The sequence below is a fragment of the Bos taurus genome, chromosome 2, assembly GCF_002263795.3.
Source record: "Bos taurus isolate L1 Dominette 01449 registration number 42190680 breed Hereford chromosome 2, ARS-UCD2.0, whole genome shotgun sequence".
Classification (NCBI taxonomy): Eukaryota; Metazoa; Chordata; class Mammalia; order Artiodactyla; family Bovidae; genus Bos; species Bos taurus.
This window is the reverse complement of record NC_037329.1, coordinates 121,947,252-122,074,085: the sequence shown is the minus strand read 5'-3', so window position 1 is coordinate 122,074,085 and position 126,834 is coordinate 121,947,252. Positions and strand designations below refer to the sequence as shown.

Sequence of the window (126,834 nt, the reverse complement as noted above, 5' to 3'; positions counted from 1 at the left end):
CATCCCCACCAGCTCCAGAGTTACCCATGCTCTTGCCTGCCTCCCTCTGCACTTGGTACTGTCACTGTGCTGTATTCTAGCCTTCCTGCTTCAGAGTTCTCTTTGATAATTTTCCCCAAACTCACTCCTCCCCCTGAAAACCCACCCGGTCTCTCAGGCCTGAAACCGAGAATCACCCTTGTGCGACCTCTGTTTCTCCACACACCCTCCCACTTTCATGTGCTGCAGCTCAAAAGTAGACCAAGTTGGCACATTCACCCTCGTCTGAGACACCATCATCTGTGGCCTGGACCATGACCATAGCTTCCTGATCAGTGTCCCTGCTTTCACTCCTTCCCCCACATTCTGTTTTTCACAGGGCAGCCGGAATGATTGTCTTAAATGTAAATAAGATCATGTCATTCCTGGGCTTAAACTTCTCCAGAGGCTTCCAATAACTCTTACAGGAACATCTGTAACTGTACTCATCCTGATAGCATTTCTGGCCCTCTGTAACCAAGACCCTGCCTGTGTCTTCAGCCCCTCTTCCGACCACTGTGGTCCTCATGTCACTCCCAATTGTCCTAGCCTGGTCTCCACCCCTGGAACGTACCAAGCTCATTCCCACCTCTAGATTTTGGATTAGCAGTTCCTTCTGCCTGGAATGTTCTTCCACTGGCTCTTCACTGGCTAGCTTCTCCTTGCCATCTGGGTCTCAGTTCAAATCTCACTTCTTTGGGTGGTGGGGGTGGGGACATTGACACCAGATCTAAAGTAGCATTGGGGCTTCTCTGGTGGTCCAGTGGTTAAGAATCTGCCTGCCAATGCGGGGGACATGGGTTCGATTCCCAAGTCTGGGAAGATACCACGTGCTGCGGAGAAACTAAGCCCGTGCGCCACAACTGCTGAGCCAGCCCTCCAGAGCCCAGGAGCCACAACTACCGAAGCCCACGCGCCTAGAAGCTGTGCTCCGCAACAGAAGCCCCTGCAATGAGAAGCCTGTGCACCCCAACTGGAGAGTAGCCCCCACTCACTGCAACTAGAGAAAGCCTGCGTACAGCAATGAAGATCCAGCACAGCCAATAGATAAGTCTTTAAAAAAGTAACATCGCCCCCCCACACCCATTCTACTCATCTATAATACCGCAGTGTCTTATTTTTTCATAACACTTGTCACTACTTGAATTGTCCTCTTTAAAGTTTACACGTATACTGTAGGATTGTCCTTTTCCTTATTCACTCTTCTATCCCTAGTGCCTTGGCTGAGTTCAATGACTATTAATAGTTATCAGTAGTAATAGTATTCTGTAAGGAATGCTTGCTACATGTCAAGCTTTGTGCTAAGTACAATATATTGCCTCAATTTTCACCACAATCCTTTGACATACTGTTACCCTTCTATAATGAGGAGCTGAGGCTAAGAGCAGCTAAGTTACTTCCCAACTATCAAAAGGAAATGGAGAAGGCAGATTTGAAGCCAGGTCCGCAAACTTAACTCATGGGCACTTAGTAGTTAGTTGGTCTTCTTTCCTTTGTAAATCACCACCGCCCCCTACACGCACAGTCCAAAACAATTAGTGGAGTCGAACTGCAAGATCTCCCAAAGAAGGAAGCCCTGCAGTCTGGGCTGAAGGTGAAGGGAGAGAGAATAGTGACACCTGGCCTGCAAACTGGGGCAGTGTGAGACGCACTAATTTTGTTCCACAAGCACAACAACCTGTTGCACTCCCACCACTTGTCAGGCTGTGTTCTAGGCGCTGAGGATTAAGCTATGAGAATTTCACACCCCAGCTCCCTCTGCCCAGCAAAGGGCTCATAGGAGGACGTTCTTTGGATGTCTGTGCTATCTGGGGGCAAGGGTATCCAAATCATCTCTCAGGCAGTCGGAGACCAGCCAAAGCCAAGTCCAGGGCTGCGCCTCTGCGGACCTGCAGCAGGCCCAGGGGTGTTTATTTTGGAGAGGGCTGGGTAAAATGGAGGTCAGGAGCTTCCAAAGACTGAAAAACAATCAACTCGTTTCCAAAACCTCAGCTACCTGAGGCAGACAGAGGTGGGTGGAGAAGTTCCTGTTTTTGTTTCAGCTTTAGCCAAAGGGGGAAACTTGGATTCCAGCCCTTTTTTGGAGCACAGAGTACTTTCCTGAGTTCATAGGAGCCCCATGATTGACCCATGAGAGGTGAGGCAGAGCTTAGTAATGGAAGGACCATCCATGAAAATATCACCACCCCTAGAGACACATCATTCCCTCTAGGCATCCTGGTTCAACACCAAGCTCCAGTATTGCTTACTGAGAAGGAATACCGATACCCACTTAATTATTATGGAATTAATTCTCTTTGATTCTGACTAGATTCAGTTCCAAAATTTAAATTCCAGTTGCATGCCTTGGAGCAGAGGGTGATTTGTAGCTTTCCACAGAACCAACAGAAAAATGAGAACAGCAGACGTGGCAGTTTGGCCACACACCCCTTTCATTATGAGATCATATGGAAGCTACATTGATACGTTCTCGTCCCATAAGCTATTCAGGACAATGACAAAAAGATTTAGTCTCAGAGGGGGTTAATGGACCACATGTGAAGAGTCTAAACAGATTCTGTTAAATTCGGGTGACAATGGAAAATATTATGACAGAAAAGATTTCAGTTCCAGAAGACATCAGATTTGGGGATTTTTCTCTGCAGAATAAACAGGCAGCAGCCTTTTCTCCCTCTCACTCAAATTTGAGAGGGGTTCTCAAATTAAGGATTCCCTGTTATGCAAAGCTGACTCAACACAGCCTCATATGAAACCCTGGCTTCCCATCGTCTCCCTCCCTCCATCACACTCCACATTCCAACCACACTCCCTGTCTCTCATCACTCAGTGTGCTGCCCCCAGTCATCTCTGGACCTTGGCACACGGCGTTCCCTCTGCCTACATCGATCTCTGTCTAGACAGGGTTAGGTCTCTCAGCTCTGTGCTCCCCTGGTGCCTGGTACTGCCCCATCACCCCATGTTACTGTGGCTGTTTGTTTAACTCTGCTGTCTGCCCCCCCCTACCCTCCAAGACACTGTGTGGGCGTGGCCCTATCTGTCTAGGTTGCCTCTGAATCCCCAGAGCCTGATACTGCTCCCGGCACAAAATAGAAAGTGGAAATGGACTCATCAATTGCCAATCCGAATGATCTGTGTGTTGCCTTCAAAACCTGAAATAAATACGCTAAGAAATGAAGACAGGCAGGAATGTGAGCGAGCTCCCTGAAAGAAGGGGAAGGTGCACACCGCTCCTGCCTTTCCCTAAAAGCTTACCCAGCTCTTGCTGCTGCTGCTGTTGCTGCTGCTGCTGCTGCTAAGTCACTTCAGTCGTGTCCAACTCCATGCAACCCCATAGACAGCAGCCCACCAGGCTCCCCCGTCCCTGGGATCCTCCAAACAAGAACACTGGAGTGGGTTGCCATTTCCTTCTCCAATGCATGAAAGTGAAAAGTCAAAGTGAAGTCGCTCAGTGGTGTCTGACTCGTAGCAACCCCATGGACTGCAGCCTACCAGGCTCCTCCATCCATGGGATTTTCCAGGCAAGAGTACTGGAGTGGGTTGCCAGTGCCTTCACCGTACCCAGCTCCTACTTATGAGCAAAATCCACGATTTTTTTTTTTTTTGCTGACCACAGTAACAGAAGAGACTATAAAATTCAGCTTCCCATCTGGTTCTTCATGGTCCAAGAAAATACAGCAATTTCCAACTCCAGGGAGACAAGCACTCAAATCATGAAGGCTTAAACCTAGCCTGTTGTAGGATCCCCTGAAGAGTAGTATGATTTGACTCGAGGAGAAAAGAGAAGAAAGCATCATTTACTCTGTAAGGATCGATTCCCTGGTGGTCCTCAGAGGGGATGGGTTTGATGTTTCCTCATAGCGGTTTCCCCCCTCTGGCCTTCAAAGCCAACCTGCTCAGTTCAACAGCTGGTCCTTGCTTCTCTTTCTTTCTACTCGTGCCAACACGCTTTTTATTGTGAAGCTCATCATCAGTTAGTGCTTCACAGATTGGGTTGAAAAGAAGCTGGCCTTCTGATGGGAGCACTTTAACATCTGTCCTTGTCCACTGTCAAAAACTGGCTGCTACTTCCATGCGAAGAGGATGAGTTTGCTTTTTCATGTTTTATGTTGAAATTAGGGTTAACTGAGAATTGCTGGTGAGAGATCAAATAAGAACTGGCTCCTCCTTTATCTAAAAGTATCATGTGAGACACTTGGCAGCCTCAAGAGTTTGCCTTATTTCATTTCTCTCATCACTGGCACACCTTTCTGCTCCCGGCAGGAAAAAAAATAGGTCAAAGGTTCTGAAAAGCTCTTGGCATTTGGGGCTCGACAGGGGAAGAGCATTTTCAAAACCGTGCTGGAAATGCCAGCTCTGGAGAGGTTTGACAGCCAGTTTGAAAGCTTCAGGCAGTTTGGATAAGCATCTGGACTTCAGGTACATTTCTCAGCCTGCTCTGTGATCCCTTTGAAGTTTATCCAACTTGAATAAACCGTCCAGAAAGCTGGAGCCAGTAAAAAGGCTTTCTCTGGAAGTCCCCCTGGATGTGCCCTATCGCTTTCTCACAAGGTAGGCATCCCATCAGGATCAAGAGATCTGAAAAGCAGAAAAGGAAGAAGTCTGAGATAGAATGTTTCTATAATATTCATCTTTCTTTTTTTTCTTCTTCTTCTGAGCCTTTTTACAAATGGAGAAGGAGGCAGCAGATGGATCACCAGAGTCCCAGTGGACTTGGAGGCCCATGAACTCAGATCTTATTGCGGCGTCCCGTGATCCCTTTGCACTGATGTAACCTCTTTCTGAAGGCCTAGGGCTAAAGATGTACAGAAAAATCACTCCACGTGCTAGATTAACAAAGAATAACAGAAGGATGCCGTGTGGAGTCCAGGAGGGCGGGTGAGAGGGCCCTCCATCGGTACAGGAAGGAATTTTCATGTCATTTCCCGGAGAAGCACTCCCTGCTTCCCTGGGCCCAGGGCTGCCACCTTATCTTTCCTCCTGTTCACACAGACTTTTCTAATCATGGAATTACTGGAGCGGCAAGAAGAGAGTGTGCTTGCTTGGAAGAGCTGTCAGGCAGATAGATGAACGTACCTTAGCACCAAGTGGCGATTCTCAAGGTGCATCCTGGATGGAGCTTTGGGTCACACCCCAGAGGGTGGGTGGGGGTACCAGACACCCATCTCTTTTAAGGAAGAAAATAGGGAGTGGCCTCTATGAGCTGGAAAGAGGTCTTCAAACTGCTTTTGGTTCATTCATGAGAAGGGGTTGAGCAATACCCTCTCTCTGACTTGGAGAAGTGTGCCATGAAGGATAGAACATGTGGTTCAGAGGACCAAAGGATGACTCAGAAGTATCGGAGAGGAGAGCTGAGCTGGGGACCCTCTCTACAGCAGCATTCCACAGCTTTACTGGTTGACCACAGGCAATGAAGGAGATGCCCCCTTTAGATCCTGGGACCGAATGGTAAGAAGAAGATGACAGAGATGCAGCTGCAGCCCCAGAGAAACCCCAGTGGCACTGAGATTGCAGATAGTTTTATTTCTTTATTGATAAAAAAATATTAATAGCAATTAAAAAAAATCTCAAACATTCACAACCCATCCAGAGTCCTATAAAGTTGGAGCCATTTGTTCCCAATGGAGCCCTTCATCCGATGGAAATGGCGATTTCAGCCGAAAGGTCCCTTCATGTTTTTCATGGGCGGGTACTGTTGCTCCATCGGCATGGCCCCAAAGCAGTCAGAGGGGTTACAGTGGCCGGTCTTGCCCGGCGGGCCTATGGGGCCTGGGGGACCGGGGATGCCAGGAATGCCTTGCTGGCCCATCGGCCCAGTCGCACCCATCTTGCCGTACCCTGGAGGACCCTGGGGACCTAAGGCAGGAAGGAGTCAGAGAAGGGGGATCAGGAAACCCAGGTCATAAGAAAAGAAGAAATAACAGTCATGGTAAATAATAGCAATACCTTACATCTGATGACTATTTCTCCAGCTACACCATATTTTCATGAAGACTTGATCTGATCCTGACATTGACTGAACAGTGACCATAATACCACTGGCTAATTTTATTCAGTTTCCACCTGCCAAGCAGAAGCCAAGTGCTTTCTCTGCATTATTCATTGAATCGTCACAATGACTCCATGAGAAAGAAACTATTATCTCATTTTGGAGATGAGGACACAGGCTCAGAGAGGTCACACACCTGCCATGTGGTGAAGCTACATCTCAGAACCAGGCTATCAAACTTCAGTCATTTCTCTCTTAGGCTTGTCCAGGTAATATAGCCAGTAAGATGATGAGCGGGACCTAAGCTTGCATTCCCTGGCCCCACCACATCCGACTCTCTTCCACTCTGTCACGCTCGGCCACGTTAGGACTTGAGAACAGGCATGGGATGTCCCACCTAACCCTCAACACTCCTGCCCCACCAACACACACACACGTACACACCCATGCCCTAGTAGAGTCTCTTATACTCAGTGTCATTACTATAAATGCTGGTTGATAGGCCTATGGTTATTTGGGACGCTACACAGCTATGCTATGGAAAGAACATCAAGAAAGGAGCTCTCAGCCGTTCCAGATTTGCAGTCTCCAAGACTGACTTTTCCTACCTGGGGGGCCAGGAAGACCAATTTCTCCTGCGATGCCAACACCGATGTCTCCCTTTTCACCTTTGGTACCAGGCAACCCTGAAACAAAAGAAATAAGATAAGACGTCCCATCCTGGAGTAGAAAAATGATCTACCTGGTCAGATTATTTGAAACACACATATACACGCAAACACTTGATTCACAACAGACCTCGTGCAATGCTTCTGTGTGCCCCCAAGAACCAGGCATGTACCCAGAGGGCAGACCTACCTCTCATCCCGGGCAAGCCCTGCCGTCCTTCTCTGCCAATCTGACCGGGGAGTCCCGGTGATCCCGGGGAGCCTGGCCGGCCTGGGGGACCATCCTTCCCTGGGGGCCCTGGTCGCCCTGGAGCTGCTGCCATCTCCATGGGAAACTGCATCCTGGAGGTGTAGTAAGCCATCCTCTCTGTAAGAAAGGACAGGGACAGGTCACAGGGCACCCTGGGCACTCAGAACGACAGGCTGCCAGCATAGAGTCCAAGACAGCCATTCTTCAGAGGGACGTCAGAGCAAGGAACACACAGGTGGATCTCTTAAATGGTCGCCTGTGCCCTCTCCCCCACATCGCTCCCCACAGTGATCTTCCTGAAGCCCAGATCTGATTCCAGCATCTCTTTTCTCCAGCAGCCTTCATTAGTCCACACCGGCTTCAGAATAAAGTCCAGACTCCTTGCTTGGCATTCAAGGTCTGCTTCCCAAGCAAGATGCCTAGCCCCCTTCTGGAAGGGTCCATGTTTTCCCTAGTCCCTAGCTTATTGATGTTGGATGAACAAATCAACAGGAGAAAAAGCTGAAAATGAAACCACGCCAGCCATCTTAAGGCTGCTGTGCGCCCCTCTATTTAGACTCTCTGCAGACTCATTTGATATCAAGTTTCTTGTCTGTCTCCTCTGCTTCAGTGGGGGCTTGGGGTGGGGGGCAGAAGGGAATCATTTTGTCTCTGAACAGAGCAGGTGAGAGGAAAGGCTGAAGTCTAATTGAACAGAGATGCCTGTAAGTGGGGGAGCGAGGTAAGTAGGGGGGTGGATACTTTAAGGGAAAGGAGGCTGGGGTGGGGTGGAGAAGCAGCTGGGAAGGGCAAACAGCACCCACTGCCAGCCAGTTCAGCTGCCAATTACCATCAAACATTTTAATGATCTCTTGTCTGATGAACCTCTTGATTTCATCATAATTCACCATGTCTCCCTGAGGAAAGAGAAGAAACCTGCCTCAATCACACTTTCAAGTCTGGGGCTCATCTCTCCTGGGAATAGATTTCATGGGAATAAAGGATGGGGGGGGGGCGGCGGCTGGGGAACAAAGGTCCCAGAAGCCTCCCACAGACGCTGAAGCCAATGTCCTAACCCCCTAAAGTGGAAGAAAACATTTTGTGCATCTTCCTAGGGAAAGGGTCTCCCCCTCTCCACTCTCCCACACAGTTAAGAACCACCCATATGGGGGTCATGCTCTTCTGTAGAGCATCAATAGGAGCTTCTAAAATGGTGTGCGCTCTACCTCGCACACCTGCTCTGTGGGACCAGTGCCCCTGGTGGCCAGCCTCCTCCTTACCATGGAGCCGGGCACCCCGGGCAATCCAGGGCTCCCCGCAGGCCCCGGAGATCCAGGGTGGCCTCTCTCTCCTGCAGGACCCGGTGGCCCCGCAGGTCCCATGGAGCCACTCTTGCCGGGCCCGCCAGGCATGCCAGCTCTTCCCTTCTCTCCTGCCTGGCCCTTCTGTCCTGAAGGCCCCGGGTCACCCTAGAGGACAGGAAGTCTCACAGTCCAACATTGCCAAGAGCCGTCAAGTTTATCTCACAGTGTCTCAAGGGTCTGCCCCGGCTTCAGTGCCACACGCAGCCCCTAGCATCTCCCTCTGGATCACAGCATCTTGACAGGCTGCCTCGTGTCTCTGCCCCCAAAGCAGTCCTTTTAAAGGATGGTTTTCATGTTCTTACTCCCTGCTGAGAAATTTCCATGTCTCCCAGTTGCCCTCAGCATAAAGGTTTAATTCCTCGGCCGGGCATTCCAGGCCATCATGATGGGGTCCCGACTATGTCTTCTCCAGCCTCGTTTTCCTGCCCGGGTGCTTCCAGCCACGCCTTGCTGGTTATAGTTCTGACTCAGCCATGTGTCTTCGTCCTCCCGGCCTGGAATGCCTTCCCTCTCCCCAGTGTCCTCCTCCCACTCGGCTGTAAGGTCCCTGTTCTCTGTGCAACCTCCCCGACGCCCCAGGCTGAGTGGATCGCTCCCTCCCTCTGATTCCATAGCACTGCATCTAAAACCCAACAGGCTCCAGTGTTAGTGTGACTGGACTAAGTGGGCACCGGGCCCAAGGCTAGGAGAGAGGGCCTGGCAGGTGAGTAAAGCCAAGCGGATGCTCGCAGAATGAATGCATGAATCAATCAGGAGTGAATGAACACGAGGGTTCCATTCTTCCCACCATAGCTAAGAACCTTGGGACAGCCCCACGTGAGAAGTGTTCAGAGACAAGGTTGCTCCAAGTCCCGCCCACTTCTCTTCCCTGCCCACTGGCCTTGCTGTGTCTCCTCTCCATGGCTAAAGTCAGAGCTTCGGGCTGGGCTTCATCAACTCATGAGCTGCTCCTCTCAAACCCAGCCAGAGCCCAACTCACCTTTGGACCTGGGGGTCCATAGAGTCCCTGTTTTCCAGGGGGTCCCTAGAAGAAAGCAGAAGTCAGGGGTGAAGTCTGGGCAGCATATGTCCAAACCATCCAGGCGAAACAGGTGTCACGAAAGGACCTTCCAAAGCGTTAGGCCCCCAAACCTTGTCCTACTGAGTTCTGTGCGAGAAAGGACGAGAACCTCCCTGCCAAGAGCGTGGACAGCGGGAAGGGAGAATTATGTGGCCTCATATGATTGTGCTAGGTGGGTCCCTTGTCACAGACAGAGAGAGGTGAGAAGTCAGAATGAAAGGGAAGGCCTGACAAGAGCTGGCCCCCAGGAGATGTTTATTTGGACTTTATTATTATCATTGGTTTTTTTGGACCAGATATATGGTTTAAAAAAAAGGAGAGTGAAAAACAAGGCTCACTCTCATCCTTCTTCCTAGTCCCCAGCTTCTCTCCTGTAATAACAAGGGCACCAGTTGCCTGTATATCCGTCCAGAGACGGTCTGTACATACAGGGAGCATTTACCAAGTGAATGAAGAGGGGTCAGGGCAAAGCCAGGAGCTAAAAGCAGCATCCCCGAGAGAAAATGAGAAGCCCAGCACAACGGTACCTCTTTGCCAGCTGCGCCATCCATGCCGGGTTCACCCTGGGGAGCAGAGAGCGATGGAGCTTATGATGAGCCCCAACCCAGCGTGGCATTTCATGCCTCACATCGCCCACTAGGCGTGGCCAGCCCCCATTCCACCTAGGAGCCACAATCCTCCCCACCTCCCCCTGACACTCTAGGGACAGGCTGTGGACATTCAGACCCCATGCCATGCTCCAGCCTGGCCCCAGCCACCCCCCGACTGAGCTCTGGGAGGGAAGAGCAGATTGCATTTGCCCTGCTCTTTGCTTGAGATCTTGGCATCTCGCACGTTTCCTGGCTCTGAGTGTATGTTCAGTGTTTGCTGAATGAAGGTTGTGAACCTGTGAACCTCTGACCTTGATGAAGTCCCAGAGTTTGGCCAAGGGAGCCTCAGTGTCCACTCCTTCCCCAAGACAGGAGAGGCTGCCCCCTGGGACCTGCTCACTTCTAGTGAAACACTGGGGAAGAGGAATCTATGCTTGCAAGGCAGATTCATCAGGGGACTCTGGAGGTTCTTAGCCTGTAGGTAGGAGGGACGGAAGACTGATGGGACCTGCCTGCCCAGGGCCCATGGCAGGAATCAGAGGAGTGGGCGGCAAGACTTGAGCCTCTTGGCAGATTGGTTGGAGTCATCCCCTCCGTTTCAGGGCACCAGCCCCATGGGCATTGCTCTTGTCCCCACAGAAGGAAGTCTGCTTGGGTGGAAAGCACCCCAGCCTGAGGGCTAGGAGACCTGGGTCCCTGCCTCAGTCCCCTGGGAGATTTTTCATCCCTGAGCCTGGCAGTCAGTTCCACCTGATGTGGTCCACCTGTTTGGAACCTCTGAAAGAGGGAGTATGGCAGAGTGGCTCCGGACCCAAGTTCTGGAGTCAGGCAGCCTCTTAATACTTAATAGCTGTGTGACTCTGGGCAATCTACTCAACCTTGATGAGCCTTGGTTCCTTTGTCTGTAAAACAGGGACAATCAGACCTATTAAATAGGGTTGCAGTACAGACTGAATGACAACATGTCAGGCATGTAGGTCACCATTGAGGCCAGTGTCAGGGACCAGTGTATCGCAGCTCTGGGTATACATGCTAACTGGCACTAAGGAGTGGTTTCAGAGTTGCTGGGAGAGCTCCAGCAATAACACTGCGTTTGGGTGTCTGACGTTTACAGGTTTTCTATGCGACCAACCAGCTCCCCTGGGGAGGGGACAGGGGTGGAACAGGGAGCAGTTTCCCCATCCGACACCTCGAGGAGGGATGTGCACGTGAGTGCTAGGTCAGAGGCAGCCGTCTGCTGCGTGGCTGGCCCAGTGCTGGCTTGTACAGCTTGTCCTTTATTCCAAATAGGATGCGATCCTCAGGCACAAACTCCAAGCTGCCATCGTGGTGCTGAACACCCCTCCTTCCCCAGAGACCTCCGAAGTGCAGGACTGTGTGCAACTGACAAGGTTCACTGGCCCTTTCCCCCGGGGCTGAGCCCTAAGAGGTGGGGTCTTACCGGGGGACCAGGGTGTCCAGGGGGGCCAGGTTGGCCTGGAAGACCTAAAAGGCCCCTTTCTCCAGTGGCTCCACGGTCTCCTTTTGGGCCCTAGAGAAAAAGATGGAGATGGCGGGAGGGAAGAGTGAACCCCACAGAGCCAGAGGCAGACACTGAGCACAAGGGACCCTGTCCCCAATTCCAAGGCCCCAGCAGGGGAGGTGGCGCTGCCTGAACTTGGGGAAGGACCCCGGGGTAGCCTCCGGGCTTCTCCAAAGGTCTTCACCCCAAGCCAGTTAGGGAGATTGACTGGAGGCAGGAGAGGCTTACAAGAGGGAAGGAGTGGGGACAGGGACACGCAGGGACAAACACTGGGGAGGGAGGGACGCGAGGAGGAGCACGGCACTCACCACTGCAGAGATCCCAGCTGGGCCTGGCTGGCCTGGAGGCCCCGGCGGCCCCTAAAGGGAGACGAAGTCAGTGGGTTGGAAAGAGGCTCCAGTAACGAGGCCCCAGGAGGTGGCAAGGGACCAACCGCAGGAACAAGCCCTGAACTTGGTTACGGCAGCTCCATTCTCTTCCCTGGGTCTTTCTTCCATCTACTCTTGCATTTGATCTGTGCCTAGGGATCCCTGGGCACACAGGATGCTCACACCTGCTGCTTGCCGAGTGGTGCAACTGGGGCCTGCACAGAGGGAATGATCTGGGAGCCAGAGCCAAGCACAAGGGAGTGAAGCACATGGCACCTGGGCCTGGATGTCTTCTGAGGACCCCTAACAGCCCCCACCCTGCCGCCTTCCTTCTGTTCTGTGGGGAGAGCAGAAACCAGGAGCTTGTCTCTGTGCAGAGGCAGGTGAGGGAGAGGGGCTCAGCTCCAACCCCAACATCCTCGCAGATAAGCCCCTAGCTCCCTGGTCTCCTGCCGCTCACCCATCACTGGGGGGTGACGAACCTCAACTGCACAGGATGGCTCCCACCTGCCCCATCTCTCCACATCCCGCCCTGGAGGCCCAGCTCACACGTCACCTCCCTGGTCAGAACGACACTTCCTCTGAACCAACGGGGACACGTGGGTCTCTCTCGGAGCACCTTCCTCTGTACTCACAGATGGAAAGTTCTGGAGGCACAGGCTCTGTTCTCATCTGAAGCCTCCCAGGGCAGGAGTGGCCAGCCCTCAGCAGAGGGCTGAGCTGGATGGGCGGAGGTGGGAAGAGGAGCCCTGCACACCCCAGCCCCCTAGTGAGTCTCCACAATTCAGAGTGTGTGACTCTTTCTTTCATCTCTGATGTGGAACGGGGTCAGACAGGGCTAGACCTGGGGTCCCCAGTGCAAGGTATCTGGATCCCTTGAGAGCCATAAAAACAGTAATGAGGCCCCAAGAGTTCTTGTTGTGGGGTCCTGATCTATTTTTAACATTTCCAAAAGCCTTCTGGAAAGCGGACGGCTAGTGTATTCCCTTCTCTCTGGAACCCCACCAGCTCAGAGCCGTCACACTGATCAAAGGCACCCATTGGCAGACATCTGCGTTACAGACGCATCAAGGAGAAGGGAAAGCCATTATTTCATAAACCTCCTCTCCAAGTCACCCTTTGTCAGTAAACACACCACCCACTCACCCGGCTGCCCGAGCCAAACAGGAGTCATTCTCGATCCCTCTCCTGCCGCCTCCTGCCCCTTTGCCATCTGGGTCATTAGCAAGTCCTCTCCCTCCAAACACTTGCGGGATGGGTCCACTGCCCCCCGCTCCAGCGCCACCCCCCGTCCACTGACATCTCTGCTTCCACTTGCACGTCCTCCCCCTCCTGCCCTGAGGTCTTCCACCATCTGCACCACAACCTCTCCCAGCTCAGCCTTCCCATCCCCACTCACGCCCTTCTCAAACTCCACTCCCCCGTGCCCTGCCTGTCTCAGGCTCTCTGCAGCAGCTACACCCCTGCCTGGACACTCCTCCCCCAGTCGGCTCAATAGCTGGCTGCTGCATGTTATTTGGGCCCCTGCTCAAAGACCACTTCTCCAGGGAAGTCGCCTCCCAGCCCTCCCCAGGACATCACATCACCACCTGGTCCCTCCAAACCCATCAACATGCTGTACCCGTGTGGAAGTTCTGGGATCGGGGGACCATTCTACCTTACTCACTGCCATAGCCCAGGGCTTGGAACACTGCCTGGCATGGAGCAGGTGCTCAATAATTATTTGTTGAATAACCGAATGAGGTTTGTTTGATAAGCAAACTCGAATGTGCCCAGAAAATATGAAAATGGCACAGAGCCGGGGAACTGCTGGATGGGGTGAGCCCAGAGCCCCTTCTGGTTCTATATGGCTGGTGCTGCTCCTGCAGTCAGTTCTTTCAAGTCATCATCAGCTTGCCCACCACCACCACCACCCAGCCCAATGCAATCCAAACTCTTAGAGAGACAGAAACTAAAACAGGTCAACTCACAACATGGCCAGGGGGGCCGGGTCTTCCCTGGGGTCCCATGGCACCAGGCTCACCCTGCAGGAGCCAGAAAGAGGAAGAAATGACACAGATACAGACTCAGACACACAGGCTGTTAGGCAGGAGAGGATGGAGCAGAGCAGATGGGACACACCAATGGCCAGAGGAACCACGCTGAGCCCTGGCCTCTAGGTCTAAGCCCTACGGGACCAGCCCTACCCGTGAGTATGGTTGGAGGGGGAAGCAGAGACCAGGCCTTTGTAGGTTAGCAGCCCATAGGGGCAGGAGCCAGTTATAAGCCTTAAGAGGGGAAGGTCAAGATGTGCAGAGTTGGGGAAAACCTCCCCCAGAAGGCCAAGCAGAGGAGGCGGCCACCTTGCCAGGGAGGAGGGAGGAAGGGGCAGCATTCAGGACTCAGCAGAACCCAGGGCTGTCTAAAGGCAGCATGCGTAGACCCTGGGCCCTTACCTCTGCTCCGGGCCGGCCACTGCTGCCCTGGGGGCCTGGCTTTCCACAGTCGCCCTGGAGGAGAGAGGGGCATCTGGGGCTCACCAGTTTGCCACTTGGCTCTGCCACCCCCAACTGATCCCACATCAGAGGGGTCCTGCCACATGCTGGTGGCCCCCTGATGCCCTAAGGCTGGCAGATGGCAAAGCCCTGACCCGGTCTGCCAGGCACCAGTGGCCTCAGAAGGCCTGGATGCTGGAATGGCATCTCAGTCAAGGGTCAGGTGGCCTGTCCACTCCAGCTAGGCTGACCCATCTGCTCGGGGTCGAGCCTTGAGAAGAGCCGAGAAAAACTGATGGGCGGAAGTCACCAGGTCCTTACCTTCTGTCCTGGGAGGCCAGGATGGCCGGGTTTTCCCTTGAAGCCCTGGAAGACAAAGCAGGAGCTGCCACGTCCCTCGGCTCAAGCAGAGGCCACTTCTCACTCTTCCCTCCCCGGGTCAAACAAGTTAAACCCACCCAAAGTCATTAACTCAGTCCCCAGGGGACATGGATGCGAGCTGCCCCGCCCACAAAGGCACCTACCCAGCTTTGGAACCTCTCAGTTCCCAGCCCCTCCCCGCAGCTCAGCTTACCGGGGGTCCCATGAGTCCGGGAGGGCCAGCAGGACCAGGGTCCCCCTAGGGAAAGAGACCAGGGGCACAGAGACAGGAGCTTTGTCCAGCTTGTGCCCACTCATTCACCACTGTCTCCGCCTTTCTTCAGCCCCTCCCCCAGCTCTCCCAGGATGGAGGGTCCGACTTGGCTGTGCACCCTGAGTGAATCCTGGCCCCTCTCTGAACCTGTTTTCCTTCTTTTGGGTACAGAAGGCAGTTGACCTTGATGTTCTGCCCTTTGCCATGGCCCCCTCCTTTTCAGATACCCCAGTAAAACCAGGCTCAAGGAGCCAGGGCTGCCCTGGTCCCTCCGTGTGTGCAGCCTGTTCTTTCTGATGCCCAGCCTAGTTTCTTAGTTGATTGAGCTTCTGGGTATAAATTTACTGCCTTCACGGCCTGCCAGGACATCCAACCTGGTTAAGGCCAACCGGAAGAATGGAGAAACGAGGGGGCTCTGGGGCCTTCAGAAAAGTGGGGTGCAGTGAGATGCAGACTGAGGGAAGGTGGGGGCACCTCCTGAAAGCGGTGTGGGGGATGAGATTCAACTCCCTTCATCAGGGTTCCCTTGGCTTTGGCTCTTGGGGAAGGAAGGAGAAAGAAAGGGGTGCCCTCCTGGGCCCACGTCTCACCCTCAAGCCAGGTTTGCCATCCTTCCCATCCAGACCATCCAGACCGGCGGGGCCCTGGAAACGAGGAAAAGGCACTTCTGCATGTTGCGCTGGAGCCCTTGGAGGCGGGAGCCTGACCAGCCCTGCCACCCTCTCCATCCCATCCACCCCTCATCCCACTCCCGCCCCTAAACACACACACATACACACACACACATACACATCCACACCCCATCTGTCAGGCTATGACACACTCACCTGAATCCCGGGAGATCCTGGTGGTCCAGGGGGACCAGGCAGACCTGATGGGCCTCGAATCCCTTCACTGCCCTGGAAACGAGCCCCCCAACAAAGTCAGCAGGACCTTGTCCCTCTCCCTCCCCTGGACACACCAGCAGGAGAAGGGACCCTGGGCCACAGGGGCTGGTGGCTACTGGAAGTCAGGACAGCTGGCTTCAAATCCCAGTTCGGTTCTGGTCTAACTGGCTGTATCCCACATATCACTTGCCCAAGAAGATCTGTCTTCATCTACAGAGCATCCCCTTTCTGCACTGCTCCACGAGAAAGGGACAGAGCCTGCTCAGTCCAGCACCTTCCCCAGGGCTGACCGACTGGCCTGCCAGGTGCTTGGTAATGCAGGCTGGGCCTCTGGTCCCCCAGATGGAACAAGGGTGGCTCCTGTCCCCGAGGAGCTCACAGTCCAGTGAGGATCACAGACCCATGACAACGAAGGGCAGTGCAACAGTCCCTGTGCTCTATGAGTCAGGGGCCCTGGGCGTTCCGAGGGGAACTGGGTGTCCAGAAGAGGGCGCAGCTCACTCTGCTGGGGAGGGACAGGGTTGGGGGGTGGTCGGCGGTCAGGGAAAGTGTCACAGAGGAGTCCGCAGGCACTGGGCTCTGAAGGGTGGCTGGGATTTGGGCAGTTGGAGAAGGGGGAAAGGGTGTGCCACTGGGGACTTAAGAGAAGGATAAAGATTTGGAGGGGGTGACATGCCTGGTCTAGCCTGTATGATGGCAGGGGTGGGGAGGAGGCTGGAAGAGTTAGATTGGGGGAGGACACTGAACTCTATACTAGACTTTATCAAATGGACTGCTGCTGCTGCTGCTGCTAAGTCACTTCAGTCGTGTCTGACTCTGTGCGACCCTATAGATGGCAGCCCACCAGGCTCCCCTCGTCCCTGGGATTCCCCAGGCAAGAACACTGGTGTGGGTTGCCATTTCCTTCTCCAATGCTTGAGAGTGAAAAGTGAAAATGAAGTCGCTCAGTCGTGTCTGACTCTTAGCAACCCCATGGACTGCAGCCTACCAGGCTCCTCCATCCATGGGATTTGCCAGGCAAGAGTACTGGAGTAGGGTGCCATTGCCTTCTCCGTCAAATGGACTAGTGGCTTTCAAACTACTTCTCAGAGCCTGGGGGCTCCTGGAGGACTCTGGAGGGGCTGGGGGCACAAAGTGGAGACCCAGGGGTGGGTCTACCCCTTGCTTAGCCAGAGAAGCTCCACTTGCATATTTGTTTGTTTATTAAGATTTTTTTTAATATGGACCATTTTTAAAGTCTTTATTGAATTTGTTACCATATTGCTTCTGCTTTATTTTTTTGTTTTTTTTTTTTTTTTTTTTGGGCCCAAGGCATGTGGGATCTTAGCTCTGCCACCAGGAATCGAACCCACACCTCTTGCATCAGAAGGCGAAGTCTTAACCATTGGACTGCCGGGCAAGTCTGCTTTATAGATTGAGCATTCACATGAGATTCTGTGTAAAAGCCTTGTGATGGTGGTTTAGTCGCTAAGTCGTGTCCAACTCTTGTGACCCCCATGGACTGTAGCCTGCCAGGCTCCTCTGTCCATGAGATTCTCCAGGCAAAAATACTGGAGAAGGCTGCCGTTTCCTTCTCCGGGGGATCTTTCCCACCCAGGAATTGAATGCGGGCCTCCTGCATTGAAGGCAGATTCTTTATCAACTGAGCTATGAGGGAAAAGCCTTGGGAACTACAAAATAAAGCCCAAAAAACACCGCTACAGGCACTGGGGTGCCACTGACAGTTCAGAGCAGGGGAGAAGGTGGGAGAGAATGTGTGAATTAGAATGTTTATCAGAGAAGGGAGGGCGAGGCAGGCAGCTTAGTAGGGCAGGTGGCAGCATTTCCCCAGGGGCAAGAGGCTGGCTGCCCTGGAGCAGTCAGTGGCTGTGGGGCTCGCCAAGGGGAAGGGCTCCAGACAGAGACCCCATGGGAGGGGTCGGGGGAGAGAGCTTCGGGTGGTACTGCAATGCCACCAGCTACCAGGAGGGGTCAGCACAACCCCAGGAAATGGCGGCCCCGCAGGGAGTCAAGCTGGAGAACCGCTGCCCAGAGGTTTGGGAGTAGGCAATGACTGGCCTAAGGAGAGCAGGCAGCCCTGGATACAGAGCCAGCACGGAAGACTCTGGCGGGGGCCGCCACCCAGGTAAAGGGAGATGGCACCCGCCACTGCCTCAATCATGGCTGATCGGGGAGGCAGCAAGGGTGTGGGGGTTCTCCTGAGTGGGGTTGGGGATGGGGGGGACAAATCTTAGCTCTTTTGCTATCTTGCTGTGCCCTGGAATGCCACCAGCATTCCAGGGCCTTCCAGCATTCTCTGGGCCTCATTTCTTCACCTGAACTTAGACCAAGGTGGCCCCTTCTAGGAGTCCTTTCCCGCTTTCAGAGGAAAGAGGCGAGGCTACAGACCTCCTGCCCCTCCCTCTGGGCCATGATCCTCCCACTCCAAGCTCACAGGTCAGACTACGGGCCTCCTGACACCTCCTGACACTGCCCGCCTGTCACATCTGGAGAAGCCCAGAGGGCGGGCTGAGTCAGGGACGTCAGCCTCCAGACCAAAGCAGCGGTGGTTTAGAGGCTAAGTTGTGTCCGATTCTTGCAGCCCCATGGACTGCAGCCTGCCAGGCTCCTCTGTCCATGGGATTCTCCATGGCAAGAATACTGGAGTGGGTTGCCATTTCCTTCGCCAGAGGATCTTCCCAACCCAGGGATCGAACCCGGGTCTCCTGCATTGCAGGCAGGCTCTTTACCCGCTTAGCTACAAGCGAAGCCCTAAAGGCCAAAACCAAAAGCAGAGCTAGTCCCAAAGCCAAACCCAGGGATGGCCAGTGTGGGCGCTCCCCGACTGCTGCTCCTTCCCGCCCTTGTCACCAGGTCACAGGCCATGCCTACCCTCTTTGGCCCTTGGGGACACTCTGAGCCTGGCTCCCCAGGAGGCCCATTCCCCTTTCCTGCTGTTGTCAGACCCAGAAGGCAAACGCCCAGAGCTCCTCTCGCTGCTAAACAGGGGTTTCCAGTCTTGGATGTGCTTCTCTCAACTCCTTGCCCGGCCCTAGAGGAGCTGCAAGCTGGCCCAGGCCACCTTGTCACATTCTAGTGGGCCACCTCTCACCACACCCCTCTGCCTTTTCCCCAGCCTCCTCTCCTACTAGGGGAGGTGCAGAGCTTGGTGGCACAGAGGCCAGGAGGCATCCTGGACCCAGCCCTGGTGGCCCACTGGTCTGCCCGGCCCTGTTGCCCTACAGAAATTGCTGGGCCCGTTCTCGAGTCTCTTTGCCCATCCTTGCTATAACTGAGTCAGTCCTTGAATTTCTGAAGGCCTGATACTAGGTGTGTGTGGGGGGGGGGGGGTGGGCAGTGGGGGTGGGAGGGGGCAGACAGGGGCTAGGAGCTGCGTGGCTCAGATCTGTGAGTGTGGCCAACTTGGGGGTCCTGCTCACCTTCTCCGCTTGGGGGCCGGGTGGGCCAGGTGCTCCAGCTTTGCCTGGGAATCCAGGGGGACCCTAAACCAACAAAGGAGCAGGCAAGGATGAACGTGGGGCTGGAAAAGAGCTCCACTTCCTTCTTCCTCTTGGGTGTCCTTCGCGTTGTGTTAACATGATGCGTTTTTTTGACTTCCGGGCTGCTGGGCTGCTGGGGCCCACCCAGGAGGCCTTGCTCTCCGGGTCTCTGTTCCTGGAATCAGGCCTGACCACCCAGGCCGTTCCTCCTCCGGGGCCTTCCTCCCTCCCCTCCCTAGGCCCACCCTCATGCGGCCTGGCCTCAGCAGGCCTGCCCCTGACAGACTGGGAGCATCCCGACAGAGCTGGCTTTGTGTCTGCACTCACCGGGGGGCCTGGAAAGCCGGGTTGCCCTTGGAATCCCTAGGGGAAGAAAGCAAGGGGCAGTGTGCTGTGCCACCCTCTCTCCAGCCTGGCTGCCCAGGTGGAAAGAGTGACACAGTGAGGCTGCTTCGAGTCGTGGGGCCTTGTCCTCCACTCTGCCCCCGAAGGCCGGCAGGTGAGGCTCTGGGCAGGAGGTGAGGTTACAGCTCAAGGATGGTGGAGGCTGGGAGGCTACAGCTGGTCCCCACTCCCATACATAAGAGTGACCACCGGGGAGAGGCCCCCTTCCCTGCCTCCCCCCAGCCCTTGACAGTGGTCAGAACAACCAGCTAGGTCCCTGTCACCACTCACCTGGTCTCCTTTCTCACCCGAGCTTCCTTGGGGCCCTCGCTCTCCTCGGGGACCCTGTCACCACAGAGAACAATGCATCTGGAACCCCCAGATGCAACCCCCCATGCAACTGTCCTGTCCCCCAGACTCCAAGGCAGGATCAGGGATTCTCATGTCCACATCTCCCTGTCCCCTTCCTCACTCACCGCTGGGCCTGGGGGCCCTGGGAGGCCTTCAGATCCTGGTGGGCCCTGGTGGCACAAAGGAGCAGAATCAGTCCCTCTGGCTGGGGGAGGGGGATCAGGGCTTAGGGCAGGGGCTGGGCGCAGAGCAGAGGCAGGGATGTGGCGGAGGCACTTCCAGGCTGCAGGACTCCTCTCCCTGGTGTTTGGCCGCCCTTTCCCTTGCCTGAGCTACTGAACCAGCCTCTTAACTAGTTCTGCCACTTCTGAGTTCACTCTAAGTGCCAGCTCCTCTTCTTCAACACAGCTCTGATTATAACACCCTCTTGCTCCAACACCCTCCATGGCTCCCCTCTGCCAACCGAACGCTGAGTTTCAAGGCATCCTGTGATCTGATACCAACCACCCATTCCTGCTTCACTTCCCTCTCCTTTTCTTATCTTCTGCCTGGTTTGGTCCGACTGCTGTTCCCTGAATACCATACATTCACACCACTGACTGTCCCCTCTACCTAGAAGGTCTGCCATCCCTTATCCTTTCCAGGTCTCTTGAAACCTTATCAAACCATCCATGGCACCAATCTGTTCCAGGGGTGCCCCCACCCGTGGCCTCTCCCTCTGGGATTCCCCAGCATGGACAACCAAATGTCCTTCCCCACCCTTGACCCTGAAGCTCCATTCAAGGCTCAGCTCCAATGCCACCCCCTTAGAGAGGCCTCCCTAACCCTCTGTCTACAGCATCCTGTTCATGGCTCCAGCTTGATTTTTTCCACCAGTCCCATCTCTCCTAATTTATGTGTATCTGTTTATTCATCTGTTATCTGCTTGTCCCACTGGAACTTAGCTCCCTGAGGGCCAGGGGCCCAACTGCCTGTTTTATCTGTCAAGGAATCTTCAGAACAGAGCCTGGCACCTAGAAGGCCCCTGGAGAAAGATGTGCTATTGAATAAAGGCACAACCGGGGTTTACAGCATCCTATCTGGCCTCACCAGCGGCTGTGGGTGGGCGGCATGAGTGATGGGGAAGGGAAGACAAAGGTTTGGGGAGGCTAGAAACAAACAGGGATGGGTTCAAGTCCAGCGTCCACCCTAATTCACTAACTAGCTGCAGGACCCGGGGTGAGCCCAGTCACGGGAGGCTCCCACTGATGACCTGAGCTCAGGGTGGGTCTGGCACACTGGCTGAGCCACCATTGGGTCTGGGTGGCCTGAGACAGGCTTGGAGGCAGCGGGGTCCAGAGTGTTGGGCTGGCTCTCCAGCCTGTGGGCGTGGGGTGGGAGGAGGTCCCCTCTTCCAGGCAGCCCCTCCAAGCCATCTCCACTAAACCCGGCGGATCCTCCTCGCAGCTGCCGCCCCCGCAGCAACCAGCCGGCAGCACCGACTGCTTGAGACGCAGCTGGAGGATTCAGGGGGTTGGGAAGCTGGGGTCACGTCTCGCGTTCACGGGGCAGCTGGGAAGCTCTCCAGGCAGCGGCAGTGGAGGAGGAGGTGGGCGGGCAGGGACCAGCCATCTGAAGCCCTTCCTCCCGCCCCCGCGCGGGAGCAGCACTCAGGCACTCACCGATTCTCCCTTCTCTCCCGGGGAACCCGCGTAGCCTCGCTCCCCCTTGATGCCCTGACAGGCAGCAAAGAGAGAGGGAATTAGCCCCACGGCCTGCCTGGCGCGGCGCGATGAGAGGGGTGGAGACTGCAGCTGGCACCCAGACTGGCACTTGGGCGCAGATGGCGCCCAGGAAGAGGCTGGGAACCAGTGGGGTGGGGTGCTCTCTGAGCGGGAGCCCGGCTCCGGGTTTCCCACCACCATTCGGTGGAAAGGAGGAGGGTAGTCATGTCTACCGAACTCGGGCCTCCGCGGGGTCTCCCCAACTTTCCCTCCCCCTCCCCACCAGACAACCTTCAGTCCTCTCCCTGGGAGGCTCCGGCTGCTCTGAGCCTCTGGCCCCTGATGTGTAGCGACTGCTGTGGGCTCCCCCCAAAGCAGAGAGGTGGGCCAACTCCCACTCCCAAGGGGGCTTATATGGCCGGGGGAGGGGAGGGGAGGTTGGTCTCTGAATGGACAGCCTGGCAGAAAACACCCGCTGAAATGCTTATAAAGGAGGAAGCACACTGAGGCTGCTCAAGCCTGGTCCTGTTCTGACCACCACCCCTGGGCACCGGGACCCCCCACCCCCACCCCGCCTCCCCGGCACCCCCCCCCAACCCTGTCCCCGACCTGGGCCTGCTTACTCACAGGCAGTCCTGGGGGGCCCATGGCGCCTGGGTAACCAGGTTGCCCTGGAGGACCCTGCAAAGAAAGGGAGACGTGATGGGCCAGCCCTTCAACGTTTCTGTCACCCTCCCTGGGTAAGAGGGTGGCCAAGGCCAGCTGGCCTGCAGCTGCCCCTCAGCAGATGCCAGTCCACCCCGGGGACAGCCACCAGTCCGCCCCCCAGGACAGCCACCACCTCAGGCCGTGTCCCCTAGGCCAGCTTCCCTCAGTGGAGACCACCACCAGAGGCCTGGACCCTGGGGGGCCGAGCCAAAGGAGGAGACCCCCCCAGGCGGGGGTTGATGAGGACGGGGTTGGGGAGTGAAAGGAGCAGGCCAAATGCTGCAGGAAGAGGGAGCGAGGAAGCCCCCGGGGATGGGGGTGTCTGCCCCTAACAGGAGTGAGGGCACCTGGAGATCGGCTTCCTTGGATCCTGAGGGCTTGTGAAGATCCCAGTGCTGAGGGAATCAGGGCTGAGGGGCAAAGAGTTTCACCTCCCCGTCTTCCACTTGACAACCGCCCCAGGGGGCCCAACCCGTCTCCCCAGGGCTCTTCATGTATCACCACCCCCTGCCACCCCCTCTTACCGGCTCCCCCTTCTCTCCCGTCAGGCCCCTGAGGCCTCGCTCTCCTTGAAGACCCTTGGAGAGAAAAATCATGAGAAACTGCAGGGGAGGGCAGTCCCCACCCAGCCCCTGCCTCCTCCCCACAGCCCCGCAGCCCTGTGTTCCCATTCTAGGCAAAGGTGGAGGGGTGGTGGCTGCTGGTGGCCCCCAGAGTGTCCCCAGCAAAGTGACCAGAGGGGGTGGACCCAGAAGGGCAGCACTGTCAGAGGCACATCGAGGGCCCCCACGATGGGCCACCAGAGAGAGATACCGCCCAGGCGGGTGACTGTCACTGGTGGGTCCTACTGTGACCACTGTCTGGGGCGCACCTTCAGGAGAGTGATACATGTGCTCCCTCCGAGGGGCAACTGTCAGCAGAGGTGTCCCTAGAGTGCTCCCCACCAAGATGTATTACCCGATGCCCGACACTTACCTGTCCAAGCCCCCCGCCCCCAACCCCAGGCAAAAATCAACTTCCTTTAGGGATGCTGGGGAAGGACTCAGGAAGGCTCCCTCCAGAGCAGTCCCTGTCTCTTTGGGGATATCTGTTGCAAAGTAGAGTCCCCATCCCTCATCCTCAACCTGGACTTCATAGATGCAACACACACCGTTAAGGGGCTGTGTCTGCCCCTTCTCCCTCATGCCTTCCAGAGACGCGGTGCCCAAACCTTTCCACGACACAAGACAGATGGCTAGACGGACAGATGGCCCCTCCACCCAAGCAAGCAGAAACAGACAAGGTCCGGCCAGGATGAGGACGTGGGGACAGATGGAGCTGTGACAAGGAGGGGCCCTGCTCCCTGAGCTGCCATCACCAGCCCTGGGAGGAGAGGAGCCGACCCCGGGAACATGAAGTCCGACAAAACAGGAGGTTAGTTTCCATGACCCAGAAGGGAGCAACAGTGAGGATGAGAAGGACTTAAACGTACTTGTGATGATGACGAAGGCAGAACAATTAACGACACCAGGCAGAAGGAGGTGGCCAAGACACTGGGCAGGAGGAGCAGGGCCCTGTGACCCCCGGAAACCCTACTGCTGGCACCACATGCCCAGCCTCAGAGCAGACTTGGCCCGGAGCCAAAGAAGAAGAAGGGAAGAGGAGGAAGCTTCCCCTAGGATGATGGGAAAGGTTGCAAGCGTGGCCGCCTTGAAATCCCTGGGGCGCCTCTGGACCAGCCCCGCCAAGCAGCAGGGCAGTGAACCCGTGCCAGCCTGCAGTGTGAAGCCCTAAAGCTTTGGCATCTCTGCCGGGCTCTGTGCCAGGCACCTGGCAGGGCCCCAAGAACTACTTTCAGCAAATCTTCAGTCAACACCAAAGGTGGGAGAAGCAGGAGGCAGAGTGAGAAGGGAGGGAATAAAGAGGCCCCTAGAGGCAACAGCTTAAAATAAGAAGGTAAAATAGCTCCGGAGGATTTAGGGGGGAGTGATGTGTGATTGTGGGAGAGAAAAAAGGGAAACGGAAGGGGGGGAGAAGACAGACGATGAGAGAAAGAGAGAGAGAGCAGGAGAAGAGGGAGAAGGGAAAAATGGAAAGAGTCAGAGACTGGGAGGCTGTCCAAGCTGCTGGGACCTCAGGGAACCTGTGTCGTTAGCTACCGAGCCTGCGGGGGTATGACGACGATGACACACGCACGCACACACACGGAGGAGGGAGGCCAGGGCATGGCAGGAAGGGAGACGAGCAAGAGCCACAGAGACCTGGCTGGCAGGGGAGGGGAGGTCGAGCAGCGCTAGGTTCTTACAGGCAATCCGGGGGAGCCAACAGCACCAGGAAAACCTGGGGGGCCCTGGTGGGAGAAACAGGCAGGTCACATCTCACAAGCACAGTAACCCTGGGTCACGGTCTGGGGCTGAGGGCTCATGGGGAAAGGAAGTCATGGGGTCTTATCAAGGCAGCTAGAAAAGAGACTTGTCCCAGGTCTTGGCCCAGAAGCCACCTGCTCCTCGCCTCGGCTCCAGGAAGAATGAATGGCTCTGCTGATGGTGGAGACGCGCAACAGCCCCCGCAGTTAGACCGCTGGCCCACATCTTCCCGCGTCCAGGTGAACCCCAGTGCCAGAGTGGAAGCCCATGGTGCCTGTTACCTGACCTCCACAGGCCCCCGGCTCGGGACTCCCTGGTTCTAAGATGGCTCCCACCGGCCAATTTTTTTTTTTTTCCTCCAAAGGAAGCGTTTTCAGTTCTTCCAGGTTTTCCTAGTCACTTCTACGACCCTGCCATGTCAACGCCAGGGGAGATGCTCCTAGGCTGGCCTCTGCAGGCTTGTCCTAGAGACTGGCCCTACAGAGCCATGGAGGACGGCTCCATCTTAGCTTCTGGCCCCTGCCTGCAGGTTGCCACACGCTTTCCTGGCAATCCAGACCGTGAGCCGTCGTGCAAAACACAGCAGGGATGGGGGGTGGGCGGAGAGGGAAACACGGATATGCCCCGAGGCCTCCTCTAAGCAGGACCACAGGCACAATGGGGCGGAGCGGGCCAGCTCTGGGGGATTCGGAGGTGGGAGACCACAGTCCCCACAGACGCTGTGACGAGGGAAAGGCAGAAGATGGTTCCCTTTCTGTCCTGCCCAGCTTCCTGGGACAAGGCAGCAGAATGGTGTCTGGGTTTTACGTCTCCTTTGAGAGCCTCTCAAGCAGCCCAGAAGACCACGGATACTCACAATAGGGCCTGGAGGACCCGGGGAGCCCCTCATACCAGGTGGACCCTGCGAAGGAAGCCACGGGAAATAAATGAACAGGCTCAGAGCTCGCAGCGCCCCAGGGCGGGTCTCCACAGCCCTCCCCGCCAGCCTGCCACAGAGTCAAGAGGCAGCTGCTGTCAGCGCTGGTTGGTAAAGCTTTCATTCGGTCCGTTCAATCATCCAGCAAACATTTATCGAGCAACTGTTACGTACTGAGCACCAACCCAGGTGCTGAAGACACAACAGTAATTGGGACGTTAAAATCCCTGCCTTGTGGCCCTTACGTTCTGGGAAGAGGTGGACAGGAAAGAATCGAACAGGGGCTGGTGAGTGCTCAGCCGATGCCTGCAGTGTGTTCCCGAGGGAAGGGAACACAGGACGCCAGAGGGCAAGGCGCGCGGGGCAGGGAGCGGGCCTGGGGCTCGAGGGATGCGGGGTGTGTGGGGGGCTCCCTTCTAGAAGATGGTCAAGGAAGGTCTCTGGGAGATGGGGAGGGACAGGGAAGCCTGGCGTGCCGTGGTCCAGCAAAGAGTCGGACGTGACTTAGTGACTGAACAACAGGGAATATCTCACTGAGAAGGTGATCTTTGGGGAAAAAAAGGGGGGGGGTGGAGCTGAAGGGGTGAGGGAGAGGGCCCTGGAGAAGAAAGAGCTGCAGGCCGAGGGAAGAAGAGTGGCCGAGGGCCCAGCACTGCGAGGAGGCCCCGGGCGCCAGGCAGGCAGATGAAGCCAGCGCAGTGAGGGCTGCGGGGTGGCCTGACGCCTTACGGCCCCTGAAGGACTCCCAGGGGGAGACGAGGAGCCACCAGAAGGTCCAAGGAGACTGCTGGCAGGAATGAGACTGCCCTCAGGAACCGAGGGTCATTGAGGTGCAGACTCCAGCCACCTTGGGGCCCAGCCCAGGCTCTTACCTCTTCTCCTCTCTGGCCAGGCAGTCCCGGAGGTCCCGGCAGCCCGGGGCTCCCTGCACAGCCCGGGTCTCCCTCATGGTTGTCCCCCTGGAGCGGGATGGACGGTGAGTGTGAGCAGCCCCGTGGGACACGGGGCAGGAGGCGAGGAGAAGATGGAGGCCCACTCACCCGGGCCTCCTCGGCTCTCGGGCGCTCCCGCTCCATGAAGCACTGTGGATGACAGCCGGAGGCCCAGTCAGCATCAGGGGGTCAGCCAGGGAGCTCGCCCCCCAACCAGGGCCACCCCGAGCCCCCCACCCCCCGCCCCCGCCTCCTACCTGGGTGCAACTGTCGAGGCCTGGCACGCCGGGGATGCCCTGGTCTCCCTTCTCTCCGCTTTCCATGAGGGCCACCTCGTGAGCCATCTTGCCCTGGATACAGTCCCCGCAGATGCTCTGATGAGAAGGGGAGGGTGGTGGGGCCAGGGCCAGAGAAGGGCCAGGATGGGCTGGATGGCGGGCATGGCTGCTCCGAACCCAGTCCGGGGTGCCCTGCAGACTGGACCCCCACCCACACTCTTAGGACCTCCCCAGCCACCGTTCTCTTCCTCCCCAGCCACATCCCTGCAGCCGCTCAGCTGCCTCCTCTGGGGACCCAGTCCCAACACTGGCTTTGAGTTCCCTCCAGGAAGAAGCTCGGGTGGGGCCAAGCCAACGCCACTTTGCAGAGAGCTGTGTGGGAGGAGGCAGAGGGGCCTGCTGGTGGGGAGGGGTGACCATCTGTCCTGGCTGTTCTTGCAACCTGCGCCCACTGTGAGGACATGCCACCAGGATTCAGCCTGAAAAGGCCAGCTCCACACAGCAGCTCCTCTGCCCATGGGAGCCAAGGAAACAGCTGCCGGCCCTTCGCAGCCTTGGGGATGGGACAGCAGGTCCCGGCTGTCACGGGCTCCCCAGTGTGCGGGCCTGAAGTCTTCCTGTGACAAGAAAGGTCCTCCTCTTTCCTGGAGGCTTTAACCTCTCGGGGTCACAGACCTCTCTGAGAGTCTGATGGAGGCTATGAGTCCTCGCTCCCCTTCAAAATGAAACCTTCTAGTGAAAACTAGACTACAGTTTCAGAGGACTCGGGAGCCGGGCATCTATCCACAGCCTGGTGGGGTGGGGAGGCATCCGTGGGCCTCTAGAGGAGCTGCCGCTCCATCGCCACTGTTCGCTGTGAAGCTCAATGATAATGGTTGTCATTGACTCAGCACTCGTGACACCAGCCGTGGTGACAGGCCTCTGCACATGATCGCATTCAACCCAGACAGTGCAATGAGGCGGGTCATCTTACAAGCACTCTGGAGATGAGAAAGCCAAGGCTGAAAGAGACAGCCTGACTTATCTAAAGTTAAGTGGGACCCTGGATTGGAGTTTGATCTGAGGGTGTAACGAGCGCTCTGTCCACAGACTCAGGCTTCCCCTGGGCTGTGGGAGCCTGTGGGAGTCAGCACCCCCTGGGGTGCCATCGGACCCCTTCTCCAGACCACATTCGGTTCCTGTCGGGGGCCCTCCATGGAGCACTTGATCTCGAAGCTGTCAGATGACATGTTACACAGAGACTGTTGAATGCTACCTGTGGAGTCATACCATCACTTGCCCAGGGGCAGACCTTGGGGAACCTCGGCTTGCCAGAGGCCTAGGGCGGAAGAGCTGGGGTTCAATGCCACAGCCTCACCATGATCCAACCTGTAATTGTCGCCAGGAGGTTAACCCAACCTCAAGCTACTTCTGACAACGACTGCTGTCCACAGCAGGGTGGGGCACCCCATGCTGTGTTCTGAGCAGAACCGCTGGACTCATGGGAGGTCCAGAGCACTTACCAGCCAGTGCTAGAAGGGGGTGACCGGGACGGGGCGGGGCTCTGGAGGCCAGGGCCTGGGAGGGACCCCTAGGGATGCTGAGCTGGAGGAGGAAGAGTCCTGATCTGGTCTTTAGAGGTGATTGAGCAATGAAATGCTGTGTCACCCGTGGTGCCCAGCGTGGGAGGTCAGACCAGACCATGGCCCTGGGGTGTGGACTTATGCTGCTGACAGCCCTGACCCAGGCCAGCTCTCCCACCAGGCCCCAGCTCCTGGTTCTTGCACCACTAGAATTGCCTCTCAAACCCCGCTCCTTCCTGGATTCTTTCTGAATTGACCAGGGGACAGCGGAGGCTTCTTCCAGGCCCTCACCCAGTCAACCATAGCGCATAACCCTCACAGGCCCCTCCCTGCCTGGCAGCCGGAAGAGTGCACCTTCCCCCTGCCCACTCCACCTGTGTGACCTCACCAGCGGCAGCTGTGGGCAGGTCTCACAGGTGCAGTTGGCAAGAGCACCCATGGCCACATGGGTGCCTTTGCAGGATTCCTTCAAACGCTCGTTCAGCAAACACTGACTGGGGGGTCTGTTCTGAGCCAGCACTATGTTAGGCCCCCTTATACAGATGTGTGGCATGCCTGGTCCCCACAAACAGCTCCATCTCCAGCTCTCTGTGAGCGGCGCCATGCAGCTGAGCGCTGACTATGACGATCCCCTTAGGGGAAGCCCTGCCAGTTCCTGTGCCCTTCCTCTGATGCTCTTACCTTCAGGAGGTGCTGTTCAATGGGCAAGGATCCCTGAAAGAGACAGACACGAGGGCTCAGAAGGGGTATGGGGACTTAGGGCACCAGGTGAAGCCTTGGGAAGCCACATGGCATCCAGGCTTCTCCCAGCCTGGGAAGAGGGAGGGAAGAGGGACCCCCACTGAGGCTAAGGGTGCTGGCGTGGCAAACTCAGCCCCGAGAAGAGTGGGGGAGGCGGCGGGCAATGAGATCTGGCCAGTACCTACCAGTTCTGCAGTTAGCCCGGGCTGTCCTGGCAAACCGTTGTGCCCGGGCACCCCCTGCAGCCAAGAAGAGACACGGGTGAGTGGACACCTCTCTCTAGCCTGCAGGTCCCTCTGATTCATTCTCACCATCACTGCCCCTTCCCTTCATCCTGCAGAGCTGAGAGCCTGGGCTGGCACAAAGCTGATGTCTCTTCTCAGCTCGAAAGTCTCCAGATGGTTTGTAGGGGTAGCTGAGGTAGGCCCAGAGGGGGGACCCTCCCACTAAGACAGTCCAAAAGAGTTCTTCCCCTACACGTTAGGGGCAGAGGGTCTTCTGTGTAGTAAATAACTATGGTTTCTTTCTGTGCTAAGTACTTTTCCTATATTTTCTCACTGTATTTTCTCATTTAGTCACCACAATTGTTTCAGTGTGTTGGGTGTTATCTCCAGCTTAAAAACAAGACGAAGAACTCGGAGAGGCAAGTAACTTGCTCAAGGTCACAGGACGAGCAAGGCACAGAGGCGAGATGCAGACTGAGGACCATTGACTTCAACCGCCCTCTTAACGACTATTTCAGCATCATTCCTCAAAAAGCATCTCCCAGAACGCTCATGCGCACACAGGGGGGAGGCCGGGAGTCAGGCCCATCCAGGTGCAGGTCCTAACTGACCACCTGCCCAACTTTTGGCAGGCTGCTTGGGAGGGGAAAAAAATCTCTGCCTCCGTTTCCTTTTCTGTAAAACAGGGATAGTTTACAGGGAGGCGTAAAGGAGATCAAGGCAGAGCCTGGCACCTGCAATGCTCACGTTCAGTGTTTGCCACCCAGACTCTGTTCCCCTTACAGACACATGATGCACATTTGCATGTTAAATACTCCACGGAAGCTGGGCGTGTGTTCGGTTTTAAATCCCCAGTGCCCTGGAGGAGGCATGCGTCAACTATGTGCTGCATGAATGCACCGCTGCTCCCCACCACGGGGTTTTCTTGGTCTACTCTGACAGCCGGCCTCCCTTCAAGGCGCAGCGCCCAGCAATAGAAGCTGGCACCCTCCCTGGCAGCCCACCTGATTTCAGGCCAGGCTCTACCAGGTCTGAGACGGACTTAGAGTCAGTCTTCCCCGGCCCCTCCTGCACCCCACGTGCCGTCACCCAGCCCTGCTCATTCCAAGCCTTCAGTGAGTTAAGAAGGTAAAGTGTTTAGAATAGTACCTGACGTGGGGAACACACCTTGACCATGTTCATTCTAATCATGCCCCTAAAGTATCATTCACCCCTGCTCCCTTCTTCGTTGCCCGTGTGTTCGTTCACACCCGAGGCTGTGAGTTTCTTGCCCTGCCTTCCCAGCACCACACCTCCCACTTGGCTCTACTGTAGACTGAAGAGCTACCTACACACCGTTCACTAGCTATAGAACCGCACATTTCTTAATGTCTGTAGGAATGGATGTCATTACTGGAGTCCAGATGCTGTGTATCTCTGAGTCTGTTCCTGTGCCTGAAGAGAGTTACTGCTGGGTTCTCTCTTCCTTGGAAGGACTGCGGGAGACCACAGGCAAGGGGACCTGCCCTGGCCTAGCATGGGGCAGGTGCCCGCTGGCAGCAGCCTCGGCTTGGTCTCCAGCACTGGTGCCAGACGGGGACTCTGGTGCCTGGGCCCAGACTTGGTGGCAGTCATTCTTTCTGCCTCGTTCCCCCAGCGTGTCTTGGCCAGGTTCACATGACATCAGCGTGTGCTTGTTAATGGGTCACTTTGAAATGACTCTCACGCTTCTCCTGGCAAACCGCAAGCCCCCTGCAGACTGATTCCTGTTTCCTGGCCATGCGGCAGGAAGCCTGGACACTTGGTAAAGGTGAGGCTGGCCTGTGGGGGACCCAAAGTTGGCTCTGATTCTGCGCTTTCAAAGAGACAGAGAACTGGAATCTTGACAGAGGCACCCATCAGCAAAGGGGGTCCCCAGAGCCAATTCTCAGGCCAGGGTGGAGGCTGGTGTATAATAAATCATCAGGGCAGAGGGAATAGTTTGTAAAAATCTTCCATGCGATTCTCCTTTGCTTTTTCAGGTGAGACTCACTTTTTCAAGAGCTGGGAGCCAGATGTACAGAAGCCACTGTCTGTGCCTCCTAGGGTCTCTGGCGTGTGTGGCCTGGCATGCAAGCCTGGGGGAGCCGCCGTGCAGGGCAGTGGAGGTCAGTCAAAAGTGCCCTGCTCGGGAAAGCCCCAGTCCAGCCCTGCTAATTCCTAGCCGATGACTTCAGACAAGATATTTCACCTTCCAGAGCCTCAGTGTGTTCAGCTGTGACTTGGGGATAACACTGCCCTCCTATTGGGGTTGATGTAGGCCCAGATGAATGCGAGAGAATGGATGTAAAATCGTAACAGTAGTTGACATAATGATGGCTAATGTCTTCTGTGTATTTACTATATATCGGGCAAGGTTCTATACGGCCGTGAGGAGATACCCCTCATCCAAGGTAAGGAGCAGCGGCTGCACTTTGCTGGAGCAGCCGTGAAGATATACCCCACGTTCAAGGTAAGGAAACCCAAGTAAGACGGTAGGTGTTGAGAGAGGGCATCAGAGGGCAGACACACTGAAACTAGCCAATCTGATCACACAGACCACAGCCTTGTCTAACTCAATGAAACTAAGCCATGCTGTGTGGGGCTGCCCAAGACAGACAGGTCATGGTGGAGAGGTCTGACAGAATGTGGTCCACTGGAGAAGGGAATGGCAAACCACTTCAGTATTCTTGCCTTGAGAACCCCATGAACAGTATGAAAAGGCAAAATGATAGGATACTCAAAGAGGAATTCCCCAGGTCAGTAGGTGCCCAATATGCTACTGGAGATAAGTGGAGAAATAACTCCAGAAAGAATGAAGGGATGGAGCCAAAGCAAAAACAATACCCAGTTGTGGATGTGACTGGTGATAGAAGCAAGGTCCGATGCTGTAAAGAGCAATATTGCATAGGAACCTCGAATGTTAGGTCCATGAATCAAGGCAAATTGGAAGTGGTCAAACAGGAGATGGGAAGAGTGAACGTTGACATTCTAGGAATCAGCGAACTAAAATGGACTGGAATGGGCGAATTTAACTCAGATGACCATTATATCTACTACTGTGGGCAGGAATCCCTCAGAAGAAATGAAGTGGCCATCATGGTCAACACAAGAGTCCAAAATGCAGTACTTGGATGCAATCTCAAAAACAACAGAATGATCTCTGTTCATTTCCAAGACGAACCATTCAATATCACAGTAATCCAAGCCTATGCCCCAACTAGTAATGCTGAAGAAGCTGAAGTTGAACGGTTCTATGAAGACCTACAAGACCTTTTAGAACTAACACCCAAAAAAGATGTCCTTTTCATTATAGGGGACTGGAATACAAAAGTAGGAAGTCAAGAAACACCTGGAGTAACAGGCAAATTTGGCCTTGGAGTACAGAATGAAGCAGGGCAAAGACTAATAGAGTTTTGCCAAGAGAACACACTGGTCATAGCAAACACCCTCTTCCAACAACACAAGAGAAGACTCTACACATGGACATGACCAGATGGTCAACACCAAAATCAGATTGATTATATTCTTTGCAGCCAAAGATGGAGAAGCTCTATACAGTCAGCAAAAATAAGACTGGGAGCTGACTGTGGCTCAGATCGTGCACTCCTTCTTGCCAAATTCATACTTAAATTGAAGAAAGTAGGGAAAACCACTAGACCATTCAGGTATGACCTAAATCAAATCCCTTATGATTATACAGTGGAAATGAGAAATAGATTTAAGGGCCTAGATCTGATAGATAGAGTGACTGATGAACTATGGAATGAGGTTCGTGACATTGTACAGGAGACAGGGATCAAGACCATCCCTGTGGAAAAGAAATGCAAAAAAGCAAAATGGCTGTCTGGGGAGGCCTTACAAATAGCTGTGAAAAGAACAGAAGCGAAAAGCAAAGGAGAAAAGGAAAGATATAAGCATCTGAATGCAGAGTTCCAAAGAATAGCAAGAAGAGATAAGAAAGCCTTCCTCAGCGATCAGTGCAAAGAAATAGAGGAAAACAACAGAATGGGAAAGACTAGAGATCTCTTCAAGAAAATTAGAGATACCAAGGGAACATTTCATGCAAAGATGGGCTCGATAAAGGACAGAAATGGTATGGACCTAACAGAAGCAGAAGATATTAAGAAGAGGTGGCAAGAATACACAGAAAAACTGTACAAAAAAGATCTTCATGACCAAGATAATCATGATGGTGTGATCACTCACCTAGAGCCAGACATCCTGGAATGTGAAATCAAGTGGGCCTTAGAAAGCATCACTACGAACAAAGCTAGTGGAGGTGATGGAATCCGAGTTGAGCTATTTCAAATCCTAAAAGATGATACTGTGAAAGTGCTGCACTCAATATGCCAGCAAATTTGGAAAACTCAGCAGTGGCCACAGGACTGGAAAAGGTCAGTTTTCATTCCAATCCCAAAGAAAGGCAATGCCAAAGAATGCTCAAACTACTGCACAATTGCACTCATCTCACACACTAGTAAAGTAATGCTCAAAATTCTCCAAGCCAGGCTTCAGCAATATGTGAACCGTGAACTTCCAGATGTTCAAGCTGGTTTTAGAAAAGGCAGAGGAACCAGAGATCAAGTTGCCAACATCCACTGGATCATGGAAAAAGCAAGAGAGTTCCAGAAAAACATCTATTTCTGCTTTATTGACTATGCCAAAGCCTTTGACTGTGTGGATCACAATAAACTGTGGGAAATTCTGAAAGAGATGGGAATACCAGACCACCTGACCTGCCTCTTGAGAAACCTATATACAGGTCAGGAAGCAACAGTTAGAACTGGACATGGAACAACAGACAGGTTCCAAATAGGAAAAGGAGTACATCGAGGCTGTAAATTGTCACCCTGCTTATTTAACTTATATGCAGAGTACATCATGAGAAACATTGGGCTGGAAGAAGCACAAGCTGGAATCAAGATTGCCGGGAGAAATATCAAGTACCTCAGATATGCAGATGACACCACCCTTATGGCAGAAAGTGGAGAGGAACCAAAAAGCCTCTTGATAAAAGTTGAAAGAGAAGAGTGAAAAAGTTGGCTTAAAGCTCAACATTCAGAAAACGAAGATCATGGCATCTGGTCCCATCAGTTCATGGGAAATAGATGGGGAAACAGTGGAAACAGTGTCAGACTTTATTTTTTTGGGCTCCAAAATCACTGCAGATGGTGACTGCAGCCATGAAATTAAAAGACGCTTACTCCTTGGAAGGAAAGTTATGACCAACCTAGATAGCATATTCAAAAGCAGAGACATTACTTTGCCAACAAAGGTCCGTCTAGTCAAGGCTGTGGTTTGTCCAGTGGTCATGTATGGATGTTGAAGAAAGCTGAGCGCTGAAGAATTGATGCATTTGAACTATGGTGTTGGAAAAGACTCTTGAGAGTCCCTTGGACTGCAAGGAGATCCAACCAGTCCATTCTAAAGGAAATCAGTCTTGGGTGTTCATTGGAGAACTGATGCTAAAGCTGAAACTCCAATACTTTGGCCACCTCATGCAAAGAGTTGACTCATTGGAAAAGACTCTGATGCTGGGAGGGATTGGGGGCAGGAGGAGAGGGGACAACAGAGGATGAGATGGATGAAGGCATCACCGACTTGATGGACATGAGTTTGAGTGAACTCCGGGAGTTGGTGGTAGACAGGGAGGCCTGGTGTGCTGCGGTTCATGGGGTTGCAAAGAGTTGGACACGACTGAGCGACTGAACTGAACTGAACTTGTTTAACAATACTCACAAAAGCCCCATAAGGTAGGTTTGGTAATTATTTCCCCTTAACAGATGAAGCAACTGAAACACAGAGAGGGTAAGTAACATAGCCAGCATCACAAAGCTAACACATAGCAGGCCTGGGATTCAAGGTCAGGCTGCTTGGCTCTGGAACACACAGTCTAATCACAATGTCACATGGACCTCCCCATGCCGCCTGCTTCTCTCCCCGACTCCGTGGCCTCCTTCCTGCTCCCCAGACATGGGAGGCATGTCCCCACCCCCGGGCCTTTGTACCTACTGCTTTGTCTGTCAGGAATATTCTTTATTGCAGGCTCACTCCTCATTTCCTTTGAGTCTTTTTATTTTTTATTTTTCTCTTTTTTCCCTTTAGGTCTTGATTCAAACGTTCCCTTCTTTTCAACACTTTTCTCAAATATCTGCCCTGGGCTCCTCCCATTTCCTATCTTCACTCCCTGTTTTAGCTTTCTCATCAGGATGTATTCCTTTCTAACATACTATATTTTATTTCTTTCTGTGGCTTATCATCTGTCTCTCCTACTACAACACAAGCTCCCAGAGAGCAGAGGTCTCTTTCTGTCCACTGCTGTGTCGCTGGCACCTAAAGTAGTGCCTGGAAAGTGCTGCTGCTGCTGCTAAGTCACTTCAGTCGTGTCCAACTCTGTGCGACCCCATAGACGGCAGCCCACCAGGCTCCCCTGTCCCTGGGATTCCCCAGGCAAGAACACTGGGGTGGGTTGCCATTCCCTTCTCCAATGCATGAAAGTGAAAAGTGAAAGTGAAATCGCTCAGTCATGTCTGACTCCTAGCGACCCCATGGACTGCAGCCCACCAGGCTCCTTCATCCATGGGATTTTTCAGGCAAGAGTACTGGAGTGGGGTGCCATCGCCTTCTCCATGGAAAGTGCTAGATGCACAAAAATATTTGTTGCATGAATGAATGTTCAATGCTGCTCCAAAATGCTGAGCTCTGTACCAGTGTCAAGGAGTGTTAGCTGACCTAGATTCTGGGTTCCCGCCAGCTGACCAAGGCCCGAGCTTGGCACGGGTGTCAGTGAGATGCCTGGGCTACACTCAACAGGACATGCGTCAGAAAGGAGCTAGGAGTACACACAGCCTGCCCTCAGGGACCAGTGGGCCCTGGGTACCAGTCTGGGAAGCAGGAGACAAGGAATGAGAAATGACACATACAGGTGTTGGGGCCAGGGGGCGGCACACTTGGCATCAGGCACAGACCATGCGCCCTGTCGCCCTGCCCTCCCTCCGCTCTCCCTCTTTACCTGCAGCCCAGGCATTCCAGGAGGGCCTGGTGGTCCAGGAACACCCGGAGGACCCTGAGGGAGAGAAGAAATCATCAGACCCAGAAGAAAGTTCTGCCCCATCGCGGGGGCAGCGGTGTGAGGATGGGCAAGCCTCGGGGTGCTGGCGGACGAGAGGAGGCGCAGAGGAGACAAGCGACACACCTGCGGGCCCGGCTGCCAGGAGCTGCCCATCCAAAGTCCCGGAGCACCCTGGGTGGGAGTGGGGGTCGCAAAAGAAGGGGAGAGGTTATAGGCAACGTCCACACCAAGCGCAGGGCTGCGTGGGGAGGCAGCTGGCCAGGGCACGGGGGCCCGTGCATCATGGGCACGGGGCAGAAAGCCAGGCCTCTCCCCCAGGTTCGGGGGGAAGGCTCTTGGCACCACTTACCGGCATGCCAGAGAAGATGAGGTCCCCTCGGGAGGGGCAGGAACACTCCCCCGGCTCGCCCTGAAAAGAGAAGAGCCTTTGTCAGTGGCAGAGGGGCAAGGATGGAGTACCCTCTGGAAACTGACAGTGGGAAGGCAGGGTGGGCTCCAGAGATGGAGAGGGCAGGGTTTAAATCCAGGATCTGCCTCTTATGACTATGCCCTTGAATAATCTGTTCAACCTCTCTGAACCTCAGTCTCCTCATCTGTACAATGGGGGTAATAATGCCCACTGCACAGACTGTCATGAGGATGGACTGGATGAATGTATACAGAGTTCCTGCCACATGCCAAGCACTCAGAAAACAAGAGCCCTTCCTATTACTGCCTTTCAGCTTCATCACCATCTGCGACTGCACAGGTTCTCAGCCTCATTCCCCTTGGCCCAGCCCACCTTCCATGCTCTTCTCTCCTGGTCCCTCACATCCCTGTCCTCTCACTGGTTCTTCTGAACCCAGTTCCTTCCCCTGTCCTGTGACTCGGCACTCATCTGAAAATGCAGCTGCCTGCTGTAGGGAGACCTGGAGCTCTCTGGGCTCCAGAGCCAGCCCTGGGCTGGCAACCAGGTGAGGTGGGAAGTGTTTGGGGCCCCCTGCAACCTGGAACCAGGGAGCTGGTGGGTGGCAAGAAGACCAGGATGACTCCTCAGCACCCATCCTCCAATCCAGGGTCACAACCCAGTGCAGAGGATCCCCTGGGTGCAGGGTTCTAGGGGCTGCTAATTTCCCCGGAGGTACTGGTCACAGGTTTCTGGGACTTACCTTCTCTCCCTGTGATCCCTTCTCACCCTGCAGGGAAGAAACACAGGTGGGTGAGGAGATAGGGGTACAGAATCAAGGCCAGCGGTGGCTTCCTGCTGCCCTGAGACACAGCACTCACCGGCATCCCTCTGGCTCCTGGAAGTCCAGCCTGTCCTTGCTGCCCATCAGGGCCCTGCAGGGAGAGAGCCCAGGGTCAGCGGGCAGGGCTGGACAGCAGCCAGCCAGCTGGCCTGCTCGGAGGGGAGGGTGACGGGACAAACGGAAGCAGTGCCGGGCTCCCTGGAACCCACATCTCAGTGCCCATGTCCAGAGGAGGAGACTGAGGCCCACGAGACAAGGAGAGGAGGAAGGAGGAAGACTGGCATTTCTCGAGCGCTTTCTGGGTGTCAGACACTGGGCCAAGTGCCTGTCAGAGGGCAGTGGATGGAATCCCCCGCTCCCAGTCCTGCAGGATGGTATTGTTCCACTTCCAGGGGAGGAAGTGAAATTCGCTCAGTCGTGTCCGACTCTTTGCGACCCCATGGACTATACAGTCCATGGAATTCTCCAGGCCAGAATACTGGAGTGGGTCAGGTCAGATCAGATCAGATCAGTTGCTCAGTCGTGTCTGACTCTTTGCGACCCCATGAATCCCAGCACGCCAGGCCTCCCTGTCCATCACCAACTCCCGGAGTTCACTGAGACTCACGTCCATCGAGTCAGTGATGCCATCCAGCCATCTCATCCTCTGTCGTCCCCTTCTCCTCCTGCCCCCAATCCCTCCCAACCCATAGGTCAAACCCAGGTCTCCGACATTGCAGGTGAATTCTTTACCAGCTGAGCCACAGGGGAAGCCCACAGGGGAGGAAACTAAGGCTTAACGAGACTTTCTAATAGGCCCAACAGGACGGCTTCACCCGGTCTGTGCTCTACCCCAAGGTCCCTGCTCTATCCTCTCTCTCTTCGGTGCCAACAGGACGGCTTCACCCGGTCTGTGCTCTATCCCAAGGTCCCTGCTCTATCCTCTCTCTCTTCGGTGCTTGAGACACAGTCTCTCCATCATAAAGGTCTCTCAGTTGACTTAAGGAGGAGATAGGGATTTCGGCTCTTATTAAAGGGAATTAAAGGCTCCGAGAGGCTGTCACGTGCTGAAGGTCACGCAGCTAGGGACTGTGGAGGCGCGCGGATGGGATTCAGCTTGACGGAAGCTGGTCTGGAGAGACCAGCCAGGGCACATGCTGACAGCTGCTCTCCTGCCGGACAGGCCACCTTCCCACATGGGACTTGGAGCTCCCTGAGGACCAGGGCCTCCTTCCCCTTCACATCTGCCTTTACTGGGGGCGGGGGGCGTGCTCCTTGGCTCAGGCGGGGACCATGACGACCCAGACTGACCGTGGGGACTTGGGCAAGGCCGTAGCCCCCTCCTGAGGAATCCATCAGTGATTCCCAAACTGGGTCTGGACTTTCTCTAGGGATCGATAAAGATAGAAAAGATATGGTTCACTGAGCTATTTTCAACGTTACCAAAAGCCCAAGAAAAATTATACATTTGCCCACGACCTGGCACAGCACCGGCTGGCTGCAAGGTAGCCTTTCTTTGATTCAGGCTAGAATTATATCGTCTTGAAAAATTCTAGTGGGTTCATGTGGAGCTGAAGCTAGCTATTATATAGGTCTTTGATGAATAAAAATGAGGAAATGTGCTTATTATTACCTAATCTGTGCAATTTGTTCAATAGACACATCTTTCAGAATATGGGAATCATTGGTGGGACAGTAATCAAGGGAGGTCCTTGAGGATAATAAGACTGAAAGTGTTGCTGGTCTAGATAGAGCTGTGCTGGCCAGCATGGTAGCCAACAGCCACATGTGGCTACTTAAATTGAAAATAATTAAAATGAAATTAAATGTAAAATTTCGTTCTTCAGTCATGCTAGCTATATTTTGAGTGCTCAAGAGCCACATGGGGCTGGTGGCTACATCTCAGGCGGGGCAGAGAGTTCTATTGGGCAGCACTGTTTTAGATCATCCCGAATGATTCCAAGTTTTGAAGTGGGGTTGGGGGGCTGAACATATGGGCTTTGAGTCAGACAGAACTGGGTTCAAGTCCTGGCTCTGTCTCCCCACTCTCAGGCCTTCATTTTCCTCATCTGTGAAATGGGAATAATCATAGCTGCTCCCTTACAGGGCTGTTGTGAAGATTAAGTTAATCTCTGTTTTAGCATGGGCCTCGGCGTGGTCACTGCTCAAAAACTGGTGGTGGTCAATACTGCCATTCTTCAGGGACTCCCCCCAAACAGTGTGGTTTTCCTACTCCCACGCTGGGCTGAGCTGAGGCCTCTCAGCTCCCATCCCCCACAGGCAAGGTCAGCCCCGTGCCCTCTTCCTGGCAGCAATGCCCTTAGTCCCAGCAACATCCCAGTGTGGAGTACAGAAGGGGCCCTTACCGGAGGCCCAGAGACACTGGCACCAGGAGGTCCCACAGGCCCAGCGGCTCCTTTCACTCCTGGAGATCCCTGTGGAAGAGAGGGTACCAAGGTTGCAGGGCCTGAGTTTGAAGCTCGTGACAATCCAGCAGGTGAGACCAGGCCTTGGGCAGCTGTCTGATGAGTATCCCTCGGTTCCCATGTCCCCTGTGCCCACGGCCAGGACATTCTGAAGCATTACTAGTCTAGAGCCCAAGGATGCAAAGGCTCACCTTGGCACCCTTCTCTCCAGCAGGGCCAGGTGGTCCCCGAGGGCCCGGAAGCCCCTGCAGATGGAAGCACATTAGTTATCTCTATCCTCGGGTGGCCCCTTCCCCTGCCAGGCTCCTCCAAGGCCCAAGGCAGACGTACCTGAATGCCAGGCAGACCCTGGGCTCCAGGCTCCCCCTGCAAGTCAGAAAAAGGCAGCCTGGGTCACAGCTGCCCAAGCCAACCTGTGCCACTGGCAGACTGGTCTGGGGTGGGGTATCTGCCAGCCCAAACTCAAGAGGGCTCCACAAGGAGACTCAGAGGGTCAGAGAGGGTCAGGGGGTCCAAACCAAAGTCCCAGACAGAAGAAACAGAAGGCCAGGGCTGTGCCCTGGAGCCTCTGGGGGCAGGGAGGGGGCTTAGGTTTGGTGGGGCAGATGGGAGTAAGCACTTGGCTAAGTAGGTGTTCATTGGAAGGACTGATGCTGAAGCTGAAACTTCAATAATTTGGCCACCTGATGCAAAGAACTGACTCATTTGAAAAGACCTTGATTCTGGCAAAGATTGAAGGCAGGAGAAGGGGACAACAGAGGATAAGATGGTTGGATGGCATCACCAACTCAATGGGACATGAGTCTGAGTAGGCTCTGGGAGTTGGTGATGGATAGGGAAGCCTGGCGTGCTGCAGTCCATGGGGTCGCAGAGTTGGACATGACTGAGCGACTGAACTGAACTGAAAGTGTTGGGAGGCAAGCAGGCAAAGGGAAGGCTGGAGGCTCACCTGTGGCCCCTGGACTCCCACTCCTGGAGGGCCGGGCTCTCCCTAAATAGGCAGAAGGACAAGCTTGAGCTTGAGATTCCCTCTTCATCCTTCACCCCTGCCCCAGCCCCTTCTCCTGAACCTCCCCCCGTCCCCCTCCCCCTGCGCAGCGGCCGGATCTCCCTTCCTCCCTCCAGGCCCACTTGCCCCCAGTATCTCCCCACCCCCACAGAGCTGCAGCCCAGGCCCCCCACACTCACACATACCTGTATGCCCTTCAGTCCTGGGGGTCCTTGAACTCCTGGTAGACCAGGCTGGCCCTAAAAGACACAGGTGAGTAAAGACACAGGTGAGCCAGGGCTCCCACAGGGGCAAGGGGGCAGGGGGAGAGAAAGAAGGCCCAGGGAGGGAAGGACGAGAAGGCAGGTAGCCAGAACTCACCGGTTTACCAGGCCGGCCCACGCCTTCTGGCCCAGGATCTCCTTTCGGGCCCGGCTTCCCAGGCGGCCCCGCTCTGTCTGTCAGCGCCCCCTGCGTGCTGGGGCAGGCGGTGCAGCCATCACCCTGGTCAGAGATGGGCACAGCCAGGAACCCGTGAGCCAGGCCCAGCCGCCAAGAGAGGAGGCATTGGAAACTGGGGTCCTTGTGCCCTTCGGAGAGCTCCGCCCCTCCGCCGACCCCTCCTCAGCCCGGGATATCAATATTGGCCCCTGAGACTCCTGGGTCTCCTCCCCTGCCTTGGAGAAGAGCCGAGGAGCCTCCACCCGGTGACGCCAGCATCTCATGAGGGTCACGGCCTGACCCCAAAGTCCTTCCCCTCATTAGCTCTCGGCCTGATCTCTTCGTGCTCGTGGGGCAACCTGCCCCCTTCCTGACTGACCTTTTCTCCTTTTGGCCCCACAGGGCCCCGAACCCCTGGCTCTCCCGACAGTCCTGGCCGCCCCGTGATGCCTGGTGTTCCAGGGTCTCCAGGATTCCCAGCATCACCCTGTAAGGAGCAAGATTCAGGAGGGCAGGGATGACCCAGCTCAGGGCATGGTGGCCTCTTGGGACCTACGGGCACTCAGAGCCCTTCACTGGGGTTGGGGGCTGGGCAGGGAATGGAGAGTGGGCACAGCACAATTCAGGAATAGGAGGTGGGGACGGCATCTGAGAGAAGGTGGTGCCCACCCGTGCCCACCGAGTTTTCTCTCACCTTTTGCCCCTTCAGTCCACGCTCTCCAGCCTTGCCCTGAGGAGAAAGCATTTCCAGCGTCAGTTCCCTCATACTAGACACCCTTAAGTGTCCAGCAGTGTGTTAGAGCCAAGGAAAAGGCAACACACAGACAAACCAAAACCTCTGCTCTCCTTCTAGTGAATTTGTGTAGATTAAGAAAAGAGCCTTGAGTCAGGCTTCCTGCCTGGGTGACCCTGGCAAGCTACTTCACCTCTCAGTGCCTCAGTTTCTTTATCGATCAAATGGAGGTGATAAAAAGAGCACAGCCTTCTATCCCACAGAGTCCTTGTGAGATTAGACAAGTTGATACATATGAAGCTGTGAACAGCCCATGATATGCACTGTGGTAGCATTCACTGCTATGAGTAAAGCAGTAAAAATAATAATCGCCCCAGTGGTAACTTTCATTCTTTTTTTTGTAATTATCATTCTTGAATGCCTGTTGTGTGCCACTAATGCTTCACACACATCGTTCCTAGACTTTACAGCAACACTATTTGTAGGAAACAGAGACACAGAGAGGGAGGTAACTGGCTCAAGTCAAAGGGCTCGTAAAAGGCAGAGGTGGGTTTTGAACCCAGGTCTGTCTGGTCCCAGGTTGGCGGTCTTTCTGCACACTCAGCCATGCTATGTCCCAGGACGAAGGGCAGAGGTCCGTCAGGCCAGCTCCCTCTGGGGACAGAAGCACTGGCCCCTCCACACTCCCACCTACCCCCCACTGCACCAGGAACCTAGAGACCCAGGCAGCCCTGCCTGTATCCCACCTCCACAGGCCCCAGAACTCACCTGTTTTCCTGGCAGACCGAAACCTGGAGGCCCGGGCTCCCCCTTCTCTCCGCGGGGCCCCGGCAAGGCCACCACGTGGCTGTCTTCATCCTGATGCTCGGTCAGGGCTCTGCATGGCTCACAAGGCTCCCCCTGCCAAGCAAGGACACAGGGTTGGGGGACCTCAGCCCAGGCTTGGAATCTGGGGCTGGGAATGCAGCCGGGCCTGACCTAGCACCTGGACTGGGCAGGGGGCGTCTCTCAGGAGACATAGTAGAAAACCAGGTGAAAAAAGGAGGTGGGGGGGACTTCCCTTGTGGTCCAGTGGTTAAGACTTCACTTTCCAATGCAGGGATTTGAAGGTTTGATCCCTGGCTAGGGAGCTAAGAACCCATATGCCTCAAAGCCGAAAAACCAAAACATCAAACAATGTTGCAATAAATTCAATAAAGAATTTAAAAATGGATCATATTAAAAAAAAAAAAAAAAAGGAGGTGGGGCCAAGCCTCAGGAGTTCTGAACATCATGGTAAGGGATCCGATGTTACCCTCAGGCAGTGGGCAGCCTGGGAGGGTTTGAAGTCAAGCAGGAGGAGTGTGTTTGGGATGCTGGCCCTGGCTGCATGGGGAAGGTCTTCAGACTCACCTTCTCCCCTTTGATGCCTGTGGGTCCCGCAGGCCCTGGCGGCCCCTGTGTGATAAGAAGCCACGTGTGATGCCCTGCATCTGCCTGGGCCACTCCCACCTCGTCCTGCTCCCTCGAGCTATTGGCATCCAAAGCTCACTTACCGGATTGCCGGCTGGCCCTACCTCCCCGAAATTACCCTGAGAGCAAAGCAGAGAACACAGGGTCAAAGTGGGGAGGCACACAAGTGTTAGGTCACTCCAAAACCCCAAGCCACAAGAGTAGCCCCTGGGGACCTCTAACCACCCCCACTCCCATTTCCTGGCTAGGAAACTGAGACCCAGAAAGCGAAGGGATTTCCGCCAAGGTCCCCAGGGAAGACTGTGGCCAGCCTGTTTCTGTCCTCAGGTGCAGGCCGCAGAATCCCAGACCCACCCTCAGCCCTGGCCCAGCACACAAAGGTCAGGAATTCGTTTGTCCAACAGTCATTCGCTGGATGCCTGGACGTGTTGTGCACTGAGCAAGGTGCTGGTCAGTAGCAGTGAACAGCACAGACAAACACATCTGTGGCACTTACACCCTTGTGGGGGACACCGAGAATTTTTAAATAATTGTAACTGGATGGCCAGGAGTGCTATGAAGGGAGTAAGCAGGGTGGTGAGACAAAGTAGGCAGGGTAGGCCGTTTTAGACAGGATGGTCAGAGAACTGTTTATTATTATATGCTGACAATTATTGTCAGAAAGAGGAGACTAAGGCCCGGTCAATGAAAGAGCAGGGGGAGCAAGAGAGGAAAAACGCTCCAGACAGTGGGAGCCACAAGGACAAAATCTAAGAGGTGGGAACATTCTTGACATATTCCAGAAAGGAAGGAGGGCGGCACAGCTAAAGCACAGGAAATGCAGAGAGAAGAACCAGATGAAGCTGCAAAGGCGGGCAGGGCTGGGCATCCGGGGTCTTGCTAGGCACCGCCGGCCTTTGAGACAGTGTCCAGTCCCAGAAGGATTTTCAGCAGGGAAACAGTGTAACTTGAGAGCGTGTGTTTGTTTTAACAAAACCACAGTAGCTACTGGGTGAAAACGCTGAAGAGCTGCAGCGGCTGCAGGCAGGCGAGCTAGAGGGCTGCCACCTCCATCCAAGTCAGAGGCTGTGGGACCAAGACGATGTGCGGCCGTGGAGCTGAGCCAAGCCGGGGGAGAAGGAGGATTGGGAGAGACCTGTCAGATGGAGGAGATGAGGTGGAGACGGGTTTGGGGTTTGAGGAGGCTTGAAGAACTGGGTATGTGCCATTTATGGAGATCAGAAGGGCTGGAAGAAGAAACAGGTGAGGGGGAGGGTGTAAAGCTCCGTTTGAGAAATCTGACAAATGATCTGCCTGGTAGAGCTGAGTCTGAACGTATATTCCAGGGTTTCTCACACTTGAACCCTCGTACACCCAGCGAACCCCTCACAGGGGTAGCTGCTTTATCAGTTCAGTGGTGTCATTTGTCCCCAACGCAACCACAAATGCATACATTCACAGGGCACTGGAATTGAGCGGCCCAGCCGAGCAGCAAGACTGCAGGCGCTGGAGCCAGTTTCTCTGTGCTCAAATCCCAGGTCTGCCCCCAAACCCCCATGTGACTTCGGGCAATTTGCTTGGTCTTTTCGGACTTCTGCTTCCTCATCCACAAAATGGGAAGAATGGAGTACCTACCCCATGAGGTTTTGGGAGGAGGAAACAAGTCAATACATCTATAAGCCTTTGGAATGCTACCTGGCACAAAGTAAGTAGTAAAGGAGGGCTGTTATTATTATTTTATGAAGGTACTCAATTGTTTTGGATCATCAATAAATTAAAAATACAGTACTAAAGGAACTCTCTTGGAGAACATGTGGGCTGTCAGAAATAAATTCTTTGACTCCAGTCTGCAAAACATTGATGAATTTATTTCTCTGTGGATTTACAGTTTGGTTTCTTGTCTATGTTGTCCCTATGCCCCACCCAGGGGCCCCCTCCCCTGCCTCCTTGTCAAGAAGATCCCAGTTTTCCTGACTTCTAACCAGATCTCACCTTTTCTCCTTTCAGCCCTGTTGGCCCTGGGGCCCCAGCTTTCCCCTGAAAAAATAATCAAGTCACAGTCACTGCATGCCCCCCACTCCCATCCCTCCAAGATTCCATGAGTCCCAGTGTCCACCCAGAAAGAGAAAGGCCAACTCAGAACTACAAATCCCACAACCCCACAGTGTTTGGACAACTACAGCTGTTACACAGATTGGCACTCAGAGGTTCTAAGAGGGAGTCCTGGGGAGATGCAGGGGTGAAGGGAGACACTGGGCTACAGGCCTGGGGCCCCTACCTCAGGGCGTCCCTCCTGGCCTCTGCCTTGCTTGAGACACTAGGCCTAAGGAGCCAGGGAGGCTACCAGTGTGGTAAAGATGGGCTGCCTTGGCCTGGCTGGGGAAAGCAGTGACTTACCGGAAGACCTGGCAAACCCAGGCCAGGAGGGCCCACATCGCCTTTGGCCCCTGCAGAAGGCTGGAGATGCTGGGCCGCTACGGCAAAGCTGCAGGACGAGCAGGACTCCCCCTGGGGAAGGAAGAGAAGGGATCAGAAAGGCTGGCAGTGATCAGAGGGGGGCAGCCAGAGGACGGGGTCCCTCACCTTCTCTCCTTTGAGGCCTTGGATGCCAGGGTCTCCCTGCAAGGAGAAGAGATTTATGGGCTGAGAGACTGGGTACGGTAGGGCACCCCAAATTTCCCAGCCATCTATGAGGACAGCAATGTCACATACCACAAACCCTTCAAACAGCCAGGAGTCCCAAGGGGCTCAAGGTCAGCATCCCAGACTTGGGGCTCATCAACCCACGTGACAGACAGACAGGAAAGAAGGCCAGGCTAACCTACCCCACTGGAAACTGCCTGTACATACCCGATCACCTTTTTGTCCAACAGCTCCCAGACTCTCCTGAAAAAAAGCATCTGTGAGGGAGTGGAGCACGCAGTCCAAGCCAGGACCCTAACCACCCCTGCCCACTCCTTTCTTCCACCCTCAACCAGCATCCAATCCCAGGAGGAGGGCACAGCCTCACTCACTATAAGGGTTGGCTCCACCCCAGCATGCCCAAAAGGCATCTTAAGCCTTGGCTTAAAGAACCCTCTTTGGTTGCTATGGAGACCTGGGGCAGCCTTCTAGCCCAGCCCTAAACTCTATGGTTCAGTCCCCACCCCCATGGAACTAAGATCCTAGACTCTCTGCTCACGAGGTCTCTATGGCCATGAGAAGTTTCCAGCCCCTCTCTCCAACTCCTCTCCATGATTATGCCCCCAGGCTTTTTGATGGAGACCCACAGGCCACCCTAGGCACTCACCCTGGCTGGTGCAGGATCACCTGGTTCTCCCTTGGGTCCTGGCTTTCCAGGGAGCCCCACAAAGTTCTGGAACCCTTCAGGTAGTGTTGGGCACACTTCACAGGGGTCACCCTAGCAGAAGGGAAAGACCATGAGCGGACAGGGTGGGGCTGAAACCCTGGGGAAGACAAGGGGTGAGCCAGGGCAAAGTGGGCAGCAGGAACACTAGCGGGGTAGAGGGTGCTTTCTGTTCACCTGAATCATTCACTCAGAATACAATCCCTGGACATCAAAAACTACCTCCTCACAACAAGCCATAAGAAATCATTGTGTCCCATTTATGGGTGTGGAAACTTGGGCAAAAAAGAGAAGCTAACTGACTTGTCATATTCATGTATGTGGCGGAGGTGGGATTTGAACCTGGCTATGTAACTCCAAAGCCAGGCCCTTTATTTAGTAGTCAAAGGCATGCCATTGGAACAAAGGAGGGGTGGGGGTCCCCCAAGGAAGGTCTCAGGTTCAGCACCCTTGATGCTTACCGTCCCTTCAGAGATAGGCTTGCCCTCCCACCCCACCTCGGCGTAACCAGGCCTGGGACTCACCTTCTCTCCCTTCAGCCCGGGCACCCCTGGTTTGCCCTGTTGGAGAAGCAGCAGGCGTTAGCCGTGGCAGAGAGGGCCGGAGGACAGAACCCCCCTCCCTCTGGAGGCCTTGGTAGAGGAGGTCTGGGCATGGTGGGCAGCCGTGCTCCCACTGGGTCACTCACAGGTTTCCCGCCAGGACCTTCCTTTCCAGGCACCCCGGAGTTGCCCTGCGGTCAGAAGAAGGGTTAAGGAGAAGGGTGCTGGCCCTGGCCTCAGCCCATCCACCCCTTCACCCTCCAGTCCCCTCTGGATAGCAGGACAATCTTGCCAAATCTCTTGTCTCCTCTCGGTCAGTTTTGTCAACACTCCCTTCCTGTTGCCTGTCCTTCTCCGTGTCTAACCCGAGTCCTTCTGCTTGCACAGGAAGGGGGATCACGAGGCCTCTGTGTGTCCCTGCCCCAGGGCATCAGGATGGGTGGTGACCTGGGTGAGCCCAGAGGAACCACAGCAGACAGACATTTCCAGGCCTCCTGCTCTTCAAGGCACAAGGCCCTCACATGAGTTTGGGCCCTCCAGTTGGACCACTGTGGTCATTAACCAGACTTAGGCCTGTGAACCCAGGCCAAGGCCTTCACATCAGCAAGCACTGGCATGGGGACACCGCCCACTGAGGGGCCCAGCCCCTTAGCCCCTTCCCCAACCTGCCCGCTGCCTCCCTCCTGCTGCCCCCAGCCCCATTTTCCTCTCTCCTTTCACCAAGCAGGGGGTTCCCGCCGGGGGTTCCCACATGGGCCCCCACTCTTGTCCATGCTTACCTTGTCTCCCTTGGGGCCTGGAGGGCCACCTGGGTCCCCCTGAGGGCGGAAACAGGGTGGGTCAGCCAGGGGCCTCCCATTACAGTGAGGTCCACTCTGGCCCTTTCCCCCAGCCTAGCCCCCTGGGACCCAGCCCCACCTCCCCTCTGGCTGAGAGGGAGAAGGGTCTCTGAGGGGAAAACAGGCAGGAGGAGCCAGGGGTACTCACCGGGGTCCCCGGAAGTCCTATGCCAGGGGGCCCAGGGAGGCCTGGGGGCCCGGGCTCTCCTGCCAGCCCCTCAGGCCCAACAAAGCCAGGGTCTCCCTAGCACAGACATAAGGTGGATGTGAGAGAACCACCGCCTCTGAGCCCCCCCTACCCGCTCCTCCCCGTCAGACAGCCACAGCTCACCTTCTGCCCTTTGGGCCCTATGACACAGACTTCTCCTGGCCGGCCCTGTGGGCGGGGGGAGGCTGTGAGAATGGCTGAGGCCTGGCACCTCCCAGGACAGCAGCCGCACTGGGACGTGGAAATGCCCACCCTCACTGCCCTGTCCCAAAGCCAGACTCCACCCAGTGCCCCAAGGCCATCAGATGTCAACTCAGGGCTTGGAGGTCAGGGGCTCCTGGACTGGGAGTCATGTTGCGCTAAGTCGCTTCAGGTGTGTCTGACTCTTTGCGACCCCATGGATCCTCTGTCCATGAGATTCTCCAGGTAAGAATACTGCAGTGGGTTGCCACACCCTCCTCCAGGGAATCTTTCCCACCCAGGGATCGAACCTGCATCTCTTACATCTCTTGCATTGACAGGTAGGTTCTTTACCCTTAGCACCACCTGGGAAGCTGGGAGTCAGTCAGGCCCTTTTCTGCCCCCTCCTGGGGCGCAGCCCTCCCCTCCCTGGGTCTCCATTCTGTCTGAACAGGGGCAGTGGGTTGGATTCCAAAGGTTACAGTTCGCCACTTCAAGACCACGTGCTGAGGGACGTGGGTTTTGTGGGGGGAAGGGTCCCAGCACCGTACATCTCGGCCTGGCTTTCCCGGCGAGCCCTTCACGCCTCCGTCTCCCTTCTCGCCTTTCTGGCCCTGAAGGAGGAAGAGGCAGAGTGACAGGGGCTGAGAGAAGGGGCTGGAAGAACCAGAACAGCTTCATCTGCTCCCTAGAGCCAGTCTCAGCCTCCCCAGAGATTAATTGGCTTCACAGGAGGGTAGACAACAGAAAGAACTGCCCAACCAGCCAGGCCACTCACTCAGGGTGTCTGTGGCTCTTCCCTCCTGGTTTTGGTGGACAAGGCAGGATGACTTGGGAGGATTGGGGGGGTGCCACCCACTCTGGGCCCAATGACGTCATCCTGTAGGATGACTTTGGACGCCTCCCTCTTCCTGTCTGTAGGGTTTGCAGACCTCCCTGGTACCCATCCCCTCAGAATCCAGGCCCATTACCTTCTGGCCTGTGGAGCCGGGGAGTCCTGAGGGTCCCTGAGATGAAAAGGGGACACACAAGAGAGGTGAGGAAAGGATGGGGAGACTGGCCATGACCCTGCTGCCCTGCCCTGGCCCTGGTCGCATACTCACCAAGGCTCCCGACTCTCCCTTCTCTCCCTTCAGGCCTTCTGCACACTGAGCAGGGAGATAAGGTGTTGAGAGGGGCCCAGGGTCACCCCCAGGGCTCAGAGGGCACAGCCCCCTTCCCCAGGAGTCACCCACATATTGGCCCTAAAGCAGGCCTCTCCTCCAGGTCTTACCTGAAGCGGGGCATCCGGGGAGATTCTAACACAGTCATTGCCCTAGAAGTAGGGAGCAAGGAATCAGCCTCCTAGGGGAGTCACCCTAGACCTATTTTGAGAAGGAAGGGCCCAGGAATCCCATCATCCCAGGTGCCCGTAGAAAATAGAGGTTTCTACACACTAACCCCTAGAAAGACCCTGGCCCTCCTCCTCTATTTAGACCAGGCTGCAGAGTTCCAGATAAGATGATGGGATGATGATGGCTCACATTCCAGACCAACCCCAGGGTACACTGGGAAGATCCTGCTGTGGTCATGGATGGAACACTTACCCGGGCTCCCTTCTCTCCCTTGGGTCCTGATGGACCAGGCAGGCCCCGCTCACCTTTCCCTCCCTGTGGATGAGACCAAGACAAGGGCTGGGACCAGAGACGCACATGAGAGCCTTGAAGCTCTCCTCAGGCTGATCTTTTCCATGCATCCACCACACACGGGTGTGTAAATGAGCACAGCCCTACCCCAACCCCCACCACCACGCACACAGCATATGGATCCCATACGCATCCATCCGCCTGTCCCTCCCACCCCAAAAGGCTATATTTGGTAAATCTATAGTCTCACGCAGAAAGCATCTCTTCTCCACACCCGTTTCCAAGCATGCTAGCTCACACCCAGGGGCTTAGGGACACACGTGCTTGGACACACATATGTGGAATGGCAGACACCCATAACGGTGAGTGTCAGGCTGCCCAAGTTAAAATCCTACCTCCACACCTTATAAGTACATGCCTTAGGGCAAGTCATGCGACTTGTTTGAACCTCAGTTTCTTCATCAAGAAAATGGGATTCGTGTCAGCAACTACCTCAAGGGGCCAAGGGGCTGCAATGCGGAAGAAATGTAACCCTGCAGGTAAACTGCTCAGTGCCACTTAGCACGCACACGGAGGTGGCCCCAAGAATAACATTATTTATTCATGGGCACACCCAAGAGTACCATCTCACATTTGCATATGCTGCCTAGCCCATCACCCACAGTTCTATGGTCTTGTCAGGCCCCCAGGTATATGGGTTCACCCCTTGCACATGCAAACACGTGTCCAGAAATGCACAGTCTCACACATACACACACACACACACACACACACACACACACAAAAGCACACCAGTCACACATGTGGGCATAGCTGGCCCTGAAATAAAATAAGAGTACCTATGCCTGAGGCGGTTTAAGAAGGTCATACTGCCAATGGGCAGCCCAGGGCCTGACACACAATAGACCCTTGCTGCTGCTACTAAGTCGCTTCAGTTGTGTCCGACTCTGTGCGACCCCAGAGACGGCAGCCCACCAGGCTCTGCTGTCCCTGGGATTCTCCAAGCAAGAACACTGGAGTGGGGTGCCATTTCCTTCTCCACAGACCCTTAGATATGCGCAGTTTTTTACATCTTTAGATTCACACACCCACTACTGTCTCTAACAAACACACACACGCAAACATACATCTAATCAGCCCCACCCTTATGCAGACTTGGGTGCATGCGTGCACGCTAAGTCACTTCAGTCATGTCCAACTCTGTGAGACCTAGAGGTAGGGAGCTGAAGCCTGTAGGACTGTAGCCCACCAGGCTCCTCTGTCCATGGGATTCTCCAGGCAAGAACACTGGAGTGGGTTAACATGCCTCCCTCCAGGGGATCTTCCTGACATGCATCTCTTGCATCTCTGCATTGGCAGGTGGGTTCTTTACCACTAGCGCCACCTGGGAAGCCCAGGCAGGCTTGGGTAGCCCTGATATAAACACACAACCAGGAGGCCACATGCCATGAGATGGGCTGGCACCACTGAAGAGGGCAGGGGTGTCCTGTTCTCCATCTGGGACTCACCTGGGGGCCAGAAGGACCAATTGTGACCTGAAAGGACAGAGGAAAGAGGACATAATCATCTTAGGGAGGAAGGGGAAACCAGGGGCCCAGAGAGGGCAAGCAGTTTAGTCAGGGCCACACAGGAGTGGCTGAGCCAACATCCTGGATCCCAGCCCCTGCTCTGCTTCCCAGGCCAACCAGCATGCTGATTTTATATACTAAAGCTGTCAAACTTACAGAGGGGTTTGACCTATCTTCTCTAACCTGCCTGGCTTTGGCTAGCTCCACCCCCTCGTTGCTAGGATAACATGGCTGCTCAGTTGCCATGGTAACCCCCGCATATCTGGGGATGATCAGCCTTACTGGATTTGGTGGGGGACAGGATGGAAAAGGGCGGGCAGCAGAGGGGTACTTCCTGACATCCCCAAAGGACAGGGGCTTAGAGCTGAGGGGAGAGAGGGTTGTGTCCTTTGTGGATCAATGCAGAATGTCAACTCAGAATGTCAGGCTGTGGGAAAGTGGTGACTCATACTGCCCACGGAAGAGGCACAGTTGGGTACCAGCTGGGCTCACAGTGAGCCCCTTTCCCTTGTTCTTCTGGCCCCCCAGAGGGAGAATAGGCCAGGACCACCTGGAGAGGGATTAGAGGGGAAGCCCTGAGTCAACATGTGGCTTGGGGGGCCATGCTGGGCTGTGTCACCCTGAGCCAGCCCTTCCCCTTCTCTGTCTCTAGAATGACATGGGAAGCCTTCCAAGCAAAGCAGGCCTGAGTCCCTGTGGGGAGTTCTGGGATCAGTACTGAGGCCCTGACCCTGCAGGCTGCCACCCCATTCCCCTCCTACCCTGGAGCCCAGTGCACTGCCTAGATCACAGAGCATGAGACTTCCTCCCATGAGGCCCTGGCCTGGTGGGGCTGGGGCTGAGGGTCAAGCCCAGCTCTGGGGGATGGGTGGGCAGAGAGTGTGAAAGTACACAAAGACCCCCTTGTCCTGAACCAAGAAGTTGCCAAGCCAACCTCCAGGCAGTGCCCACTCCCAGCCTCCTCCCGCCCCACCCAGCACACTCTCTCTTCACTCACGTTGCTCTCCTGGGCACCATGGACACAGGGTGGGCACTGAAAGGGAAGAATGGACCTGGAGGTCAGGTCTGAGAGCCTCAGGTCAGCCTCCTGCACCCCACTGGCCCCCATACACACACCAAGTACACAGGTGTCTGGGTGGAGTTAAGGAGCATAAAGATCGAAATCCCATCAAATAGGCCATGTCCCTCAACTCCCACCAACCCAGAGCCAAGCCAGTTCTCAGATGAGGAAACTGAACCCCAGAGAGGATGAGCAGCAAGACCTGGATCACACAGCATATGGAGCAGAGTAAGACCCCCAAATCCGGGCTCCCATGGGCAAGGCCTGGGCTCTCTCCAAAATGCACATGGCCATTTGCTGCCCACTCAACAGGAGTGTCCAGGGCTAAACAGCCACCTCCTAAGGAGAAGCATCAGGCAGACAGAGCCCAGCATCAGGTCCCCAAGGAATGCTGGGAGCTGTGTGGTCATCCCACCCCAGGCCCAGCCTCCAGGGCCCCAAAGCCTTGTCCAAAGGGCTCAGGCTGGCACCCTTCCAACCAAGCTCTTTTCTCCAGTTTAGATGGGAGGCTTACCTCATCGGCTGCTGTCTCCTGGTGGGCCTGGGAAGAGGAGGGGGGCATAAGAATGGGCGGGGAATGGAGAGGACAAAGCACGGCTTCCAACACCCCTACTCAAGAACCACCAGGAGCGGGTGCCCTACACAGAGCCAGGTACTTTTCTGTCTCTCCCCCTTCATCTTTCCTTCTCAGAGCTGGCATCTTCAAGTCCTAAGCTCTGTCCAAGAGTGGGGGAAGGTGGGAAGAGCGTGGGCGGAGAGAGTCTCTTACTCAAGGGGTTTACAGAGGACACGGAGGGCAGACTGAGGATGCCGTGGGCTCCTCCGCCCACCGCCTGTCTCTACCTTTGCTCCTCTTTCTGGCTTCTGGCTGATTCTTCCCGACAGCTGGGCATCCACCTGAGCAGAAAGAATAAGAGCCAAGTCTTGAGAAGGAGACAGTTCTGAGGGCCCCTAGGCAGGGGCATGGACCCCAGGGACCCCTTCAGCCTGATATCTGGCAGCTCCCAGGGTATCGAGAGCCTGCTCAGACCCCTGGCACCCCCACAGTCTACCCCCCTTCTTTTCCCCCCACCCACGTGATGTCGGAGAAAACAAGACTATGAATCAATGGGATCCTGTGTTCCTGGAGCCAAAGGCTGGGCAAGATGCCTGGTGGGCAGGGAGGCTGCAGGGCCAGGGGTGGGGCTACGGGAGGAACTGGGTTTCCCTGCCACCCCCTAAAGAATCTGGGAGCAGGCAGGGCAGCTGGCCATGGTGCTGGGCATGGAACCAGTCTGGCATTGGCCCAGGTTGAGCCCAGAAGAATGAGTGAGCCCCAAGACAAGCAGTGTGGCGCCTGGCCTTTGATCCTAGGTATCTGTGTCCTGGAGAAAATGCCTTTGGGTGCCAGCCTGATCCTTCCCTCACCAGGGTCTGGGATGGTACCAGTGAAGTTCTAGTTAGTGCCAGAGTTCAATAGGCACAATTCTCAATGCCAGCAAGCAGGCAGGCATAGGGTCATACAGTGGGCTGTCTCTCTGCCTCTCAGAATCCAGTAAGGGTAGGAAGCAAATAGGCAGGCCTTCCAGTGCCCTCCCTGCCCCAGTTGGGTACACGTGACCAACTGACCCTGGGGGCAGGCTGTAGTCAGATCGGGGGAGGGACAGGACCACTTGAGCCTGTGCCCATGTCTGCCTGCCCTGGCCACCCACCTTGCTGTTCTGGGGCTCCTCCAGGCAGAAGCAGCGGGTGTAGACCTTGCCCTCAGTCTGTGGATTGATCTCGATGAGCTCATTGTTCTGGGTGTCCCGGCGGGCCTTGGAGGTCTCTGGGGGACACTGTCCAGTGTTGGGGAAGGGCTGGGGTCAGTACAGAAGATGGACCCCCCCTTAACACACTCAGCATCCTAAGATGTCTAGGCATCCCCTTCCCAGCCCTTCTCCTCCAGCACACTGTGCCCCAAGGCAGTGCCCCAGCCTCTCCCAGCTGGGCTGGGTCCAGGCCACTCACCCCTCCTGGTAATATCTCACAGCAGCCCTCCTCCAGCACGAACTCTGGGTCACAGTAGATGTGTGCCTGCTGAAGGTCAAACTGCAGGGGACACACAAGTGTCACTTCATTTTAACAAACAGCTCTGTGTCCTGGCCCCCAAGGAGGCACAGAGATGGCTCCATCCCAGGGTTTGCCCTCAGAGGCTTTCCAGTCTGGCCTGGGAGATCATCAAGAATATAGTCACAAAATACAAAGCAAAACCATACACCCAAGATAGAGGGAGAGGCGGGAGAAACGTTCGCTTTGGCCAGAAGAAGCGGGGGAGAGGAGGTTCCATTCAAGCTAAGCCGTGAGGACCAGTAGGTATTCAGCAGGTAGGTTTCAAGGACAAGCATTCCAGGTGGAGGTAACAGCATAGGCAAAGGCTAGAGGTGTGAAAGTATTAGGTGAGATGGATGGCCGGCATGGGATCAGCCAGAGCCAAGGTGCATGGACAGACGGAGCAGAAGGTGATGCTGCAGACATTTTAGGGCCCAGGTCATGAAAGGCCTTGAATGCCAGGCTGCACCTGGAGGTCAATGGGGAAGCATAAGGGGGTTCTGAGCCCTGGTGAGATACAGGTTCTGGGGAGCCCACTCAGGCTCCCAGAAAGTGGGAGGAGAGTCCAAGCCCGACCTAGCACTCACCGAGACAGGTTTGCCCTGCTCAGCATCTAAGCCCAGAAAGACATGGCCCACAGGCTCTATGGATCGCCGGGGCCCTAGAGGCTGGGAGGAGGCTGACATGCAGTCCACGTGCACGGAGGCCACTCGTTCGGCCACGCTCAGCACCAGCTTATGCCAACGCAGGTCGAAGAGCTGGGGCACTGAGAAGATGCAGGACACAAAGTCACCATCTTGACCCCGGGTCCTTAACTCCAGGCTCTGCTCCTGACTGTTGACTTCCAGAGAAATCTGTGTGGAGAGGGGGAAAGGCAGGGACACAGAATCAGAGCCCCGTGAGCCACAGCCTGCCAAAGGTAAGGGCCCTCCCGCTCATTTCACAAGAAGGGAAACAGCCCACAGAGCAAGGAAAGCTGGCTGGAGTCACAGAGAAATACCTTCTAAAAGAATGGGATAGGTGGGCTGCAGGTGGCCTCAAGGGTGAGTACTGGGGTGGAGCAGGGAGGCTCCAGAATCACAAGCTGGGACAGAAGCTGGGCTGGACTGGCACCACTCGATACCCAAGAGCAACGGGGGTGGAGCGAGCGGGGCGCCAGGCTCACCTGCGGGTACCCGTCTCCATCGGTCACTTGAAACAAATACCACGTGTTCCGGTGGGTGTGTTTCTTCATTAATAGTGTCAGCACCAGGGCAAACTCACTGGGAAGGCCCCGAGGGAACACGCGTCTGGGGGTAGAACAAGGAGGGTACCCTGAGGCTCAGGTAAGAGACCGTCTGCTGCCCACCCTGGGCCCTCAACACTGTTGAACCTACATGAGACACACATAGGCACATAACGTCCCATGGACACACATATACGTACACACCCATTCATTCTACAGACATTTCTCGAGGGCCTACTATGCGTCGGGGTGGTCTGGTTGCTGCAGGTAACAGGTGAAAAGACAGAGAAGAGGCCTGTCCTCAGGCAGCCTGCAAGTCTGATGGGATGATGGGGGAGGTAAGGCCATGAACAAGGAATCCTCAGAATGACTGTTTCGCTCTTTCATGAGGATTCCAAGGAAACCAGGATGCCATGGGGAACATGACCAGGCCTGGGGGAAGGGAAGAGATACTGAAAAAAGATGACTGGATTGAGCATGACTAGAGAATCAGGAAAGAAAGAGGAACATTCTGGAAGATGAGGCTGGAGAGGTAAGCAGAGGCCAAAACACTCAGGAACTTGTAGGAGCTTGAACTTGACACACATCAATGCATGTGAACACACACACGCACACATACAAACACACCCAACTCTTTCAGGCTCCCTCCTCCATCCTGGGGTCCTCACAGTGCCCATGGGATGCAGACCTGTCTTCACCTACTGCTAGCCAGAGATGGGGAAAGGGCAGAGGGTGGGCCTGCCAGTCCCCTTGCTGCCTGCCCTGCGAGGCCCAGGAGTGGGACCAGGCTGACTCCTGGCAAGTAGAGAGATAAATGACCCACGGGTGCCCCCTGAGCTTAAGCTCCACATCCAGAGTTGCTGGGGAGTGTGGCTGAGACTGGTTCCCAGTGGCCACACTGGGGCCTTTACCGAGTGGGCTGGGTGACTGAGACTGCTCCCAGTCGCAAGATGAATGGTCCCTTGGGATTTCGGATCTTCTTGACAGCAGATGTCTTCATGAGGCTGAGTCGGTGGATGAGGTTGAAGCCTTTAGGGGAGACACCAGATGACGAGCTCAGCTGGGCAGGTGAGTGGGGTACAGGCCACTCCAGGAAGATGGCGGAGGGGGGACAACAGGCTGAGCTGGGCGCTCACCAGTCACGTTGGTCGATAAGTCACTTCTGTGTTCCAACTTGAGTCCTTCTTGCTGAGAAGGTGGGCACTGCTCCCCTGCAAAAGAATTGGCAGTGGGGGCATCTGTAGGGGGTCAGGCTGAGGTGGAGGCATAGTTCTTGGGGAACCTGGGACAGAGCCAGTTCATGTTCCCCACTCTGGATCTTCAGCCAGGCTCTGCCTTGGGCTCCTTTCAGCTTTTGCCTTCTGACCCTGGTGGTGGCTCAGTCGGTAAAGAGTCTGCCTGCAATGCAGGAGACCCGGGTTCGATTCCTAGGTCAGGAAGATCCCCTAGAGAAGGAAATGGCAACCTACTCCAGCATTCTTTCCTGGGAAACCCCATGGACAGAGGAGCCTGCCAGGGTCGCAAGAGTCAGACATGACTTAGCGACTAATCCTACCTACCCACCCTGGGAGTCAGGGCACAGATGGGAAGACTGAGGCCTGGCCTAAGGCTAGTAAGTGAGTTCATAGCTGAGCAAGATCTCCTAGAACCCAGACCTCTCCTGGAGCCCCAAGACAGGGGCCAGGCTGCTTTCATTTTAGAGAATGAAATAAATTCTAGACAGCTCACATATCCCACAACACACACCTGAGTGGGGGACAAAGGAGCACTTCGAGGGCAAGGCGATGTCAGATCCGTGCACACTGTGTTATATATCTATGCACACGCGGGTCTGCACATGTGTGAGTTGTAGATGCCTGTGCCACCAGGGATGCCATGGGCCGCGGGCACATGTGCTCTCAGCAGTGGATGGGGTTCCGCTCCGCAGCCAAAACAAAGCAGGCCAGACGCAAGTCTGGGTCAACAGACTGACTTTTCACCTGGATAGCCACCTTATGAAACTGTGAGGAGAGACTGAGGGCCTGAGTGGACCACAAGCTCAAGGGAACCACCAGAGCCTTAGGGCTCCAGACAGGATATATGAAGGGGGTAGAGGCTCCTGCAGAAGGGGATAGCTTATTCAGGTCTCCAAAACCTTAAAGGGACCAGGTAGGCAGCCATGGGCCTGCCTCTTCTCTAGGGCTGATTGAACAGAAGTTTTGAGAGAGGTACTACAACAGAAGAGATAGAGGCTAGAATTTTTAAAAAGAGAGAGCTTTTTCATCAATGCAGATAGGGTAGCTGGGACAAGGCGATGGATATAGCTCCTAGAAGCTGGGACACTGGACTCCTTGGATCCCTGGCTAGAAGAAGGCATCCTGGATCCCTAGGCTCAGTGACCAACCCCCCTCCCCGAATCCTTCTGCCCCCAGGTTTGGCCAGAAAAACTATCACCGTCTTTAGTATCAGCAGCAGCAAGGGGTGACTCACCCCTTGGCAATGGGCCCAAATTCCTCACAGATGTTGAAATTTTCTGCCTCAATCCCCAGGGGACCCGGTGAGGGAGAGGAGAGTAAAGCATACGTGGGAACATGTGAATACACATACGTAGACACACAGCCCACAGGTTGCCACATATACCCTCTCACATCTGTCCCTGGGTTTTTCTGCCTCTTTTGGCTGTATTGGGGGTTCTAGGGGTTCTATTTCTGCTCAACTACACAGCCAGAGGGCACCCAGCAGGGCAGGGCAAGCTGCCCGGTCAACTTCCTCTGGCTTTGGGCCCTGGAAAGCTACACCCTTCTGTCTTATCCAGTGTCTGGGCCTTGAGGCAGGCCCTTTATCCAAGATTGCCAGGGAGGAGGAGGAGCACGTGGGCTGGAGGATGGATCCTCCACATGGAAAGGACTGGAGAGTCCTGGCCTGTCTGCAAGGAGAGCTTGCTGCCGGCTCCTCCCCACCACACTGGCCTCACCAGCCCTTGGGGCACAGGTTGGGTTTATGTATTGGGGAGGGGGGTTCTTCTCATACACAGAGACATAGGAGTATGTACAGAGCACAGAGCAGCTCTGAGACGTAAAAACAGAGAGGCCCAGAGACACACAGATACATAGACAGAAACACGCACACTCTCTAGCTCAGCAGTCTCCCAACTTTTTCGGCACCAGGCACCAGTGTCACGGAAGACAATTTTTCCAAGGACCAGGGTCCGAGAGGGATGGTTTCAGGAACGATTACAATTACTGTGCACTTTATTTCTATTATTGTTACATCACCTCCACCTCAGATCATTAGGTGTTAGATCCTGGAGGTCGGGAACCCCTGCTCTAGCTCGCCTTACGCTGGCTCATGTGTACAAACAGCTCAGGCCACCCTGAGCCCGGCCTCTGGACTCTCCTATAAATGCCCACGTTACTGAGGCCCATGGTCACATACCTGCATAGGACCCCACACCTCAGAGAGCCAGTGGCAGGCCTATGGCACTCTGATCCTTACCTGCATCTGCTCCATGGCTGTAGGTAACATACAGACTGAGCAGCCACAAGCCAGGAGCCCAAGATGCCCACATCCTGGTCCAGAGAAGTCAACTGCAGCCACAGGACCTGAAACCATAGGGAGGGGGAAGGTGGACTCCAGAGCTCACAGAGAACAATTTCTCACATGGGCAAGCAGCAGCCAGCCTGTGGGGCCCAGGCGTTGGTCCTGGGGTGGCAGGAGGTCTGACCAGGCATCAGTCCCTCTCAGAGGCCCAACCACAGGCCTTGGGCTAGGATTTGGGCCACGGTGATATTCAAAATATTTAACCACCGGTATGGCACGGATACCCAGCAGCCAGCACAGAATGCTGGCCAGAGCAGTGAAACCAGGTCCAGGCAGCATCGGGCTGTGCTAGTGGACAGTTGCTGGACTGAAGAGAGATCAAAAGGGTCCTAAAAGGTTTGAAGCATAGGCTATTTGCCAAGACGCTTGGAAGTATTTCAATATTTTATCAACCTGTGCACTGTATAGGTATATGCTAATCTGGTACCTGGCTAGCTGCACCCAGCTCAGCCAGCCGGCCCTTTCTGGCACCCACAAGGGGCTGACAACTGAGCTGTGTCTCCTAGAGGCATCACAGGGGCCAAGGAAGCTTCCCTCATGGGTGCAGTGGGCGGGAGAGCAGGTCACCGGGCTCAGGACCTTGTTGCCAATCTCCCCTGCTGATGGATGCTCGTCTTTTAGTTTTATTAAACCCTGATGGATGGGCCCAGATAAATCAATTCGGGCTCAGCAAGCGGCCAGGCGAGCCATACATCATCCAGCCTCCCCTGAGACAGGCAGCCCGCGCGTGCGCACACAGTCATGATATGCACAGATATACAGGCATATATACACACAGGCATATTTGTGCACTGTGTGCACACAAGCCTACCTACACACAGGCAGGCTCACAGAGACATGTGTTCAGGGGCCACCCAGACACACCAGCTTGTACCCATACACGTGCACACAGGCAGGCGATGACTACCCTTCCTGTAGGCCCTCCTGTTGGGAAGTTCTTATGCAAGTCTGACCTCATTCTCTCCAGCTGTAAAGGAATTCTGTTTCCCCCTCCCTCAGTTCTGGATGGGGAACGAGAGCAGGAAGGACCCCTCGCCTCCATATATTTGGAGATAGGACCCCAATCTCCCTCTTCCTGAGGCAGAACTGTTCCGCCCCCCCCCCCCCCCCCCCCGCCCCACTCATCCCCCGTTCTTCGTTCTTCCGGTATGCACCTCCTATCCCTCCAACCCTCTCCTGACCTCCCCCTCCTGCCAGTCAGTGGAAGGACTGTCAGCTGTGTGAGGCGTATGAGTGCATGTGGAGGCGTGAACTTCCATGCGCTCCCTGTCCCCTTCCCGCTCCTGACCTCTGGCCTCCACTCACCTAGCCCCAGCCAGAGCAGGGCACTATAGAGATAGGAGAGATGCTTCCGCGAGGAAACGATCCCATCCCAATAGGAAGGCACAGACTTGGGGGCAGGGAGAGTCAGAACTGCCATGGAGGTAAGAGCTTATCCGGCTAGAAAGAAGAGGACTGAAGTTCGGAGAGGGAACGCCTTTTGCCCCAGGTCACACAGCAAGCCCAGAGCCGGAGGCAACCCCCTCCACCCTCACTTACCGTGGCTGGGGTTCGCCCCCACCTTACTGAGTAATCCAGGCAGCCCAATGCAGCCAACCCCAGAAAGCAGGGCCTGGGTTCCTCAGCCCGCTGGAAGGTCCTGGACCACTTCTGGCCGGCTTCGGGGACGCCAAGTTCCCGGGTCCCGAGCTTTGGGGGCTGAAGGCTGTCCGGCTCGCGCGCCCGCGCGCGCGACTGCCGGGGACTGCCGGCTACTCCGGGTGGGGGAATAGGGGGCGGCTCCAGGGGGCTGGGGACTTGCCAGGGCCGCTAATGGAACACAGCTGGACCCGCCCGCCAGGCTGGAGGAGGGAGGGAGGACCGAGAGGGGGCTCCAGCGGTGGCAGAGGCGGCGGGACGCGCGGCCCCGCTGCTGGCCTGGCTGCGCTCCCAGGCCCGCCCCTCCCATTTGCCCGCCAGGTGAGCGAGCGAGCTAGGCGGGACCCTGCGTGCCCGGAGCTGCCCTGCAAGGGGGCTCTGGCTGCAGGCGTCGGGGGGGGGGGCGGGGGGGAGGTGGGGGGCAGTGTCCGGCCCTTTAAGAGCCAGGCCTGGAGCTTGAAAGGCCTCCCCTTTGCCATCACCTTCCCCTTCCCCGGCTGGGCCTCCAGAAACGGGGGTGGGGGTGGGGCTGGGGGAGGGGGAATGAAGACCCTCCTCCCCAGTTCCGCGGCACCCGTGACGTGGCTGCTGCCCAAGCCTCCTTGGTCAGCTTTTTCCAGTTTCTGAGTTTAACATTCCCTGTGACTCTGTTCTCTGACCGTCTGAACTGGGGGGAGGGGGGCTCCCTCCAAGAGTTGGGGAGGATGCTAAATTAACCCCTTCTTCTCTGGACTCAATTCCAGACAAGTGGAACCCAGCGGGTCCCCTTATTCCTCCTAACTCCATGAGGTTAGAAGGGCTCAAATCCCTATCCTCTAGTTTTGAACTTACTATTTAACGATGACTTTACTTTCTCATCTGTAAAATGGGATAATGACTGCATATACTTTGTGAGCAGAAAACAAATTAGTCTGTAAAAGTGCTTACCAAGGGCACAAAAGAGGAGCTCAATAAATATTCGCTGTTTTATCATTATTATGGTGAATGCTGGCAGGATGTGAGGATGGAGGATGGGGTGAGGGGTGACTCTGGGCCAGCCCAGCAATGGAGAGGGTTTTGCTTTATGCTCAGAATGCAAGGAAGCAAGGGGAATTGAGGTTGGATGAGGAGAAGATTGGATTTCCGAGGAGAAGGAAGCAGGTAAAGTGTCTAGTTCTGTCCAGAGGCAGGGGGATGATCAAAGTGACCCTCCTAAAGGAGGTAGCAAATTTCTGGGCCCCAAGGAAGAGGACCTGTTGAGAAGTAGGTTCAAGAAGTCCTTGAGCATAAGAATGCCCGTGGGGGGAGCAACTGGAGTCCCCTGATTGGGGGGCAGGGGTCTTCCTGGAAAAGCAACATTGTGGAGCCATAGCCCTGTGGCCCCATGTAACCTGAGGTGGGGGTGGGGGGGCAGGACTGGGATTTCCTGCCCCCAGAGCCTGAGGCACTGAGTCAGCGGAAACCCCAGCCATGGCCACGGAGGCGCACCACTGTGGTCCCTGAGCAGAGACGGCCCAGATGTGGCTACGACAGTGGCAGGGCCTGGGAAGCGCTGAGCTCAGCAGGCGGGAAGTGGAGGGGGTGGGGCTTTCTGGGAGCTTTGGCCTGAGGAGTGGGTAGGCACAGGCTCTGTCCCGTAGGGTGCTGCCCCAGCGGCAGGCACTTGGGAATGAATAGACAACACCCAGATAGAGGTCAGGCTCTGTGCTTAGCATTTAACATCGGCTAGCTCCTTTCATCCTCACAACAGCCCCAGAAAGAGAATTCTGTGCTTACCCCCATTTTACAGATGGAGAAACCCGGAGCATAGGAATGACCCAACTTGCCCAAGGTCACATAGTTAGTGGGTGGTGGGGCAGGGGCCCACGTCAGCTAGCCTGGACCCACTGCACATGCTGTTAACCACTGTGCCACCCTGGGCACCCCCAATCCTTCCCCCACTCATACCCCAGACCCTCCTAGGCATGAGGGGATGGCTGGACCCAGAGCAGAAAGGACCTGAGAAGGGGGAGTCCAGATCCCTTTCCATTGCTCCCTAAGGGTGTGCATAAGAACAGCCAAGCCTGGGGCACACCCTGTGCCTGGATATACTATCACAGACACAGTCTAGAAATGGGCCTGTGCCCCTCCCTGCCCCAGACACATATATGCACCCATGCAGAAGCAGAGAGTTAGATATGTTCTCTCACAGCACATGTGTATAGACTCCGTGTGCAAATGTAGACAGGTTTACACAGACACATGCACACACACAATACTCCTCCACATAAGCAGACACATAGAAATACACATGTGAGCACAGATGAAGCCACAGAAATACATCCCTGGGTGTACTCAAACACAGGTGCGTCATTTTCAGAATGTACACATACAGTATTTCATGTACTTGGATATGCACAAAGACATGCAGGCACATGTAGACGTGTGTGTACAAACATACACATAGAAACACACACCCGCGCCCACAGGCATCATTCTTCATATATGCACACAGGGAAACCTGCAGCACATACATGCGCAGACACAGACACGGGGAGCCACACAGACTCGGCTCCCACGGAAACCCCTGCTCAGATATTTACTCACCAATGGGCGTCCACACACACGCAGGCCGCGACACTGACACATTTACATGCATTCAGCCCCAGAAAGCCCTGCATGCCAGCAAGCAGGGTATCCCGTGGGGCTGGGCTCAGTGCCCTCACCCCAGATGGCATCGCCACGAGGTAATCAACGCTGCTAATCGCCACCAGCTGCCCCGGAGCCTGCCTGCCGCTGCCGGGCGGGGCTCCCGGGCCTCCTGGGCCTGGGGTTGTGTGCCCAGATGTCAGCAGCGCCAAGGGCCTGCCCACCCCATTGTTCCTGCTGGCCCTTGGGGAATCCCCATCTGGCAGGGGCAGCACCTGGGGCTGGGGGAAGCAAAGAGTCAAGACAGGGCCTGGTCCCAGGTCAGGCCCAGGAGCCCCCACATGGCCAAGCAAGAGGTGGTCTGAACCTACACAGGCACACATGCACACCTGGGCCCAGCAGATGTGCACACAGGTGCACACACATACACACACAGGCACATCACACAGCCGAAACAGACTCCTGTACTGTTCCCCACAGAGCTGCCTCTCCGTGTCTTCCTCATGCTGGTAAACACCACCGTAATTCATTCAGATGCTCAGGCAAACCACTCAGGAGTCATCCTTGGCTCCTTCCTTTCTCGCCGCCATCCCACTATCTTGTTGATTCCACACCCAAAACACAGCCCGAATCCACCCACTTCTCCCCAGTCTCACCCAAGCCACCCACCTCTTTTGCCTGGACTACTGCAGGAGCCTCGCAACCCCCTACTTCCCACCCAGCAGCCAGCGAGATCTTTCCAAACCTGTATCTGTTGGCGTCACTATCCAGCTTCAGTCTTCTAGTTTTCATTTCACCTAGAAGAACCCCGGCATCTTTCCCCTGGCCTTACCAAATCCTTCATGATCTGCCCTCTGCCTTCCTGTCCAGCCACCTCACCCCCTGAAGCTGTGGCCCCACCAGCCTCCTTTCTCAGTCTTGCATTCACCGAGTTGGTTTTCTCCTCAGAGTGTTGTACCAAGTCATTCTTCTGCAAGGATTTGCCCCTGATCTTTGCCAGGCTGGCTCTTTGACATCCAGGTCTTACCTCACCCTTCACCTCCTCAGTGACCTTCCCTGACCACCAGGTATAGAGGAGCCCTGAGTCGTCCTCTAATACATGACTCCGTTTCACATCTCTGCACAGCTCTGGTATTTCTTTGTATACTTTTTCTATGAATAAGCAAGCATCTCCATGAGGGGCCATGTTCACTGATACCCACTGCCCTGCACCCCACAGGCAGCCAGTGGTGAATTAGCAGATGAACGCACCCAAGCACTGCCGGGCTCTCAGATACAGATGGCTCCCACGGGAAGTGTGACACAGGAGCACAGACATGAATGTGCACGTGGGCAGAGATACACACACATGCCCAGAGGGCGTGAGTCACAGAGAAGAGGCAGAGGTCAGTCCCTTGAGCGTCTCTGGATGTCTCTGTCCTGTCTCCTTTGACTGAATGTGTCTCCCTCACGGAATCTGGCCTCTTTTCTCTGCGTCTAATTCTCCTGCTCTCTTTCCTCCCTCTCTGTGACTCCGGCCCCCTCTTCAGCTCCCTCTCATCTTTGTCTCTGTTTCTGACTCTCCTCTCTCCCTCTATTTTTGGATCTGCGTCTCTAACTGCATCTCTCTGTGCGTCTCTGATCTGTTTCTTGCATTTTTTGCGTCCTTATGTCCTCCTCTCCCGTCTCTCTTTGTCTCATCCATGTTCTCTGCTTCTCTTCACTCTGTCTCTCTGCCTCTGTTTCTGGCTCTTTATCTCTGACTGTCTCTCATCCTCCCTCCTCCCCCGCTAAATCAGCCCTGTCACCACGTCTCCACGGCTCTCTGCATCCCAGTGGCAGGGGGACCCATCTTTCACCTCTGGTGGCAGCTTTATGGTCCCGGCGGGCGGGCTGATGCTCCACTCTGCTGATGCCCCTCTCCCTCACAGGGCCATGGCGAGCTTCACGCTGACAACCCCAGCCCTGGCTACATTCTTAGATGCCCAACTTCAGTAGCACCTGGTACCAGGTACCTGCTTGGTTTGGCCACCCTGGAGCTTCTGGAAAGGTGAGCCCAGACTCTGATGGGCACTGCCAGGCATGGGGCAGTGGTCGGGGAAGTAGACTCCGACGGGGGAAGCGGGGACACTCCAGGCATCCTGAGCCCCAGCTTGGTTGTCCCCTGGGCTCTGCCCACCTGTTCTGAGGGACCTGTGGAGAGGCGACAGGCACAAGAGCCCTGGAGTCCAGGCCCATCTCTACCTGCTGTGTGACCCTGGACCCCAGCCTCCCCACCATCCCATGAGGCAAACAAAGCACCTCAGACCACCCTGCCTAATAATCTCAGTGATTCTCAACAGGGGCAATTTTCCTCCCCGGGAGATATTCGGTAACGTCTGGAGATATCTGGGGTCATCACAGCTTGGTGGGGGGACCTCCTAACATCTAGATGGTAGAGGCCACAGGACGCTGCTAAACATCCTACAAGGCACAACACGGTCTCTCACGATACAGAATGATCCTGTCCAAAATGCTCTCCTCCAAGGGGAAGATTCCACCCCTCAGAATTCCCACGCTCTCTGACCTCCTTTAAACTCTTAATCATGCTCTGACCAGGGCTGGGGGCCATTTAGAAGACACAGGGGTTGCTCCTGCGTCTGCCTTCAATAACAGCAGCTAACATTTATTGAGCCCTTTTCAAGTTGCTGGTCGGCACCACGCACGGAGAAACTCATTTTAGTCTCGCCACAACGGCGGGAAGCCCAGGCACTGTTATGATCCCCACTCTAAGCCTGAGGAGACAGGCAGAAAGAACATGAGTAATCAGCTCAAGGTTACACAGCTAGCCAGGATGGAGCTGGATGGGAAACGGTCACTTTGGGACAGACCCACAGGGCAGAGTCCTCTCTGGAAAGGAGCTCACACAGCAGGGCTCTGGGAAGTCCCTTTCCCTCTCTGAGTCACCATTTTTTCTTTTCTTTTTTATAAAATATTAATTTGGCTGTGTTGGGTCTTAGTTGTGGTATGCAGGATCCTGCGTTGTGGCGCACAGACTTTCTAGTTATGGCATAAAGGCTCAGTAGTTGCAGCTCAGATCTTAGTCCCCCCAACCAGGGATTGAACCTGCAACCCTGCATTGCAAGGCAGATTCTTAACCACTGGACCCCCAAGGAGATCCCTGAGTTGCCATTTTTTTCATCTGTCAAATGAGATCTTTAACCAGCAACAATTCTAGGAGGTGAGGCAGTGTTATCACCTTCACTTCACAGGCTAGGAAAGCAGGGATTCATGATCAGTCTCAAAGTCATAGGGCTGGAAAGTGGTGGAGCAGAGATTTGAACTTAGTTCTGCCTGAACTCAGCTCTGTCTGACTCCAGGGCCCGTGATCTTACATAGGTCACCTGCACCCTGCCCCACTCTCACCCAGGGCCTATAAGACAGGAGAGCAGAAGTTGGGAGCTTGGAGGACTTGTTAAACACAGACTGTCAGCCCCTCACCCCTAGAGTTTCTGATTCAGCAGTTTGCTTTTCAAATAACTTCCCAGGCAATGCTGGTGCTGGGGCCCAGGGACCACATGTGAGAAACCCTGCAGAAGAGCATGGTGTTAGATCACCTATGCTGCTGCTGCTGCTGCTGCTGCTAAGTCACTTCAGTCGTGTCCGACCCTGTGCGACCCCACAGACAGCAGCCCACCAGGCTCCCCCGTCCCTGGGATTCTCCAGGCAAGAACACTGGAGTGGGTTGCCATTTCCTTCTCCAATCCATGAAAGTGAAAAGTGAAGTCACTCAATCGTGTCCAACTCTTAGTGACCCCATGGACTGCAGCCTACCAGGCTCCTCCGTACCTGGGTCCAAATCATGGCTCTGTAATTTGGTGGCATCACTTCACCTTTTCCTCGGATAAACAGAAATACAGCATCTGTATGCAGAAGCAGTATACAGAGATACAGTATCTGTCACTTAGGGTTTGCTGAAAGGATTATGGGAGAGATAGGCGAAGGGGAAGGTGCTCTCCTGCTGTCAGCACCTACCAAATATGCTCATAAATGCTCGCCAGCGTCACTGTCCCCAACAAGGCACCTCCCTCCTCTCCAGACAGACCGGAAGTCCCCGGAAGGGCGGTGAAGGACTCAGTTAAGGACTTAAACATCCTTTTCTCCTGTCTACCAGCCACCTCCCCAGGCCTGCACAGAGCAGGACACAGAGATGACACCTCAGAACACACATGGGAGGGACAGTGCCTCTGCCAAGACATCCCAAGGTCCTTTGTCCCATAGCACAGAGCCTGTGGGGCAGGGATGAGAGTGCAGCCCAAGCAGCACTGAAGACCCTCAGAGAGACCTGCCCGCCACCGGTCTTCCTCCAGGCCCTGCCCCATTCCCAGGAATCCCTTCTGGTGCGAGAGTTGGCTTCCCAAGGCCCTAGTGGAATAGCTTGTATACCTTCACCCAAGCATCATTTTGGGTACCAGCCAACTCAACTCACAGCCCTGTTTTGCTGTATGAGCTTTAGCCAATTGTTAGGCCTCTCTAAGTCTTAGTTTCTTTCTTTTAAAATTTATTTATTTTGGCTGCGCTGGGTCTTCGTTGCTGCACACGGACCTTTGCTAGTTCCGGTAAGCCGAGGCTACTCTGTTTTGGTGCACGGGCTTCTCATTGCAGTGGCTTCTTTTGTTGCTGAGCATAGGCTCTAGCTAGGGTGCACAGACTTCAGTAGCTGCAGTGCATAGGCTCAGTAGTTGAGATGCACGGGCTTAGTTGCCCCACGGCATGTGGAATCATCCCGGACCAGGTATACAACCTGTATCTTCTGTACTGGCAGGCAGATTCTTAACCACAGGACCACCAAGAAGTCGTAGGTCTAGTCAAACAAGAACTCAGCATAGTGTTAAGGGTGGGGGCTGCAGCCTCAGAATAATTGGGTTCAAACCTCACTCCTACCACTTACAAGCTGTGTGACTTTTGGCAAATCCCTTCATCTCCTGAAGACAGCTTCAGTTTCCTTATTGATAAAATGGAATTGTCCACAGCTCACAGGGATGCTGTGAGAGTTCCCTGAGATGAGACATTTCAAGTGCTGTGCACAGCTCCTGAAACTCAATAGATGCTAGCTATTCCATACACACGATGAGAGAGTGTAACCTTACCACCGCAACAAACACATCTGTTAGCTGCCTTCCCTTCCCACCTGCCCTTCCCATGTTTAGCTTTGAGACTATCTTCACCTTCCTTCCCAAAGAGGCTGAGGAAGGCAGTTGGGAACAGTCTCCCAGAAAGGGCAGATCTGAGCAGAAGCTTGGAAGAGGGAGGGGTGTAATTAATTATCAGCCTGCTAGACTGTAAGCCTGCTACCATTTTATCCCTGGAACATGTGACAGAGACAAGGCCCTTTATAAATACTGGCAGCAAGAATGAAACAGGACCCAGGACAAACTCCCTTTGGTGGAGAGCAAGCCAAGGAGTCTCCTGGGTGAGGCATGGTGGGGAGAGGAGCACTTGGGGACTCCCGGCCTCTGTCTTTGCATGCAAGAGCCTCAGACAGTTGGACTCATAAATTCTTTGAATCCTGGAACTCTGGGTGGAGAGAAACTGGCTGCTGCCCAGCCCCACCTCCTCCCAGTAGTGCCCGGGGCTGGACTGGGGAGTCCTGACAACCTAGCTAGAAAGGGAGACTGAGGAAGCGGATTTTCAGGGTGAAAATCCAACTTTTTCATCAAGGCAGGAAATAAAATCTAAGCTCGGAGAAGGTTTGTTCCTGGCTCTGCTACTTCCTGGCTTCATTCTCTTCTGTCATCTCTCTAAGCCCTTACTTTCCATACCTGTAAAATGGGGTGATAATGATAGCACCTAACCACATGGAACTGTTGGGAGGATTAAATGAGATAATACATGAAACTAAGCCAAGTCCGTAGTAAATGCTCAAAAATATTAATTATTAACATCATTAGTACTGGGGAGGGCTGCTAATTCACCGGGCACTCTTGCCCTGCATCTTACACCCACGTTCATCGCTGGCAGTCCCTCCCCACCCCACTTGCCTTCCTATTTACAAAGCTGATTTCATGTAGCTTTGAAAGGTCAATGACATTTCCAACAGATATCAGACAATTTTTTCCATGAAGTGGCCTAAATAATATATTATAAAGAAATAAAACCAACTGGAGTATTGTCAGCCTTGATCATTCAGAAAAGGCTTGATATTGGTGTCTGGATGACAGAGAACAGGTGGTTGGAAGGTGGGGAGAAAGAGCCTGGGACAGGGGACCTGGATTCAGGGCCTGTGCCCTTTGCCAACAAGGAAAAGATGATCTTAGAGACTCTTGAGCCCCTTTGTTCCCTGAGCCTGAGGCTCTTAAACCTGTAACGACCCAAACATGCCCCCTCCTGAGAACAGGAACCAGCCTTAGTTGCTCAGTCATGTCCCATTCTTTGGGACCCCATGGACTGTAACCACCAGACTCCTCCATCCATGGGATTTTCCAGGCAAGAATACTGGAGTGGGTTGCCATTTCTTTCTCCAAGGGATCTTCCCAACCCAGGGATTGAACCCAGGTCTCCCGCATTGCAGGCAGATTCTTTACCGCCAGGTGAGCCAGACCCATGCAAAGCCAGGATGCTCCCCTTCCTCCCTCCACTCTGACCCAAGCGTTCCACATTCACTTAAGTGCCCTGACCAGGCCCCAATCATCTTGGGTGAGCCCCTGGGGGTAGGAGCTGGGGCTCACCGCACCACACCCATTAATCCTCCTCTGTACATCCAGAAGCGGAAAAAAATAGGTGCCAGAGATAACTGACTTGCTGAGCTGGAACTAAACCCACATGTAACACCCAGCAGGTCACTGCTGCTTTTTAAAGAATAATTTTAATCGTCTGGACAATCCTAAGTACCTATTCTTATTCCGATTTTACAGGTGAATGGATGTCATCTTCAACTCGAGCACTTTAAGGAAACAGGTGGGGAGAAGTGGCTGGCTAGGAGTCAGAGCTGGGATTTGAACCCAGGAATATCACAGCACAATCTGCTGTGTGATAGGCCCCTTCCTCTCTCCTGGACTCAGCTTTCTCATCTGTTGAATGGGAATGCTAACTCTGGAACCTCAAAGATCCAAGTTGGGACTTCTTGCTGCCCGGAGGCCAGGTCCCCACCCAGAAGCCTAGAACATCTCTGTGGGCCTGGGCAGGAGAGAAGGGCAGGTGTAGACATGACTGCTCCGCGGGTGGGTGGGGGATGGGGGCGCTGCCGGCAGGCACGCAAAAACAACTAAATAAATCAGGACCGGGGGACTCCTAATCCTTCCCGGCTGTGGCTGCTACCGCTCACGCGGCCGGGTCCGCCATCGCCTGGCTGGCTCCCCGGGCATGGGAGGGGGACATGGCACGGCCAAGAGTGCAGAGTCGGGCCAACAGGATCGGAGCGATGCCCAACCGTCAAGGCGGCCTCGGCTCTCGAGACGGGGAAGGCCCTGCCGGCAGGGTGACTCAGGCCTCCCAGACCCCCTCCTGCGTAGGCACGCTCCCTGGCCTCGATCTATTTTTAGAGCCTGAGCGTCGAGGGGCGGCGGGGGGAGGTTCATGGGGGTGCAGGCGCCTGACCAGCTTCTCCAGCTCAGGACTTAAGCCCCAGGACCTCTAACTGTCTGTCTAGCAAAGAACGGAAACACTTGGGGTGTAGGGGGTGGGGGAGGTGCGCGCCCAGAAAATGTATCTTCCTTTTTCCCTTCGGCTTCGCAAGGCCTGGCAGTTTCAGGGAGCTGGGCGCGGCCTCCTGAGAAACGACCTCTGTTAAGTGGGGCCAGGAGCCTCCCGACCGTCCGTCTGTCTGGCTATTGGACTGAAAGCCAGAGCGGGCAGGACTCCCGGGCGACCGCAGAGGCTGGGACCGGGCGGGGGCGGGGAGTGCTGGGAGAGAGGGGAGGAAGCCTCCAGTTTCAGGAGATCCCAACACCACCCCGCCATAGGCCACGCCCCTAGCCCGCCTTGGGCCACACCCACGGCCCGGGTGGCATCCCTGACTCCACCTTGGGCCCCGCCTCCTAACTAGCTCCGCCCACAGCCAAGCGCGTATCCTGTTCCCAAAGTCCGGGAAGGCCTAGATGCCATTCTCCTTAACAGCCTGGCACCGGAACTGGGCCCGTCTTTGGGGGTTGGAGCAAAAGTGAGAGGGATGGGGGCCTCCTCCCCCAGCGTGAGGTCGGGAGAAGGAGAGCATCGAGGGCAACAATGGCGCCATTGATGGGGATGCCTCTAGGCTGGGGACCTATCTGTGGGAGCCAGGCAGTTTTGGAGGCTGAAGGGGTGGAGGCAGTCCCCAGCACAGAAACACTCCTGTATACCTGGGCACAGAGCTCTACACCGAGGGGACCTGGGGCAGAGGGCCCTCACTACTGGGCCCTCGAGGCTGAGAACAGAGTCCTAGGGAGTGGGGACAGCTGAAGACCCCAAATATTGATACATGTGCTCTGGGTCGAGTTCAGGGACACACGGGGTTTGGAGAAGCCCAAGTGGAGGCCCAGCCCACTGAGGGTGAGGGGCAGAGGATGAGAGGCGGAGCCGGTCTCCCAGCACCAGCCCTCCATCTAGTGGGAAGTTTGGGAATCGCGGGATGCAGAGATGGGGTGCGGGGAGGGGTCCATTGCACCCCCAATCCTTCCTTCTTCTCCCTAGATTTTCTGCTGACACCTTCACACCAACATCCTGCTCTGCTCCGTCTCAAGGACTCCCCCCTGATAGTCATTCGAAGATCCACCCTCCCCCTACCCCCAAAACCTGTCCCTCTTCCCTCATTACTTACGGATAATGCCCTCTTCTGTTCATCACCGCCACCATCAGGGGTCCAGGCAGCCACCATCCTTTGCCTGGATCCCTGCAGTTCCTGGCAACTGCCTTCCCTGCCTCCAATTTTACCCTCTCCCCATTCATTCTTCTACTGCTAGTCAACTAAATGTTTCTGAACCAGACCTCTGCTTGGGTCACTTCCTTGATTAATTATTTTCCGTGGCTTCTCTTGGTCAGATGAACTCCAAACCTTGGCTTGGGACTTGGGAGGCTCTTTATCACCCAGACTCACCTCCTTCAATCCCAGCTATTCTCACAGAACAATTATCAGTTCATCACACACCCCTGTTGGCTGTCACCTCGAGGCCTTCATACCTGCTGTTCCCTCCTCCCAGAATACTTTTCCTTGCTGTCTTCAGGACTCTGTCTGGCCAAAAAAAAAAAAAAAAATAGTCCCCTCCTTGGGAGGCTTTTCCTGGCCTTTTGGCATGAGTTAGGTAACTCTTGTCTGAGCTCCCACAGGACCCAGTGCCTGGGTCTCTCATCACCTATCCACTTTGTGGCAATATATTTTATTGAGATGTTAATTACTTTGCTCCCTTCCCAGTTCCAAGCTGGTATCTGAGCCCTTTGATTTTTCTAGCCTCAGGGAACTTGTGAGGGGTTGAACACAAAAGCTGCTTGAAGTTTGATGGCTCATCCTGACTTTTGAAAAAGCTAGCCTTCTGGAAGTGACTGCGCTAGGTGTTCCCAAGGGATGGGGAGAAGAGGCCAGCCAACGAGGGCAGAGAAAGGAGAGCACGCAGTTAGCTGCAGTGGATTCAGAAGCAGGGGTCGTCTGAGTGGTGGAGATTGGGGTCCAGTAGCCCCTCCCCCAACAGATAATGGGAACTGAGGGGACGGGTGGGACACCTGGGGAGGCCAGAGCCCAAGCACTGGGGTACCAACCTCAATGCCTCTGGGTGGCAGAGGAACAGCTGAGTTGCCAAAGCTCAAGGGACCCCATGGACTAGTACAATGAGCATCTATCTCTATGTAACCAGTGTACCCAGAATCAGGACTCCATGTTTAGACCCCAGGTGGGACAGCAGGTCCTCGCACAAGCCTATAGGGAAAGTGACAGGCAGCACCAGGGTGGTTGAGATTGAATCTTCTGCCAACATGTAGGAAAGGGCTTAGAGTTAGAGTCAGATTAGAGCTGATTTAATGAGAATACAAAAATAGGATGTTTCTTGAGTCCGTGTGCCAACAGTCCCACCTGCTCCACCTGTCTGTGCTTCCCACTGCAGGACTGAAACTAGGTGTGCCTCATTCAGAATTGAATTCTTAGGACCCATCGCGGTGCCTGGCACATTGTAGGGATGCATTCAAAATGTATTTGTTGAATTCATTTTTCCTTGGGAGCTACAGAAATCTTTCTAAAGCCCAAAACTGTTCCAGTGATTTGCCAGCAGTCCTCAGAATAAAATCCAAACCCCTATTGTGGCCCACAAGGCCCACTGCCATCGGAACCTGCTTCCCTTCGCCACCTCATCTCTGCAGCCCATCCTCCTCACTTTCCTCTCCACCCAAACCTCATGATTTGCAATTTTCCAAACTTTCCAGGTTGTTTCATGCCTCCATGCATTTGCTTACGTGGCACCCTCCACCAGCAGTGTCATTTCCCTTTTCTTTGCCTGCTGAGTTTTCAATCGGTCTTCAAAGCTCTGTACAAGTGTGGTCTTCTTTAAATGCCTCCCCTGACACCCTCCCACTAAAGGCAGAGGAGACGCCTCCTGCTCTTGGGCCTATTGTTCATGTCCAGTTCTGACTCCCTCTTCCCAGGCTCCTTTTCCTGGATCATGAGCTTCCCTCGTGTGATGAGCCCCCATAGCAGCGCCAGGTTCACCATGCTGCTGCTGCTAAGTAGCTTCAGTCGTGTCCAACTCCGTTCACCATAGTTCTCCATAAATGCTCAGTGTCCACTGAGCACTAGTCCTGACTCTCCCCTCCATGGACTCCTAGTGTAATGTTGAGCAACCTCTCCCTTCTGTGGGCCTGTTTTCCCTCTCTGCACAATGTTGGGGGGGGGGCAGTGAAACTCATGGTTTCTAAGGACCCTTCCTTCCCTGGGTTGGGATTGGAAGTGATGGCATGTAAAGCATCAATCACCCATGTGTGCTGTCGGCCAGCTAAGGGCAGAGCCCACTCAGACACGTGGCTGCACATGGTAGCGCCCCGGGCCACCCGGGAACAAACCCCTGCCTAAATAGCTGCACATAACCCTCTCACACACAAGTGGACGTGGCCTTCATCCCCAGTCAACTGTTGGCCCTAATACTAAAAAATTCATTAGCAGCTGGAGCTGCCAGTCCAGCAGCAAGTTAATATGCAAGGAAGAAGCCTCCTGCAATATGCATGCTTGAAGGCTGGTGTTCTCTGGGGCTCTCTCCTTTCCAGGCTTGCACAGGCAACACCCTCCCTCTACCCCCAAGTCTAGACGCAGACGCAGCTGGTCTGCAGTGGAGAAACAAGGGCCAGAGCCTTAGCTCTACCAGCTTCCTGGATACTTGCCTCTTGATCTCCTATGGGAACCTTAAACTCCACATTCATTCATTCATTCAACATTAGCTATGAAGTTCCTATCATGTGTCAGGCAATGGTGTGAATGTCAGAGACTCACTCTGTTTTGCCCTCACAGGCTTACAGTCTGGTGGAGGAGACAGCCCTCCTCCAGGGAATCTTCCCAACCCAGGGATCAAACCCAGGTCTCCCACACTGCAGGCAGATTTTTTTACCATCTGAGCCACCAGGGAAGCCCAAACAGAAGATAGGTGCCATAATTTCACCAGGAGAAGTGGTACTATGGAAGGATTAGGATGATGTGATTAAAAATGGTCCAGAAGGGCAAGGGGTATGCAGGAGGTGCATTAGAGCTTCAATCAAAAGATGAGAAGCCAGGAAAGCAGATAACCAGGGAAGAACCTTTCAAGTGGTGGGTATAACATATGCAAAGGCCCTGGGGTGGGAGAAACTGTGTTCAAAGAGCAAAAAGGAGGACATGCAACTGGAGCTCTGTCAAGAGAGATGGGCAGGGACCACAGGAAGGAAATGTAACTTTATTCTAAGAGAAACAAGAGGCCCCTGGAAGGTTTGGGGCAGAGGAAAGAAAATCCATCCCTTTGTCCTGCTTCCCTCTTCTTCTGTGTCCTTCTTTAAAAGTATGTCTTCCTCATCTTTACATTGTCAGTGCCCAGTTCAGGGTCTGGCACAACTTGGCATCAGACAATGTTTACAGAATAAATGAATGACCAAGCCAGGCTCTTCTGGCTTTAGACTTGACTGAGTGGCTCCGAGTGGGTCAGCTGGGCTGCTGTGAAGTTTCGGCAGCTCAGAATGGGAGTCATCTGGGCCGGACTAAGACATTTAGATGTCCTCATACTCCCCATACATGATTCATAACAGAAATAACAGTAACCCACGAGGCATAATACTTATGTGTCTGCTGAAATGAAAACAACTTCTTTGTGGATTTTTCAATCACAAAACTCTGGACAAGTTCATCGCAGCAGTATTTCTTCACACACGTGTGTGTGTGTGCACCTATGTTGTTGCCACCTTGCTGGTGCCTCAAGCTGGACTGCCTGTTGGGTCACACCCAGTGCCACATGGCCGGCCTGACCCAACTGTCCCCTTGGTGACACAGTCTTGGCTCTTGAGCTCTGCATAATGAGGAACACCAAGGGGGCCACAGTGGCCCAGGCCTAACTGATAGTGAGCAGCCTCAGAGCATGTTGCCAGAAGCTTCTCAAGGCTGCACCAGATGTGACAACTGCTCGGTGTGAGAACTCTCGTAATACCTCCTTGGGCCAAGGTTTGCCCCTGCCCATCCCTGACCCTCTAAAACTATAAAAAATGATCCAGGCCCTAAGAAACTTCTCAGAAGAGGAATCTAAGGCTCAGAGAGGTTATTTAATTTACCCAAGGTCGATCAGAAGTTTGGGACGGAGTTGTGCTTTGAGCACAAGCCTGGCCCGTAAAGCAGACTTCATGCCTTTCCTGAGTGTGGGTGGGCTGGGCCGGGTGCAGAGGCACAGCCCCCCAGCCCATATCTGGATCCACAGAGCTGACAAGAACACATGGTGGAGCTGGACCCAGCCTAGTTTTGAGATGGGCTCTGCCCTCCCCTCAGCCTCTTTCACTGCTCAGAGGGGCTCTAGGTCTCTAAGCTCAACTCTCCCCGAAGCCCACCTCCAGGGCCCAGAGAAGGAGTCCATATAAAGTCCCTGTGTGGGTTCCACAGCATCACACGGGCACAGTGGTGGGCACCTGGGAGGGGCTCCAGAAGCCTGAGCCAACACGGCCCTCGGGTTCTGGGTCTCAGGATTGGGCCTCACTTTTGTCCCACGGTGGGTCCTTCATGGTTTATATCCTTCCCTTCAATGCTCAGCCTGCAACCACACCTGCTCTATATACGGACCCTGCAGGGAGTCAGGCTCAGTCCCTGCCTGGGAGGAATGTATACCTCCCCACCTGCTCCTTGCTGGAGACAAGAGCTCAGGAAACTCAAACAAAGCAGATCAGTGGTTTTCAGGGAGAATGGGAGGCTGGGTGGCTAAGGGTAGCACCCCCACATGCAGCCAGTTTTCCCAAGCTGACCCTGGCTGAGCTCCACCGCCCCTGGGTTCCAGTACTGCATCACCCCACCCCGCCCCCCATGGGTGGGAAGTGACAAATGAGTCTGAGGAAGTGGAGGAGGGGAGTCAGCAATCGATGGCATTAACATGGTGCCCAAATTAAATATTGACTTTCTCGGTTGACCCTGGGGATGCCTGGATTGATGGCTGGTGCTGTGCTGTGCCACCACCAGGGATTGGGACATACCAGCCTGGAGCAGGGTCAGTGGGCAGCTGAGGCTTGTGGGGTGAGCTCACCCCTGTTCCTGCCTGGTCAGAAGGAACAGGACAAGGGCCGCAGAGAGCCCAAGGCAGTGGGTTTGTCTGTCCATCTTGTGCCTGGGAGCTCCCTACTCTGTAGAGTCCAGAGTTCCCTCTTCCCAGAAGACCTTAGAGCCAAGGTTTCGTTGAATGCCCACCCCTCTCCTCCCCCACCCTCCTTCAGGAACTGTGTCTGGCCTGCCGCCCAGCAAATGAGCAGAATCAATCTCTGTGATGACATCCATTACCAGGGCTCAGGACCCTGCCTCCCAGGACAGTAAGACTGGTTATTTTTGGTCTATCATTATGTAGGATCTTGGGGAGGGGGTAAGGACGGCCTCTCCATCCTTGGAAACATTCCATCATCCTCTCCGGGTAACTTCACCTTCAGAATCAACAGTGGCCCCTGAGCTTTCTTTCCTTCTTTTCATATCTCCATTTCAGAAATTGTCTATCCTGCCTTAATTTCTTCACCTCCCCCTCACCCTGCAGCCTGTTCCAGTATGCTTCCTGCCATGTCAGTGACTCTAATGCCGCCCTTTTCCTGAATTCCAGTCCTGTATTTCTAACCACCTACTTCCTACTTGAAATTCCCCCTTGACTATTTCCAAGGTATTACAGTGTTAACAGGCTCAAGGTGAAAGTCGTAATTGTCTCCCCCACAGCTGATCCTCTTCCTGGCCTCCGAATTCAATGGCATGGTCATCCATCTGGGCATGTTAAGACAGAAGCCCACAAGTCACCCTTGGCTCCTTCTGATAACACCCATACCAGGGGCTGACAAGTCCATTGCTGCATACATTCAGATTCCGTGCCCCGTCTGTGAAGTGAAGTCGCTCAGTTGTGTCTGACTGACTCTTTGTGACCCCATGGACTGTAGCCTACCAGGCTCCTCCATCCCTGAGATTTTCCAGGCAAGAGTACTGGAGTGGGTTGCCATGTAGCATCCCCCTAATTTAAGTTTCCTTGTTATGCGTGGTCTCTTCATTGGTCTCTCCGCATCCATCTCACTCTTCAGTAACTGCCCCCATCCATTTCCCATTCACCCTGAGCAACCCTATTAAATCTGATCCTGCCAACCCCTACCCAACACCCTTCTTGGATTTCCACTAGTCTGAAACTCCAAAACCCTTATTCGAGTCTCCCCTGCCCTGGTCACTTAGCAAGTGCTTCAAGGGCCTGAGAGGGGTTCCTGGGGTTGGTGTCCTTGGAAGAGTGCAAGGAGGAGAAATAGGGGGCACTGGGTACTGGCTCTAAAAAGCCCCAGCTGTTGGACCCCATGAACTGCCCAGGGGTTGCAAGAAGCAGCCTCAAGGGAAATGAGTCCAGAGAGACAGAAGGTGGCAGCACCCTCCACCCAGGTTTTCCCTCTGGCCACCTAGGCCACCTAATTTTCTTTTAATTGGTGTCTAATGGAAGTGAATTAAATTCAATTGAGTTTTAAAATGTTGATCCAAGTGCCTTTCCTAACCTGCCTCCCTTATCCCAGGATCTGGGGCTGCAGGTGGGAAAAAAGGAAGATGGGTTGTGAGGGTGGTTGTAGAGGGTGAGGGGAGGGGGTGTGTAGTGTAAGTAGGCCAGATACCAGTGCACAGGTCTCCTCAGGACCTTCTCCTGCATCCCTAACACCCCCTTTCTGCCAATTAGGGTCTCCTGAATACCCAAATCCCAGGAATATCGACTTTGGACCTACTCGGTACTGGCACTGAGCTGGGAACCCATCTTATATCACCTCCATGAATCCTCCCATGACCAGTTGAGGCAGGTAGTATTCCTACCTCCTTTTCAGAGGTCGCTGAATTGATTTGCCCAAGGTCACTGCCTTTATTCTGTCTAGAGCTGTGCTGTCTAATATGATTGCCACTGACCACATGTGGCTACTGAGTCCTCAATTCTGAATTGAGACATACTGTACATGTAATGCACACACTTTCAGAGAATTAGGTATGGAAAAAGAATGTAAAGTAGCTCATCGATAATTTTCTATATTGATTATGTGTTTTTGAAATAATAACATTTTGATATAGTGGGCTAAATAGATTATTTAAATGAATGTCGTTAATTTTTACTTAAAAAAAATAGCTACTAGAAAGCTTTAAATTACATATGTAGCTTGCATTAGGCTCAGACAGATTAAGAATCTGCCTGCAATGTGGGAGACTGAGGTTTAATCCCTGAGTCAGGAAGATCCCCTGGGGAAAAGAATGGCTACCCACTCCAGTATTCTTGCCAGGAGAATTCCATGGACAGAGGAGCCTGGCGGGCTACAGTCCATGGGGTTGCAAAGAGTCGGACACGACTGAGCAACTTTGAGAGTGAGAGAGAGTTTGCATTATATTTTTGTTGGACATTCCCAGGGTATGATCTTATGAAAGTGGGGATGGTCTGCTCACCCATGACCTTGCCACAGTCTGAAAGGCAAGGAAAGGCTGCAGGTGAGCTTGGGTGAGCTGCTCAGGCTGCTGTCTCCTTATTGCCTGGGAGGGTGGCAAGTCTCTTTCAGCACCCTGGACAGCATCTGGGCTCACTTCCCACCTGGGGTCCTAAGCTAGCACTAAGGCCCAGGAAGGAATAATGGGAGGGAGGAATGGATACCACCTGCAAAACTCTCCCTGGGAATAATCTCAAGCCATGTTCTGGATACAGGAAGGCTGGGTAAGGATGATCAGTATCCCCATTTTGCAGATGAGAAAACCATTGTTTAGAGAGATTTGTGCATTCCATCTCTCTCAGGGCTTCCTTGGTGGTTTAGTCAAGAATCTGCCTGCAGTGTGGGAGACCTGGGTTTAATCCTTGGGTCAGAAAGATCCCCTGGAGAAGGGAATGGCTACCACAGCAGTATTCTTGCCTGGAGAATCCCAGAGACAGAAGAACCTGGTAGGCTACAGTCCATGGGACTGCAGAGTGGGACAGGGCTGAGTGACTAACCCTTTCACTTTCTGGTCTCTCAGTAAAGAGCCACAGTTCCACATGGAGCCCTCATCTGAGTGCACAAACCCAAACCAGTTGACACAGATGACAGCCAGCGACAGTGCAAGAGTGGCAACGTGTGCCAGGGCTGTGGGAGCCCAGCGAGTGCTGAGGGCTGAGGTGGGGAGTTCAGGGGCAGCTTCATGGAGGGGGCCACTGGGGTTATATCTGGAAGGCTAAAGGGGAAGTTGTCAATGGGAGCCAGCAGAAGTTCCAGGCAGAAGAAATGGCACGTGCAAAGGCACAGAGGTGAGGGAGATGGGTCAGGAGAGGTAGGCAACAATCACATCACCAAAGGCCTCGCATTCTAGGCTAATTCCAGGGTGGATGGAAGGCGTCTTAGTAGGGAGAGCAGTGGCCTGGCCAGATCTGCATTTTGGAAAGATGACACTAGAGCTAGGTAGTGACTGGAGGCAGAAAGAACAAGGAAGACAATGAGATCAAAGACAGGACAGGGGACATCCCTGGAGGTCCAGTGGTTAAGACTTCACCTTTCAATGCAGGGGGTGCAGGTCTGATCCCCAGTCAGGGAGTTAAGATCCCACATGCCTAGGGGCCAAAAACTAAAACATAAAACAGAAGCAATGCTGTAACAAAAATTCAATAAAGACTTAAAAAAAAAAAAGAAAGACACAACAGTTATTAGATACTAGCCCAGATGAAAGGGCAATCGGGACTATAGATAAGGAAACCCAAGTCAGACAGGGCCCGGCAACCTGTCTGAGGAGACACAGTGCATCACTGCCTGGGGAGTGGGGACTCAGGGGCAGAGAGGAGCAGAGCCCTCCACACAGGAAAGCTCTGCCCCTGACCATGGAGGTGGTGAGTCTCAAAGCCCTCCAGGAGCCTCTGCTGCAGCTCTGCTCTTGGCGCAGAATCAATCAGGTGAATATTAACCCTCCTCCTCAAACCAGATACAAAGCAAGAAACTAAGAACGGCAAGGGGGGTGGGCGGGGGGATGCACATTGTATCTCAGCTGGAGAGATCCTAGTGGAGCCAGTGGAGCACAGCGCTGGGAAGGAGGAAGGCAGGAACAAAGGAAAGGCACCCAGAGGGTTTTAGGTGATGCTTCAGAGAAAGCCTAGCCCAGGAATGTGGGGTAGGGTCTGCTGGCACAAGGTCAGAGACAGGGGGCTTTGTTTGTGTGAGCCTTTAAACCCCCTTCTGGGAAGAGCTCAGACGGTAAGGAATCGCCTGCAATGCAGGAGACCTGGGTTCAATCCCTGGGTTGGGAAGATTCCCTGGAGGAGGGCATGGCAACCCACTCCAGTATTCCTGCCTGGAGAATCCCATGGACAGAGCAGCCTGGCGGGCTACAGTCCATGGGGTTGCAGAGTCAGACACGACTGAGTGACTAAGCACAACTGGGAAAAGGGCTCCCTTTTCTAGAGACCTACGCCCCCTCCCCCTCCCCTGAGGTTCTCAAGGGGGCTGCCAATCACAGTGCCCCACCCCCTGCCTGGGGCCAATCAGAGTCCTTCCTTGGGGGTTTTTCTGATTGGAATTCAAGAGAAAGTTTCTTTCCCTCTGGGGGCAGAGTTGAGCGATTTGAGCTGGGAGAAGGAAGCCTGGGGGCCCAGGGGAGTGAGGAAGTTTGCCTGAAAGAATGGCATTGACACTCAGAGCAGCTGGAAGGGATGGCAAATCTGGCCACAGCCTGACCTTGGCTCCCATCGCCCAAGACTGACCACCCGCCTACTGCCCCCAGTGCTGCAACTTCAACCAAAGTCCCCTTCCGCCTAAACTGGCTGGTACCAGGGCTCTTCTCCTTCTGGCCGCAAGTTCCAATGTAGCAGCTTACAAGCCATGGGGGGTTTGGCCCCTCTCTGAGCCTTGATTTCCTAGTCTGTAAAATGGGGGAATCACAATACCCACCTTGAAGACTCAAGTGAGGTGGTACCTGAATGAACGCTTTGCGCCCAGAAGTGCTGGCGCTGCCAGAGGGGAGGGAAGCCCAGCTGCTGAGCAATCGCCTGGGGGGGAGGTGGTCCGCTCTCTCCTCTGACTGGGCCCACAGGTGGCAGGATTCAGAGGAGCCTGGGGGAGCCTGTACCACCAGGACTCCCAGTCCTCCAGCCGCTCCAGGAGGCCATCAGCTGTGGTACCCACCCCCACCCCAATAGCCAGTCCCTTCTTCCTTCTCCCAATTCAGTCCCCTGCCACACCTAATCCCTCCCTCTGACATGTCCACCCCAGAGAAGGTCAGCTCCCCAAGGGGCTGTGCCTGTGTCTCAGAGGCTCCCATGCTGTTAACTGAGCAGAAGATGTACCTGTGGCCTCTGCTCCCGTGGCTGCTTAACCACAGAAGAGCCAGATCAACACATCTCCACACTGATCCTATCTGGTCACTTCTAGATTCCTGGGAACCGAGCAGCGTCCACTCACTCAGGCCTGTCAAGACTATGCCCTAGAAATTGCCCTCTGGCACCAAGCTGACCTGGCCCCTCCTCCCCACATCCACCTGAGCCCTGGAACTGGAGGCTCCCCCAGCACCCAGCTTCCTGACGTTTCCTGCAACCATGAAGGTTGGGTCCCTGCAAGTTGAGCTCAAGCTTCCATTCCTACTAGGAGAGTGTTGATAAAGATGCAGTCCCAGTCCTGCCTCTGACTGTGGCCTTGAGCAAGTCATTTCCCACCTCTGGCTTCATTTTCTTATCCACAAAACGGGCCGCCTGAAACCTTCCTGCAAATTGTGGTGAGGGGTCCAGGCCGAGGGCGTGGAGCTCCTAACATGGTGCACAGCAGGAGACCAAGTACTGCAGGCAACAGCTAATACTTAAACAGCTAATGTACCAGGCACTTACTAAGCTCTTTATATCTGTTACATTGTTTCATTCTCATAACAACCCTATGAGGTAGGTACTGTCACCATCCCCATTTCACAGATGAGGAAACTGAGGTCACTAAGCTCTGCCTGGCCTCTAGGTCTCAGTGAAAGGCAGCCATGCCCATCACAGCCACTGAGGAAGTCTGGCTTCAAGGGGCCCCACCCTACATTCCCAATCTGCTTACCCTATACCCCAACAGGGGAAGGGATGTGTCCAGGGTCACCCAGAGAGTCAGGTGTAAAGATGAGGTCATAGCCCAGGCCACCCTCCCCTCCCAGATGGACCCCATCACAATGTGTTAAGACCAAGAGAAGTGAATCACAGAGACAGAGGAACAAAGCTGAGGGTCCCAGGGCTGGGCCTTCTCCTGGGGAAGCAAGCAGCTCAGAAGCAAAATCCACAGAGTGAAGTTTATTCCCAACAAAGTTCCCCTCCCCCCTCCCCAGCCAGGGACAGGGACAGACAGGCTGGGGGTGAAGATGGGGCTCCAGGAGCTGAGGGGCCTCTGAGAAACAGGGAAGAGCCCCGGCCCCCCGGGCACACCGTGTCTGGCTCCCCCAGCCTGGCCGAGTCCACTGTGCCTCCCTGCCCAGCCCTCGGGAGAGGGGAGGGGGCGCTGGCTCCTGGGTAGTTCCAAAGTGGAGTGTGAAAATAGAGAGATATATAATATTTATACGCAGTGGGCAGTCCGGCGTGGCACTCACACCTCCGTCTGGAAGTCGCCGTCCGGTGGTTCTGTGGGTTCCCAGGCTGTTGCCCGGTGCAGGGCCAGCCGCTCTCGGGGCTTGGGGGGCAGCGAGCCCAGCGTCATAGACTTGAAGGTGCTCCAGCTCTGATGTCGCCGCTGTTGGGATAAGCCGGGACGCTCCCCTGGACTGGGCTTCTCCTGTGGGTGGAGCAAAAAGGGCCGGTGGAGATGGGCCAAAACCCTCCCGCCCGTTGTACAGAAGAACCAACTGAAGAGGCCCAACTGGTGATGTCCCACGTTACCACCAATCAAGTGAGGTTCAAATCCAGATCCACCGGTTCCAGAGCTGGGTTCCTGACCCCTGTGCTCAGAGCGGGCCCCTGAGACCATGTCTCCTGTCTGCCCATCATCCTCAAGATCCTGGGGGAGCCCCCACCGATACCACCTCCCCCAAAACCCCAGACTGTTGCTTATGCCACAGGCAGGCCCTTGGTGAGGCGGGCTGAGGCTGGGGAGGAGGGCAGGGAGAAAATGAGTACCTCATGGGCCACCTCACCCCTACCCAGTCCGGGTACTTATGCTGGACACGCTCCATCTGGCTGCCCCACCCAGGGACACGCACAGACACACACACACCGCCCCCCACCGGCTTCTCCCTCTGCAACAGGGGACCATGGCTCAGAGTCTGACCGCAGGGGCCACTGTGCCCGGTCGGGCCCCCAGCTCTGGGCAGGGGCAGCCATAGGAGGAGCTCTCACCTTGGCCGTGGACTGGCTGCGGTAGCGGTCGAAAGTGTGGAACTTCTGGTTGAGCTCGTGGTAGAGTTCCGAGTGCCGTTTCCGGGTGTGCATCACCTTCTGGGAGCCACAGGGCGTCAGGAGAGGTGCTCCCCACGGGGCACTCAGCACCTGGGTCCCCACATCCCCGCCTGCTACTGGGCCCCCTCTGGGACAAGGCCTGGTTTGGTCTTCACCCCAGAGCTCTGGCCTTGGGCAGCGGAGGGACTGTCATGGGCTCAGGCCGTGCACTGGCACTTGGATTAATTTTAGGAGGGGACCCTCCACGGCCAGACACCCCCCACCCCACACACACACAATTCAACACACACGTGCACTGGAGCACTTACCTCAAAGTCCAGGTCTGAATACCGTAACTTCTTTCGCTGAGAAGGAGCAACCAGGAGGCAGTGAAGGAGAAGAGAACTTTTTAACCAAGTGCAGGGGCTTTAGAGACAGGAAGTCTGCTCCCTTGGGGTCTGTCCCCCTGCCTAGGCCCAGGAGTTAGGAATCCTTTAAAGGGTAGCCCTTGAGGTTGTGGAAATGGGGCAGAGGCATGAGAGATGAGGCACTGAAGTGCAATCCCACCCCAAGGGGTACACGCAGGCGGGCACACGTGTAGACGTGCACCTACACAGCGGCCAGATGCCACAGTGCAGACTTCCAACGAGGCAGGGACACAGATCCCCAGGCCAGACCACAGGGCAGACCCTCCTTCTTCTGTGCCCCAGAGGCAATCCCTGTCCTGACCCACCTCGTCCCATCCTCTCTGACACCAACAGGCTCCCCTCTCCCTGGAAACCTCCATCCCACTGCAGATACAGGACTCAGCATCACAGAAGCCTTCCTTCGATTGCAATTTGTCCCTTTTTTCTGCCAAACTCGGCCCCGCCTCCATCCCTCATGCCTCTCCCGACTCTCACTTGCCCAAGACCACCTTCAAGGCCCTGGTGGCCTACTCTGCGTCCAGTGCCACTCAAGAAGTCCTCAGCGTCTCAGAATGTCAGCATGGGAGCACTCATGAGACCAAGACCAACCTTCCCATGTTATACCAGGGAAACAGGTCCAGGGAGAAGGGACTTGCCCACAAGTCCTCAAGAATGTGGCTAAAATCACCATCTAGATTTCCCCAGTCCCAGGCCTGCACACACACTCACCACCACTGCAGTTGGTGACACCCTCTCCTGGTCCTTCCACCTCCCTGCCTGCTCTTTCTCAGCCACCCACCCTGACTTCTCCAACTCTAGGCCCCGATACTCTGCCCTGGACTCTCCCCAGTCCTTCACCATGCACGTGCGTGTCCTCCCCATTTCTGGTCACACTGCACTTTCAGAGGCCGTGGGACTCCTTCTCCTTGCTCCCTCATGTCCACAGACACCGCGCACACAGCTGCGCCCAATGGAATAAACTCTAACTTCCCCCGCCCCAAACGCACTCCTCCGCCCCCGCCCCATCGCAGTTGCCCACACCAGAATTCTGGACGTCATTCCTGACCCCTTAAGGCTCTGCCACGTTTATTGCTACCTCCCACACAAGGAGCCCAGTGCTGGCCCCTCCTCAGGGGCCCAAGCATGGGCAGGTGTCCACAGAACAAAACCTGCCATGATGCTGAGCACTCCCCTCCCCACTGCCCGTGTCGAGAGTTTTCTGTCTTTGTGACGCCTTCCTGTTTCTGCCATCTGCGGCAGGAGCAGGCACCAAATGTTCAAGAAACATTTTGGGAGGAAAAACTAAACTTGCGAACCTTCTAGCTGTTAACTTAGTTTTCTCCATAGGGAGGATGGGGAGCCAGTTTCTGGGGCCCAAACATGAGCAGCCAACAGTGCCCAAGCAGTGACTCCTGCCCCTTCCCTCATCCACACCTTCCTCATCCTGCCAATGAAAGTTCTAGAATGTTCTAGAGTTCTACAGTGGGTCACTATCAACTGCTTGTTGCCAGTGATTCCCTGCAGGGAGTGGGCCTGAGGGAGCCAGACAGAAGGCAGGGCAGCCACAGAAAACACATAGGCATGGAAAGAGAGGGGCTTGTTTTCCCCGGGGGGGAAGAGCGAGGCAATTACCACAGGCCTGTAGGCAGTGCCTGAGGCTGATCTCAGGAACGGTAACAGTAGCACTCCTCAATTATCTAGCACTTTCTACCTGCTCCACACAGAGATAAATGTTTTATATCCATCAATTAGTCCTCGCAACTCTACCAAGAGGCTGCTACGTTATCCCCACTTTACAAATGAGGAGACTGAGGCTCAGAGAGATTAGAGTGAAGAGAGATTACGTGAGTCTCGGGGAGGGGAGACTGGGCACCAGATCTCATTGCTGATTCAGCAGCGCTCAGATCTGAACTCAGGGACTTGGAGGCCCAGGTTCTCGGCCCCTAGATATGGCTTCCCTAGCAATAAGGCACCAGGTCTGAGCCATGGGCCCCTTTAAGGAGGGCCCACCCTGACCAGTTCACCCCAAAACGGGCACTCAAGCAAATGTGAGCACCTTCGAGAAGGGCACCCTCAGCGTGTGGAGACCAGGCCCATCTGAGGAGCTCACAGGAGCCAGGATTCCCTTGGAGCCGCCGTGGGCATCAACAGAGGAGAAGCCCACAGCACATATACTTCCTGGGACTTTGTATGAGGAGGCTGCCAGCTGTCCCTTCCCGGCTGCTGCCAAACAGTGATGGGCGCCCTAGGGCAGGCCTCTGACCCCCAGCCCCAGGCCCGGCAGCTCCTCACCTCCAGGGAGCCCAGCTTCATGGTGGAGCCAGGCACAGTTCGGGGCATGGTCCGGCTGCGCTCCCCCGGCTCTGGCACCTGGCGGGCGCTGGGTGTTGGCGGCGGCGGTTGGAAGGTCATCCCGTAGGGGTTCTGTAGAGACCCATAGGCAGGGCCCAGCCCCAGGCCCGAGTGTTCCACAGACAGGAAGCTGGGGTAGGCTTCGGTGTGGCCCAGGGACTTGGAGGCCCGCCGGGGGGTGCCCTCAGGCCGGGCCCGCGGGGGATCCTCGCCACCTCCACCCCCGCCGCCAGGCTGCAGACTCAGAGTCCTCCGGGGCAGCACCATGTAGTCCCCCTCGGAGCCCGGCTCGGCCGGCCGCAGCCATGTGAGGTCCAGCTGCCGCAGGCCGCCCTCTCCACACATGTACACGGGGTTGGCCTCCTGCGGGGGCGGTGGCTCCCCCAGCCCTGGTGAGGCTGCCATGGGCACCAGGATGTTGCCAGGCAGTGGTGAGAAGCTGAGGCTGCCCTCGGGGCCCACGAGGCAGGACTTGGGCTCCTCATCCTCGTCCAGAGACAAGCGGGACAGCGTGCCCGTGATGGTGGATGGGTTGCAAGTGTTGACCTCCTTGAACAGCACTGGGGGCAGGAGCAGAGAGAAGTCAGTCCGGGGGAGCAGGAGCCCCCAGATGTCTCCTTGCCCAGGCTGGGCAGGTACCAAGGCCCTGAGCTTGAACGCTAGGGGCAACTGAGTCCCGGAGTGACGGCTGGGTGATTAACACGGGGATTAAGACGGCGACTATCCCCGAGATCCACAGCCAGGCAAAGCAAGGAATGAAGCCAAGGCCCCTGCCCCCACGGTGCCCAGGTGCAGGTCCTGACCTCCGACCCCAGAGCCTCAAGGCTGTCAAAAGGGCCGTGTTCCTCCCTGCTCCTTGGGCAGCTCCGCCCTAGGTGACAAAACTTGGAGATTCTGATAAGAATCATGGAAATGACACAATAATATAACAGCCACTTGGTGCTGAGCACCCTGCTAGGCATTTGGTCCCCTAATTGATTTAAGGCTCCTATCCACCCTAGAGAAGAGATTTCTCTCCTTTATAAGTGAGGCTCCAGGAGTAAGCTGTCCACTCAAAGTCATACAGTGGGTGGTATTCACAGCCTTGACTCCAGCTCAGGGCTGCCTGACTCAAAAGCTGGACCCCACAGCCAGAATCCACTGGAGCGTCCCATGGTAGGGCTGGGGGGCCCCCTGTTCATCCCCATATCTGGGGCCATTCTCAGCGCTGCCCTGGCACACTCACCAGTCTGACAAGCCAGATCCACATCTTTTTCAAAGTCTGACTATAGGCAGAGAGGGAGAGAGCAGACAGGCAGAGAGAGGATCCATGTATCAGGGTGGGAGGGAACTCAGGCCCCTCCCTACCCAGCCAGACGGTCTGCCCATGGCACATTGCCCAACAGAGCAGAGGGGCCCCCGGTGTGGTCTCCTCCAGCCCCACCCAAGAGCGGGGGATATCTGAAGGGGGGACTTGCCCAAGGCCACTCAGCTGTTAGCGGCTGAGCCAGAATCAAACCTGATCTCTGTACCCAGAAAGATGGGGACAGAGCAGAGTGAAGGGGAAGGTGAGGGGTCTAGGGCAGGGGGCACTCAGAACTGACCTGTGCCCTGCCTGGGCCTCCTCACTCACCAGGATCTGCAGCTGCCCGTTCTTACATGAGTCGGGGGAGTCTTCACTCTCATCAGCCCGACACACACCCATCTGGCACTTCACCACGTCCTGGACCTGGGGACAGCAGGTGCCTGCTGGGCCTGAGGCCACCACAGGGCCCCTTGGCTACAGTGAGCTGTGCCTTCCACCCCAGGCACCCAGATGGGCATGGAAGCAAAGCAGCGTATCCAGCCTAGGGGGGTGGGTAGAAGGAGCCCCAGGGGGGCCAAGGCTGCCCAGGTTATCAGCTTCCACACCAAGAGCTGCGCAAATGGGGGCCTGGCCAGGGCCTTAATCCTCCCCAGCTGTGCTCGTCTGCACCATAGGGAGTGGCAAGGGACCAGCGTGGTCACGGGCAGGGGTGGATGTGGCCAGGGAGAGGCCCAGCCCACCTCTCGGCGCAGGAAGCAGTGGACGGCCGTGATGACAAAGCCCTGAGCAGAGTTGAAGACCGCGAACAGGGCCTGGAAGAGGACGGAGCGGCGGTCTGTCATGGCCAGGACGGCAGACATCCAGGTGAGCGCCAGCAGGGGCAGCACCACACAGGAGCTCCAGAGTGAGGCCCTGAGGACGAGGCAGATGGTCCGTCGGGGACCTTCCCAGGGACCAGGCTGGACTGAGCCTGGGCCTGCACTCAGCCTGGGGCCCTTGAGCTGCCCAAGACTGGCGGGGCCCCCAACGATACAACCCCAGTCATGTCCCCTGGCAGAGAGGGGCTGAGCAGCTGGGGGCAGAGAATCGGAACAAAGACAAAGAGCAGAAAACTGGGGGTCCAGGAAGGAGGAGGGGACAGACACACTGACACGGGGACGGAGCCAGAGGCAGCATCAGGTGACAGACGGAGAGACTGGAGAGAACCAGTGGGACAGAGGGGGAGGGAGACAGGTACAGATGCTGTGAGTTTTAGCCCCAATTTGCACAAAATCACAGGCCTGGGCCGCATCCCCAGAGACTCTGGGAGGGGAGGAGAGGAAGAGGGACGAAGCGAGACAGACACGGTGAGAGCAGGGATGAGACGGGCAGAGACACACTGGAAGATTAAACGGCTGGAGAGGACGGAGGACATCACAGAGCACAAATATTCAGGGGAGATGAGGGGCCAGGGCGGCAGGGGCTCCTCTGCCTCCGTTTCCCAAGGAGGAGGTGCCAGGCTCTAGGGTGCCTGCTCAGAGCTGGGCAGAAAGACCGTAGCTGGCGGGGGTGGAGGGGGTGGGGTAGGGGGGTGGGAGGGGGAGGGCAGGGGTCAGGGCCAAACCCACATGTCCCCAGCCTCCTTGACAAAGGAGGGCAGAGAAAAAAGGCAGAGGGTCCCTGGCATCCGGGCACCAGTGTCAGCCTGCCCCCACCAGCAATAGTCGATGAGGGCACAGTGGGGGCAGCCTTGCCCTCCATGCCACCCTGCCCACTCTGCCTCATGAACACTGGGGTGGGAGAGGCAGGCAGGAGTGGGCATGGCTCTGGACAAGGCAGAGACATGGGCAGGGGGCCAAGACCTGTCCTAGGAAGAGTGGTCCAGGGTTGTTCACCCTGGCAGGGAGCGGACACAGTGGCCTCTACAACCCCCGGGGGGGCAGAGCCAAGACTACAGAGAGGGCCTCATCACAGTCATGAGAGCTGCCACTGATTAACCACCAATGCTCTGCCAGGCCCTACACCGAATACTTTACATACATGAGTCACACTGTGGCCAAAACAACTCTAATAAAGAGGCATGGCGATTATTATCCCAATTTACAGATGAGAAAACTGGAGTGTGCCCAGCTGGGCAGAGGCAGAGCCAGAGCCAGGATGCAAACTCAACTTGGCTGCCTCTGAAGCCCAGGCTTTTGACTGTTAGTTCTGAGAGACTGGATCAGAGAAGCAGATGGCAGCCCAAGTGAGAGGGAGCTTTCTACTACATGGAGCTCCTGGAGATGGTCCCTGCCACCTCCACAGGCAGTGAGCTCCCTGACCCTGGAGGTGAGCAAGCCAGAGCTGGCCCTCACTGGTCAAGGGAGGGTTAGCTGCCTTTTTGGCCCTCAGTGGAAGGTTGGGCCTGAAACCCTTGTGAGTTCATTCATTCATTCTACTATTGCGTGGCTGGGATTTTAAGAATCACAGCTGCCAGGGGACATCTCAGCCTAATGATTCCCTACCTCCAAGCTTCTCTGTCCTCCAACTGATTGTGAGAGTCAATGCCTCTGAAATTCTAAGTCTCAGATTCTATGACAGATGATAAGACTCTCTGATTCACTCATTCGAACATTCTTAGCTTCTGATTGTCTTATTCTAAGATTCTATCATTCTAATTCTAAGGTTCTTTGGGCTCAAAAATTCTGAGAGCCGAAGATTCTATGAGCCTCTGTAGGTTGGGGGTGTAAGGAGGAGGGTGTGGCTGTGCCTGAATAAAATGTAAGCCGGGGGTGGGGGGCAGGGGCGGGGAGCAACGTGGCGGGGGCACAGGACTCCAGCATATTCTGGAAGGCACAGACATTCATTCCCTGTGCCCCCTTTGCTATCACCCTTGAGAGTGGGAGGAGTTGGCAGGGCGCTGGGCTGAATCCCTCCTCCCCCCCCAACCACGAGCACTGCCCCCCATTCTTTTGCCCCTGCCCACCCCCCTTTCCCACGGGGGCACAACTAACATGGCGTTCCTGGCCGAGGCTGAGCTGAGCAGGGGGCTGGGGACCGCTCCACACGCTGAGCAGGGGAGGAGCAGGCTGGCCCAGGGGCACCGCTCCGACCTCGGGGGCGGCACAGACATGGGAGAAGGGGGGAGACACACAGGAAATGGGAGGAGATGGGGCGGTGTGAGCCCCGAGTGGGGTGGGAGGGGGAGGGCAGATGAGAGAGAGAGAGGTGGGTTAGGGTGGGCGAGGGGCTGCAGCTGAGCACACCGGGTGCCCACCTTGCCTGCACCCTTGATGCCCCAAGGCCAGGGAGCCCCAGTCGCATCATCAAGCCCTGAGTCTCCAAGGGTGGCTGCGGCCCGCCCTGCCTACAGCACTGCCCATGAGGCCACGGCACAGAGAACCCCCCTCCCCTTACCCGGCCCTCTGCTTCTTGGACTTGTCTGAGATGCCATCGCGAGCCATGAGCTTGTTGAAGACGATGATTCCGATGAGCATATTCACCTGGGGGCCCGGTGGAGTGGGAGTGGGGGAAGACAGGATCACCAGATGCCCTCCTGGAAGGGACACCCCCAGGCGGAGGAGGCAGACCCCCTGGGGCCACACGCCCGTCCCAAGACACTGCAGGGGCACATACCAGGACAATTACAGCTGCTGGGCCCACGAAGGCATAAAGCAGGCCACCCTCCAGAGAGAGCCAGCAGCTGGGGAAGGGGGAAACAGGGGGTATCAGATACCCAGGGAGGCTTGCCACCACCCTCAAACACCATCCCTCAGGACTCCCTGAGCTGCCAGGTCACATCACACATGGGGCCAGGACCCAGACGGGGTGAGAGTGAGCCACTGGCTCTTGCAGAGCCTCGGTCACCCCTCTAACAAAGGCTCTGGGGCTACCGTGGGGGTCAAACAGGGCTGATCCCTGAGTAAACGGTTCTGAGATCATCCAACCCGGCCTTTTATAGTCAGGGAAACCGAGGCTCAGACATGGGACAACTGGCCCGAAGGCCCACAGCAGGCATGGGCCAGGATCGCAGTCTAAGAAGTCTGGAACCCTATCAGGCCCACAGACCCCCGCTGCCCACCCCGGGAGGCCCACGTACTAGCTGGATGTACCGTATCCTTTGGTGCGGGTAAAGCCGACGGACACGGCCACCACCAGGGCAGGCAGACCTGGGGGAGTGGGGGAGCCAGAGTGAGATGGCCGCCCATCCTCGGGGTCCTTCATCCTCCCAGACCCCCAGCCCAGCTGACCCCTGTGCCCAGATAGCAGGGCCGGGGCCACGTCTGGCACCAGAGAGCAGACCAGGGGCCAAAGCTGAAGCTCTCCAGCTGCCCTCGCCCCGAGGCCCAGGGACAGGGTCCAGCACGGGCCCTGCTCACCCCAGCCCAGGCAGAGGAAGCGCTTGCGGACAAGGCGGGTGCGCATCCGCCCGATGACAGCCAGGTAGGACTGCCAGGCCTCAGTGAGCACCCAGCAGAAGGACGACAGGAAGAAGAAGTGCAGGAAGGCGGCGGTCATGGTACACACACCCTGCGGGGAGACCAAAGGCAGGGAGCGGCCCTGAGCAGCCGCCAGGGTGGGAGGCGCTGGGCTTCCCACGCTCGCTGCTGCTGGGCGCTGCCACGGTCGCCCACCTGAGCTCCACCCCCCACAGAGCCCTGCCAGGCACCCCCGTCTTCCTGCACCCACACACAGCACGACACGGGCTCAGTGACACGCACACGGTGCTCGGCATCCAGGGGCGGGCGGGCGGGCGGGCAGGCGGGCTGCCCACGCACAGACGGGGCTGCCAGGGAGGGGGACAAACAGGAGGGCCTGCGACGTCACGGCCAGGTGGGCCACACGTCTGGCACCAGCAGGGCTGGCGACAGGTAGAGAGGGCCGTGGGGGCACAAGGGGGGCAGCCAGCACAGATCAGACGTGGGCAAGAGGTGCAAGAGGCTTCACTTGGGCTCCTTCATGCCGGCAGACACCCCCAACACACGTGCACACACTCGCTCAGCTCACCTCCACGTTCGCAGATGTACACAGACATCTCTCCCTGGAACACACACACCCCCCTCTCCAACGCCCGCATGGATGCTCACACACACCAGCTCCCACTCGCACTCTCTCACAACCCCCGCTTGAGAGTCTACACACATCCAGCACTTCAGTTTCATACACACGCACGTGCGTGCCGTCCCCCCCTTCACCCCGCTCTCACACCCCGGCACCCCTGTGAGCCTGCACCTGCCTTGCTCAGCACCCGCGACTGGCCCACAAGGATGAGGATGTTGGATGCCAGGATGGACAGGCAGAAGTTCAGCAAGATGATGGAGCGTTCAGATTTTATGAACCTGGGGGTGGGGTGGGGGGTACACAGTGGGCACAGAAAAGCTAGCAACCTGGGGTGGCCGGACACCTCTTTCCCCACCCCTACCCCCCACCATCCCACCTACCTCCAGAAGGCGGCGTAGATGGCAAGCAGGGTGAGCAGTGCCATGCAGGACACAGCACAGCCGATCACAAGGGGGACCGAGGGGGCGCCCGCCAGCTCCAGGGTCTGGGGAAGAGGGGCAGACAGTCCGATGGGTCACGGGGGTGGGGAGCAGCTGCAGGGGTGCCCTCGCCCTCCCCCACTTCCTGTCTAGGACAGACTGGCACCTCCATCTGTGTCACGCGTACACACAGAGGGGGCTCACTGCTGCCTTCACACGCGCACGGAGCAGACCCAGTCACGTAAGTAGACGCGTATTTATGCTGTCACTCACTCTTCCGCTCACAACCAGATGCACACGTGTGTGTACATGTAGGCAAATCACCCACTGCCATGTGTCATCGCTGTGGGCACCATCCCGGGGGCACAGACTTCCTTGTGCCCTCCCACAAATATACCTACTCAGATGCCATGTAGGATCACCCAGGTCCCCCCCCTGCCACCACCACAGATGGCCCCTGGCACCCAGGAATCTCTTCTCCTGTCCATCCTGGGCACTTCCCTCCCACTCACCAGGTCCTTGGGCGGCTGGGCCAGCACGGCGAAGGTGGACAGGCGCTGGCACTGGCAGCGGGTGTGGGCTGCCTGTGTCTCCAGCGTCTGGCAGCTCTCGGTATCCCAGTCCCCTGAGCTGGCGTCTCTTGGGTCCAGGGAGAGGGGGAATGAGTCCCAGCCTGGCTCGGCAGTCCCACCCCCAGTGCCAGCCACTGCCCAAGAAGAGGTGAGACCCAGGGCAAGGCCACGTCCAAGAGGCAGGCAGCCAGAGCCCCGGGGTCTGCCCTTGATCCCTTAGGCCAAGGATGGTGCCCAGGAACCCGCCCTCTGGCCTTCCAGGTGGGACACCCCCACCCGAGGGGGTAGTCCTGCGGCTGTAGCCTTCCCTGCACTGAGCCCTGGCCCAACTCACGCTCTGGAGTAGTCCCAGCTGGCACAATGGGGATCTGTGGTGCCCTGGGGAGCAGAGGAACTGGGTCCAGTGTGGGGTGAGGTGCTCACCACCCCAACCACCACCCATCCTGCAGGGCAGGGCCCCACCGGTCAGAGGTTCAGCCCACGGTCAAGGGGACACCACCTCCCCATCAGACAGGCCTGCCCTTCCTGCATTACCCCAGGGTCCCCTGCCCAGGCCCCTACTCACATTGATGATGTAGGAAAGCTCCACTGTGATGAGGGGCTCAGCTAGTGGCTGGGTGGGAGGCCTTACGGTCACTGTCATCACTCTGGATGTGACAGCCAGCGGGGGCCTGGGGGACAGATGCTGAGGTCAGCTCCTGCCAGCAGGTATCCACACCTAGCTGGGAACCTGGAAGGTGCTTTGGACCAAAGGCAGGAGGCTACCATGGGGCCAAGGCTAGAGGAAGGCCTAGGGTTCAGTGGGGCCTAGGACTTTGAGTGAGGTCTAGAACCCGGTCCCACACCCCCTGGACCCCTCTGCAGCCTCTGGGAGCTGCAATGGACATCTCTGAGAAGCACCTGTGTCCCCAGCCAGGAAAAAGGTCCAAGAGGCTGCGGGAGGTTCCGGACGGATCCCCTGTGGCCATCGCAGGCTCAGCCCTCCTTCCTTACCTGGGCCTGCCAGGATCTACAGCAGACCCATCCACGTCCCTCCTCCCAGGGACTCACCTGGGTGGTGGCAGGATGAGGCCCAGGGTGCGGTAGAGCACAGCACCAATCACAAAGTAGGAGGAGGAATCCTCAGGGTCTGCCGGCAGGAGGCGCTGGTGGGAGTGGCCGGGGCCAGGGGGCACGGTTCCGGGGCCTCTCCCTCTGCCCAGGCTGCCCGCTGCCCCAGATGCGGCCGGCTTCCCTGGGGAGGAGAGGCTGAGCACCTCCTTGGGTAGGAAGAGGCGGTCCTCTGAGTACCGCACCCAGTCCTTCATGCCCCGGCGGCCCCGCATGGGGAACGTGATGTCGCTGGAAACAGCGGAGACAGGCTCTCGCTGAATGCTGATCACTGCCATGGACCGAGAGAGATAAGAGACGGAGAGAACCATCATGGGGAAGAGACAGACGTGGGGGAGACAGAGCAGGAAGGCAGATGGAGACGTCAAGGTTGGTACAGACACAGAGGTGGGGCGGACACATAGAGAAACAACAAAGAAATGGGGGAATGGGAAGAAAATATGGAGACAAAAAATTAAGGAGTTAAATGAGGGAAGACAGGACCGGAGAACAGGAGAGTAAAACAGGAAGAGCCCTCGGAAACCATCCCCTCCCCTATGGCATCCTGCATTTGGCCCCGTCCAGCAGCCCCTCCCCGGCCTGCCTCTTTGTACCCAGGTTATCTGTGACAATCAGAGAGCTCTGGAAGGCCTTGAGAGCATCGCCCACCAGGTGAATGAAGTCTTCCACCACCCGGAGCAGGTGCACAGAGCCTGGGGACACCTGGGGACAGAAAGGGTGTAAGGGGCCGAGGTGGGAGTGAGCCACGGGGGAAGAAGCCTGGTAGCCCAGCCCCTCACCTGCTGAGCGTCATCCCACTTGTCCTTGTTCTCTGCATCTACCATGAAGCTCACCACCTGGAAGAAGCGCTGGGGAGACAGCAGTGGGGGTCAGGAGGTCACCACCCCAGGGACAGTAGCTTCCCCGCCACAGCCACACCTGCCACACCCCCTGCAGACTCAGCTACAGGGGCTTGGCCTCCCCCACTTCCAAAAGAGGGCTTCTGAACCTTCAGCCCCCCTTCCTCTTGACAGAGCAGTGATACCTGCACGTCATCAGCCGAGGGCACGTAGGTGGCTCTCTTGAAGGTGTCGGTGACGTTCCTCAGAATGTCCACGGAGAAAAGCAGGTCCCCGCTGTAGTAAGTGCGCCGGGCCAGGAGCTCCTGCAGGCTGCGCACCACCTGAGACATGCCCTCGCCCGCCAGCATGCGCTGCCCCTTGGCCAGGTGCTCCCGAAGCTGCAGGTGACAGGGAACCACTGTAACAGAAGCGTCAAGAGCCGGGACCAGCCCCTGGCCCGTCCCGCTCCAGTTCAGCCACCATGCGCATCCAGAGGGAGAAGGTCAGATAGAGATGCTCAAAGGAACTGCGGGGAGAGAGAATCTAAGGAAGAGACGTACAGAGAGAGAGTATCCCTAGAGACACTTAAAAAAAGACTGAAATAGAAGCAGCAAGAGAAGGAAGGAGCTCAGATGCACATATAAAAGATGATAAACACAGTCCAGGGACCTCCCCAGTGGAAAGGAGTCCACCCATGCTGAAGTGCGCTGTGCTCTCTCCCTTCTTAAACACAGGTTCCAAGCACAAACACAATACCAGTTCCAGTCAGACAAGTACACACAGGCCGTGTTCGCGAACACCATTTTTACCCCATGGGGAGCCCTGGGTTGGCACTGGGGACATAAAAATAATTTCAACTTTGTTCCTGTCCTCAAGGAGCTCACAGACTCACAGGACACGGACACTGTGATGAGCTCGCAACACCTAATGAGGGAGAAGCTCAGGGGGGCTGTAGGTGCAGAGACGTAGGCACTAGGGCTAAGGGAAGAGAGTCCGGTATTGAGGGATGAATAGGAGTTTGCCAGACAAGGACAGGCAGAGCTGGGCAGAAGTGGGCACGCATCTATAGCCCAAGGCACATGGGCATGAGCAAGAATCAAGCTCCCTCCACCTCCCACCAGAGCCTGGGATAGACCCTATGTCGCCCCAGCCCAGCAGGGTGCACTCACTGACAGATACAGGTAGCGGTACTCGTGGGAGATGCAGCGGGCAAAGCTGGGCAGCCCCCAGTAGGCCACACCCTGGGCACTGAGCAGACAGCGGCGGCTGGCAGACCCTGCAGGGGGACAGGACAGAGGGCTGGATGTGAGGGCTCAGCTCTCACCCACTTCATTCCACACCTCAGGATGGAGGCTCACAGAGGCCGGAGGCTTGGAAGGGAAAAGCAGGGATGGTGGATGTCAGCGGAGGGGGAGTGGGGGGCCTGCAGGGAGAGCCACCTGCCCCTGACCTGAGGCATTGGGGGGGCACTTGTTGTAGATGATCTCGCCAGCAGCCGCCTTCTTCCATGTCATCAGCATCACGTACTCGTCCCTGCACATCTCATGGAAGGCTGTGGGTACAGCAGCAGGGCTCAGCCAGGCCCAGGCACTTTCCCCCCAAGCCCCAGGGTCCGGTGGGCAATACCTGGACACCTCTTCTCGCTGCAGGGCTTCACCTCCTCGCCAGTGCCCTCGCAGGGGTAGCCCTGAGCGCCTGTGGCCTGGCACATGCGGAAACGGCGCTGCCAGCCTGTGTCACATGTCTTGGAACACAGGCTCCACGCATTCCATGGCCCCCACTTGCCATCTGTGGCTGCAGAGACGGGGGGCGTGAGTGGCCCCAGGTGCCCCCTGGTCCAGGGCCGCCACCTGCTGCCTCTGCACTGCACACTCACCCGGGCACTCAAGGTTGCCGCACTCCCGGGTGTCAGTGAGGGCCCCGGCACACGTGGCCCAGGCTGGGCCTGCCACGCTGCACTTCCGGCTGCGCTGCTGGGTCCCGTTGGCACAAGACGTGGAACATGGGCCCCAGGGACCCCATTCTAGCCACTGGCCTTCCACTGCATGGGGAGACACAAGCAGGGGGGGCTGTTGAGCAAGGGGTGTGGGGATGGGTTGGGATAAAGCCCTGCAGGGAGATGGCATTCAGATTTGAACGAGGCCAGACCCACTGGAGAGGGGTGGATGAAGGGGGGCTAGAGGGAGCTGGTGGTGCCTGGGCCTGGGCCTGCCTGCCACCAGCTCCAGGAACACAGGACCCTCTCCACTCGGCACTGAGGCACGCACACTCTCTTCTGGCTAGGGAAATGGGCCCTGGGCCACCTTCTGATCTTTGCCCACATATAAGCCCAGCTTTGGGTCCTCTCAGAGTCCAGCTGGCCATGAGCTCCAAACTGCTGTGAACAACAAGGCGTAGCTCAGGGGAAGGGGCACAGGCAAGCAGCCCCCTTGGATGGGGGTCTCTGGGTGCCAACTCCAAGTACGTGCTGGGCCAGGTCACTTTCCACACTGGCAGGTAGACTTTGCCAGTCTCCCCATGCTTGGTCAAAGTTCCTGGGGTCCCCCAGGGGCAGGGTACTGGACCTGACTTCCTCCCCTTTCCCGACCCCCCACCCTGGCTGGGCAATGCCCGCCTGGAAGCCCACGGGTGCTACTGACCCGGGCAGGCGGCCATACTGCAGAGCTTAGTCTGCAGCTCGGGACCCTCGCAGGCCTTGCCGCCGTGCTGGGGGGGCACGCAGGTCCGCATCCGGCTCCGGGACCCCCGCCCGCAGCTGCGGGAGCACAGGCTCCAGGACCCCCACTCCTCCCACACGCCGTGCACTGCAAGGAAGCATGTGGCCGGTGGCTGGGCGGCACCTTGGCCCCGCCCACTGCCATCCGCCCACCAATCAGGAGCTCCGGCGGCTCTGCCCCGGCTCCTCATTGGCTCTGTCCTGGGCCTCAGGACACTGCCCTTTGAGGGTGATTGTAGAAGACACAGACTTCTAGTCCCAACTCACACAGGCCACACTGCCTGTGGACACCCGACCTGGGAGACTAGAATCAACCCAGGAGGGGAGCCAGGGGGCACAGGAAAGCCCAGGAAAGGGCTCAAGATCTACCCCGCCTTACCCCATCCCTACCCCTCCCCACCCCAGACCCAGAGCGAGAATCCAACAAGGCTGGCAGGGGCAAGAGAATGCCCCTCCCGATCCCAAGCACGTGGACACACAAATAGACATGACCCTCCACATGGACACTGACACAAAGAGCTCACATCAGAACACAGCTTTGCCCCAGCCCTTTGCAAGCTCCTGCACACCCCCAGTTGCCAACACCCCTTTCCCCCGGGTAGCCCTACTCTAAGTTCCCAGCCAAGAGTCCATCTGGCCTAGGCACCACTTCACTCCCTCAGGCACAAGGGGCAGGACCCGCTAAAGCCGCCAGGCCCCTCAGGCGCATGCGCATTCCCAACAACTCCATGCTGAACCAAGGAAGGCTTCAGGGTCTAGAGGGGACTCCCTGGGGAGTAGGACAGGCAGTCAGAGGAGGGAGGGGATGGTCAGAGAAAGTTTCTTTTTCTTTTTATTTTTTAAAGTGGCATTTCTCCCAGATCTTGAAGGACAGGCTGAATTTTAATAGCCCAGGGGGAGGTGGAGGGGATAGGACGAGAATAAGCCAGTGCAGGGAGGTGGGAAAAGTGCAAGAGGTGCCAGTGTGGCCAGAGCACAGGGAACAGGGAGGACAGTAAGGGGAACAAGACACGCCTTGATTACCAGGATGCAGGTATCAGGGGAGTGACGTGCCCAGAACCAAGCCCGCTACTGCAGGCCCTGGTCTGATTCATCTGTGTCCCCAATGCCCTGGGTGGGGGCTGGGCACGGATGGTGGTGGGCTGGCAGGGGCAGACAGTCAACTTTGCTGAATGAAAGGAGGAGGCAACCAACCATCTTTGGAAGATGAACTTGCCCAAGTCCCAGGCAGGACCTGACCCTGCAGGCAGACCAGGCGGGGAGGATGGGCATACCTGGGCAGGTGGCTGAATTGTTGCAGGGCCGGGTCTCCCGCAGGGGCCCGCTGCACAGGGTCCCATAGGGGGAGGACACGCAGGAGCGGGTCCGCACCTGCAGGCCCTGCCCACACGTCAGGGAACACACGCTCCACGGGGACCACTCCTCAGCTGCCGGGTCGCCTACGAGAGAGGGACAGCGTCGGCGGCAGGGGGTATCTCCCAAGCACTGTCTCCTAGGAATCCTCTTACCCTGACCCCGGAGCGACAGGCTCTTCAAGAGGCGACCCCGCCCTGCCCCAACAGGCGTCACATGGCAGACAGACACGACTTGAGCGCCAGGACACAGACACAGACGGGCACACACCAAGCAGACATGCCACCAGACGCCACACAGTCGGGCCCCCGCCACAGAGGAAGGGAGGCGGGCCCGAGTTACCTGTCTGTGCCATGTACAGCCCAGGCTCATCTGCAGACCTTGGCCACTGGGTTTTCACCTTCGGTTCCTCTTCCGGCTCCTCACCTGGAACACGGAGGTGGTGGCAGGGGCTCAGCAGAGGCCAGCTCCGTCCTGCCAGAGTGGCACAGAGCGGGTCTGCTTGCCCTCAGCTGGAGGGTCTGGCACCAGCTGCAGGCGACGCTGAGAGAGCATCACGTCCTGCCCCCTGCCCCCCCACCACCACCATTTTACAGATAAGGAAGCTGAGGCTCAGAAGGCCACACCGGGTTCACACATAGCCTCACAACTCTCTGCCTCTTGCCTCAGCCAGACTAGGGGAGACTGCAGGGGAGTGGCCGCTCATATTAATGAGCTCTGGAAGGCTTCTCTGCCAAGTGCTGTCCTTACCTATCTCCTTAAACCCTCCTCGCCTGGGATGTAGCGACCATCGCCGCAGTTTAAAGATGAGAAAACTGAGGACCGGAGAGAAGGGAAGTGTCTCATCCAAGATGACACAGCTTGGTAAGCTGGAAGTCCAGCCTCTTGCCCCTGACCCGAAGGCGGACAAACAGCCAAGGTGAGCAGCCATGACCACCCCTCAGTCCTGCCTGTGGGACATGATTCCTGCCAAGTCAGGGGCTGGGCCTGGGGCCCAAGCAGCACTGGACTGTGACCTGGAGACACAGGTCAGAACGCTGCTCCTCCAAGACCTAAGGGCCTAGGGCAGGTGCCTCCATCCAGCAGACCCGACGCCCCACCGCTCTGTGGCCAGAGAGCAGCGGGCGCTCTGGGGTCTGCGGCTGCTCTCCGGCCCCGCCTCACTGGGCTCTGGGTTGCCCTGATTTATGTGTCTGGTCTAGGCCTGGGAAGCACCGCCAACCCTGGAGGAGAGGCTGGGAGCTCCCTTTCTCCAAAGCCAGGCCCTCCTGCTCAGACATGAGCTCATCAGGCCCCCTCCCTCAGGCTGGGTAGCGGGCATGCGGCAGACATGAATACAGGGGAGAAAGACCCAGCCCATGTAGAGGCTGCTGGGGCAGGTGGGACCCAAACATAATTCTGGGACAGGACTCAGCCCACGCCGTCCCCAAACTAGAAGGTACTCCTCTCCCCCACCCCCAGGCCCTCTCCTATTTCTGAACACCAGGTCAGCACAGCACAGGCACTCCATGTTGGAAGGAATTCACGAAGGTTGTATACTCTTCCTGCCCTCTGCCGCCAAGCCTAAGAGAAAGCTCTTCCTGACCAGGTATGAAAGTGGCCACTCTGAGCAAACCTGCAGGTCCAAGGAGCCCTCAGCTGCCACTCAGCCCAGCCTCTGGTCTCATCCACTCCTGGACCCTTCCCTCCGATTCAGCCACCAGGCCTAGCAACTGATCTTCCTCATCCTTCAAACTTCTCCACCATCTCAGAAACCTGTGGGCCCTCTGTCCCCAGGACAGCTTCAGAGTCAGGCAACTCTGGTCCTACCTTGGGTGTGGACACTGACCAGCTGCATGACCTTGGGCAAGTGTCTTTGGCTCTCTGATCTTGTTTTTTGACTTCTGGAGAACAATATTCAGTATACCCCCTACCTCGAGGGCTGAATTGAGGACTTCCCGACCGGAGGCCATGAAGCCCTCGGCACCCTGCTTGGACGTGGAGAATCCTCAGAAGGCACTACTATCTGGCTTATTTTCACCATCTCCCCTCACCAACCCCTCAGCCCCCTGGGCATCCTCCCTTTGAACAGCATCTGCCATCCCTCCTGGCCTCGCTTTGGGTCCTGTCTCTGTCGAGGCCACCGTGAAGATGCTGGAGCCATGTCTGGCAAGTTCTTGAATCCCCTCATCCAGCCCTTCCACCACACCTGCTCAGCCATTCCCAGGCCCTGAAGCCTGTGACAAACCGCCTTCTCCACGCCCACCCCCAGGCTGCTGAAGAAATCCACAGTTGTGCCAACTGGCACCACGACAGATTCAGGGCCGCACATCCACTGGGCATGCGGGGCTCCCTGCCTCCCCTGTCTCCCACCTCGGCAGCTGTGCCAGACCTCGACCTCTCTCCTCAAGCCCACCTCCGCCTACTCCCTCTCTGCAACAAGCTGCTTTATGAGAAACTGCAGAAACTTTGACATGGAAGCCCCCCAACCAACACACGCACATCCTGACTTCTTACCATCCCCCTCCAACTCCCAACTTTCCTGCAGTCCTTGTCCTCTCAGAGGCCAGCCCCCCATCCCCGTGCTGCCTCTCATTCCTCCCGCCTGCCTTCTCTCTCATCAGCATCTCGTCAGCATTCTCCTCGTGGCAGCCAGGGAGCAGATCTATGCCCCTTCCGTTCTGAGGGCAGCCCTCCTTTGACCCTCCAGCCTTCTCTGGCTACTGCCCTCCGCTTCTTATCACCATCAGTGAGTGATCTGCAACTGGCACTCCAGTTTCTCACCTGCCACGCGCATCCTGCCTCAAATGTCACCTTAAATCTGCTGCAATCTGACTTTGGACCACATCCTTCTGCTGAAACTGTTCTTGACAGAGTCATCAGCACCCTCCTTGTTGCTAAATCCTATGGACACTTTGCAGGCCTCATCTCACGTGACTCCTCGGCAACATTTGGCCCCGCAGACTCTCCAGCTGTGAAACACTCCCTCCCCGACTCATCCGGCTTTCTCCTCACCCTGCCCTGCCTCCTTGACCGGGTTGGTCTTCCTGCTGCTTCCCACATCAGGAGTCCATACTTTGTCCTGTTTCCCTGCTCCCCCAGGCTTCAATAACCCCCTCAAGATGGCTGCTCCCACATCACTGTCTCCCCGAAGACAGAGTGAAGCCTTCTGTGCGTCACTCCTGTATAGCTTCCTGCCTCCTGAACAGGTCCCCTGACGGGGGGCCCCCAAACTCAATATGTCCAAAATAAGATCATCATGTCCTCTCAAACCTGTTTGTTTCCCATCTTCTTCAACTGGAAAACTCCTACTTGACCTTCAAAACCCAGCTCAAATGACCTCCTGTTTTTGAAGTCATATTCCTCGCTCCCCTAGCAGATGGCTGCCCCATCTTATACATGAGCTGTCATCACAGATGATTCCATCTGTTAACTGAATTTCCCCCGACCCATGAGTCCTTTGAAGGAAGGTTGGGTGAGCCATCTCCCTGACCACCAGTGAACATGAGCACAGAATCCAGCCCAGAGAAACAGCAGTAAACACCAATGGACACACTGCTCCTAGATCCTCCCACCCCATGGGGGTCATTGGAAATGGTCATTTGTAATCTTGAGTATCAGCTCTGCCCTGCAGCCCACCACCAAGACCACCCCCCAGCCTGACATCCATTTGTTAATAATTATTCTGGAAATGCCATTTGACCAGTTGTGAACCCAGCTGAGAGTCCTCTCATCCATCTTGAGTATCAACTCTGCCCTGCAGCCCACCACCAAGACCACCCCCAAGCCTGACATCCATTTGTTAATAAATATTCTGGAAATGCCATTTGACCGGTTGTGAACCCAGCTGAGAGTCCTCTCATCCAGCTTATTTTTAGCGCCTTGGCCATTACTGTTGCGCATGGCACCCCTCTCATCCCTGACCTGGCATCCACTAAGCCCATCAAATGTAGCCACGTGATAGACCAGCCTGCCTTACTTGTCAGGGGCTCACACTGCTTCCTGTGGCGCCTGCGTCCTCTACTAACCACTTACCGCCCATTTGCTGGCCAGCTTCACCATATAACCAGAGGTGGTGTCGGTGGTTCTAGAATCCACCCCATTTGAAAATCAGAACATGTCCCAGGTCCAGCTCTTGAGCCCCTCTTCTAGCCTCCTGGGTTGGGCCAGAGAGGGTAAGTGACAAGCCTAAGGCCACAGAGCGGGGCCTGCACTGACTGCCCTCCCCTCCCCATCCTACCGCAGCCCCCTCTGAAGAAAGCCAGTTCTCCCTGCCAGGAAAGAAGGCAGATAAGACCAGGGGTGTCAGCCACTGAGACACACGTTTATTATACATATGCCACGTGCAGGTCCCAGCTGGCTCCGGGCCCAGGGTAGGGCAGGGTGTGAGAGGACCCGGGGCCAAGAGGACACAGAGCAGTCCAGGGAGGGGTGTGAGCACCCCCAAACTGTGAGTGCCATGAGCTGACTGGACCAGGGGCTAGGGTGCCTCGCCCTACAACTGATCAGCTTTCCCACCCGACTGCCACCTGGGACCCGCCTCCCAGCTCAATCCTGAACAATCTCTTCACTGTCCTGTTTGGTTTTGAATAACTCGCAGTAGGTAATTCCCCCACTACTGCTATGTGCCAGTCACTGTGCTCTGCACCAGCTCATTTAATCCTCATTAGGGCGGGTTTGCCCATTTTACTAATGAGATACTAATGAGGCTCCAAGGTCTCATTCTGCAGAGGCCCGTGTGGGATTCGAACTCTGGCCTGCCTCATCCCACGGCCACGTTCCACTGAAATGGGCTGGCTCTGACAAAATACAGCTCAACTCAGGCCTCCCCAGAGACACCTTTCCTAATTCCCATGGGACCCCATTCACTCCCTCACCCCACCACTGCCTCCGTTCTCGTTTTTCCTACACCTCTTCCTAATCATTCCTTTGCTCATCGACCCATCCGTCCCCCAGGCGAGCCTGAGTCTCCTCCGTTCAGTTCAGTTCAGTTGCTCAGTCGTGTTCAACTCTTTGTGACCCCATGGACTGCAGCACACCAGGCCTCCCTGTCCATCACCAACTCCTGGAGCTTGCTCAAACTCATGTCCATTGAGTTGGTGATGCCATCCAACCATCTCATCCTCTGTCATCACTTTCTCCTTCTGCCTTCAATCTTTCCCAGCATCAGGGTCTTTTCCAATGAGTCAGTTCTTGGCATCAGGTGGCCAAAGTATTGGAGTTTCAGCTTCAGCATCAGTCTTTCCAATGAATATTCAGGACTGATCCCCTTTAGGATGGCCTGGTTGGATCTCCTCGCAGTCCAAGGGACTCTCAAGAGTCTTCTCCAACACCACAGATCAAAAGCATCAATTCTGAGTCTCCTCTGTGGCCTCCAAAGCAGTCCTCTGGAAGCCCAGCCACACACTCCCCTGCTGAGGAAACTTCAGTGCCTCGCACTGCTACAGCCACCACAAACCTCTGAGCCTGGCATGCTCTGCCCTGCTGACCTGTCAGGGCCTGCTTTCCCCTCCCTCCAGGGAGCCAAACTCACTGTGAGGCCAAGTGGGCCAGTGGGAAGGACACAGATTTGGGAGCCAGACAGATGCAGGTCTGATTCCCAAGCATGCCTAGTCTTGCTGTGTGCCCTTGGGCAAGTCGCCTCACTTCTCTGAATTTCCAACTGAACATAGAGATGACACTTCCTAATTCATTGTGAGAATTAAATGATGAGAGGTATGGGCCACCTGGAGCATAATAAGCTCTTAATGAAAAGGAGCTGCCACCCCCTTCTTGGTATCCCTTGAACATGCAAATGTGTTCCTCCCTCCACTCATCTGTTAATGGTGTTCCTACCTCTCGGAATGCCCTTCCTCTACCTCAATCTGTCAAAAGTTTCTAGATTCCAAATGCCACCTCCTCCAGGAAGCCTCCCTAGACTGACTACACAGAGGTTTGGGCGTGTAGGTCCCTTCTCCCCAGCTGTATCTGTGAGTATCCTGGGCTCCTCTCTCTCCTGGGCCCTAATGGAGGATCTCAATCTCCCTCAACCTTCTTGCACAAATGGCCCAGCTCTGAACTGCCAGACACAGGACAGGCATCCAGCAAGCACCAGATATTCCTGAGGGCTCCTCAACCCCAGCCACACAGGGCCACTCTAGTTTCACCCCAAGTACTGGCAGGCGGGGTAAGCACAGGTGCTCTGCCATCTGAGAAGGACTACACACACCTGCTGCTCCATGCTCCACAGACCCTGCCCCCCAAACTACACAGTGCAGCCCCCTCAGCCTCCTTTGTCATGAACGTGTTAAAAATAACCACGATAATCATCTCTTCCACAGGGAGACAGCAGTGTAATCTACAAAGCAGTCCTCCCTTCCCAGGGCTCTCTACATCCTCCCTGAGACTGGCCTTAGAGCCCCAAGAAGGCACCAACTGACCCCCTGAAACACAGTTCTGTCATGCCCCTCCATGGCTCCCCATCTCAGCAGTGTATCAGGATCTGGGGTTGGGGGGTGTGGGGGAAAGGCCAGGTCAGAGGATGGTGGCTCTTATAAATTCCAGGCTTTACCTCTGCAGTACAATGCAACTGGGTACATACACCCCACCAGAATCCCAGTTCCCCCTCCAACGACTTCCTCCCCAGGCTGTTGGCCTACCTGCCCAGCCTCCCGACAGAGCTAGCTGGGTCTCCGCCACATCCCCCACGTGGCCAGGAGCTCCCCGAGAGCAGGGACTACGTCTGACTCATCCCTCTTCCCCCACGCTGCCTAACTTCTCACTTCCTTAAGGCCCTCCACCAACAGGATGAGGTCCCAGTGTTTGGGGGCAGCAGTCAGAGCCTCGGTCCCCATCTCCCACCACTGGGGCTACCATCTAGTAAGGGCTGGTCTACTATAGCCCCCGGTCCCCTGTATGTTCACACACCATGCCCCAGCAAGGGCAGCTTCCTTTACCTTGAAAGCCCTTCCCCTTGCACGGGGCAATGACTTGGGGAGGCGCATAAACGTGCCACGAAATAACACTGGGCCCCTTTCCAGGCCTCCTTCCTGCAGAGTGATGATTTGCCAATCTGCTGGGGAGAGTCCAGTTTGGGCCTGCCGCCCTGATGGAAGTGACCGTACCCCTCCCCCCATTTATAACCTCGAAAATGTCCTGGTTTAGATGATAAATTATATGACCCATGTCACTTTTAATCCTTCCAAATGTATGAGAAAGAAGGTATCTGTGCACTCTGAGACATTACCACCATCCCCAGTATCTGATGGTTTCTTTTTCTAACAAATCAAGAGAAAGGATGAGTGTCAAGCTAGAATCTCTTATTTTCTTTGGTTATCTCCTATTTCAGATAAGTGATACTTCTTTTCCACTTTTACTATATTAAATTTAAAAAGCCATTTGATTTAAAGAAAAAAATTCACAGGCCAGTGAATTCCTATTCACTCCTCAAAACCCAACTCAGAATCACCTTCTTTAGACAGCCCTCCCACCCCTTTGTGGTTTAATTCTCCCTCTTCCTCCTCCCTTGACATCCAGCACCTATATTTATACCTATTGCACTAAGTTCTGACAACACACGCCTATTTATCAGGGGTTTACCATGCGCCAGGCACTGTGCTAAGCATTAACCCACATTCTCTTGCTTAATCCCCTGGTAGCTCAGACAGTAAAGTGTCTGCCTACAATGTGGGAGACCCGGGTTCAATCCCTGGGTCGGGAAGATTCCCTGGAGAAGAAAATGGCAACCTACTCCAGTATCCTTGCCTGGAAAATCCCATGGACGGAGGAGCCTGGTAGGCTGTAGTCAGTCCGTGGGGTCGCAAAGAGTCGGACACGACTGAGCGACTTCACTTCACTTTCACTCTTTAAAATAGCGCCACTCTCCCCAGTTTATAGGTGATGATACAGGGATGGGGAAACATGCCCGTGATCACACAGCTAGTCAGTGGTGGTGTCAGGGGTTGAACCTAAGGCTTGGCAACGTCAGCCGGTGGCCTGGACCACCACTGAACTAGTGGTCACTCTCCCCCACCAGAGGGCAGGTGTGTCCAGTCTACCTTGGATCTCATTCACTCAGAGCCACTCCAAGGCCTGGCACAAACTCCATACTGATGAAGACTCAAAGATGTGTGTGATGGATGGGCTGGGGCTCAGTCCCCTCTGAGATGTCTGGGGCGGGGGTGGGGGGCCTGAGTCCCACTCCCCATCCTACGAGGGAGCACACAGATTTCTAGCAGCAGAGATCTGGCTGGAAGGATTTTCCAGGAAATGTACCACGTGTGCTAGGCCTCCTCCCTACCCTCTCTGAGAGAGGCCCTGACTCCTCCATGTCTGCACCCCAAAAGGCAGATAGGGCCCCTCTTCCTGACACTAGACCAGGTTTGTCAAAGGAAGACAGCAGAGCCTGACTGTGGAGAAGAAAGCCAATCTAGGACTGGGTTAGGCAGGTGAGGGGCAGCTTCCTGGAGGAGACAGGGCTTGAGCTGTGCTTGGAAGGATGGGGCAAAGGATAACCCAGGGTAAAGGGCATTCCAGGTGAGGGAAACAGCCCAAGCAAAGGCAGAGAAGCCAGAAAGCAGAGGGTTCCAGGGCCAGTAGGAGCCTGGGTTGAAAGGGTGAGAGAACTAGAGAGAAAGCGGGTGGCAGCTGGATCAGGGGTGGGGCTGGAATGCCAGGCTGAGGAGCCTAGGCCATAACCGGGGCTGAATCAGGGAAGGGACACACACAGAGAACTGGGGGTCCTGAGGCTCCAGTGGGGCATGCCTTGTCCAAGTCACCCAGCAGCAGTGGCAGAGCAGGATCTGAACCCATTCTTGCCCACCCCAGGCCCAACACTCAGGGGACTTCAGGCTCACCTGGTGGTCGTGCCTCTGGAATGGAGCCCGGATGATAGGAACGGTCTGCCCGTAGCACCCGGCCAAGGGTGGGACAGTGCCCTTGGAGGGAGGCAGGGAGTGTGGCACAGGAGGGAAGGGGGTGCAAGGACACTTCCTCTCAGATGTCTCCTGGAGCAGCCACACCTCAAGTTGAGGATCAGTGGGCAGGAATTGCAGGTTGATACCCGGCTCCCGGAAGCTGGGCTCTGCAGCAGGTACCACCTCTACCCACTGTCTTCCAGCCCTGGCCTCAGCCAGCCTCCGTGCCCGTCCTCCGCGGAGCTCCTTCCTGCCTGCCTTCCCTTTCTTCCTCTCCCCCCCCACCCAACAGATTGCGGCAGCAAGATGGCACAAATTTATGGCTCAACTCACCAAAAATAACAAGAGATCTATCAAAGGCAGTTTGCGTGAAATTAACAGGCGTCTGTATCCTCTTGTCAAATGCACTCGGTTCTGAGGCGGGCCCAGCCATGCCACTCCCAGCCTCATCACTCTCCCAGTACCAACCCAGCTCCACCCTGCTCGGCCTTGCGTTGAAACTACCCGGGAGGCCCCAGAGAAAATGAGCACTGCTTGCCTTACCCCGGTGCCTGGCAGAGGGGCTGGGACGGGGATCTCACGCTTTCTGTTCACCACCATCCCACCGATCTTGTCCTCAAGCCAGCAGTCCTGTGTGTGCCAGCCAGTTCTCCTGCAGCTGGTCCAAGTGCCCTCCTGGCCCAGTGGGGAGGAGATGAGGGGAAGCACAGAGGGGAAGCCAAGGGTTTGGCCGAGGTGATGCCGCCACTGGGCACAGAGTGCTCCGGGTCCTGATGTTGCCACAGGGCAACTCAGATGCCCCCCGCCCCATGGAACAAACTGAATCAAGTGCCCATCATCTCTTGACCCAGAGAGGGTAAGCCCAAGGGAAGAGGTGGTGAAGAGGAACAATATCTTGCCTACCAAGGGAGAGGAAGGGGCTGTGCCAGCCCAGCTCTGGGCACCAGTGTGCCCTGTGAGTCCACTTAGAGCCGATGCCACATCACCACCCCTCCCCCATACAACTCCTTACGAGAGCCCTGCCTGCAGACCATCCCATGGAGCAGCCTGGCAACACGCCAAGCAGAGCAAGGGGCATGAGCTGGAAGCCCAGGGTTGCCTACTCAGAGAAGATACCAGGCTTCATGCCCAGAGACAACCAGCATCCAATCTCCACCCATCCTCAGTCCCAGAGGACCCTGCAGAGGCTCAGAGAATGGTGGGAACAATGGTGTCCTTCCCGTCACCGGCCCCCTCTGACCCCTAAAGACAGCCCAGCTACCAACCAACTCCTGCTTCCGGCTTCAGCCAAGCCCAGCTGGCTGCTTCTGGCTCTGTGCTCCACATGGCAGCCTGCCCGGATGGTGCCTGCCCAGGAGGGCAGAGCCTCTCTCCATCCACTGCGGACCACTGGGCCTATGGACCACAGGGAAAGCCAGACGAAAGAACCTGCCCTCTGCCGAGTACAATGAGGGAGCCCCCACATAGTGACAGGCAGTGGCGGCCAGGCAGGAGGAGCCATAAACCTCCTGATATACGCCTGGCGCTCTCCACTGATGTTCGACAAAGAAGCGAAATTCAATTTCTTCCTGCAGGCACTAAATCCCAGGCCAGCCTCCAGGGCCCGTAGCCTGCCCACGGACTGGCTGTCACTCCGATGGCTTCATCGACCACTGTGAGAGGCCAAGGTGGCCTAGGGGAGAGGCCAGAGCAAGGCCACTGGGCATTTGCCATGGATGGGCATGATGCCAGAAGTCTCAGGGGGGAGACTGAGAAGTGGCTCCCCCAGAGCCCTGGGAGAGGCCATTGTCATGATAAACCGTCTCTAATTAAACCAGGGCTATCTCCCATTTTACAGCCAAAAACACTGATGTAAGTAAAACAGTATCTACTCAATGTAACAAAGACGGCTCCCAACTTCCGGGCTCTGTCTCCAAAGCAGGTACTGAACAGTCCTACTCCAGTGCTCCCAGCAGCCCTCACACAAGACCCCTTGTTTCCCTGTCAATGCTCTCAACCTGATCCAGAAGGTCCCTTCTGACTTCAGTCTATGCATGAAGCCTCCTGATGGTTGGCCAGCACGTGTTACCCCAAATGGGGAAACTGAGGCCCAGAAAGGGGTGGGGGTGGGGGAACTCCCTGTTAGTACCAGAGCTAGGAACCACATCCCAAATCTGCCTCCCTCCCATCCCCACGTCCTGAGCCCCTGGCCAGTCCCTGACCCATTCAGCAGACACATAGGACCCAGCTGAGGGTTTCGGGGCCTTGAAGCTGCAGGAAGGAGGGTCGGCAGAAGGTGGCCATGGCTGCGGGAGCTGGGGTGGGAGGGGCAGCAGGCAGGACTCAAGGGCTCAGAGAGCTTTTGCCCACTCAGCAGGAAGCTCCAGCAGCTGGCGGCCTTGGTCCCAGAAGACGTGGGCCCAGAGGGGAAAGACAGAGGATGTTGGGAGCTGAGCCAGGTCAGCCCTCCAAGGCAGCCTCAAAGAAGCTAGGCCTCTTCACATTCTTCTGCTCCTTCCTCTGCCCTGACCCTGGGGCCACAAGCAAAACTCACTGACCCGTGTGGGCAGGAAGACATCCCTGCACCCTGCCTACTCCAGCCTCCAGGCAACCTTGTCGGCTTGCAGTGCCAAGGCCTGCTGCGGTCATTCCCAGCTTTGAGCCTTTGTACATGTTCCTCTCTCTGCCTGGAATGCCCTCACCACTGCTTTGGCTTGGCTTGTTTCCGCTTGTCCTTTTGATCTCTGCTCCTGTATCACTTCCTTCAGGAAGCCTTCCCTGACTGCCCAGCTAGGGTCTCCCCTCCCTGGGTTTGTCATGCTCCTTTGCTTGATCTGTGCCCCCATTCATCCACCCAGAATGCAAACTCTTCCAGAGGGAGGTCTGACCCCCACCCCAATCCACTTTGGTGACTCCCACACTTGGATAAGGCAGAACCCAGAGGGGACACTGGTGAACAACCACATGCACACCCCAGGATCTGCTGAGACGGGCATCATCAGTCCTCCAGACACCCCTGCCCCACCTGGGCCCTGCTCAGACTCACCATATCTCATCTCCGTGGTGAACAGATCATTGCTGCTCCCCGAGTGCAAATCAGCCTCGGCAGGTGGGGCGGGGCCCCCGGGCACCAGGGCATTGGACAGGGTGTGGGCAGCAGGCGGACCAGGAGGCGTGGTGGTGGCCGCGGGGCCGGCCCCCGCCTCACCGGGGCAGCTGCAGCCCGGCTGGGCGAAGCCACAGGCCCTGCCGGCCGCGCGGCTGCACTCCTCACTCCAGCGGCAGAGGACCCCGCAGGTGAACTGGCTGGAGTTGTTGTTGTTGATGAGCAAGACCTCGACGAAGCGGAAGGCCAGGGCCGCGGGCGCCAGCAGGCGCGGGGCCTCGGAGGGCTCGGCCGACAGGCACAGCTGCACGAAGTTCTTGTCGAAGTGCAGGAAGGTGAAGGGGCCAGAGCCACCACAGAGCTCCAACCCCGCGGCTTCCTCCTCCTCCTTCTCCTCCTCCTCGGGCCGCCCCAGCTCCGACCCCGCCTGGGCCTCTGCCTCCTCGGGGCTGGGCCGCAGGCAGGTGAAGTTGACCAGGTAGTGGTCCAGCGGCAGCAGGCGAGGGGCGAAGTGGGTACACACCTGCTCCTGGCGGTTGAAGCGCAGGTAGAGGGAGTACTTGGTAGGGTCTGGGTTCTCCAAGGTCCAGGAGCAGCCCGAGGCGATGGTAGGAAAGAGGTCCTGCAGTGAGAAGGCCCCGTAAAGCACGCCTGAGGCCAGGGCGGAGCAGGCGCTGGGGGCGGGGTCGAAGGCGGCGGCCAGGCGCAGGGACAGAATCACAGATAGTAAGAGGGGACAGGCTGGGGTCATCCTATGTCCCTTGCCCTGTGGAGAGAGACAGTGGTCAGTGGCCCCGAGCACAGCCAGCATGGGCTCTGACTCCCCTGTGGCCCGCTGCAGGTTGTAGCCTCGTGGCGAAGACTAGGTTCTTTTAAGTCACCCAGGTCCACCTGTGTGATCTTAAGAACAGACTTGACTTCTCTTAAGTCACCCAGGTCCACCTGTGTGATCTTAAGCCAACAGACTTGACCTCTCTGAGCCCCAGTTCCCTGACTTCTTAAACAGAGGCATGCAGGAGAGGGTCTGGAATCTCATACGTCCCTAAGAAACATTAGTTGTGACTATGACTATACCGTTCCTCCATCAGTCCCATCCGCCGCCAGCATCTCAGCTGATGTTTAGATCCAGCCCCAGCCCTAGCCCCACCACCCAGCTTGTATTATTCTCCAGCACAGCGCTGCTCAGAGTCGCAATGTGTCGTGATCGGCTGTGAGGCGTGTCACACACAATCCCGCAGTAATTGTCAAAGTAGCAATGTTTGACAACGATTTGCTTTTTTATAAATCAGAGCAAATCAAGGTTATTCTCGGAACAATGTCATTCTCACTCACTCTGCTTTACTGAGTGGGAGAGAAAGAGGAGGAGTTACCGCCCCTATGCCAGGGACTGAGCACCGCCTGAGCCGTGCCCATGGGAGGGCATCGCAGGCATGAAAAGTCATGACTACCGCTGTGTGAACTTCCTGCTGGAAACCAGGGGGAGAGGCATCTGCAAAATGGGTACATTGTTCCCCTCTAACTCCTCTTCCCCTCCAAGGGGTGATCCTCCAAGGCCTGGCTCCTGGCCTGCTAGGGCCTGGCCCAGGGAGGCCACTGAGCCGTCTCCCTGCTCTTAGCTGCCACAGCCCTTTCCTGAAAGTCTGAGTCATCCAGTTGAGACCACTGTCCCCTGCTGTCTCCCTAGGGCTAGCTCACTCATCTCATGAGCCTTGAAGCTCGAGGAGGGGAGACCAGAGTTCGTTGATTTCCACCTCCCCACAAAGCACTAAGCTGAGCTCCCAGCAGCTGTGAATGGACTCTGGGCACTGGAGGGTAACTAGGACCCGAGTTGACGGACACACAAAGCAGTCACCCCCTTGTGGACAAGGGATGTGGGGGCGCTGCAGGTGTGCCCACGGCCTCCATCCTAGCTGTCCGGATGGCAGAGAGCTGCGCCTGGGCTGCCTGAGACCCACTTCCAGCCCTGCCCCCAAAAGGGATCCACACTGCCTCCCTCCTCCATGCCCGAAGCATAGCTCACAGAACTGGATGGGCCCCTAGAGTCTGGTTGTTCCACATTAGAGGAGAAAAGATGAGGCTCCGAGAGGTGAGGCAGTGTGCTCAAGATCACCCCCAAAGAAGCCAGGCTGAGATTGGAGTCCAGGAACTGAGGCCCCAGCCCAGTTTCTCCTACATCCACCCATAGCCTCCTGCTCTGTCCCCTTCCCTGCTACTCAGGCTTCAGGCCCAAGCTCTACACAAACCTAGGATAACTCACAGGGTGTGGCTAGGTTGTCCCAGGACACAGATGCTCCCCCAGGGAGCTGTGGCTGTTCAGGGGTCTAAATAGTGGCCAGAGGTGGTGAGGGGGTGGGGGACTATGGACAGGAATTAGAACCCCAGAACTCCAAACCCTGTGCAGCCTCCAGGGAATGCCTTAATGCCCCAGATCCCATGTGCTGCCACTCTGAGCCAGACCCCAGGCCCCGACCACAGACACACACTTGCCCATCCTGGGCCACAGACGGGAGGGGAAGCAGGTTCCAGGCAGGAGCATTGATTGGGGAGGAACCGCCCCAACCCTCCTCCAAAGACCCCCCTGGAGTTACTCAGCAGAAGCCAGGATAGGCTGTGCCTCTACTCCCCCTGCCCCCAGAGCTAGAAAAGGGACCAGGCCCCTGGCCTTCTCGCTCCACATCATGCCTGTCCCAAACCAACCGTCCAGCCCAGCCAGCCTGCTGCGGCACCAGGCCCCGGCAAAAGCCAGCGGCTGACGGTGAGTGACATACAATCCCCCCGCTGCCCCCAATTATTTTTAAGCAGGCTGCAAAATTCAGGCCATGGCTGCTGTTCAGTAGAGGGGAGGAGGGGGCTCATTATAACTGGCCTTGTCTCCCCCACTGAGAGCAGATCAGGGAATCTCCACGCACAAACTCACCAATACCCCTGTGCCCTGCAGACATGCACACAAAAGCATGGATGCACAGACACATGTCTAGCCAGGCATTCTGCATGTGAAAAGATAACACATGCACAGAAATCAGCGTAAACCCCAGATGAGTGAACTCAATGCACACGAAGTGTACACACTCACATGTACAAGGCTGTCGAGAGCCAGACACTCATACACATGCATAGAGATGCAAATGTACTCTCTACTGTGAACACACACACAGGTGTTTGGTTCTTTGAAGCTCAGCCTATGACAGCTAAGTAGCACGCAGGATCTGACCTGCTGCTCCTTCCTTGGTGTTCCTGAAACAGCGGCTCAGGCCTCCAGTCCCACCTCCTGAGACTCCCAGGCTCCTGCAGACTCCGTAAGCTCCAACTTGCCCAAAAGCACTAAGTCTCTTATCCTTCAGAGCCACAGCCTGGCTTCTCCAGAACTGAGCCACCTCTAAACCCTGCCCAAGTCCCCTACTCCAGTCAGTCTCCTTCAGACACCTCCCCTCACATCAATTCTGGCATTTCACCCTGGGTGTGTACCACTCCTGTTGTTCCTGCAGTGACGTAAGACCTTTTAGGGGTCCCTCTCGATATCACTCCTTACCCACAAAACAAGGCCAGGAGCCCAATTCTAAGCTGGGTCAGAGACTGCCTCCCCTGGGAAGGGACCTAGAAGGACCCCTGCCTCACAGGCAGCTCAGATGGTCACCAGCTGTGAGTAGCCTCCCTGAGCCTCAGTTTCTCCCTCTGTGGAGCAGAGACCCAATCCCTGCCCTGGGGTTCCCAACTTGGAGCCAGTCTGTGGGGGAGACCCTTCACACCACCTTTTCCCCTTTATCCCCCTTCTCAGAACCTCAGTCTCTCCTCTTTCCTGCTGAGAGTAGGGTTGCTGCCTCTGAAGGCTCTTTGGGTTAAACCTTAAGGTAGCTTTGCCACCTGCAAGTCCAGGAAGACCACCAAACCTTCCATGCACAGAGGCGGACAGGAGGGGTATGAAGGTCAGCTCTGAGGAAGAACTTCCCGGGTCCGGAGGCTGACGGAGGGGATAATCTGAAGGCCACCTCCCTCAAGACCTCTCTGGGCTGAGAGGGGGTGAGGAGCTGGTTGGAGTCATCTCAGTTTCAGGGACCCCCTCCTCCAGCCACAGGCTCCCTTCACCAGCGTGCCCCTCTGCCGCCCTCAAACGTGAGAATCCCACCCTCTCTCCAAGCACACTCAGGCTCGCTTCCTCCCTGACCCCACAGGCCTGGGCATCCCTTCTGCACCAGTGAAGGAATCCGAGGCTTTTCCAGCAGCTGGAAGGACCAAGACCAGACTGGAGCGGGAGGGGGCATGGGGGGTAGCGCGGCGGGGAGGGGCACCTCAGGGCAAAGAGCTGGGTCTCTGGGATCCCTGGGGTCGACCCCTAACCTCCCGATGGCTGGAAGCAGGGGCTCTGGGTGGTGGGAGCCAGCTGCCCCGGGCCGCGGGAGGGGGAGGGGCGGCGGGTGAGGGAGGGGGCGCATCCGCGCGCACATCCGTCGCGTTTATCCACCTGGCAGCTCCAATTCGCAAGCCCGTCACTCACCCTCCACCTCCCCGGCGCTCACTGCGCGGCCGAGCCCAGGCCGACACGCGGGCGGCGACCCCCACGCAGCGCCTAGAGGTTCCCCGTCCTGGCCCCGGCCGGGGCCTGGGTCTTCAAGGACCCCTCTCGCGGAGCTCTGGTACCCGGAAGGGCACACACCCTCCAACCAGCCTCGAGAGCCGACGGTCCAGACCCAGGGGAGGGGCGACCCTCCCCAGTGCCGCCCCTCCCTCTTCGGCGGGCAGAGTGTCTGAGGACTCGGGGGCTCCAGGGCCCTCCCGCACACCGCTAGGATGAGGTCCCCTAGCCCCCCGGGCGGGGGGATGGCGGTGCCATGCAGGCGGCGGGGGAGGGGTCGGTGACTCAGCCGCCCTCCGCCCGTCTCCCGGAACTTTGCAGCAGCTGGAGCCGCCGTTGCTACAGGAACCGAAAGCTTTTGTTCCCCAATGTCAGGGTTGCCCGGGCAGGCGGGAGTCTAGGACTCCCCGGTGGGCCCCAGACCCAGCCACGCTGCCCAGAGGGCTTCCGGCCCAGCAGAACGTCATGGGTTCGAGCCTTCTCTCTCCCCATTGCCCGCCAAAGCCAGGTCTCTTCCAGATCTTGGGGGCCCTCTAGCCAAGTTGCCCCCTAACTCTGACCTGGAACACTAACTGCCCTGGAAAGTTCCCGATTTCAATCTCTCCTCCCTCGGGGGCGGGGGGGAGGTAGTGGCTCTTCTGTGCCCCCATTTGCTCCTCTGGGACTGATTCTCCACGTGGGCCCCCACTAAGAGGCAGCCTACCTTGGGGGACCTTGGCTGGGGTTCCTCCACCTCCCCAGCCTCTGCACTTGAGCCAGTATTTCAGAGGCCTTGACTTTTCACCGATGCCCCTCTGATCACACAGGAGTCTAGCAGGGATGTTGAAGGATGGGTAAGGAGTAGGGGAGACTAATGGTCACTGGCTCCCTGGACCCATCATGATGGGCCCTGGAGCTGTTTTCTGGCTTTATTATCCTGGAGGCTGGAACAGTGTCACAGAACTTGTCCTGCCTTTCTCCTATGGGATTAGGAGTGGTGTGGAGTGGAGAGGGGCTTGACCTTGGCCTTGAAGAGGAAATAGCCTAACATGCCTGTCATTGTCAAGCATTGTTAGGTGCTAGACTCTCTATACACATCTACCTAATACCATTAGATACCATTAGATATATGAGGCAGTTATCACTGACCCATTTTATGGAGGACCAACTGAGACTCAAAAAGGTTATATAGCTTGCCCAGGTCACACAGTTTTGAACCCAGGTCACCCAACCAAAAGCTGAGTTACTAACTACTTACTCAGCTCCATTTCCTGGAGGTTGGGAGAGAGAGAAGAGGGCAGGGACTAGCTGGGACCTAACTGTGGGTTAGAGAAATGCCTGCCACACACACCCACCCCAGACTGGACCTAGCTCCTGAAGAGTGATGGGGGAGGGGGGAAGAAAAGGTGAGGGGAAGGCAGACAAGGGAAGAAGAGGGGAGAAATCTGTCAGTCTTAGTCCAGGGAAGACCCTCCCTCAAGCCTCACCCCCCCCAACTAGGGCACACCCTGCAGGGTCCACACTGACCCTCACCCCTGTGGCAGCTCCAGAGATGCTCCCTAGGTCCCCTTTCTGACCCAGGCAAGGCCAAGTGGATTCCCCCCACTGCCCCACTACTTCAGGCCCAAGACAAGAGCCCACCTTTGCCCCCACCCCCACCTAGTGGGTCCTGCCATGGGGTAGAGAGACAGAGGCTCCCCGGGGACACCTGCCCAAGCCCAAACAATCCCAACCAGACCACCTCAAATCCAGGGGCCAGTCCTGCTAGTCTGTACCTGGGGGCTCACAGGGCTCCTGGGATAAGCCCTCCTGCCCACCCCACACCCCATCCCCAGAGCATATGGCCAGACAACCAGGACTGTTCCCGCACTGCTAGCACGAGGGGGCACCCGGCCTCGCCCACCAACCTCCTCTCCTCAGGGACTTCCCAGTGCCGTCCCGCAGCCACCGCTGATGCTCGGGCTGCGGAAACCTAGGGTTGCCCGCGGGAGGAAAAGGGGCGGCGGGTCCAGGACTGCGGGCAGGGGGCGCCAGAGGACGCCCAGGGGCCTGGCCGGCAGCTGGCGAGGCGGGCAGGCGGGCAGCATCTCTTGGCCCGGGAGCCCCTCCCCCCGCGGGCACCAGACCCTTCGCCCGCTCCGCACTGGCCGTGGCGCGGAGGACTTCCCTCGGACCCAGCTGACTGCGGGAGTGGCCGCCAACTTCAGAGCCTACAACCCGCACCTCCCCCCCGCATCGTGCCAGCCCCCGGGGCTGCGGGAGGGTGCGTTTGGTGCCCAGCTCTATGCCCTGGGGGTGGAAAGAGAGGAATGGGGGATGGACAGAGAGACTCTGACCAAAGATGGACAAGGGAGGCAGAGATGCGGGGCCAGTCGAGATCCCAGGCTGGAGAGGAGGGGGCTCGGAGTAGACATGGGGGACATGGCCCCAAGTCCAGGCTGAGGGGGAGGGGACTTGCAGCAGAGATTGGTGAGGGATAGTGGGACGCCCGGGCAGATCTGGGGGAGGGGGCAATCAGGGCAGAAATAAGAGGGGGAAGCATGGTCGGGTTACCGGCGCGGGGAAAGGCACTAACTCTGGGCAGACATGGACGGGGACAGGAAGGACTCTGTGCAGAGATGAAGCGGAGGGGAGGAGTAGGCTTCAGCCCCAGACGAGGAGGGGGGGATTAACGGGGGAGACACACTCGAGTTGCAGGTTGGAGAGACGGATTCTATTCAAGGGTGGGGGCGCAACCCCGGATCCAGGCTCAGATCGGGAAAAGACTCGAGGCAACGATGGGGATAGGTCTGGGTCAGAGCTGGGGGACGAGGGCGAGGGGCTTTGGCAGAGATGGGTAAGGAGGAGGGGGACAGAAAAGGGACTCACCAGAGATGAAGGGGACCTCGGCCCCAGGCTTGTAAGTTCCCAAACAGATGCGAGTGGGTAAATAGATGCTGAACGAACTCAGTTGGGGCGGGGGAGAATTCAGCAGAGGTGGGTTGGGGGAGCGCCCCTAGTCCGGGCCGGTGAGGAAATCGGGACCGCGCCGGGAGGGCTCGGTGCGGGCCCGGTCGCGGTCTGGGGCCGAGCACTCACCTGGGCGCCGTCAGCAGCAGGAGCGGGGGCCGGCGCTGGAGGAGGCGGCCACGGGGCGCAAGTTTGCCATCCCTAAGGCGGGGGCTTGGCCGGGCGCGGGGCAGCTAGCTGCAGCCGCGCGGAGGGCCGAGGCTCCCGCTCCGCGGAGCGGCGGGTGCAGAAAAGGCGCCGCGGAGCCGCGCGGGGCGGGCGGGCGCCGGGCCGGGCGCGGGCTCCTGCCGCCGCCTCCTCGCCACGCCGCCCCCCACCCCCCGGCTCCCCGCTCCCCCGCCCTGAGCACCGCCCGCGCCGCGCGCCGCCTCCTATTCGCGGGCGGCGGCCGCAGCCCAGGGCTCTAGAAACCGGCGCCGCATCCTCCTCGGTCTCCGAGCGCCGCCGCGGCCAAACCGGGTTCCTCCGGCCGCTCCGGCCGCTGCCCGCAGCGCGCGCCGGGCCGAGTGACGGCCGAGGCGGGACGCGGCGCCTGCGCGGGCCGGGCCCGAGAGGGGGCGCGCGCCGGGCTGGGCGCGAGGAGCCGCGGGAGAAGGGGCGGGAGGGGGGTGGGGGCGACGCGCGCCGCCTCCTGTTAAAGGGGGAGCAGCGCCAGCCGAGCCAAGCGCACCCTCCCCCTCCCCGCCCTGGGCCCCCGGCGCCGGCGCGGGAGAAGCCCCGGGTAAGCCCCCGCCCCTCCCTCGGCCTCCTGGACCGCAGGATGAGGCGATCCGCGACACCACTCCGGAGATAGCCCAGGCCTGAGGCATCTCGCGCAACCAGGGTCTCTGGGACCCTGAGGGCTGAGCGTTACCACCCCCCTTTCCCCGTGTGCACTGCAAATTGCATATCCCTGTGCATGCAGGTGCCACTCGTGTGCGCTGAACTTTGCATATGCTTATGCATACAGGTGCCCTGTGTGTGCCCTGCAATGTTGCCTGGCTCTGCATGCCACCGCCACACACACGCACGGTGCGTTAACGTGTGCTCAGGTCCTGAATGCATGTTGCTTGTTCCTGTGGGTAAGGATGCTATATATGTGCAAGCTTCCAAGTGCCACATACGTGCTGAATGCTGCGCATCACTTGTATGTAGGAGCCACACATGTTCACTGCAGTGTGTTCTGTTTGGTGCATACTCTTGTGTAAACTGGGCCGTGTTGCATGTCCCTAGGCACGGGGATGCTACACGTGTGCGGTGTGTTACATGTTTTCCTGAGTGCCTGTCTGTTCCCTCAAGTGCCTTTCCCTGTGCCAGGGGCGCCCCCATGATGCATCTGTTTGTGTAGAAGCAGCAGAAACCTACAGGCCCGCCCCCTCCCCATCCTGGCAATGCACCCAGGAACAGTTGGGTGGGGCCAGAGCCCACACGGTAAAGACGGCACTCAGGGAGATGCCCATGGCTCGGGGCCCTGGTGGGGCGGTTTGTGGCCTGGGCTTGTTGCCACCAGGAAGGTGGGCAGACCAGGGACACACCACTTCCGCCAAAGACAAGTAGGTTAATCGGAGGGCTCTGGTCAGAGGAGTAGCCAGCAGGGGGCAGCTTTGCAGTGAGGGTGGGATGGTTTCAGGAACTCTACTTTTTGAAGATTGTCTGACCAGGAGGAGGCCAAACCTGGAGAGCAAGGAAGTCCCCAGTCCACCCAATCCCAACCCAACCTCTCTACGGGAGCACCTTGAATTTATGTCTCCTCGTTATGGGGCAGGATAAGACCACTTCTTCCCAGGGGACAGTACCAGAGAAAAAGCCCCCCCCCCCCCCCACCGCCCCGTTCCCTCCCTCCGTCTCTCGCCTCTCCAGCAGCCTCCGTGACATTTGTTATGAGTGATTGTGAGAGATTATCGACTTTAATAGAAGGAGGTAATAAGGGGTGATGAAGGAATCTCACCCGTCACCTTAAGGGAATTTATGAGGTTGGATGAAGCAGGCAGGAGGGCTGGCACCTTTCCTTTCCCAGCGAGAGCCCAAGGAGGCCTGTGCCTTGAGGCAGGCAGAGGTCTTGGGTTCTTTCTGGGCACCCTCAAGCACACCCCAGGTCTCTAGGTTTGGAGGTTCAGCTGCAGAGGGGAAAGCTATGCCCAAGCGGGCCTTGCCATCTGCACGGTGTGTTGAGAGCCATCCCAAGGGCAGTGGGTGATCCTGGGCCTCCTTACTTGGGCACTGAGAGGGGCAGTGGGGTGGCTGGAGTTGAGGTCCTAAGGAGATAGGCAAAGGTGAGGAGAGTGCTCAGGACATGGGATGCCCACGACGAGGTAAGCACCCTGTCCTTCACAGCTCCAGCCCCTTCCACTCCTACCCGGAGCCTGCCTTCCTCCCTATGAATATTCATTATATTAGCATACTAAAGCCCCAGAGCCCAGAGAAACCCGGGGAAGGTCTCTTGCAGATGTGATGCAGCTGGATCCCTGAGGCCCTCCCCCTTCGCCTAGGATGCAGCTGGGTGCAGGGGATTGGGAGGCTTGGCTCCTGAGAGACAGCAGGCTTTTGTCTATTTCTCTATGCCTTGGTAGCCCTCAGAGTTCTTGACCCCATTCTTCCAGCCACAAAAACATATGCCGTAGAGGAGACAGGTGGTCAGACAGAGAGAGGGACTGACAGAGATGGTACCCATACTTGGTCACTGGGGCAGGGTGGGGAAATCAGCAAGGCAGGAGGGCCTGTGGGAGCAGGGTGGAGAGAGCAGGACCTCCCAGGGGTTGTGCAGAAGCAGGTTGGGTTAGGTGGAACCTCCAGAAGGCTCTCTCAAGGTGCCTCTCTGCACTGGGGCTTCCCCACCTCCTTTTCCAGGAGCCCCTGCCCTTCTACACTCACTATGGTGATAATGCGGCCCAGGAGGACTTGGAGTAATTATAAATTGTTTCCATATTCAAATCCAGCTGGTTGAAGAGAAATTACTTCTCTGATAGCCCTGGCAGGGGTGGGAACAACAAGTCTTAGCCCCAGGAGGGCCTGCAGGGAACCTGGCTCAGAACCTGGGCCAGGTAAGGGGTATCAGGCAGAGCTTGAGCACAGAGGGCTTGTGGGGGGTGAAGAGACATCTCCCATGGGTCCCCACCCCACAGACTTGACAAGGACAATGACTCCAGCCCTTCAGCCCCATGGGGGCCCCTTCAGGGACCTCTGATGGGATGGAGGGGGCTGATCCCCCAAGGGCACCTAGCAGTCACGCTGTCTGCCTGCTCTCATAGTGCCACGCTGGAGGACCTTGAGAAAATCCTTCAGCTTTCTGAGCCTCTGTTTCCTTATCTGTGAAATGGTATAAATGAGCTTGGATTAAAAACATGGATTAGCAAGAGCTATGCCCCTGAAGAGGGCCTTTTTAAAATAGTTTTGATTACCAATTAATTTGTATCCTTGTTAACAGTAAACATCACCAGTGGCCCAGGCAAGAGACAGCACAGTCCTTAGTGGGACAGCACAGGAGGGGACAGTGGGTCGAGGGGGGAACAACCCCAGCCTTGTGCGCTTGGTCTCAGCCCTGCCTCCTGCTGGGCCAGCCACCACTATGCTTCGTTGCCCTTTAAACAGATGAGAAAATGTTCTTCTTCCCCTCCCAATGATTTATTTGGCCCAGAGCCTGGCCAGGTTTCCTTCTAGCCGGTGGGACCTAGGAGGACCCCTCCCTCAGCCTCTGCCCTTCACTGCCACCCAGCCAGGCACCTACAGCAATCCAGAATTCTGGATACCAAAGTCTCCTTCCAGACACCCACGCCCACCTCAGACACCTATCAGGAGCTCATAATATGTCCCCAAAGACACCCACTTCTATATGACAGTCTTCTACCAGGATCTGTCCCAGAGCCCATGTGACAAATACCTCAGTGTTCTGGCTGTCATGGATCCTGGCGGGGTATCCTGGAAAAGATGGGATGGGCCAGCCCTCTCTGCCTAAAGGATGTCCTGCATATCTAGCTCCCATCCCTCCTGCTGCAGATGCCAAAAGAGTTAGGATCCTGGGGCAACCCAGGCTGAATGTTTGTCATTTTCTTGGTGCTATAAGTTAGGGAGAAAAGGGAGGATTAGTTGCTACCTAGCTAAATCCCAGGTGGTGCAGTGGTAAAGAACTCACCTGCCAATGCAGGAGATGGAAGACATGCAGGTTCGATCCCTCGGTTGGGAAGAGCCCCTGGAGGAAGAAATGGCAACCCACTTCAGTATTTTTGCCTGGAGAATCCCATGGACAGAGGAGCCTGGCAGGCTGCAGTCCATGGGGTCACAAAGAGTCAGATACAACTGAAGCAACTTATCTCAGCACAACTAAATCTTCCCAGAAGGTCAGTGTCTGGTTTGTGTACAACCCTTGGGGTTGCATTCTCTGGCCCCTGGCCCCTGGGGCAGAGGATGGAGAAGAATGTTAGGGTCCTGGGGAATCTTTACACACGTCTTATACTGGAGGATGTGGACGAAAGCCTGGCATGAAGAAGATGCCTTCACTCATTAAACAAATATTTATTGAGTGTTTACTATGTACTAGGTACCAAGATGGGATTATTCCCTGGTGGCGATGGTAAAGAATCCACTTGCAATGCAGGAGACCCAGCTTCGATCCCTGGGTCAGGAAATCCCCTGGAGAAGGGAATGGCTACACACTCCAGTATTCTTGCCTTGGGAATCCATGGACAGAGGAGCCTGGCAGGCTACATACAGTCCATGGGGCTGCAGAGTCAGAGACAACTGAACAACTAACACTTTCACTTCAGGCATCAAGAAACAGACCATCAGCAAGTCCTATTGCTTCCACCTCACAGAATATCTCAAATTTATCCGCTCTTCACATCCCCACTGCCAACACCAGGGTCCAAGTTGCCAATATCTGGTACCTGAACTCTCTCTCATTTAATTTCCAGATTTCCACTTCTACCTCTCATTCTTCTGGAGCTCACCAAACCATCTTTTTTTTTTTTTTGGCCATGTTCCCCAACCATGGATTAAACCCATGCATCCTGCAGTGGGAGTGTGGAGTTTTAACCACTGGGCCTCCAAGGAAATCCTTGAGCCATCTTTTTAACATGTAAATCAAGGGACCCCTTCTTAAAGCCTCCAATGGCTTCCCACCTCCCTGAGCACCGTGACCTTCCAGGCCCTGCATGACCTGGCCCTTAAGCCTCTCCAGAGCCACTGCCTCACCCCTACAGAAAGCTCAGGTGACACAGGTCTCCTTGCTGCTCTTGGAAAACTCCAAACTCTCCTCCTCCCAGCACTTCCCACACTGACTCCTCATCAGGAAGATCACAGTTCTATTATCACCTCCTCCTGGAGGCCTCCACGATGACACTTCTAAAGCAGGTCCCCTCCCCACCCCCACCTTCTGGTCCCTGTCCACCCCACTCCATTCGCTTGATACCATTGCCTTGCTGCATTTCCTTCCTAGCATTCATTGCTCTGAAAATATGTTGTCTGTTTCCCTACATGTCATCTGTTTTCCCCACTGGATTATGAGTCCTGTAGATGGACCTTGTCCATCCATTCAGCATTGGATCTCCTGGCACAAAGCACGATACATAGGAGATAATAAATGTTGAGGGAATGAATGGGGAAAGGACAGGCATAGACCCCACCCTCAAACAGCTTCCACTCTGAGATCTTCAATCAACGCTTGCCCAATAAAACAAGTGTTTAATAGTTTCCCACGTGATGAACCAGAAGGACTTCAGGCCCTGGGATCACACAGATCTAGACTCCTGCTTCTGTTCCTCACCAGTTGTGTGACCTTGGCCAAGTCACTTATGCTCCCTGAGCCTCAGTTTTCTTTTCTGTAAAATGGAAATAATGATCTCAACCTAAGACAGCTGATGTAAGTCACGTGAGACAATAAAGACAATGTGCCAGATGCAGGGAGGTGTCATCTGCGTGAGTATGGGCCCCTTTCAGACTTACTCTGGGCTGTGGGCTGTTCTAGGTTCTGGGTCATGGAGATGACACAGAATGGGGCCCTGGCCTTGAGGCCTTCCCAGTGCCCCCTTCACCTTCCCCATACCAGCTGGAGTTCTTATCTGCTAAAATCACTGCAGCGAAGGAGGCGGCCGGAACCCGCGTGTGACCAAGACAGTGTGCACATGTGATTCCTGTAGAGAAACTGA

The 126,834-nt window shown here is 56.1% G+C and overlaps 2 protein-coding genes across 17 annotated transcripts; both read right to left on the bottom strand.

The window, feature by feature from the left end:
• Positions 1–5,523: 5,523 nt before the first annotated feature.
• Positions 5,524–61,726, bottom strand: COL16A1 (collagen type XVI alpha 1 chain). Of its 7 annotated transcripts, XM_005203054.4 has the most exons (73): positions 61,504–61,726; positions 61,270–61,404; positions 59,860–59,966; positions 57,522–57,596; positions 57,297–57,414; positions 56,326–56,449; positions 55,748–56,014; positions 55,080–55,160; positions 54,782–54,928; positions 53,934–53,987; positions 53,605–53,631; positions 53,028–53,063; positions 51,971–51,997; positions 50,424–50,486; positions 50,111–50,152; positions 49,941–49,985; positions 49,809–49,844; positions 49,389–49,451; positions 48,781–48,825; positions 48,598–48,693; positions 48,390–48,428; positions 47,757–47,801; positions 47,593–47,628; positions 47,012–47,122; positions 46,573–46,608; positions 46,306–46,341; positions 46,120–46,230; positions 45,715–45,759; positions 43,827–43,862; positions 43,684–43,728; positions 43,060–43,191; positions 42,253–42,288; positions 41,938–42,045; positions 41,499–41,621; positions 41,324–41,377; positions 41,079–41,120; positions 40,460–40,495; positions 40,321–40,374; positions 40,070–40,138; positions 37,762–37,815; positions 37,644–37,670; positions 36,845–36,904; positions 36,619–36,666; positions 36,436–36,489; positions 29,385–29,438; positions 29,140–29,172; positions 26,876–26,992; positions 26,727–26,768; positions 26,559–26,645; positions 25,627–25,671; positions 24,710–24,754; positions 22,950–23,003; positions 22,345–22,398; positions 21,676–21,729; positions 20,140–20,184; positions 19,955–20,008; positions 19,607–19,642; positions 19,220–19,282; positions 15,741–15,812; positions 15,504–15,557; positions 14,854–14,898; positions 14,601–14,645; positions 14,241–14,294; positions 13,776–13,829; positions 11,746–11,796; positions 11,357–11,446; positions 9,853–9,888; positions 9,245–9,289; positions 8,182–8,370; positions 7,752–7,818; positions 6,863–7,039; positions 6,613–6,690; positions 5,524–5,871 (listed from the first exon to the last, which is right to left on the bottom strand). In XM_005203054.4, exons 3-73 carry the CDS (start codon positions 59,930–59,932, stop codon positions 5,669–5,671), a joined length of 4,899 nt encoding a protein of 1,632 aa, XP_005203111.2. In that variant the 5' UTR covers positions 59,933–59,966; positions 61,270–61,404; positions 61,504–61,726; the 3' UTR covers positions 5,524–5,668. The 7 variants fall into 7 exon arrangements, with proteins under 7 accessions (XP_005203111.2, XP_005203110.2, XP_005203112.2 ...); XM_005203053.4 differs by lacking the exon at positions 61,270–61,404; XM_005203055.4 differs by lacking the exon at positions 61,270–61,404 and having other exon boundaries at positions 54,782–54,907.
• A 22,330-nt stretch (positions 61,727–84,056) lies between these two features.
• Positions 84,057–120,949, bottom strand: ADGRB2 (adhesion G protein-coupled receptor B2). Of its 10 annotated transcripts, none has more exons than XM_010802505.4 (30): positions 120,785–120,945; positions 113,098–113,923; positions 101,542–101,625; positions 101,121–101,285; positions 99,770–99,934; positions 99,007–99,171; positions 98,757–98,924; positions 98,581–98,682; positions 98,300–98,406; positions 97,334–97,528; positions 97,089–97,157; positions 96,903–97,011; positions 96,250–96,580; positions 95,765–95,870; positions 95,534–95,577; positions 95,140–95,266; positions 94,589–94,692; positions 94,384–94,486; positions 93,527–93,677; positions 93,247–93,316; positions 92,784–92,850; positions 92,565–92,650; positions 92,162–92,260; positions 89,930–90,101; positions 89,517–89,612; positions 89,130–89,169; positions 87,845–88,464; positions 85,475–85,510; positions 85,107–85,202; positions 84,057–84,546 (listed from the first exon to the last, which is right to left on the bottom strand). In XM_010802505.4, exons 2-30 carry the CDS (start codon positions 113,906–113,908, stop codon positions 84,361–84,363), a joined length of 4,674 nt encoding a protein of 1,557 aa, XP_010800807.2. In that variant the 5' UTR covers positions 113,909–113,923; positions 120,785–120,945; the 3' UTR covers positions 84,057–84,360. The 10 variants fall into 10 exon arrangements, with proteins under 10 accessions (XP_010800807.2, XP_024838036.1, XP_024838049.1 ...); XM_024982268.2 differs by having other exon boundaries at positions 85,107–85,205; positions 120,785–120,944; XM_024982281.2 differs by lacking the exon at positions 92,162–92,260 and having other exon boundaries at positions 85,107–85,205; positions 120,785–120,944.
• Between the last annotated feature and the right edge of the window lie 5,885 nt (positions 120,950–126,834).

Coding starts and splice junctions, on each gene's coding strand:
- ADGRB2 (XM_024982268.2), bottom strand. CDS start 113,908: ATGACCCCAGCCTGTCCCCTCTTACTATCTGTGATTCTGTCCCTGCGC. Junction 101,286..101,541: donor GCTGTACATGGCACAGACAG/GTAACTCGGGCC, acceptor CCTCTCTCGTAG/GCGACCCGGCAGCTGAGGAG. Junction 93,678..94,383: donor AGTCGCGGGTGCTGAGCAAG/GCAGGTGCAGGC, acceptor GTCTCCCCGCAG/GGTGTGTGTACCATGACCGC.
- COL16A1 (XM_005203054.4), bottom strand. CDS start 59,932: ATGTGGGCATCTTGGGCTCCTGGCTTGTGGCTGCTCAGTCTGTATGTT. Junction 56,015..56,325: donor ATGGAGACGGGTACCCGCAG/GTGAGCCTGGCG, acceptor CTCTCCACACAG/ATTTCTCTGGAAGTCAACAG. Junction 53,988..54,781: donor AGGAGCCCCAGAACAGCAAG/GTGGGTGGCCAG, acceptor CTTTCTGCTCAG/GTGGATGCCCAGCTGTCGGG.